Source organism: Crotalus tigris, unplaced genomic scaffold (assembly GCF_016545835.1).
Source record: "Crotalus tigris isolate CLP2741 ecotype Arizona unplaced genomic scaffold, ASM1654583v1 scf7180000023710.216627, whole genome shotgun sequence".
In the NCBI taxonomy this organism is placed as follows: domain Eukaryota; kingdom Metazoa; phylum Chordata; class Lepidosauria; order Squamata; family Viperidae; genus Crotalus; species Crotalus tigris.
In genome coordinates this window covers 393-144,571 of record NW_024100132.1, presented here as the reverse complement: position 1 = coordinate 144,571, position 144,179 = coordinate 393, and the positions used below count along the sequence as shown (strand labels likewise).

Here is a 144,179-nt window from a genome sequence, read left to right as displayed (position 1 = left end):
CAATTAGCAGTATTGAACACTGCAGCATTCTTGTATTACTGCATAATTTATCTGTTGTTACTGAAAGCTGACTGAAGCTTTTCACAGCTGTTTTATTCATGGAAAGACATGTGAGACAAGCTCTATAAATACTATCACACAGAACTCTTAACAACATGCATCCTTCTTACACAGGATGTCAAAACTGACACCTTACACTCTTGGCCAAAATCCATGGCAATTGCTATTTTGGGGGAAACATTAGTAACATTTTAGTCAACAGTTTGTCCCCACAGCATATCATTCTCTCTGAAAATCTTAAGTACCGTATTTTCCGGCGTATAAGACGACTTTCTAAGCCACAAAAACCTTCTTAAAAGTTGGGGGTCGTCTTATACGCCGAGTCGTCTTATACGCCGGAAAATACGGGTATTCTATTTTATTCCTTTACACATGTGGTTTGGTATATTACTCATCAAGTTTTCTCTCCCCCCCCCTCACTCAAAAAGAGTCCTTGATTGGTAGAGTGGCAGTGGGGAGAGCAATTAAACTCTAAGCTGTTTGTTTCAGCAATCCGTCCCCGCGGCTCACCTCTAGCAGGCGTGTGGTTTGCAGCTGCTTTTTGCTAACTTGAAGTCACAGGCTGGTAAATGCCTGTGGGTCTCAATCTGTCTCCTCGCTGCTTCGCACTTTCCAAGCTGGAGATCAGGGTGGGAGGGAAGGATTGGAGGGAGAGGGAGGAGGGAAAGGAGGCGTGTGTGTGTTGTGTGTGTGTGCGCACGCTTCTCCTCGCTGCTTTCTGAGCTGGGAAGGATTGGAGGGAGAGGGAAGAGGGAAAGGAGGCCACGCGCACGCACACACACGCTTTGCATTTTCCGAGCTGGAAATCGGGGTGGGAAGGAAGGATTGGAGGGAGAAAGGAGGCGTGCGTGCGTGCATGTGTGTGTGCGCGCGCACACACACACACACTTCTCCTCGCTGCTTTGCACTTTCTGAGCTGGAAATCAGGGTGGGGGGGAAGGATTGGAGGGAGAGGGAAGAGGGAAAGGAGGCGTGTGTGTGTTGTGTGTGTGTTCGCGCACGCTTCTCCTCGCTGCTTTCTGAGCTGGGAAGGATTGGAGGGAGAGGGAAGAGGGAAAGGAGGCCACGCGCTCCCATGGTTTTATTGTCTTATCCTTCCTTTCAGCTTTAGAGTGAATTAGGAAAAGTTTAATCCACTTGCACTGTTTTATGTTTATATGTTTGATGACAGCCTTATGTTTATAAATGACAGTTTTTCTGCTAAGTACCTGCATGTCATAAGCATTTGAATTAAAATTACCATATTGAAATCAAATCTGATGTTTTTTAATTTTTATTTGGTGTGCGTTGGAAGAGGGGTAGTCTTATACGGTGAGTATAGCCCAAACTCTATATTTTAACTGGAAAAGTTGGGGGTCGTCTTATACGCCCAGTCGTCTTATACGCCGGAAAATACGGTAGCTATACTAAATAACAATTGATTATTCCAGTAGATGATACTAGGAAGTGTATATACTTTGCTGAATTACCTCAGATAATTTCCCAGGAATATAGAATAGTTTAATGAAATCGATATTATACATACATAATTTTCTATGCGTTATTATAAATGAACTGCATAAATGGAAAATATATAATTGTTTACAGAATTATAAAACTAGTCTTTGACATATAACCATTTGTTTAGTGACCAAAGTTACAAAAGCACTAAAAATAGTGACTTATGAGACTTACAACCATTGTAGCATCCCATAGTCACACAACCAAAATTTAGACAATTGGCAACTGGCATATATTATGAAAAATGCAGTATCCCAGACCATGTGATCACCTTTTGCAAACTTCTAACAAGCAAAGTCAATAGGAAAGCCAAATTCACTTAATAACCATATTACTAACTGCAGTGATTCACTTAACAACTACAGCAAGAAAGGTCATAAAATGGGGCAAAACTCATTTAGCAATTATCTTGCTTAGCAACAAAATTTTAGGGTCAATTGTAGTTGTAAGTCAAATACGCCCTATAATCCATATTGTTATTAATTTAAGTGCAGGAAGTTGAAAAAATATAGAAGACAGCATTAGTCACCAACTTTATTTGGCTCTCAATGGATCTGACATGACGTCAGCATAAATCACACTGAGTGTGAAGATGATTTTATTCTTTTAAGTGTGTTAGGACCCATCCATTATTATTTGTAGAAAACCATCCATATGTGCCTTAGGAAATCTATGTTAATAGAAATATTCCATTTTTCTGTTAACATCTTACCTCATACTTCTAAATATTTCATCTGTATGCTATTCTTTCATATCCATTTTCAGAGGAGTTTCTTTTAGAAACTCAAGAGATATATCAATCACTCAGAACTATATAGTTAAAAAAGGAAGAGGTTGGTCACAGGGGCAATTCACATTAAATATAGTTTTAATCATCTTCAAAAGATAACCCTAAGCTAACAGTAACTGTAACCAAAAAAAAGGCACTGGGGCATTATTTTCTCTCTCTCTCTCTCTCTCTCTCTTAAACTTGAACATTTAACCATGTTTACTATATATTTTGAAAATTATTGAAACCAGAGCAAGCCTGTCCAAGTGAATGTTGATTCACTTTATGTCCAATCATATACAGGTAATCCCCAAGTTACAAGCATTCACTTAATGTTCATTTGAAGTTACATGATCAATGCCCCCTAGTGTTTACGAGCAAATCCCAAAATTACGAATATTGCAGCACCATGGCAGTCGTTCGTCCTTATGAATGAGGACTTGACGGCAGAGGCTCTGCAACATTCATGCTATTTCTCCCCCACCCCGTCCCCACAACTCCTTCCCTCTCTCTTCCTGCTGGACTCACTTAACTTGCAAAATCTATCTGCCATGGTTTCTTTCCCTTTGAGGGAGAGGAGAGTCAGCTTGGAAATGCTTTTTGCGCTGACAATGGAAGCTCCTGAGTGCCTTAATATCACACAAATTCAAACACAAATCCTCTGCAAAAGAGGTCATGGTCCCCAGAAGCTTCCATTCTGGGTGGGGGAGTTTTTGCTTCATTTGCATGCCTATGGGACGTGTGGAATTGGAGTTGGCCAGGCACAGGAATGGGGCGTTGACTTACCTGAACGCCTTTTCTCAGCACGGAGATGGATAATCCACTCAGTGGGTTGAGACTGTGTTCCTGCCCAATCAGATCAGTCAGCCAAAGTTGCCACGCCTGTCCTGGACCACGACTTCCCAGTCTTGACACGAGTGCAGCCATTGACTGACAGTAAGACGTTTTGGCTCAACTAAATATACCCTATTATCCTAGTCTATAAGGGTGGGTGTGGATTATCCATCTCCGTGCTGAGAAAAGGCGTTCAGGTAAGTCAACGCCCCTTCTCCAGCACTGGAGATGGATAATCCACGCAGTGGGACATACCAAAGCCTATTGTCCCTTGGGTTGGGGAATAGACTGGTCCCGTGTGTAACTTTGGTCTAGAACCTGCTGGAGAACCCTCCTCCCGAAGGAGGCCTCTGCAGAGAAGTACTTGTCGATTTTGTAATGGCGAATGAATGGAGAGGGCGAGGCCCAAGTGGCTGCCCTGCATACCTCTTCAATAGAAGCCTGCATGGCCCATGCTGCTGAGATGGCAGCGCTCCTTGTGGAGTGGGCCGTGATATGCTTGGGGACTTGCAAGGACTCTGCCTGGTATGCCCCAGTGATGCATGCCCTAATCCACCTACCGATGGTAGAGGACGAGACCTTCCGGCCCCTAGTGGCGGGGTGGAAGGATATGAAAAGCGCTTCCGAGCGTCGGAATTCCGCTGTGCATGAAATGTAATATCTTAGTGCCCTTCGTACGTCCAAGGTGTGCCATTGTTGCTCCAGGGGATGAGCTGCATTTGGACAGAAGTCTGGAAGGACTATTTCCTGTGTTCTGTGAAAAAGGGAGTTGACCTTTGGAATGAAGGAAGGGTCTATTCTTAAGACTACCTTGTCCCTGTGAAAGTGACACAGGTCCTTCCTCGTTGAGAGAGAAGCTAACTCGGATATCCATTGAGCTGACGTGATAGCTACTAAGAATGCTACCTTATGGGTCAGGTAGCGAATGTCACATGTTTTGAGTGGTTTGAAGGGCGCTCTGGTAAGAGCTTGTAGTACTCGTGGTAGTTCCCACTATGGATACCTGTGCACGGTTGGCGGTCTGATGTCCGCAGCCCCCTTGAGAAAGGATCGTATTAAGAGATGCTTGCCCAAGGTTTCACCGGGGCTGGCAGAAAGTATAGTTGAGAGGGCGGTGATCTGCCTGCGCAGCGTGTTTGGCGAGAGGTCCCTCTCTAGGCCATCTAGTAAAAATCCTAGGATCTTGGGGACTGTGATCCCTTCAAGTAATAATTCCTGTTTAGAGCACCATGATAGGAAGCTTCTCCACGTGGCCTCGTAGATACGGTTCGTGGAGGGGCGCCTTGATGCCTGTATGACCCTAATTACACCCTGTGAGCAAGCCTCCTTGGCTAAAATTGACCGTTCAAGAGCCAGATGGCTAGTTGTAGCCATTGTGGCTCTGGGTGGGAGATCTCCCCCTGTTTGAGGGAGATCCTCTCCGGAGGAATCTGCCATGGATTCGTGCAGGAGAGACTCCTCAGGTCTGCGAACCAAGGTCTCCTTGGCCAATATGGGGCCACAAAGATTACCTCGGGTCTTTCCCGCAGAATCTTGCGTACTACCGCCGGAAGGAGAGGTAAGGGTGGAAACGCGTACAGGAGTCCCCTTGGCCATGGGCTCCGTAACGCATCCGTCTGCTCTGCTCCCCTGGATGTGAATCGGGATAAGAAGCGAGTTAGGTGGGCATTGGAAGGAGAGGCAAATAGGTCCACCTGGGGAAGCCCGAAGCGGTGACAGATCTCCCTGAAGATCCTCGGGTGTAGTTGCCACTCCGAGTGATCTATTGTTGATCTGCTCAACAGATCTGCTTGGATGTTTGCCTCCCCCGATATGTGGTCGGCCTTTATGGAGGCCAGATGTTGTTCCGCCCAGCCCCCATAGGAGGGCCTCGGCCGAGAGCGAGCGAGAGTGTGTGCCCCCCTGACAGCTCTGGTGAAAAAGGACGCAAAGGTAGTCGCCCTGGTAGCCCAAGCTATTGCCTGGTGCGTTCTCCTGTAGTTGGACTCACTCTTTCGATCCTCGGTTTTAAGAGCCTCAGCAAAATCTCCTGATATGGCCGTGTCCAATATCAGGGGACCTATGGGTTCGTCCACCACCGGCACCTCCAATGTTCCCTCTAGCTCCCTTGCTACGTTAAATAGCTTCCTCTCCGCATTGCTAGGAAGCGGTAGGGAGGTTGGCGCTGCCCACTGTTTCCTTATTGTGTTTAGGAACATGTGTTTAGGAACATGGTCGGGCATGGTATGTGGTATTGAGTGGTTACCTTTTCGGCGAACGTTGGCTCAGCCTCCGTGTCAACTGTGACAGGCTCCGCTAGTGTCCCATGCCCCAGATGGGCTGTGGCCTCAGCCTTGCGCAGAATGGTAACAAAAAGAGAAGGGTTAAACAGGCCGCTGAAGGAGGGTCCTTGAGGTGAGGTGTCCTCCTCTTCCTCAGACATTTGAATCCCTTGTGACGTACCTGGCTGGTCCAGGTAAGCTTCCTCTGAGACCGACGAGTCTGAGAAGGAGGAGAGGTCCTGATGGTCCTCCGTTTCCTCCCGATGCCTCGTTCTAAGTCCTAGAGGCTTGGCTTTGGAAGTTTGAGCCCTGGCCTCAAATGCACGGTCCACTGCCTGTGCTATTAGGGTAGCTAGCAGATCCCCCGTCAATGCAGGAGGGGTAACCATTGCCTGCGACCCTGCAGGTGCTGTGGTTAGCGTGGTCCTCGGGGTTTCCTGTAACCTCCGTGGGGAGGGGGATTGGGAGAGCGATGAGAATTTGCCTATCCCGCCCTCTGTTTGGGACTGTGATGAGTTCCCTATTGACCAAATGCCCCATGAGTTCCCTATTGACCAAACGCCCCAGCGGTAGCTCGGAGCCTATCCCCCCATTCTGCCTATTTTCAATTCTGGCCCTTTTCTGGGCTCTGTTGAACTCTTTTTCTAGGGCTTGGTGTCTTCTGATTGCCTGCTTGTCAGCCTTCTTTGATGACTTCCTTGCAGCCTTTCTAGGGGCTGCAGAGGATTCCGAATCCTCTGAAGAGGGTGCTCCAGAGGATGAAGGCAGGGCTCCAGTGGAGGGAATGATTGCTTCCTCCATTCTCTACTAACGCCGGGCCGCGATAGGGGGGACCCAGGTAGTAGGAGAGCTCCAACTTTGAGTAAGGACAGGTGCACTACAGGGGGCGTCTGGAACTCAGGAGCAAACTCTGCAAAATTGTCAGAGTTAGTCACTGTGCACGGATAAGAACAGGCATGCTAATGGGAATGCCTGGAATCCGGCTGGATTATGGTGGGTAAGGACGTGACTGAGGATGCCTGGAACCCACCACTAAATCCAGAAGCGTACGGGCCACTAATGGGGGACCCAAAGTCCGGAAGGAGCCAAAGGCAACTGAATTCAGTTAGTTATGAAAGGTTCTTATTTACTTTGGATTGAAGGCACCAAGTCCTGGAACAAGCATCTGATTTGAATGTCTCTAAATGAATAATAGGTGCTCTAGTACCTCAGTACTGTTTGCCTGTTAATTTACTCCAGCGGCTGGACCTAGGCTTCTCAGGGAGCATTGGATCCCCTGTTTGCACAAAAATATGGCCGCCGCTGCCAGGAGACTACTGCGCATGTGTTAAAAAGGCCAGGAGGCTACTGCGCATGTGCTAAAGAGGCAGGAGACTACTGCGCCTGTGCTAAAAGGCTGCCGGGCATGCGCAGAAAGTCTCCCCTCTTGCCTGTGCCACGTGCGGTTGTAACAAAGAGTCGCGCGTGCTCCAAGCTGCCCAGGCAATGGCACCTCGTTTAAATGACCCTGAGCAGCCTAGTGAGTGAAAGAAGCTGCTCCTTCGCTCGCCAGCTGTTTCCCTTAATCAATCTCCCTCCCGGCATGCGTCCCCTTTGTCCTCCGCTCCCCTCGCTAATTGCTTGCCTTTCTGTCTTTCTTTTTTTTTTTATAACGCACGGGGTTGCACGAGCTTCCCCGTTTGTTTAAGGCGGCTGCCGGCTGCTCCGGCGGTGGGAGGGTGAGGGGGTGAGGGAGGGGAGTTAGGGAATTCCCCCTTTCAAGTGAGGGTGGTTTCCCCTCTAGGGAATCTGACTTCCTGAGTCTTACAATTTAGTAAGGGAATTTTAGAGTAATCAATTAAATTGAATTAAATTATCTCCAATTAATTTTTAAAACTAAGCAATTTCAGCTACTAGAAGATAATCCCCCACTGGAAAGGAACTATACTTGCCTAGGAGCCAAAGTTGTGCGTCTGTTCTCTGGGCCAGATCAGTCAAGACTGGGAAGTCGTGGTCCAGGACAGGCGTGGCAACTTTGGCTGACTGATCTGATTGGGCAGGAACACAGTCTCAACCCACTGAGTGGATTATCCATCTCCAGTGCTGGAGAACAATGCCTTCCGTGGCCCGGGTACTCTGCTCGCTCACATGCGCCGGCCTTGGTTTGAAGGCAGAAATGAAGCCTTCAACTGAATGGGAAAACATCACACGGTGGGTCCCCTTGCACCTGTGTCCAAGCTGCTGGCAGCGGCAACAGCTACCTAAGCGACCACGATCTTCCCTCTCCAGCCAGCCACCCACCCTGCCTGGCCTACTGCTTGCTTGACCGGCTGGTGGCACAAATCCTGACCACTCTTCTCCTTGTCCTCCTCCCCATTCAAGTGGCAGCAGCAGCTTCAGTTTCTCCACTCTATCCGAAAGGAAGAAAGTGGAGGCGCAGAGAAGGATTGCTCTCAAGAAGACGCAGGTGCGCTGCTCACTCGCGTGCATCGGCCTTATTGAGAGCAATCCGGCTCTGTGCTTCTGCTTCTTTCCTCTTGGATAGAGCAGAGAAACTCAAGCCGCTGCCGCTCAAACACTTTTTATCCAAACGCAGATCTGAGAGAGATTGGAAGGTCTGTGGCAGCTTGCTCTGGGGGCTCATTTTCACCAGAAAAAGACTTGAAAAAAGATATGCCTTCAGGGAGCCATGCTTTTGCAGGGGATTTGTGTTTGAACTCGCATGATATTATGGCATCCAGGAACTTCCATTGTCAGTGCGAAAAGCATTTCCAAGCCAACTCTCCTCTCCGTCAAAGGAAAAGAAACCATGGCAGACAGGAGACAGATTTTGCAAGGTAAGTCTGGCGCGGCAAGAAGGGAGGGAGAGGCATGAGGTATCTTAGTGCATCGGGGAGGCCTTGGGGGCCTTCCCCACTCTGAGATACCTCATGTGCATTTAACAGCCACCGGCATCTTAACGAGCAGGGAGTTTTCTCGTTCAAGGTACGATTCACTCCAAGTTTTCGAGTTACGAATGGAATGTACAGGCTCCATTACACTCATAACTCGAGGTCTACCTATAGAAGAATAGAAAAAATGCATGAACATAAACTTTTATATTGTTCCCTCCTGTTCAAATTCATATGCACAGTGTAAAACAATGGTGTTACTGTGCTGGCAAATCATTCCATTAAAATAAAGGATTATTCATCAAACACCTAGATGAGCTCTGAAAGGCTTTGATCACTCTCAGAGGCAAAACTGAAGATTGGACTGAAAAGAATGTTATTGAAATCTAGGTTTTACATAGAAGAGAGCTTCGTGGGTTAAAAGATGGTTAGCAAGAATTAAACTGGAATATTGAAAGTAAATTAAATTTCCTCTTACAAGTACCAACTAGTTGGTGAGGCATTAAGGAAGCCAGGTTAAGGGGGGAAAGATAAATAATTTGCCTGATATAATAAACTGTGTAATGCATAAAGCTTATAGGAGTTTGACTCAATAAAATTTTTATTCTATTTTTTAACTATTTTAAATTATTGTCATGTATGCTAAAATACTTTAGATTTCAGTGATAAAGTCTGTAATTTATTATCCAGATCTGAAAAAAAAGGTCAAAAAGATATTCAGAGATCACACAGGCAAAAACACCACTTCTGTTGGCGTCTCCTTAACTGCACTGTGTGATCTGCCAAGATGAGTTCTTTAAAAAAACTGCTAACAATTGGGTCAAACATATCCCTCTATGTTTTCCTTCCAAATTCAAATCACTGCACAGTAATAGAAGCCCTATTTGCATATATTTTAATACTGGCTATACACTTATATAGTTTTAGATCTACGTAAGAAAACACATCATTTAGCTATTATACACAGATAAGCTTTCACTCTATTTTCAATATTTGAAAAATAAGATTTACAGTGAGGGAAAAAATTATTTGATCCCCTGCTAAAGTTGTACGTTTGTCTACTGACAAAGGAACGATCAATCTATAATTGTAGTGGTAATTTTTTTTTAACAATGAGAGACAGAATAACAACAATGAAATCCAGAAAAACCCATTTCAAAAAAGTTATAAATTGATTAGTATTTTAATGAGTGAAATAAGTATTTGATCCCTTCGCAAAACATGACTTAGTACTTGGTTGCAAAACCCTAGTTAGCATTCAGAGGTCAGAAGTTTCTTGTAGTTGGCCACCAGGTTTGCACACATCTCAGGAGGGATTTTGTCCCACTTTTCTTTGCAGATCCTCTCCAAGTCATTAAGGTTTCGAGCTGACATTTGGTAGCTCAAGCCTTCAGCTCCCTCAACAGATTTTCTATGGGGTTAAGGTCTAGAGACTGGCTAGGCCACTCCAGAACCTGAATGGTTCTTTTTTTATATATACAAATTTTATTTATAATACAGTTAAAAACAAACAAACATTGGATTTAATGTGACATTCCAGTATATACATTCTTATTTATTTATTTATTTATTTATGAGACTTATTCTTATCAGATTATTCCACTTTTTACAATCAATTCTTCATCTCTACATATATCTAAGTTTTATATACAATACTTGTTCTAAAATAACATATATTTCTATCTTAATATTCATCTTTAATCCCAACCATCCTCTTCAAATTCCTCCAGCGGTAAAATTTATCCCACGTTTCATAATAAACTGATCCACATTTATCTTTTAATATCATTGTGAGCCTGTCCATTTCCGCACATGCTAATATTTTATGTATTAACTCTTCCTCTGTGGGAATTTCCTTGTTCTTCCATTTTTGCGCTAAAGCAAGCCTAGCTGCAGTCAGGATGTGTAGCAGCAGTTAGATTGTTCCCTTGTCGTATTTTTCTGTCGCTATTCCCAACAAGAAGAGTTCAGGTTTTAACTCTAAGTCCAGTGTTAATATATCCCTCAACCAGTTTCGTGTCCTGTTCCAATACTCACGAATCTTTGGGCATTCCCACACATATGGTAGTATGAACTTAATAGTTCTTCTTGACCCACTCCTTTGTTGCCTTGGCCATGTGTTTTGAGTCATTGTCATGCTGGAATACCCATCCATGACCCATTTGCAACGCCCTGGCTGAGGGACGGAGGTTCTCACCCAAGATTTGATGGTACATGGCCCTGTCTATCGTCCCTTTGATGCGGTGAAGTTGCCCTTTCCCCTTACTAGAAAAAAACCCCCAAAGCATAATGTTTCTACCTCCATGTTTGATGGTGGGGATGATGTTCTTGGGGTCATAGGCAGCAGTCCTCCTCCTCCAAACACGGCGAGTTCAACTGATGCTAAAGAGCTCGATTTTGGTCTCATCTGACCACAACATTTTCACCCAGTTCTCCTCTGAATCATTCAGATGTTCACTGGCAAACATCAGACGGGCCTGTACATGTGAGCAAGGGGACCTTGCAGGCGCTGCAGGGTTTCAGTCCTTCATGGCATAGTGAGTTACCAATTGTTTTTTTTGGGGGGTGACTATGGTCCCAGCTGCCTTGGGATCATTGACAAGATCCTCCTGTGTAGTTCTGGGTTGATTCCTCAACGTTCTCATGATCACTGAAATTCCATGAGGTGAGATCTTGCATGGAACCCCAGACCAAGGGAGATTGACAGTTATTTTGTGTTTCATCCATTTGCAAATAATCGCACCAACTTTTGTCACTTTCTCACCAAGCTATTTGTGTAGCCTTGTGTAGGTCTACAATCTTGTCCCTGACATCCTTGGACAGTTTTTTAGTCTTGGCCATGGTGGAGAGTTTGGAATCTGATTGATTGCTTCTGTGGACAGAGGTCTTTTATACAGGTGACAAGCTGAGATTAGGAGCACTCCCTTTAAGAGAGTGCTCCTATTCTTTGTCAATGAGCAAATGTACAAAATCAGCAGGGATCAAATAATTTTTTCCTTCACTGTAAATAATTTAACAGGATATAGTTATTACTGCTAAATTATATAAATACTTATTAAATTATATGACATTATTAAATTAAGTATTAGTAGACAAAATTATCATTAATAAGCTAGGCAATCATAAGGAGAAACAATATATGCTAAATCTGATAAACTATAATCACTCTCACTGTAAGCAACCAAGTGTACCAGATCCACATTTTTAAAATCACTACACTTGAACAGTTAAAACCAGCAGATCATAGAGCAATTTAACATCCCATAAAAATATGCTTTTTTCTTGTTACATAAGTAAGAGGGTAGGAAAATTTGATGATGATAATGACGGTGACCAAAGCTGGTGGAAAAGAGTTTTCTTTGACCAGTGGAATCTGAAACAGATTCTCTCTGCTGGCACTATGCTAGAAGGATAAGACAGTTCATCAAGTGGCCTAGACTTCTGCCATTAAGAGCTTTATAGGTCACAACCAACACCTTGAACTGCCCTCAGAAACAGATGGTAATCAGTGAAGTTCGCAAAACTGAAGTGTAATATGGGCTGTCCTAGGGCTCCTAAAGACTTATCTCACTGTACTTCGCACCAGTTGGAGGTTCCAAATGGACTTCAAATGTAGTCCCACTGCAGTAGCTCAGATGAGAAATGACCAGAGTGTGAATAACTGAGCACTGGGAGTCATGCTCCAGGAAAGATCATAACTGGTATACACACCGCAGCTGTGCAAATGCTCTCCTGGTCATGCCTGCAACTTGCTGTTCAAGCAGAGGACATGAGTCCAGGAGAACCCCTAAGTTATGAACTGGATCTGAAAAGGCTAGAACAATCCCATCGAGAACAGAGGATGACATACATTCAGATCCTGAGGCTCCATGCACCCAAAGCCATTGAGTCCAAGTTTTGCCAGGGTTTAGTCAAAGTCTGTTGTCTCTCATCTAGATCCCTAGAGCTTCCAGGCATCGCGAGAGGGCAGAGACAGCATTACAGAGACAGCATCACTCAGGTTGTCATGTGTGGAGATTTATTTTGCTCAAATAAAGTTTCTGGGGAAAAAGTATTATTTTTTTCAAATGCCACATTTTTATAACAGCTTTAACACTGTTAGAAAAGAGGGTACTTGAAAATTAGATACTGTTACCTTTATAGCAATAAATTCTATCTGCATATATAAACCTCATATGATGGAGAAAAAGAGGTATGCATTATGACTTCCAAAGAAATACAATATTGTTACCATAGGCTTTATTTTTAAACCTTTTCTCAAGCAGAATTCTTGATAAGAAATTAAAATAGAAAAAATTCTCAAGAATGGGGGTACAATATAAACAGCCTAATGCTTTGCAGATCCTTTGAACTAAAATTCCATAAAGCACTGCCAGCACACACAATAGTTCCAGCTTTAAGAAGGCTATAATTCAATATACACATAGAGTACCAGATTATGTATACTTACAATAGAAGGATTCTTCACATTTATGTACAGAGCAGTTGATTCTTTCAACACTGAAAATTTGCAGACACATACAGAAGCATGACTCAAGCAAAGATGGCAAAATACAGAGAGAAGTAACATCTGAATTCAGAACAATAAATCTTTTCAAAAATAAATTAAAATATAAGCTAAAATAGAAAACCAGAAAGATCAAAACTCTTCAAGATTCATAGAAGCTATTTAAAATTCTGAAGAACAAAAGCTCAGCAAAAGTGTGTACCACAGATTGGGAAGTCTCAAGAAATCTAAGAAGATGCCAGTTTTGTTAATAGATTAAGGAAGCCATAAAAGGCAAAAAAAAAAAGGTTCTCCCAAATAAAGGCACTATTGCTCATATAAGTCAAACAAGGAATACAAAGGGGAAAAACAAATTAAAATTGATAATAACACAAAAAAAATAATTGAGGAGTATATTGCTACGAAGATTAAAATAATTTTAAAGGTTTATTTAAGTCTAAGAAGTAGGAACTGGATGAGAGTTCCTACCATTACACAGCAAAGAGGAAAAATGAATAGATACATGCATGAACTGTTCCCCCCCTCCCCCGAAAACTGCACTGGAAAAACTAAGCCTAGTAAAAATAAGAAATACTGGTAGACCTGAGTTACGAATGTAATGTAGCCTGCCCATTCCATTCGTAACTCAAGGATTTCTAGGAGTGAATCTTGTAACTTGAATAGATCACTCCCTCCTTTCGCCCACACATTCTCTAATCGAATGAGCAGGTCGTTAAGTGCACATGAGGTATCTCTGGGTGGGGAAGGCCATGGGGGACCTAGCGATGGAACAGGCCACCTGCTTCAGACCATTCAAGACCTCCCCTGACCCACTGAAATACCTCATTCTCCCTTGTCTGGGATCCCCACAATTGCTCCCCCCCCCATCCTGCCATGCCAGGTCACTTACTTTGTGAAGATCTGTCTCCTCTCCAGCCTGTTCTTTTGCCTGTTCCTGGCAAGCGGTGAGCAGAGGGAAAAAGGATGAGCATGCCCTGCTCGGCTTCTCTGACACACCAAGGCTGCCTGCCACTTCTGGAATGACAGGCAGCCTCGATGAGTTTCCTCCAAAGGCTCAGCACAGAAAAGTGTTTGCACACCATTAGGGAGGTTGGGACAGCAAACTCATGTTGCTTCAAACCTCCCACTGTCATGCAAACTCTTTTCGTGTATAGACTGGAAGTTTTTGGGTGCCCTGATCTCGCGAGATTTCAAGCACCCATTCTCTGCAAAAGCGAATGGGTGCCTGAAGTTGTACAAAATCAGGACACCTAGCTTTACCAATAAGAATGGAGGCTCCACTCCAGGGCTCCATTTTTATCAGCAATTTGCTTGAGGCCTTTGCTGACAAGAACAGAGGCCCAGAGGGAGCATGCTCCCCTCTGGGGCTCCGTATTCTTTGGCAAAGTGCTTGAGAAGGCCTTTGTGACAACAATAAAGGTCCGGAGGGTCACACACACCTCTCTGGGGCTCTATTTTCACAGGTACAGTGCTTAAAGATCTTGCCAATGAAAATGGAGGCCTGGAGGGATGAGTGGGCCTGTCTGGGGCTCTATTTTCTTTGGTAAAGGCCTCCTCAAGCATTTTGCTGAAGAAAACAGAGTCCTGGTGGGAAGCATGTGTTCTTCCCAGCCTCTTTTCCCAGTGGCAAAGGCCTAGAAAAAAGGCTTTTGTGCTATAAATGGAGACCTACAGAGATGCACATGTCCCTCCTGGCCCCATTCTTGGCAGCAAAGGCTTTTTGCAAAGATGGCAAAAGACTTTAAAAATAGAGGGAAAGCTTCAATGTTTCAGGCCTTCCCTCCATTTGCAAAGCCTTTTGCAGCAGATCTCATCCAGGCCTCCGTTTGCAAAGAACAGAGGCCTAAAGTACAATGAGATCATGCGGTACTTTAGGCCTCCATTCTTTGTGAATGCACCAAAGGCCTGAAGCACTGAAACAGACCAAGAAACCAAAGGCTCTCTAGATCTTCGCAATGTGAGTATCCACAGGCCTAGTGCCTATGGAGACCCTGCATGGGGAGGGAGGGTAATAGGCAGGGTGAATGTTGCAGTGCCTCTGCAATCGTTCATAAGGGTGAACGCTCTCGTGATGCTGCAACATTCGTAATTTTGAGACTTATTCATAAACACTAGGTGGCGCTTATGGTGCAACTTCAAATGTTCGCTAAGTGAACATAATAATAATAATAATAATAACAACAACAACAACAACAACATTCAGTAAATAATGTTTTTTTATTGTAACAGGGATCACCACAAATATGTATAATACTAATAAATTAAATTAAAAAGCACCATGTAAAAATCAAACATATTTAATCCAGACATGTAAAATGTGCACAATTCCAATAAAGACACATTTACCTAGTATGCTGCCAAAAAGACATGGCCATTATAATAATTCCTTTTTTATTTATTTACATATTGCAGAAATGAATGAAAAATGCACTTTATTAATGAAAGGGTCCTAAAATACACAGCAGGTGCGGCAAGATTTTGAGATAACTACTCCTAGATGCGTAGATAGATTTACTGGGTTTTATGTATAGTTTTATTTACTTTTTAGTTCCAGATTGTTTTTTAGTTTTATTGCATTATATTTTACCATAATTTGTATTGTCCTTATATATTAAGGTAAAATATAGATGAAATAAAAGCTATGTCTTTAATTAATTACTCTAATTTTTAACAATTTTTTGTTTGCTCTCTGAACCTAATTACTATTTTTTCTATCTTTTTAAAGAAATTGGAATTATGAAACTGTCATAACTGGCATAACCTTGATCCCAAAAAGTTGTTCTTTGCAGGTTTTAGGTAATTATATAGCATTTGCTAACATTCAGATGTCATAAAATCTTTTTAACAGTGCAAAACAGCGTTCTAGGAAAATAATCACTCACATACTCTTTAAAAGAAATACAATTACAAAAACTGATTCAAAATTTTAAAAATTATTTTGCTTTGTCCACTAAAAATCTTATCCATCAAAAATGAAAATCATCTGAAGATTAGAAATTAATTTATTTTTCATTATTGCATACAAATAATGATATGCAAACAAAAATGAAAAGATGTAAAAAATATTTCCTTAAATACTAGCAGCTGCATCCAAGCAGGATGCATCTGGCTGCATCCAAGAAGAGAGTCTGTTCTGGGGCCCATTCTCTGGAACATCAGTCTTCCAGAGAACAGACTTGCCTTAACCCTACTAACTCTTGTAAGTCTTTGAATACCTAGTTTGGTTACCTTAGGATCTAGGTGTGTGGTTAAGTTTATATTATGCTTATGTTTATTGGGTTGTTTTATTTAAACTGCTGTATAGGTTACTTATTATTTAGTTTTGAAGATTTTATCTTGTTTTTCTTCATTGTTAGTAACCCAGAGTTATATTTGAGAGGGATGGCCATATGACTATGGACTTTTTCAACATAGATTAGTTGCATTAATACTAATGATCATTACATTAATAACTTCTATACTTCTATTCCCTTTTAAATAATCAAGAATAAATCCTTTTGCAAAATTAAAAATTCTAATATGTCTCTCTTGTCTTGATGTTTCCCCCATGTCTACTAAACTTGAAACTCCATCATCGATACCAACAGAAAACTGTAGAAAACTTATTTTAAACAAAGAAGAAATTTCCAAAACTGCAAGTTCTAAACTAGTAAGTCAAGCATAGATAAAGCCAGCATAGAGTAACAAGTTTCAGAAATATGCCAATAGAATGGAAATCCATTTCAGCATCAAGATTCTGGTTTCTATTAAATGAAGAACGCCTCAGAGTATACCTCCAAATAGACATAAATATATCCAGATACACTCTGAAATTTCCATTTAGTACTGCAGACAATTGATACAGAACAATTCATTCATCCACACATACATTCAAAGGAAAATCCATCTTTCTATACAATTGAATGAAAAGCAAATAGAATGACAAGAATTATTAGAAAGCAGAGAATATGATTAAATGGACAGTGTTCGCAATATAAAATAAGAATGATCCAAATTTCTGCTCAGATCAATAGATATCCTTTAGTTCATAGATCAGTGATGGCGAACCTTTTAGAGACCGAATGCCCAAACTGCAACCCAAAACCCACTTATGCATCGTCGAGTGCCGGGTGGGTGTGGCCCATTGGCTGGGCGTGGCCCATTGGCTGGGCGTGGCCCATTGGCTGGGCGTGGCCCATTGGCTGGGCGTGGCCCACTGGGTAGGCATGGCCGCAGTGATAACGGCAGACTGGGTGGGACTAAAACATTCAATCAATCATTTCCAACTTTACAAGACCTTTTCTTTTCCGGCAAGAAGTTGAAATTGACTGATTGAACCTTTTTTGTTTTTGTGCACACGGTGGCGGAGGCCTAAAGCAAAAAAGTTTTATAAAACCCAGCTGAAGGCCTAGGACTGGGGCGTTCGTCACCACTGTCATAGATAGTCTAAAATTAGAGGTAAGCGAGATGACAGACAAAAATCAAATTATTCCAGATGATTAAAGCTAGAGTATTGCAAGAGCTCCAAACAGCATTTCCAAACTATAAGGACAGACAGTAAAGTGGCAGATATTAATTTATTATTTGTGATCTATTTTTCCATGAGGCTATACTAGGCAGCCATACTGCAATAAAACAGAGAAATGAAAAGAAGTGTGAAATCGAATTTGGGTCGGTCACCGGGACCAGAGATTTACTCTTCCAAGCTTTTGGATTCATGCTGGAACCCACCTTCAGGGAATTTCCCAACAGACCCCTTGTCAGTTAGCAGGAGTGCTGAATTACCACCTGCCTATCAAATACAAAGAGCCGAAGTGGCGCAGCAGTTAGAGTGCAGTACTGCAGGCCACTTTAGCTGACTGTGTTCAGCAGGTCAGCGGTTCAAATCTCACCGGCTCAAGGTTGACTCAGCCTTCCATCCTTCTGGAGTAGGTAAAATGAGGACCCAGATTGTTGGGGGCAATGTAAATGTATATATATTGCTTACTGGTGTACACCGCTTAGAGAGTGCTTGCACTTAAAGCGGTATATAAGTCTCATAAATAAATAAATAAATACTTAGGAGCCGGGCACTTGGCAGCCCAAGGAAACAACAGCCAATCGCCACCAATCAACACACCAATCAACCAATAGGAAGGCAACACAAAGACACGACTCACAGAACAGCCCAAAGCACATATTCCAGTAGAGAAATTCCTCAAAGATGGGCTCCAGCATGGGTCCAAAAGGTCAGTAGAATAAATCTCTGATCCCGGTGACTGACCCAAATTCTATTTTGCATCATTATTCTAGGATACATATATTTGCCTTCATTCGTGAAGTGTAAACATAACAGTAGCAAACTAATGGAATAATAGAATAAACAATGAAAATGGAAACAATGAGAATATAGTGATATGAGAATAAAAGATGACCATGTAGAGAAGCAAGGAAGGAGGGAGGAGGTCGTGCCTGCTATCAAATTTAGTGTAGTATCCCCCACTGGGTCCCAGTCTAACCAGCAGAGCCAGATCTTGGGCTCTATATAGGAGGGTGGAGAAGATCTCACCTTGGAGAGAAAAATGTTCCATAGGGCAGGCACTCCAGCAGGGAAGGCTCTTCTGGATCCCGGTAGTCGAAGTTCTTTAACCAACAGGATCCAAAGTAGGTTGTCTCTGCTGGCACAAATGGGGCGGGCTTGTGCTAGTGAAGTGGTTCTCAACCTTTTTAATGCCGCGATTCCCAACCGATCGTAAGTCGAGGACTACTCAACCGGTCGTAAGTCGAGGACTACTCAACTGGTGCACCACCGTTTGCAGAATGGGAATTTTGGCGGGCTCAGCAGGGCAGAGACAGCCTGGACAATTCCTATTGGCTTTTGAAAGCCAATAGAATTAGACTCTATTCAAGAGAGTCCATTCTATAGGCTTTCAAAAGCCAATAGAATAAAAGGGAGTAGCACAGCTAAGGAAAAGGGGGGGGGAAATGGCGGACTGCGTTGTTTGGCGACCCCCATGAAATGGTCGTTCGACCCCAAATGGGGTCCCGACCCACAGCTTGAGAACCGCTGCTCTAGAGAATGGGGAATGTGCAATCTTGAGTCTTATTCTATTGCTCATATTTCATTGGCATGATTTTCAAAAACATCACACTAAGTGCTAGCATCATTCCTACCGAAGAGGCCCAAAATAGCTAAGAAATAAATAAGTTGTTCAAAACTGAATATAGGTAAAATATTGATAACAAAACTACCTTCAAAACTATCCCTAGTGAAATAAAGTTATTTCAGGAAAGACAATTCCTAAAATTCTGTAAAAGCTATGATTCTCTGTACAGTTACTTTCATGCTTCAGTTATGCATTCAGTTGTTATAATTTAGTCACTGAAAACAGATGTAGATGCCTCTGTTACTTGCATTAACATTGTGCAAAACATCTGAAAGAGATGCTGGGAAATGTTTAAATGTAAGAACAAAGCACTTCTTTTTGAAGTTACCACTAAAAGACCTGTTTCTTTTATAAGCCTCTTGTATCTGCTTTGAAACTTTGTTCCCAATTATCTCCTAATGCATGAAAAAACAAATCGTGGAAGAGGACATGGCCAGAAGAAATTTTGAAAAGGCCATCTTGAAAAAAATCTTGCAAAAGATGTATACGCTCTAACAATTTGAAGAGAAGTGATTTGTTCATGCTCCTGAATAGTGCATAGTCCTTTGGATGTTTTCAAGCCTATTTTTCTTATGTTATAAAATTTATGTTAAATACCTTTTTGGGTAATATATTTGCACAACTGTTAACCTCAACTATTTTACTTTAGATGAATTTAATTTTCCTTTACGTTTAATTTAAAATATCATCCCATTTCAAACAATTGGCATTAACATTTCTGAACAGATTGTAACAAAACAAAACCTACCTCACCTCATACAAAAGTCTCCATTTGATTGTCCCCAACTCTATTTTGCTTTGTTAAAGTCATGTGGTAAACCCTCGTGCATGAGATTAACATGCCCATGTCCAACCAACAGAAGTAGCCTTCTGTGACTAGGTCTGTAATACAAAATTTCTCCTTTGATAATAGTTGGTGTGTTTTTTCTCACTGTATAAAATTGAATGATTAGATGTCCATTTCTAACAGTCAAGCAGATCTGCTTTGTGGAGAAATGAAAAATAAACAGTTTTGCTCACAGTCAGAAATTTAAATCCGTGTAAAACCATTTAAAGTGTGCTTATTCCAAAGGAAGTCTAATTTAAAAATAAAAATGCCATTCTTGGAGAGGGAACGTCTTATTAGAAATGTCGGTTTGAAACGCCAATTTACATCCACCTTACAACAGTCATTTTAATTTTCGGCTGTAAGCATTCATCTCTTAACGAATGCTCTTTTTCTTCTTCTTTGCGATTCACTTAAAGCAGGAGTACAGTACAGGCTGATCACGTGATTCCTCAACAGCAGATCCTGCGGACTAATTGCTTAAGGCCCGGATTACACTAAAGCCATAAGATTGGGAGATCTATAAACTGTGCAGAAAGTGAACCAAGAAGATAACAAAAGCACTAGGTATGCATGTTTAATAGCAAGCCAAACAAAAGAGCACTTAATAGAAAGTTCCGATTCCCCCCCTCCCCCGGAAAGGACAAGAACTGCATGGAAAATGCATTTGCTTCAACACAAGAATGCTACTTCTCCATTTTTTATTTTTTTTGTCATCACCTGGGTGACAGAAGCCAAACGGCAACGTCGGTTCAGCACCCGCTTTTCATAGGACTTCTCTATTGGCACAATCCTCACTATACCCAACAATTATCCAGTAAAACTGGTTACTGTCTGACACTCTAAATACACTTCATGACTATCAAACGCTTGTCAGGGTTTGGAAATGCAACAAGCCCCTTTCCCTCTAAAGAAAGCTGGGCTTGTTTTCATCTTTCTACGCACAAGAAACCGCATCAGGCAGGCGGACAGAAGCGTGGCCTGTAAAGAAAAAGGAATGTGGGCAATGCCTGTAGACAACAGACCGGTCAATATCCGCGGGACTTCAGGTCATCGCAACTAGGACGGAGAGGAGCTGATTTCCAGCGCAAACCCTTCGCCACCTCATACGGACGGCTCGGAGAAGACGGAAATGCAAAAGCCGCTCGTTCGGGTGTGCGCGCGCCTGGCCGGCCAGTTCTATTTACTCACCCCCCAGCCACGCGCTCGCTGAACCCGGCGTCTCATCTACCCACTCTCCACAACAGCCGCTAAGCACGCCGGCAGGACCCGGATGCACATCAAACGAAGAAATAAATAAATAAATAAAATGCCCAACGGAAGTGAAGGAAGGAGGAGATCGAGAAGGTGCACAGTCCAGACTTCCGCTTTTGGCTTTTTCTACCGCAAAGCGGAAGAAAACCTGACCCCAGAGATTGGTTAAGAAATCGAGGATTTTATGTCCCCATCAGCACCTGGCCAGGAAACAGTCTTAGGATACTATTCTCAGACATCCTAGATTTTTTTTTCAGTCGTATAAAATGCGACTTCGATACCTGCAAGGCTGCAGTTGAATGACGGAATGAGTCAGAGTTAAAGGAGCCATCGGAGGGATTGAGACTTCCTATAACTTGAACTTGTTTTAAATAAGAGACTGGGGAAACGAAAGTGAGAGGGAGAGGAAAATCTAAATCCCCTTTAGCATAACCTTTTACTGACCATAATGCAGTATTGCAAGGACTTGCCATAAGCGCATTTCTCTACGTCCTGACAAGAGAAAGAGCGCCTAAGAAAGAGCCTGGACATCAGTGCCCTCTATCTTCTACCTGGAGAAGCGGGACTATCTCACGCTAGATGCTTGGTGCAGAGTCAGGAAATGCAACCGAGAAGTTGGAACTGAGTCGCCTTTTCAAAACGCTACGGATCTGAAGAAATAGCCGTTTGTTTTACACACACACACGCACACACACACACACACACCCCGGCCCCGGATCTGAAGAAATAGCCGTTTGTTTTACACACACACACACATACACACACACACACACCCCTGCCCCAGATCTGAAGAAATAGCCGTTTGTTTTACACACACACACACACACACACACACACACACACACCCCTGCCCCGGCTTAGAGAATCTGGGAGAATGACAACAGGTGTCTTCAATACATGAATGCACCGTCAGATTGTTCCAGAGGGAGCTATGTTTTCAGCACAGATAATACAGTTTTCTTTCCCATTTAGCAGATAGAGAATTTGTGAAAGAAAAACCCCAAAGTATTTTCAAGATTCCTACTTCTACCTGAAAAAAATTGTTATCTTTCTGGATTACTCCATTTTGCTCCCAAAGTAATCAGTCTAACCTACCCCAGCTTACTATGAGGGTGAATAACAAGGATCTGAAAAAAAGCTTACAGTTGATTCCCAAGTATGCCAATCTTCTCAGTTAATTACCATTTAATTAATCATGAATCTGCTGGCAAAGCCCCAAACTGCTAAGATTACACAACACTAAATAATAAACTTGAGCCTGTTAGGAATAAAATTTTAGAATAAAAAATAAAGTTAAGTGACACGTACTCTGTAAAATTTCTAAACGCAGACAGAAAGATTTCTACACAAAATTTCTACACGTACACTGCAAGATTTCCACACAATTTCTACATGTACACGTACCTTGGAAGAGTTCTGCACGTAGGCTATAGGATTTCCACATTGAACTATAGGATTTCATGATAAAGTACATATAAGGGAATAGGTGAAGCAAAATAGTAAGGGGCATGGATAATGTATTTTGTTTAGGCGATCCTGATAAGATTGTAACCTCAGAGGAGGGGCCAAGGCGTCGGGATAGAATGTATATAATGTGTGTTTTCGCTGTGACTAGGTGTGGCTCAAATATTTATTTGGAATCCACCACGCTTTGCAAACCGTTGTAGCCAATAAATCTCTGTCTAATTTCAACTTGCAGTTTGGTGTTATTCAGTGGGCTAGAATTTCTACCAACAGTTTTGGCGCCCAACATGGGGCTCGAGACCGGGATCGTTTGTCTGCACCAGATCCAGAAGGTGATGTGGAAGGCATGCCCTGTCGATTTCGACAGTCTATCTCATCTTGTTGGTAAAGGAGCAGCAACGCTTTCCTCGGCGAACCCATAGAGTTGATATTAGACAGAGATACGAATTGAACCGGTGTGTGTGTGTTGCTGGCTTCCGGGAACTGGGCAACTCCGTGCACGGACCTAGGTAAGTGTTCTGGAGTGGCCAGTATACACTGCCTAGGCAGTCGGTGGGAAGACTGGGTAGGCCTGTGTGAATTTGAGACAGTGTGTGTGTGACATCCCAAGTATCCACTTAGCGAAAGTGGACCTCTGATATGTGAGTGCATATCTAGGGGGATCAGGGGGGAGTGAATTAAGTAATTTATGTGAAGTCTCAATTAGAATACACAGGACGGTAAACCAGTATGGGCAACACAGAGAGTACTCCAGGAAAGAAGTGTTTGAAAAAAATAAGAAGGAACCCCAAATTGAATATAGATAAAGAAAGTCCATTAGGGATTTTGTTGAGTAATTGGGGAAAACCTCCATATAATGAAATAATTAGTAAATTAGACATAACCAAGGAAGATATGGTTAATTTGTGTTGTTTTCTCTAGTGGGAAGATGAAAAAGTAGAGTGGCCTAGATTAGGAACAAATGACTATTTTGCTTATCAGAATTTATATGAGTATGTGTCAAGGAAAACATGTAAATCATTAGTCAATGAGTTAGACTATGCTTTAATTTGGAACCCAGGTAAATGGGTCACCTTGACTATGAGTGGCCCTAGCCCTCATAAAGTAACCTCAATATATTTACAAGAAGAAGAGAAGAATGAAATAGAGGAAGAAGATGATGAAAAATCCATGAAATATTTACCCCCACTTTATAATCCTAATCTACCACAACCAACAAATGTACAAATACCTATTCCACCACCCCTACCAGCTCCTGTAACACAAGCCCAGGGAGCTGTGAGAGGTGGACCCTATAAGGTATTAGTAAAAGAATTGGAACAATTGAAGAAAGATATAAAGAATTTTCCCTTTAAGGATAAACCACTACAGGCTTTTCCTTTAAGAGAAGTACCCAATGGAGTAGATGGCCAAGGACAGGCCCGTATCAGTTTTGTACATGAGCCTTTAAAGGCATCTGAATTATGCGCCTTTAAGAAAGAAATGAAAAGCATGATAGAAGATCCAATAGGGGTAGCAGAGCAACTGGATCTGTTGTTAGGAGCAAACATATACACATGGGATGAATTAGGAGTGATACAGAACATGTTATTTACAGCAGAAGAAAGACAGTTAATTCAAAGAGCAGCTCATTTGGTCTGGACTAGGGAACATAATCCCCAAGCACAGGGGGCAATTTTGGCAGATGTAAAGTTTCCTGTAGTAAGACCAAATTGGGATAATAATAATGCTGCAGATAGACAAAACATGGAAGATATGAGAGTATTATTAATAAGAGGAATAAAAGAAGCTGTCCCAAAAGCACAGAACATGAGTAAAGCTTTAATGATAGAACAAGAAAAAGAAGAATCTCCAGCTACATTCCTCCAAAGACTGAAAGACGAAATGAGGAAGTATTCTGGAACTGATCCAGATGACCCAGCAAATACTCTTCTGGTAAAAATACAATTTGTGGTAAAATCCTGGCCAGATATAAGTAAGAAATTACAAAAATTGGAGGGATGGACAGGGAAAAGTATAGATGACTTGTTAAAGGCAGCACAAAAGGTATATGTGGAAAGGTATATGTAGAGAAATTTAGACAACAGATAAAATGATGGTTGCCACAATAAACCAAGTAATAAAACAAAAGGAAAAGAATACAGAAGGAAAATGGATATTACCTGATGGATAGCAGGTGTTGAATAAAGCCATAACACGTGAAGTAATCCAAACACTCCATGAGGGTTTTAGAAGACATGTTTCTGAAAGGTATGGCTACAGGAGAGTTTTCACTGTTGTGAAACAAATAACGGCCGGATGTCTCATTTTGCAAGAAAGTTAATAGGCAAGCTCTAAGAGCAAAGGAAATTGGGAAAGGAAAGGAGCTCATTGGCTTTTGAACAGTTCCTTAAAATTATAATAATAGTTATTTGTTTGCCAGGAGAAAGTATGAAATGAAATATCTGTATGTGAAAGTGTTTATACAAGCAGTTTGAATGGAAGTGAATGTGTGGCTATGCTGATCCTGTGTGTGTGTGTGTGTGTGTGTGTGTGTGTGTTTCTCCCCCATCCCAGACTGTGAAAGAAACAGTAAACTGAAGATTTTTTTTGCTGTTACTGTAAAAGTGAAATGGAAAATGCATGTGAAGAGAAAACTATTTTGTTAGTGGTGAAATTGTTGCATAATTTCTTCTTCTTTTCCTGTCTCTTTCCCCCCACCCCCAGCCAGCTGTGTTGCTTTAAGAGCAAGAAAGACAGAAAAGAAAAGGGGGGGGGTCTGATCTTTTTAACTTTTTTTTTCTGCTTAGAATTCTAGTTTGAGGAAGGTGAGCTGGATGTGAAATTTAATACCCATTCTTGCAGTAAGAAATAAGGTTATTTTTTTTAAATAAATGAAATATGAGAAGAACTGGAATACACCTATATAACCATTAACCAATAGAAATGACTTTGAATTGATTCGTTTAGATTTATAAATGATTTAACCTATTTAATGGAAATTTGTTTCCATCTGAATGGAATCTGATTAAATTGGAATTTGACAAAAATTATATTAAAACCAGAGAGTTGATACTAGAGTTTGATACAAAACTATTTCAGTAACTCAGAATATTTTATTAAGCTTGTATTTATTTATTTTGTGGAGTTGCTTTTTGTTGTTGTTTTATTTATTTATTTATGTTTTTATCTCTGTGCAGGACACACTGATAAAAATAAATAAATAATAATACCTAAGAGAATTGAAGGAATTATAATTCAACCCTTGTTTAAAATGAAGGAGTTGAGAAAAAAATTAGGATTATAAATGAGCTATGTTGTTTTGAATAAAGATTTGTATGCAAACGAACTCAAGCAGAGTTTGGTGAGCGCTCCTTTATTGGCTCTTTACTAAGTAATCTGTTTGTAAATACATACGGACAAAGGAATGGCTAGGGGAGGGATAATTGATACTTTTCTATGGTTAATATATGGTTGGTTATACAATAAGTATGATATGTAGACAAATACATATAATGTTCTATAACATCTAATGGTGAGGCTATTTCAATGTATTCAAGTTGATTTTAAATTACCTCAAGTGGGAAATTCCACAATATGAAACTCAAATGACTTGGATAAAATGTTTACCTTTAGTATTGTTGCGAATAAGAACACAACCACAGAAAGATTTAGGATTGTCTCCTTATGAGTTGTATGGTGTGTCATTTATGCCTGGAAACATCTCCATGGACTCTTTAGTAACAAGGGATAAAGTAATAAGACATTATGTGCATAAACTGTCGCAGTATCTTGATCATTGCAGGAAACAAGGCTTGCTGATCCAAACATCCCCTTTGGAATTTCCTGTCCACAAGTTTGAGGTGGGACAGTGGATCCTGATCCGAATGTGGAAGGAGGAGAAATTGCAACCTAAGTGGGAAGAACCATTCCATGTGTTGCTGACCTCTGAAACTGCAGTTCGGATGAAAGAAAAAGGATGGGCTCATTATACACGAGTGAAGGGACCAGTAGCTGAACCAAAAGGACAGTGGACCTGTGTTCCGGGTGACAACTCGTTTAAATTGATACTTTGAAAAATTCCTGTTTAAATATGTTGGTACTGTGCTGTAAATGCCATGTTGATTGTTGTTGTTTCCATTGTATTGACTGTGTAAGATGTACTGGATGTGAAGAATATTTTGGACCATACGATATAGTACTCATTGAAAAGAAATTGAAACCTTTTGAGGAATATACTGAGACATTGACTGGAGTGGTAAGATATACTCTAAAAGATACTCCTTCTATCCAATTAGTCCAGGAAGAACAACGAGAAGCCTTCATAAAATATCACAGTTTAGAAGAAGATTAATATAAAATATAATTAATATAAAATGCGAATATTTGTCCCTGGCTGTATATCTCTCCCTCTCTAGGGAGTGATATAGAAGAGCAACAGAAGCAGAAGGATGTGAGCCTGCATTACCAATGCCACCAAAGGGGTGTGCATTTCAATCTATATGTCAATTAAATAAAACACAATATTCAGTTTGTAAGGAAGAGACAAAAAGATACAATGCTATGATCCATCAATGCCAACATATTTGAATTTCAGTATATATGTGGGTTTAGCTAAAGTAGGAGTGAGACAGAGACCTGAAGGTGAAGAAAGATTAATATACATTAATTCTACTAAAATATTAGAAAAAGGGACAGAAAAGCTTTGATACAATTTGATGCATGCACAGTATTAAGTTTATCTTATCTCGCCACAAAGTGTGGAGACTCTAGTTGGATCTCAGCCTATAAACAAAATCATAAATATATATGTTCCACTATTTTGAACTTTGCACATAGAAACCCCAATCAATGGTTACTTTGTGGGGGATCTATTAAATGTTCAGGGTGGAGTTGTGTGTGTATTACACTGGAGGAGGTTATCCAGGATGTAATGGTATTACCAAATTTAAAAGAATATATGGAACTAATATGATGGAGTTGGAAATCACTAAGAACCATTCTGATATAGTAAGTTATGGATTTGGGATAGACGGAACAGGAACAGATCCATTAACTTATATCACTATAAAGAAAGAAAAGATATATTAGCTAAGGAAGGAGGGGTATGTGGGAAGTTTAATTTAACGAATTTTTGCTTACAAATAGATGAAACAGGTGCAGAAGTGAAGCAATTAACCACTGAAATGAGACAACTTGTACATGTTCCAGTCCAGACTTGGACTGGTCTTTTAGATGAAGGGGGATTTTTGGGAGGAATCTTTTGCAATTGGAAAGAAGCATTATTCATGGTGGGCATAATATTATTAGGACTAATGTGTTTGCCCTGCCTAATTCCTATGATTAAAAATTTAATCCATACAACTGTAACAAGTATAACGGATGGCATCAAACAGGAGGAAAAGATACAGGCACTGTTAGCCTTTAAGGAAATCAACGACAACGCAGACATAATAGAAAATAAACACAAAGAAGAAATTGAAATGAATTTAAAAAGATTCTAAAATTTTATTAAGTGTGAAAAGAAAAAGGGTGGATCTGTTAGGAATAAAATTTTAGAATAAAAAATAAAGTTAAGTGACACATACTCTGTAAAATTTCTAAACGCAGACAGAAAGATTTCTACACAAAATTTCTACACGTACACTGCAAGATTTCCACACAATTTCTACATGTACACGTACCTTGGAAGAGTTCTGCACGTAGGCTATAGGATTTCCACATTGAACTATAGGATTTCATGATAAAGTACATATAAGGGAATAGGTGAAGCAAAATAGTAAGGGGCATGGATAATGTATTTTGTTTAGGCGATCCTGATAAGATTGTAACCTCAGAGGAGGGGCCAAGGCGTCGGAATAGAATGTATATAATGTGTGTTTTCGCTGTGACTAGGTGTGGCTCAAATATTTATTTGGAGTCCACCACGCTTTGCAAACCGTTGTAGCCAATAAATCTCTGTCTAATTTCAACTTGCAGTTTGGTGTTATTCAGTGGGCTAGAATTTCTACCAACAAGCCTTACATGCTTCAGTGACTGGCTTCACACAACATGCTGCCAAAGCCAAATCAACCAAGAATTTAGCCATTACTCATTTCACCCCAATTCTAATGCTCCTATAGAAATACTTCAAAACTCTACTCGTTGAGGTCCTATGATATAAAAACTACATATGTGAAAATTAAAGAAGAAAATGCAACTCAGATTTTTTTTATGTTACCAGAATGCTTAAATCAAATCTGAAAATTAAATCCATTTGGAATATTTGATATCCATTATATTGTCAACATCTTATTTCTTGCCTATCTGTATCCAGTGAAATCTAAATAATTTAATTATGGTTTTGATCCACCATTTTTCCTATGTATCTTTAAGTAATTTCCATCGCATACACCTTTCAGTCAAAATTTTTCCCATATGTTATTACTCAATTTTAATTCACATTTTGAATACAATGTTTGATGACATCACCAAATACTATTCTTCTCTTGCTTTCTAATAAGAGCAAATATGCTTTAAAACAGACAGGTGGTGAAAGCAGGTACACTACCTTTTTTGTTTTAAGAACATGGGACAAAATGTTAAAGTAGACCCTACTTTTTTTTAATCTGCAACATAAAACCAGAAATTGCCAAAAGAAAACAGCAAAATCCAGAGCTCAAGAACATGTCTTCCTTCCATATTTCCATAAAGGAGATGAAATTTAGAAATATCCCAATTTAAGTATTGTTTTTAACATTTTAAATATTTCAGATAAAAATCAGTAGCTTTTATCCTAGTATAAAGTAATTAAAGAATTATTCTGGAATATGTTGAACTGCTATCTGGTACTTCCTCTTTTGTTTCTGATATATTGCTAACAGAAAAAACGGACAAGTACACATAATAAATCAACTGATATATAATTTGTAATTTAAAACAAAAGTAATATTGAGAAATAGATATGTAACAAAAGTTTGTACCTTAAGTTGCACTTATCAACAAGTGATTTGTGAGGCAACTACCGTAGTGACACAAAAGGTTCCTGTACTATTGCAAATAGACAACTTTTGGTCTGTTAGGAGATAAGAAAATCAGATCCCCTGCCTGGAAAATACATTTAAAAAGGTGTAATCAACATTTTTTATAAAATGAACCATATACATTCACCATCTTTACCAATCCCACAAATGGTTCATTCAAAAATTATCTTCTGATATTCTTTGTCCCTTCCATTTTTTTATTTTTATTTTTTTATTTACTTATATTTAATACATTTTACTGAATTATAAACTACAAAATACAATGTAAATAATAGGACACAATGGGGAGGAAAAAGGGAAAGGAAAATGAGGGAGGAAAAAAAAAGACACTGATTTCCGACTTTCTACGTTGCAGTAGATAGAATAAAACATTAACATCAAACCTCAACTTTTTACTTTTTCATAATAGTATAAACTAGCCATTTCTGTACTAACAAATCAATCTAATCAGTAAAAACCATCAAAGTTTCTTTTTTTTTCCACCTCAAGCACAAAGTCCAGAAGCGGTGTCCATATAGAAACAAAAGTAGTAATAATAATAATAATAATAATAACAACAACAACAACAACAATAACAACAACCACCAGTGAGGCACTACCTTGACGTGGTTGTGGGGCTTGTGTACTCTGAGGAAGATGAGAGCTATGCCAGAGGTTCAACCATACTGGACAGGTCTCATCAGAGGAGTCAGACAAAGAGTGTCTCTCCTATAAAAAATATGGTGAGACGTAAATTTCAGAATGCCATACCGGCTCGGACGTCGCCCGGGTTAACAAGGTCCGCACTAGATATTGGAGTTCCTGGATATCTGGTGAAAAATGGGTTACAGGACTCAGGACTGTTGGCTGAGCAACCAGGGCCAGCAGCTGCAGAACTACTGGAAGAAAAGGTGTTTACCCGTCGCAGATACACAGTGATGGAAAACAAAGAAATAATGATCTGTTACTACAGATCAAGTCCAACAAGACGAGGATATCTAAAACGAATGCACCAGTTCTGGAAAGAACAACATCCAGAATCAGAAATAACAGAACAGAGACTAGCAGATCAACGCCGATTTATAACACGAAATAAAGTATTTACAGAAACAGAATTGGACGAACTGCAAAGGTTTACCCAGGGCAAAGAAATCAAAGCCTTACAAGAAGTAATTCAGAATGTAGAGGCAAACCAGGGGGAATTGGCAGTGAAAGAATCCAGTAGAGATATACAACTGTTCTCATTTGGAAACCAGGCAACTCTTCCTCAGGAAGAACAAAACCCTCTAACTAAAGAAATAAAAGAATTGAAACAAAGAATAATTGAGCATCTAGAACAGCACAAAAACAACAGAATAAGGCTGCCTGCATTGAAGCTTGTTCAAAGAAACAGCTAGCACAAGCATTAAAAGATGCAAATACTGCAATAGCAAGTATAAGCACCAATTCACTGCAAGAAACAAACCAACTAATGTACAGCACAGCTGCAATTATAACAGAATACCTGGGATGTAAAATCAACAAAAAAGAAAAACAAACGAACAGTGCACCCAAAAATGGAAGGTTAGACTAGAAAATAAGATCAGCAAGTTAAGATCACATGCAAGCAAGCTAGAGCAGATGAAAGAAAAGAAGCTGAAGAACAAGAAGACCAAAGAATACCTAATCAAGAAATACCACTTAGAAACAAGGAAGATCAAGGAAGCACTGGAAATAATAAAGCAACAAATAACAGCTATAGCCAGGAAAATCAGTAGATATGAAGCTCGAATTGCAAACTATAGGCAGAACCTCCAATTTCAATCCAATCAGAAACGTTTCTACCAATCCATCAATGGAGAAACTGCAAGGAATCAGTCAGTACCTGACAAGGAAGAAACAGTGCAATTCTGGAAGCAGATATGGGATAACCCAAAGAAATACAACAAGGATGCGGCTTGGTTAAAAGAGGTGGATGCAAATAGAACAGAAGCTGAAATGAAAGAACTAGTAATAACAACAAAAATGGTAGAAAAAAGAGCAAAGAAAATCAAAAATTGGTCAGCACCAGGTGAAGATGAACTGCATGGGTTTTGGTTGAAACATCTAACTGTTATACACCCACTCATTGCCAAGCAGTTCAACAATATACTACAAGGAGGAGAAATTGAAAAGTGGCTAACAACTGGGAAAACCTACCTAATAATGAAAAATCCAGCAAAAGGGGCAACACCAGGTAACTACAGGCCAATTACCTGCTTACCAACAACTTTCAAATTACTAACTGGTGTGGTAGCTGATGCAGTACAACAGCATCTAGTTGAAAACAATCTCTTTCCACCTGAGCAGAAAGGAAACCGCCCCAATAGCAGAGGAACAAAAGATCAACTCCTAATAGACAAAATGATCTTGGAAAACTGCAAGAGAAGGAAGACCAACCTGAATGTGGCATGGATTGACTACAAAAAGGCATTTGACTCTCTGCCACATGATTGGATAATCAAGTGCCTAGAAATAACAGGAGTCAGTAGAAACATCAGAAAATTTGTGCAAAGATCGATGGCACAATGGAAGACACAGTTGCAGATCAATGGTGAGAAGCTGGGAGAGGTTAATATCAAGAGAGGAATATTTCAAGGAGATTCATTATCACCATTACTATTTGTTATTGCACTGTTTCCTCTGTCAACAATACTGAATAACTCAGGACATGGCTATCAAACATCAAAAACATCTGCAGACTATCCCACCTCCTTTACATGGATGATCTGAAGCTGTATGGAAAAACATCATCTGAAATAGAATCGCTGCTCAACACTGTCCGTATATATAGCCAAGATATTGTAATGGAGTTTGGCTTGGACAAATGTGCCACACTTACTATCAAACAAGGAAAAATAGTGAAAACTGAAGGAATCAAGATGCCCCACGAAAATAACATTAAGAGTCTGGATGAGGAAGAGTACTACAAATACTTGGGTATCCTTCAAGCTGACAACATCAAGCACACTGAAGTCAAGAAAAAGATTAGAGGTGAATACATCAAGAGAGTGAAGAAGATCTTAAAGTCCAAACTCAATGGAGGAAATACCATAAAGGCAATCAACACCTGGGCAATCCCAGTCATTAGGTACACAGCTGGAATAGTGGACTGGACTCAAGCAGAACTAAAAGCAATGGATAGGCAGACCAGAAAAATAATGACAATGAATCACACCCTTCATCCACGCAGTGACATTGATAGACTTTATCTACCAAGGCAAATAGGTGGGCGTGGAATGCTACAAGTACATCAGATGGTTGAAGAAGAAAAAATGGCTTTGGAAGAATATCTGAAGAACAATGATGAAGATGCACTGAAATTAGTATATCAGGAAGGCTTACTAACTACTGGAGAGACCAAACTGGCCTACAAGAAAGACCAAATGAAGAACAGAATAGAGGCATGGGAAGACAAAGCACTACATGGCCAATACATGAAAAAAATAGCTGGGAAAGCAGATAATAATAAAACCTGGCAATGGCTAAGAGCAGGAAAATTGAAGAAAGAGACCGAGGGACTAATTCTGGCTGCACAAGACCAAGCCTTAAGGACAAATGCATACAAAGTCAAAATTGAGAAGACAGCAACAGACAGTAAGTGCCGCCTATGCAAAGAAGCTGAAGAAACAGTGGACCACTTGGTAAGCTGTTGCAAGAAGATTGCACAGACTGATTACAAGCAGCGGCATGACAAAGTAGCAACAATGGTGCATTGGAAGATCTGCAAAAAATATCATTTGCCTGTAAGCAAAAACTGGTGGGATCATAAAATAGAGAAAGTCATAGAAAATGATAAAATTAAACTGCTCTGGGACTTCAGAATTCAAACAGACAAGCACCTGCAACATAACACCCCAGACTTAACAATTGTCGATAAGAAAGACAAAAAAGTCTGGATAGTGGACGTGGCAGTGCCTGGAGACAGCAGAATAGAAGAGAAAGAACTGGAGAAGATAACAAAATACAAAGACCTACAAATAGAAATAGAAAGACTGTGGCAAAAGCAAGCAAGGGTAGTACCAATAGTAATAGGCTCCTTGGGTGCAATCCCAAAACAACTGGAGCACCACTTGAACACCATTGGCATTGACAAATTCGCTATTAGTCAATTGCAAAAGGCGGCCTTATTAGGAACTGCTTCCATCCTGCGACGATACCTGTAATACCATCAAACATCCACATCTGCCTATCCCAGGTCCTGGGTAAGTACTCGATAGGTAGACAAAATGCCAAATCCAGTCTGAACATCTGGCTGACTGTGCGATGATTGATAATGATAATAATAATAATCCCCCAGTGAGGCACTACCTTGACGTGGTTGTGGGGCTTGTGTACTCTGAGGAAGATGAGAGTTATGCCAAAGATTCAACCATACTGGACAGGCTAGATCAGGGGTAGGCAACCCAAAACACACAAAGAGCCACTTGGACCCATTTCCCACCAAAAACAAAACACTGGGAGCCGCAAAACCCTTTTGATATCTAAAATGAAGATAACACTGCATATATCCTTTTTTACCTTTATTATAGGTGTGTGTATGTGTATGTGTGTGTGTGTGTGTGTGTGTATGTGTATTTGTATATGTGTGTGTGTGTATACACACACACACACACACACACACACATACACATTAAAAATAAAAATAAAAATATGACTCTTGGGAATATCCATACTATTAAAACAATGATCACCAAGAGAATGCTTTAAGAGAATAAAATTACATACACACAAAGGTAAAAAAAGGATATATGCAGTGTTATCTTCATTTTAGATGTCAAAAGGGTCTCTCTCTCCCTCCCTCTCTATCTGCCCTTGGTCTGCCACTCCTCTTCCCCCACTCTCTCTCTCCCTCTCTCTCTCTCTCTCTCTCTCTCTTTCTCCCCCCTCCTATCTGCTGCTCACCTGGCAAGCTTCAAGCTGTTGTCCAACAACCTCCGGGGTAGGCAACCTCATCTCTTTTATGACTCATGGACTTCAACTCCCAGAATTCCTGAGTCAGCCTAGCTGGGCTAGCTAGCTCTCTCCTGCCCTTCCTGCTTCCTGCTTCCTTCAGAGACGCAGCAAAGGGAGGAGCTCCGCCCAGAAAGCTTTTCAGCTCCTCGGAGAACACTGTGAGTGCACTCTCTTTTACACACACACACACACACACACACAAAAACACACACACACACACACACAGAGAGAGAGAGAGAGAGAGAGAGAGAAGCAGGGAAGCGCAATTGCCTCTCTCTGTCTCTGTCTCTCTCTGCAAAGGCAGAGGAGGCTGGGAGCCACAGGGGAAGGCTCAAAGAGCCGCATGCGGCTCCGGAGCCGCAGGTTGCCGACCTGTGGGCTAGATATTGGAGTTCCTGGATATCTGATGAAAAATGGGTTACAGGACTCAGGATTGTTGGCTGAGCAACCAGGGCCCGCAGCTGCAGAACTACTGGAAGAAAAGGTGTCTACCCGTCACAGTTACACAGTGATTGAAAACAAAGAAATAATGATCTGTTACTACAGATCAAGTCCAACAAGAAGAGGATATCTAAAATGAATGCACCAGTTCTGGAAAGAACAACATCCAGAATCAGAAATAACAGAACAGAGACTAGCAGATCAACGCAGATTTATAATACGAAATAAAGTATTCACAGAAACAGAATTGGATAAACTGCAAAGGTTTACCCAGGGCAAAGAAATCAAAGCCTTACCAGAAGTAATTCAGAATGTAGAGGCAAACCAGGAGGAGTTGGCAGTGAAGGAATCCAGCAGAGATATACAACTGCTCTCATTTGGAAACCAGGCACTTCTTTCTCAGGAAGAACAAAACCCTCTAACTAAAGAAATAAAAGAATTGAAACAAACAATAACTGAGCATCTAGAACAGCACAAAAACAACAGAATAAGGCTGCCTGCATTGGAGCTTGTTCAAAAGAAACAGCTAGCACAAGCATTAAAATATGTAAATACTGCAATATCAAGTATAAGCACCAATTCACTGCTAGACTGTGGCAAAAGCAAGCAAGGTAGTACCAATAGTCATAGGCTCCTTGGGTGCAATCCCAAAACAACTGGAGCACCACTTGAACACAATTGGCATTGACAAATTCGCTATTAGTCAATTGCAAAAGGCGGCCTTATTAGGAACTGCTTCCATCCAGCGACAATATCTGTAATACCATCAAACATCCACATCTGCCTATCCCAGGCCCTGGGATGCCAAATCCAGTCTGAACATCTGGCTGACTGTGCGATGATCGATAATAATAATAATAATAATAAATAATAATAATAATAATCAAACATCCACATCTGCCTATCCCAGGTCCTGGGTAAGGACTCGATAGGTAGAAAAAATGCCAAATCCAGTCTGAACATCTGGCTGACTGTGCGATGATCGATAATAATAATAATAATAAAGTTGGAAGGGACCTTGGAGGTCATCAAGTCCAACCCCCTGCTCAGGCAGATAACCCTATACCAGGGGTAGGCAACCCAAAACACTTAAAGAGCCACTTGGACCCGTTTCCCACCAAAAACAAAACACTGGGAGCCGCAAAACCCTTTTGATATCTAAAATGAAGATAACACTGCATATATCCTTTTTTACCTTTATTATAGGTGTGTATGTGTTTGTGTGTGTGTTTGTGTGTGTATGTATGTGTGTGTATATATGTATATGTATATGTATATATGTATGTGTGTGTGTATATATATATATATATATATATATATATATATATACACACACACACACACACACACACACACACACATACACACACAGGTAAAAAAGGATATATGCAGTGTTATCTTCATTTTAGATGTCAAAAGGGTCTCTCTCTCTCTCTCTGTCTCTCTCTCCCTCCCTCTCTATCTGCCTTTGGTCTGCCACTCCTCTTCCCCTGCTCTCTTTCTTCTCTCTCTCTCTCTCTCTTTCCTCTCTCCCTCCCTCTCTCTCTCTTTCTCCCCCCCCTCCTATCTGCTGCTCACCTGGCAAGCTTCAAGCTGTTGTCCAACAAGCAACCTCGTCTCTTTTATGACTCATGGACTTCAACTCCCAGAATTCCTGAGTCAGCCTAGCTGGGCTAGCTAGCTCTCTCCTGCCCTTCCTGCTTCCTGCTTCCTGCAGAGATGCAGCAAAGGGAGGAGCTCCGCCCAGTAAGCTTTTCAGCTCCTCGGAGAATACTGTGAGTGCACTCTCTTTTACACATACAGACACACACACACACACACACACAAACACACACACACACACACAGAGAGAGAGAGAGAGAGAGAGAGAGAGAGAGAGAAGCAGGGAAGCGCAATTGCCTCTCTCTGTCTCTGTCTCTCTCTGCAAAGGCAGAGGAGGCTGGGAGCCACAGCGGAAGGCTGAAAGAGCCGCATGCGGCTCCGGAGCCGCAGGTTGCCGACCTGTGCCCTATACCATTTCGGCCAAATGGCTATCCAGTTTCTTCTTAAAAACTTCCAGTGTTGGAGCATTCACCGCTTCTGGAGGCAGGTTGTTCTACTGGTTAATTGTTCTAACTGTTAGGAAGTTTCTCCTTAGTTCTAGGTTGCTTCTTTCCTTAATTAGTTTCCATCTGTTGCTTCTTGTCCTGCCTTCAGGTGCTTTGGAAAATAGCTTGACTCCCTTTTCTCTGTGGCAGCCCCTGAGATATTAGAACACTGCTATCATGTCCCCCCTCGTCCTTCTCTTCGTTAAACTAGACATACCCAATTCCATCAACCGTTCCTTGTATGTTTTAGCCTCCAGTCCCCTAATCATCTTTGTTGCTCTTCTCTGTACTCTTTCTAGAGTCTCAACATCTTTTTTACATCGTGGTGACCGAAACTGGATGCAGTATTTCAAGTGTGGCCTTACCAAGGCATTGTAAAGTGGTATTAATATTTCATGTGATCTTGATTCTATCCCACTGTTAATGCAGCCTAGCACTAAGTTGGCTTTTCTGGCAGCTGCAGCACACTGCTGGCTCATATTTAAATGATTGTCCACTAGGACTCCGAGACCCCTCTCACAGTTACTACTATTAAGCAAGGTACCCCCTATACTATACCTATACATTTGTTTTTTCTTGCCTAAATGTAGAACCTTACCTTTTTTACCACTTAATTTCATTTTGTCAGATAGTGCCCAGTGTTCAAGTCTGTCCAGATCCTCCTGTATCCTAAGCCTGTCTTCTGGAGTGTTGGCTATTCCTGCCAGCTTGGTGTCGTCTGCAAATATGATGAGTTCCCCATCTATCCCCTCGTCCAAGTCATTGATGAAGATGTTGAAGAGCACTGGCCCCAGAACAGAGCCCTGGGGCACCCCACTACACACTTCCCTCCATGTAGATACGGTTCCATTGAGGACCACACGCTGAGTACGGCCAGTCAGCCAGCTATGGATCCATTTGGTGGTGATGCTGTCTAATCCGCATTTTTCTATCTTATCAAGTAGTAGGTTGTGATCTACTTTGTCAAATGCCTTACTGAAGTCCAAGTAAATTATATCCACAGCATTCCTCTGGTCCATTTTGCCACTTGGTCAAAAAATGCAATAAGATTTGTCTGGCATGATCTGTTTTTGACAAACCTGTGTTGGCTTTTAGTAATGACTTGGTTTACCTGTAGGTATTCGCTGATTCATTGTTTGATTATCTTTTCCAGAATCTTCCCAGATATTGAGGTCAGGCTGATAGGTCTGTAATTTCCTGGATCCATTTTTTCCCCTTTTTTGAAGATGGGAACTACATCAGCTCTTTCCCAGTCCTCCAGTAGTTCCCCAGTGCTCCAGGATCTTTGAAAAATATAGTTCAGTGGTTCTGAGATCACATCTACCAGTTCCTTGAGAACCTTGGGATGTAATCCATCTGCTCCTGTGATTTGAACTCGTCTAGGCTGGACAGGTGCTCACTTACCATTTTCTTGCCTATCTTAACTTGTGTTTCTATTCTGTTTTTTATGGCACTATTTTTGATAGGTGGGTCTCCTTTTTCCCTTTGTGTAAAGACAGATGCGAAAAACGAGTTAAATAGTTCTGCTTTCTCCCTGTTGCTTGTCACCTTCTTGCCACTTTCACCCACTAATGGACCAATTGTTTCCTTCACTTTTTTCTTGTTTTTTACATGTTGAAAGAAGCTTTTTTTGTTATTTTCTGACTTTGGTCACAAGCCTTAGTTCATTTAGAGCCTTAGCTTTCCTCACTTCATCTTTGCAGGCTCGGGCTATTTGCTGATTTTCTGACTTAGTTATGTGACCCTCTTTCCACTTTCTATACTTGTCCTTTATATCTTTCAATTTATCAGAGAGTTCTTTGTGCAGTCATGCTGGTTTCTTTTGAGAGCTGTTATTTTTCCTCTTTGTTGGTATTGTACTAGACTGGACTTTTATTATCTCACTTTTCAAAATTTCCAAGCATCTTGAGTTGTTTTCCCCTGGAGGATTCTCATCCATGGAATCCTTCCCAAACCCTAAGTTTATTGAAATTAGCTCTCTTGAAGTCCAAGACTCTAGTTTGACTGTGTTCTAGTGCTTGTGCTTCCATAACGTTGAATTCCAATATTGCATGATCACTTCCTCCCAAGGTTCCTATGGCTTCAACACCTTCTATCATTTCATCTCTGTTAGTGAGAATTAGATCCAAAATGGCTAATCCCCTAGTTCCCTTCTCAACTTTTTGGGAGACAAAGTTGTCTGCTAGGTTTGTCAGGAATCTGTTTGATCTTCCACTTGGTGCAGAGTTTGTCTCCCAGTTGCTGTCAGGGTAGTTAAAGTCCCTCATTACTATTGTGATGTGCTTCCTACATACCTTAGTTAGCTGACTAGCAAAAAGTTCATCTATTTCCTCTGTTTGGTTGGGTGGCCTATAGTATACACCTATGGCAATGTCATTTTTTCCCCTTTTATATTGACCCAAATGCATTCAAGATAGTTTTCATCATTGTTGTGCTCTATTTCTGTAGAGATATCGTTATTTCTTATATAGAGAGCAACTCCACCTCCTCTTTCATTTGGCCTGTTTCTTTTAAATAATTGAAATCCCTCTAGGTATGTGTTCCATTTGCGGGTTTCATCCCACCATGTTTCCGTAATGGCAACAATATCATATCTTCCCTCATTAATGTGAATTTTTAGTTCACCCTGTTTGCTGTTCATACTCTGTGCATTGGTGTATAGACATTTGAGTCCTTTATGACCGGCCCTGTGTTTACTTTCTATATAACCTGTATGGTGCTTGAGTTCCTCCATTGTCTTACCACCTGTTTCGTTAGTGCACTTTGTGTGGCACTCGCTATTAGAAGCAAGGTTGATGTTCTTGTCCACACACACATCTGTTAGAAAATTTTAATTTCTCTATTGGTGAAAAAATAAATCAGAAGCTCTCACAGTTGACTGCATTTAGCTGATTCAAAATAACTTCTTTATATTCATATAAAAATATTTACAATACCATACATTCTTCTTTACAGCAACATAGCTCAATTGAAGACTTCTTACAGAGAGATACAGAGACAAACCTGAGACTGAAAATTCAGCTTCTAACTCAATACCTTTTTTGCACAGACTCAGTAGCATTTTCTTCACATTGGCTGACTGAGTTACCACATGACTCTTCCTGCTCATGAATATTCCAACACTCCTCCCTTCATGACAGGAAGAGACATCAGGCCTATTGACTTAATACATTCTCCATAGTGAATACCACCCAATGGTTTAGTCATCATGTCTGCCAAATTATCCTCATAAGAACAATGATGTAAACTAATCAATTTTCCTTTTACAGCTTCTTTGACATTACAATACTTAATGTCTACATGTTTACTTCTGTTCTTCACCCTGTCACCAGTTGCCATTTTTATACAGGCAGCATTATCTTCAAATATCTTTACAGAATCTTTTACATTAATATTTAAATCATGCAACAACTGTACATACTTATTTGGCAATACCTTTTTCTTATATACCCACTTACAACCCACAGCTTTGGTTCCCTGTGGCAAAGTCACTGATTTAAATACTTCATGGTCTCCCATGGATTTCATCTCTTTATCCATAGCCTCCTTCCATCTTTCTTGTTCACCTTTTGGTAATGCCAACACCTCTTTATAACTTCTTGGCTCATACTACACATTGCAAACCTTTACCTTGCTGGCAGAATACCTGTCAGGCGGAATTCCTTTGTTACATCACTCTGACCTACGTGGTATTAACTGCTCCTGTGTCTCAAGTCTATCTGGCTTCATGTCTTGTTCAGCCTCTCTTCCCTGAACATTGACATCTTCAATAATAATTTTTTATCATTAGATGAGTTATTGTCATTAAATAGATCACCGTCATTAAGTGAGACATACCCAGAATTTGCATTAATTCTGTCCCAATTTTGTTCTGCAAAATTAGCAGACCTTGAAATTACAATTCTTTTACTTCCATCGCTAAAGCGATATCCTTTTGACCCTGGCTCATAGCCCACAAACCTGAGCTTTCTTGCCTTTTGCTGTCCCTTACTTCTGATTGCTTTTGGAATATGTACTCATGCAGTACTTCCAAAAATTCTCAAATGTGCCAGTGATGGCTTTCTCCCATATAGAATGGCATATGGAGTATTATTAATGAAGGAACTCCACAGCCTGTTAACTATATAATTGGCAGTCAATATGACTTCTCCCCAATATGACCTGCTCATACCAGAATCTTCTAATAATGAATCTTTCATTGTTTGCAACACACCATTCCTTCTTTCAGCTATACCGTTCTCTGCTGCTGTGTAAGGATTTGTACGTCTGTGACTTATCCCCAACTGCCCCAACTATTGTTGGAATTTAGTTGACATAAATTCAGTACCTGTGTCAGTTTGCAATGGACACACTTGTTGTCTGTGCCTTCTCTCTACAAAACTTACCCACTGTTTGAATTGTTGTAGCACCTCTGTCTTTCCTCTAAGCAAGTAGCAAAAACTATACCTACTATAATCATCAACAATTACCAGTGCATATTTTGCTCCTCCCAAACTGGCTTGCATAGGTCCCACCAGATCTGCATGGACCAGCTCTAGAACTCTTTTTGTTTGTCTTGTGCTACATTTACTAACTGGGAATACCTTTGACTTCGATGCTTTGCATACTGCACAGTCCAAATATGTTTGGCATCCCTTCAAATTTAGCCCTTCTGCAAAATCTTGCATTTGCTGCAAAACTTTAAAGCTTGCATGGCCAAGTCTTCTATGTAGAAGATGAACACACGAATCATGCTCTGCAACATTCTTAAATATATGGGAACATTGAAACTTTTGTCCCTGCAATACATATAGATTATCTTCCTTTATGCCATCTGCACAAATATTCCCATTCCTTTTGATGAGACACTTCCCATTTACAAAAATGATCTCAAAACCTTGTTTGTCTAAATTAGACACAGTTAACAAATTATGTTCCATTTCAGGTACACAAAGCACATTGGTAAACTTTGATTCCAAATATGGAATTTTTACATCGCCTCTTCCAATGACTTGTGCTTTCTGGCCATTTGCCAAAGCCACAGTTTCTTGTGCTAGTGGAACAAACCTGCAAAATAATTCAGAGTCATTAACAATTGTTTGACTTGCCCCACTATCTATTAGCCACTTGTCTCTGTTGTTGCTATAGCAAACTTTTGTAACACCAAAATGTTCCTTTTGCAAATCAGTCCTTTTTGGTTGCACAAATGTCCTTTGCTGCAAATTGTTCCTTTGCAAACAGTTCCTTTTCAGATGTGTCTTTGCTCCACAAATGTAGCAATTATTTTCTCGCTTAGCTCTCTGCTTGCAAAATGTTTCTTCTTCGGAGACTTGCAGTCTGGACCCCCTCCTCAGGAATTTCACCTTCTTGTGGCTGCTTCTAAAATGGCGCTTTTCTTGTTCATTAAGCAAACATGCTTTTAAAGCCTCAAAATTTAAGTCTTGCTCTTCTTTACACTCAAATATAGTAGAAACTGTGCCCCAGGTTTTATCTAAACTGTTCAACACCAATAAAACCTTCCGGGACTCAGGGAATTTAATCCCACATTGTTCTAAGTCCAAAAATAAACTTTGCATTTTATTTAAATGCTGTTCCACAGATTCAACTGGTTGCAAACAGGCCCTGTAAAGTTTTCTTGACAATTGCACTATATTGCATGCAGAAACATTCACGTGCACAGCTCTCAACTTCAACCAAATCTCCTTTGCAGTCTTTAAATTTGCAACATTTAGAAATTGTTCATCATCTAAATTCAAGATGAGATAAGCCATTGCTTGATTATGACTCTTCTGATCAGCAGCTGCAAACACTTGTGGTGGATTTTCTACAATATGCCACAGCTCTTTAGCCTTGAGCAAGCATTCCATTTTAGCAGCCCACACAATGTAATTCTTCTGGCCCAAAGAAGGCACAGAATTTTCCTCAAATTCCATTGCAGCCTTTCTGCTAATTCTGCCTTGTTCTTATACTTTCTAAACACAGGCAATTTCTTCCAGCTTTAAATTACAATGCAGTCCTTAGTAAGCTCTGGGCCCATAGCCTGTTAGAGAATTTTAATTTCTCTATTGGTGAAAAAATAAATCAGAAGCTCTCACAGTTGACTGCATTTAGCTGATTCAAAATAACTTCTTTATATTCATATAAAAATATTTACAATACCATACATTCTTCTTTACAGCAACATAGCTCAATTGAAGACTTCTTATAGAGAGATACAGAGACAAACTTGAGACTGAAAATTCAGCTTCTAACTCAATACCTTTTTTGCACAGACTCAGTAGCACTTTCTTCACATTGGCTGACTGAGTTACCACGACTCTTCCTGCTCATGAATATTCCAACAACATCTATGTTACATGCACTGATAACCCTATAATTTTTAGATTTCTGGGGACAGGGATGTTCTGTATCAATTAGCTCACTGTCCCCGCTGTTTAGTTTAAATATTCCTCCAGAAAATCTGTGAATTTATAGCCGAGTAACTCAGTCCCTTTCTTTGATGGATGCAAACCATCTCTTTTGTACATTTTTTCATTGGACCAGCTGCTGACATGTGACTAATATATCCAAAGCCTTCCCCTTTACTCCACTCCTTTAGCTACATATTGAATTGTGCTATATGCTGGCCTTTTCCATTTTGCTCCTTATGTACTGGTAGAACCTCTGAAAAAATAAGCCTACAGCCCATTCTGCTAAGTTCCTGCCCCAGACTCTGGAAATCATTCTGCACAGAGAGTACATGTTTTTGAGACAGACCGTTAGTGCCAAGATGCACAATAGCCTCCATATCACAGTCCTTGCTGGTATTCTTGATTATTTTACAAATACAGTTCTTGTCCCTACTGGCAGTAGCACCTGGAAGACACCTGACCTCTTTCGAAATCTGTGTCCTTTCCTAAATTTACATCCCTTATAATTGAATCACCAACCAGAAGGTGGCTTCTCTTTTTGGATGCCTTTCTGTTCTTGCATGTGTAATACCTGATTTGCACTTCTCCCTGTCGAAAACAAGTTCTTCATCTTGGACCAAGATCCCCTGCTTATTTGAGTTATCATCACAAATACTTTTACCTGTCTCCTTAATGTCCCTATTAAGGTCAGCAAGGGCACTGTATCTGTTGTGCAGGGACACACTGAAAGCTTTGTGTTTGTGGTTCACAGCTCTCACCCTGCCAGATCCCACGGTTGTCCACACTGCCCTTCTCCTGCAGGATCTTTGTGGTAGAGGGGGCTGATAGCGCGGAGGCTCAATGGAGTAGAAGGGCTGAACCGGACACCTAGTTTCTGCCTGAAGAGCAGAGATTACAGACCCTAGATAAATAATCTGTCCTTGTAGACTAGTGATTTGTTTACAGATAGGATAGTTTCCAAGATTGAAAAGGGTACTGCGAAAAACAGCTGCAAAACAAGTGTTGCACTGAACCATGCCAGACATTCTTAGATATAAGGAATCTCAGATGCACTTGCCCTAACTGTACCGCTGCTGTTTTGATTTTTAGTTATATAATTTGCACGCAATTAGGCAAGGAGGCTGCTACGTTTTGAGCAAATCCCGGCAAGCACTGGGTAGTTTGAACGCAATAGATCCAATCAGCAAGGCCTCCGCTATGTTTTGAGCTGCACCCCTGATAAAACTTACAGTTATAGCAAATCCCAGCAAGCCCTGGGTAGTTTGAATGCAAGTGTTTATATTCTTTTCTTTAATCAAAACAGACAACTTAGCCATCTCCGCCAACTCCATCAACTTCTGTAGCCATTCAATCCATAATGGGAATTGAAATGTCCTTCTATTTTTGTGCATACAGTAGTCTTACTGCCATCAACCTATACAAGATCAAAGTTCCCAAAAAAATTTCCAAGTCTTTTTCTATTAAACCCAAAAGAAAAATTTCTGATTTCATCTTTATCTTTACTTTAAGGATTTTTTGTATTAAAATATGAATCCTTCTTTCTTTGCTTTATAACATGTCCACCATAAGTGATAAAAGGTCCCTTCTTTACATTTACATCTCCAGCATTCATTTGAAATATCTTTGTACATTCTAGATAGCTTATTAGGTGTTAAATATCAATGATACATCATTTTATAAAAGTTTTCTTTTAAATTGTAATTCAATGTAAATTTTAAGCTTTACATCCATATATTCTCCGATTGTTCCAGCATCACATTATATCCAAATTTCCTTGCCCACTGTACATACAATGTTTTTATGTTCATTTTCCAAATTCAATTTCAATAGCATTTTATAAACTTCAGCAATAAGTTCATCACTACCTCACAATTATGTTTCAAATTCATTTTTAACGAAGTCAAGCCCATAACTTTTTATCTAGTTTAAATCTCTCTTTCAGTTGTTGATATGTAAACCAACAACAGGCATAACCTTTTGATTCTAACTCTTCTCTCGATTTAAGAGCAGGGTCATCCGAGTTGAAGAGTATTATTTTACCATAAGCCCACCAGTCCAGTTTTGCAACCATTTCTTTTCTAAAAAAAAAAAAAAGATATCCTTTGTCATCAGCATTGAGGAAATGGGCACTGAGTTGAATAAACAAAAGCTATATAATAATTCAGCAAGGTGATTGGGAAAGATAAAGCTATTGCTGTAATGGCGAAACCTGCATGCAAATTGTTGGAAATTTGTATGTTAATTCGTTACTAACCCCAGCTGTATTGTTGGATTTTTCTTTTGATATTTTTAAACCCTAACATTGTAACAAATCCTAGAGAAAAATATTGGATTTAAGTTTCTACTCCCCAGTTCTGTTTCATTAAGTTTAACAATGTTTTCTGGAAATGGTAAAAATAGTTTTTAGCTAAAGACTAAAAACAAAAAATGTTTTTGCTATTTGGCATATCAAAAACTATTGTCATTCATTTCATAGGAATGCAGCCTGCCTTAACTTTAAAAAGACAGTACTCTTTTTATTGAGGTGTCAGCATCAATTCCTTCAATAGTTCAGATGTTTCTCCTCTTACTCTTCATATAAATTTATTTCCTGAAAGAATAGTGCAACTGTTCCTGCTGGAAGAAATGAACAATTGTCTCCTGATGCTTTTCCAATTTGTTATATGAGAAGGCATATAATACAATTGTTATGTAAGTCTTGAATTTTTCAAATGTACAGTGTATATACTAACTAAAAACTTGTGAAAGTCCAGTAAAGGAAAAACTTGTCTATTTAACACTTGCAAAGATTTCACCAAATGAGGTGTCTGGCTAATAATTATTAATATATCAACAGAAAAATGTAATGAAATAAAATTATGCATAGCAATTCCCATAATATTATCTGTACTGAGAAATACATTTCACACGTATCACATTTTAAATATTTTTATTTTTGTAAAAAAAATTTTATACACAAGGGTCATGAAGTCTTTCACAAAAACACACAGCTAACATTGTGGTATTTAACAGATTTAATGGTACAAGGAAAGTGCTGTTATTTTCAAATATATCACATACAGAACATAAAAGGATGTACTTTAATAAAATACAGGATGTATTTTGACATAACTCAAAGACAACTAGAAAAACAAACACCATAACTTAGCAAGGTGTACAGATCAGGTCAACCATGAGAAATGTATTTATTTTACTTGTCTTCTATTTCTACCACATTGTTCAGATGGCTCATAAAATTAATACCTTACAGTAATCAATGCAAATGAGAGACAATTCTTGCAACTTCAAATGTGAGCATCATTTCTTAATAGTATGACAGGCATCTTTTATGATTACACTAGTAAAGCTATTGTTGTTGTTGTTGTTAATTGCAAAGTCGTGTCCGACCCATCGCGACCCCATGGACAACGTTCCTCCAGGTCTTCCTGTCCTCTGCCATCTTCTGGAGTCCATTTAAATTCATGCCTACTGCTTCAGTGACTCCATCCAGCCATCTCATTCTCTGTCGTCCCCTTCTTCTATTGCCCTCAATCTTTCCCAGCATTAGGCTCTTCTCCAGTGAATCCTTCCTTCTCATTAGGTGGCCAAAGTACTTGAGTTTCAAAGTAAAGCTTATATTCAGATTTAAATCATCTGGACTGTACTACAAAAGAATACAGAAAGAAATCCTCATAAGAATAATTACATGGTACTAATCAAAACAGTATGAAAAAATATATTACTCTAACCTTTCTGCAATCTAATTGGTCAATCGCCTTTTGGTGTAACAATTATTTTAGTGCTGTACCCAAAGAATCTCAGAATTGGAATTAGTGGTTGCAAAATTTAGCAACTGTTGCTATATTCAGAAGTTAAACTTACAAAGACATTAGGAGAGAGAGAACTGGCCATTTAATAACCAAAATTATTGTCTATTATTGAAAAAAATATTGTCCATGTTTAAGATGTAAATTAAAATACAATCAATTAAAACCTTTCAGACATGCCCAAATAAAATATACTGCAAATATTTAAGCATTTAATGATTTTCTATTTCCACTGTTAATTTTGCTTGATGTGTTTGATAAACCAACAAATAATTAATATTTATCCATTATAAGTCTAGTCTTCACTGACAAAAATAGTGCTGTTATCTGAATTCCAACTTATATAATCCTCTTTTAGCATTCCAGCTGTAGGTCTAAAATAGTAAGTTGCACCCCACTCATAAAATACTACAACTACTACTACAGTGTATAGTCATTTATCAGATGAAGATTTCTTAAATTATAATTTCAGAATTCAATAGAGAGAATAAAAGGGAAACAATTAAAAGGATAAGTGCAAAAATATTCTTTTTCATCATACTGATAGAATTCCTTACTCTAATTTCTGTTCTAATTGCTGTATACAGAAATACTTTTCCTAAACTATTCATCTTTTTATGCATATTCAGTTGCACATTACAATTCAATATATCTGCCTCACTGAGTGCAGTGTTTATTAAAAGTCCCACTACATGAAACTGTTCATTTATAGAAGTAGTTGAATTACTTGCAGCATTATGCCACATCAAATAGTATGTGCCTCTATCCCTCTTTAAATGAAGACTTGAAACAACTGCAGGAACTGCAGTGATCATCTCCATGCTCATATTTTTATTGGGAATGAATACAAATTAAGAAATAAGACTGGAATAGATTACTATATTTTTCAGATGTTAGAGAACTATTATTAGAGTAACACACAAATTCATAGTCAAAACATAGTTTATGCAATTAGTGCACATTTTAAAAAATATTATATACCATTAAAGTTGCACTGCAAATGATTATCATCAATGCTCTGGCATCCTCAGCAAATATTCAAAACTTCATTCCACCAAAAGCTGTACACTATCAGTCTGTTTCTGTGGTTGCTGCTGGTGGTCATATTTCCTTGCTAGAAAATAAATACATTTAGATATTAGGCTGCAATCCGAATGTATTTACTAGAAAGTGATCCACACAGCATCAATAAGGCTTACACCAAATAAACATACATGGTATTGCTTTCTAAATCTTTATTGAGAGATAATTGGTTGAAATAACAAACTGCAGTGTAAGTTTATTAATTTCCAATATAACATTTTGAGCCAAAATTAATCATTTCTCACAACTACCAAATGTACATTTTTAATTACAAAGAGAATTCTGTTGTTCAATACTGAATTATAGTAAATCATAGCCTAAGATCTTCAGCAGTCAGGGGTGTCAAACTCAATTTCATTGAGGGCCGCATCAGCACTGCGGTTGTCCTCGGGGAGCCAGGTAGGTATGGTCAGGGAGGGTGTGGCCTACTGGGTGGGCATGGCTGGAGTGGGTGTGGCCTACTGGGTGGGCATGGCCAGCTCTTTATCATTCGCATCAAGGTTGTCTGTGGGGGCCTGGACAGGAGTGGGACAGATCTGAAGGTCTCTGGCAGAAGGGGGTGGGCCTGGGGCAAATGCCAAGGCATGGTCCACTGGAAGAGCCTCACTGTTCCTCTCAGGCCATGCAAGGGGGGGCTGGATGGTGCTGCGGGCTTCCCGGAGCCCTGGGCAGCAGAGATCAAACACACAGCCTGGCCCTCAAGCACCCACGGCACCAAGCCCAGCCCCACTTCCCCAAGGGGGCACCCAGCTGCACTTACCTCCTCCTCAAGGCTGCTGCTGCTGTGCTTGCTCTCCTTAGTCAGGTTGCTCATGATGGGTATGAGGGCAAAGTCAGAGGGAGGCCCACTCCCTCTCCATGGGAGGAGATCCGGCTTTGTATCCAAAGCTTCCTTAGCAATAGGATGGAGATCCCCAGGATAGGCCAGGAGAAGGGGGCAAGGGGATGGTGAAAGGGCAGCAGGACAGGACTAAGGCAGGATTTCCCTCAGACCCACCCTCCCTCCCTCCCTCCCTCCCTTCCTTCCTAAGAACAGACTGGTGGAAAAATATGAGGGAGAAAAACAGGCAAGAAACGCAGCTGGGGAGGTATCACCCTTCATGGGGAATGAAGAAATGCACCATCGCCTGGAAGTGGCCAGCACATAGCCCTCGCCTACTTCACATATCTGGCTTGGTGGGCTTTGGGGGAGGGGACACCTTGAGCAACGTGAGAGTCGACACTACCTGCACAATGCCATCCAGCCCCCAGCCTGCCCGGTTTTGGCAGGCAGCGGGACACTCTCCTCACAACGCTGAGAGGCTGAGCCAGGCAGTGCGAAGCTCGCTAGCTTTGCATCTTGCTGCCTGCTGAAATCGGATAGCGGTGAGCTTCTTTTTGGATTCACGCCGCCTGCATCAGCCTCGCGGCGCTGTGAGGACAGCGCCCCACTGCCTGCTGAAACCCCTCCCCCAGAGCCCATCAAGCCGGATATGTGAAGTAGGCGAGGGCCATTTGCGGGCCATTTCCAGGCGATGGTGCATTTATTCATTCCTCACAAAGGGTGACACCTCCCCAGCGCGCACCCAGGGAACAGGGCCAATGCAGCAGGGACCGGTCCCTTGCTGTTTCCAGACAGCCTCGTGGAACTAAGACTGAACACTTTTCAGCATAGATGGCCACCAAAAAATTGTACATTGACTCCTGGGCGGCCTGGGCCAGGGCCAAGGCAGCAGGGGCCATTCCCTCACTGTTTCCAGGATGTGGGCCACATGAAACCACGTCGCCGGCTGCATCCGGCCCCCAGGCCTTGTGTTTGAGATGTCTGGATTAAGTGAACTGGTCATATCCTTTAATTGCCCTGTTTAAATCAGAAAAAAATATTTCTAGACCTTAGTTATATGGAGGCACAGTTAAACTTCCAATTAGCTGTTTAGGACTTGGCTTTATATAAATCTCACTTAACAGAATTACAGGACTGGAAAGACCTTTCAGGTCTTTTAGTCCAACCCCGTTCAAGCAGGAGACCCTGTACCATTTCAGATAAATGGTTGTCCAATCTCTTATTTAAAAATCTCCAGTGATGGAACACCTATATTTCCTGAAAGCTAACAGTTTTACTGATTCATTATTTTCACTGTTAGGAAATTTCTCCTTATTTCTAAGTTGGATCTCTCCCTGATTAGTTTCCATCCATTGCTTCTTATCCTGCCTTAAGGTACTTTTGAGAATAGTTGACCCTGTCTTCTTTGTGGCAGCCTTTAGATATTGGAACACTAGTATCATGTTACCCTTAGTCCTTCTTTTCATTAGACTAGACATATCCAATTTCTGCAACTGTTCTTCATATGTTTTACCTTGCAGTCCCTTAAGAGCAGTCTTTGCTGCTCTTCCTTGCACCCTGAAAAAAAAAATAGAAATAAACATCTTTTTTATATTTTGATGACCAAAACTGGATGTAGTATTCCATGTGTGATCTTACTAAGGCTTTATAAAATGATATTAACACTTCACATGATCTTGATTCTATCTTTTTGTTAATGCAGCATAGAACTGTTTTGGCTTTTTTGGCAGCTGCAGCACACTACTGGCTCATATTTAATAATTGTCCACTACAACTCCAAGATCCCTTTCACAGTTACTACTGTTGAGCTAAGTACCACCTATTTTACACTCGTACGTTTGGGTTTTTTTTGTCTAAGTGTAAAACCTTACTTTTCTCACCAATGGATTTCATTTTGCTGGATAAAGCTCAGTGTTCAAGTTTGTTAAGTTCCTTCTAGAACTTGAGCCTATCTTTTGAAGTATTGGCTATTCCTGCCAGCTTAGTGTTGTCTGCAAATTTGATGAGTTCCCCTTCTATTCCCTCATTTAGATCATTTATGAAGACATTGAAGAGTACTGGGTACTGTAGGTACTCTCCTACATACTTTCCTCTATGTAGATATGGGTTCCATTAACAACTACATATTGAGTGTGGTTAGTCAGCCACTTATGAATTCATCTGATGATGTTGTCTAGCTCAATTTTTTCTATATTACAAAAGAGAAGATTGTGGTCTACTTTATCAAATGCCTTACTAAAATCTAAGTAAATGATGTCTACAGCATTGTCAAAAAGTGTAGTAAGTTTTGTCTGATCTATTTTTGACAAAATATAGACTTTTGGTTATAACTTTGTTTGTCTCTAGGTGTTTGCAGATTCATTGCTTATCTTTTTCCAAGATCCTCCCAGCCTTCATTCTAAGCTTTAGTTTTCATCTTTGCAGTTTTGGGTTATCTGTTGATATTCTACCTTAGTTATATGCCCCTCTTTCTACTTTTTATATTTGTCCTTTTATCAGAAAGTTTTTTGTGCAACCAGTAGTATTGTGCTAGATTAAGTTTTTATAATTTCACTTTTTAAAGTTTCCCAAATTTCTTGAATTGTTTTTCCGTAGGGATTTCCATCCCTGGAATCCTTCCCAAGCACTCTTTGTTGAAATCAGCTTTCTTAACGTTCAAGACTCTTTGATTTTGCTCCATTGCCTGAGCTTGCAATAAATTCCAATATTGCATGGCTGCTCGCCCACCCCCAAGTTCCTGTAACTTCAATCCCTTCTATCATTTCATCTCTGTTAATGAGAATTAAGTGCAGTATGGTTGACTCTCTAGTCCCCTTCTCTATCTTTTGGAAGACAAAATTGTGTGCTAGGTTCATCAGGAATACGTTTGGTTTTCCAGTAGGTACAGAGTTTGTCTCCCAGCTGATGTCAGGGTAGTCAAAGTCCCCCATTAATATTGTGGTGTGCAATATTAAGTAGTGGCTAACTACAGGTTAGAAACCAAAAACCAGAGCAAGTTCAAAACACTGAAGGAATATCCAGTTAAACATTCTAGAATAAAATAATAAATATCAGATAAAATCAATATTAAAATCACAGTTTGGTATCCAATCTGTCACACATGAGCAAAACACAACATGGCCTAATTATACCATAATAGCAATCCTTAAACTGTGAGGCTTGCAGTCATTATATACTAAAATGCAAAAGAGTAGTAATGCAAAAGGGTTCGCTGCATTGTATAAAATAGCTCTGATGAATTAATTATGTGTTTCCGACAAATTCCCAGTGCTGCTGCACAGAATCTAACCACCTGCACATAATCACAGTCTGTTCATTCTTAAGCAGCCACTGGAGATAAGTAGTGCTGGAATAGCCAGGATATCTATTGATTATTGGGAGAACATGTTTTTTAATATCTCTATAAAATGAACTTCAAAGGAATGTATGTCCAACTGTTCTCATCTCTCCTGACCCACTTTTTCTGAGCCACAGAATCTTTCAATCAATGGTATCTTTTTATATTTGCCATGCAGGATAGCCAATGGAAGTGCATGGCACCTTGCAAGCAAAAATGCTTTCCAGTGGTAAGTGTGAGATCTTTAAGAATTGTTTTACTGCCATTTCTAGCCTCAGTTTTGTGCATTTTATATGCTAAGGTCTTTCTTGGCTTCTACACAGTCTTTGTCAAACCATGCTTTGGAAGCAATTGCATGGCCTCTTAACTGAGAAACAAGGTCACGTGCTAGTAGTGGTTGTAGCTTATGAATTAGGTCTTTATATAGTTCCAGTAGCTAACTGATTAGCAAACAGTTCTTCTATTTCCTCTCTTTGATTAGTATTCACTAGTAATAGTGTATTACTATATACACTTATGGCAATGTCATTCCTTTTATATTAATCCAAATGGTTTCAAGAAGTTTTTCATCACTGTTGTGTTGCATTTCTATAGAAGTGTAGTTATTTCTTATATATAGTGCAACTCCACCTCCTCTTTTATTAGGTCTGTTTCTTTTGAACAGTTTAAATCCTTCTAGCTATACATTCCAGTCATGAATTTCACCCCACCAAGTTTTGTAATGGTAGTGATGTCACGTCTGCCTTCTATACTAGAATTTCAAATTCATTCTGTTTGTTCCTCATATTTTGAGTATTAGTGTACAGGCATCAGAGTCCTTTATAACTAACGCTGTGTTTATTTTCTACTTCTCCTGTTTTGTGTCTGAGTTCCCCTTTTTAAAAAACATTTGGTTGATTTGAGCTTTGTGCTTGGAATTAGCTTCTAAAAATTTGTCTCCCTCTGCTTCCAGTTTTAGTTTAAAGCCCTATGGATAAGGAAAGGCAATTGGTTTCTAAGCTATTCTTCCCAGTTCTTGTGAGGTGTAACTCATTCCCTGCCAGAAATGAGGTATTGTAGTCCATGGGTGTAAGAATCCAAAGTTCTCTTGATAGCACCATCCCAAATAGTTTGTTTCAAAAGTCCTGCACATCTTCACTAGGTGTGAGAACACCACCTAGGCACTCATTTCTTTGACTTTCATGCCTAGTTGTTCATAGTCTCTTGATATTGTTTTCAAGGTCTTTGTGGTGTCATGGATGGGGAATAGAAAAGGAATAATAATCTGTGGATTTAATTATTTTAATAAGCCCCTCAGTAACATCTTTGATAATTGCTCCTGGGAGACTAACCTCACTAGATCGATTGTTCTTTGTTCTTTCTTTGTTTCCATCATGGGGATCAAAATACCTTGGAAAACAGAACATTTTACTCCATACTGTAATAGGAATAACTAATAGCAATCTCATTCCCTAAGTCTTATTCCTTTTGCAGCCCAAATGGCACAACTGTTACAAAGATAAACAGTTTTGCACATACTTTATCACCATCACTCACAAGTCTCAGAGAGTAATCATTTCCAAAGAGTCCAATGAGTAAGCATACACAAAATGCTAAATACTGGGGGTAGAGATACAGGAGAAATTGAGAATTCTAGAAAAGAACATGGGTAGAACCCTAATTGGGAGGACTAGATATGTCAACGTTTTATGAATATCCAATTCAGGTATTTTCTAGAGATCGTTAGATCTTCTAGAGATCTTTCTGTCTGATGACATTTTAACATCCATTTCTCAGAACCATGTTATAAGGAAGAATACTATCCCAATTCTGCAAATAAACAGAATAGGAAGAAAAGCATGAGAAACACATGAAGATTCAACTGTGCTACTGTGCATTTCTGATCAGTGTAAAATGTAGAGTATGGATCAAGGATCATTAGCAAGCCTGCAATCTAATAGATTTCATTACCTCCATGAGCCATACACATTATAGTTCCATGAGTAGAGGAGCAGAACAATCACAACCCTGGAGCATTAAATATTTTTACATTGAGAATAATAGTAACTTCAAGCTGTGCAAATGTTAGGAGTCAGATTTATGTTTCATTGTATATATTTAGTATCAAATTCCATTTTTTTTTAAAAAATAGGATCTATAGGTTACCCAAACTTTAATAGTCTCAAAGTAAATATATTTTACTTACCAATAGAATACATCTCTAATTGCTGCCGAAAACGGACTTTTTTCATGCTGTCATAAAAATTTGGTTCAGATATTTCTACAGTTGGAGGTAATGTAAAAATCCTCATAATCTTCCTCTTATTTCTGAAACCCAAAAGGAATAAAAAAACATAAGTAATACAAAAGCAGATGTTTCCCTTAATGGTAAATGAAATTAGCAACCTGTCTTAATTTCTACAGCAAAGGAATAGAAATACAATTGGAATTTCAATTAGAAGTGGCAATGATTATCTCCAATTTCCTGAAAAAACAAATGTTACCATCACTGAAAGAAATTAGGCTATGAATGTTTAAATGTCACATAATAGAAAGGCTTCCTGTTCACTGCATTCTAATATCATATTTCATGCAAAGGCCTCTAACAGACATTTATGTCCTGTGAAGAGCCTGTGTGTTCACCTAAATGTAAAATGCATAGGTTCAGTATTTAGATGTTATACTTAGCATGGACATGAAAGCCAGTGTAAATTAGCTGTATCAGCTTGTACAGATCAGTCAGTGTACAGATCAGTCCTGCAAAGTTTTTCAATTACAGCAAGGAAATGTCTGCTTCTTTAACTGATATTCAAATAGCTAGTACCTGAGACTTTTCAAAAGAGTTAATATACAGTAAGTGTTTCAGAAACAGAGTTTGTAAATTAAGAACTATCCAATGCAAATTTCACATGTCCCTAATTGTCCTAAGTCTTTCATGCACACAATTTATTCTTTATTCTAATACTCAGTGAGGGATCAATATTAATTAGATTTTATCAGATTGCAGCTAGATAAGATGAAGTATTTTAAAAATCTGGCTGAAATAGATATTTAACAGCTTATTATTTCATCTTCTTGCCGTTCTGCTTGCAGATGTTTCTGTTATTGATAAAGGTATAGTTTCTTTCAAAGTGATTTTTAACACAATAGCAATAATGATGAGTTTTTATTTTTATGAAGTTTGTTTTTTTTCATATTAGCTAAACCACACTTATCCTAACTTATTGAAAAGGCAATTATTAGCTACTGAAAAAAATAAGGAAAGTTGCAAAACTCTGAACTCTTAGGCAGCAACTAATTCAACAATTGAAAACAGTCATACAATACTCATAATAAACACTTATTGAACATATCTATGAAGATTCTCAATCATCCAGGTCGTGATTGTCCCAATGATGCTTCAGCAGAACTGAAGAAGCTTCTTGGATGAGAAGCAAAATGTCTTCAAGCAAAAACAAAGAAAGTCCTTTTGTGAAAAAGCAACTTTGGGACACTTATTTGAATAAAAACTAGTCATCATCCTCATAAAAATGCACCGATAGAAAGGGGTTGCTTAATACTACATGGTGAGATGTGAAGTGCTGAGACAGAACCAAAATAGGTAGGCATATTCTATGAACAGAACATATTTCTCTCTGACATCCTTTCTTCAAATCCCTAAATAAATAAATACAACTTATTTTATTCACAGAAATTCCTGTTTTGTTGCCACTTCCAGAGCTGTTAAAGTTTGTAACTATTAGCCTAGAAGCTTGGACCTAAATCTCGAGATAACCAATTGCTGATGCAACAGCCAGCATTTGCAAGCCTAGCCATATGACCTGAAAGTTTGTAACGTTATTGCCAGAAACTTTGGCAATATCACAAATTTCCACTAAGATCTATTATCTAGGAATTATCTAGGAAAAGCAGCCCAATACTCGATAAACCGTGAATTAGAAAGCCTAATTTGCCAATCAGAATTCAGCAAAAAGTGGTTTCTCTTGGCCTTCGCATCTACATTGGGCAGAAAAGTGTAATGATCTACCGGGTTAAGACGCTTACGTATTCTTAAACAATCTACAAATAGCAGTTGTAGGAGTCACTTCCTTCCCTATTGAGATTCCCACCTGCGGGCGTACACCAACAGGGCCAAGCTGGCCAGCACCGCCAGTAAGTAAATGTTGGTGGCTTCGTTCCAAGCCTCGTGTACTGAATAGTCCATGGCGGCTACACCACCCCTGCCACTTTCACCCAGCGCCCGGGCACCGGCCATAGAGAATAGAAGAAATCGCCGACCTCCGACCCCAAACAGGAAACGAGACGTGACCTCAGATCCTTCAGACGCTTCCAGATCGAAAACAAAGGCTTAGCTTCCGGGTTGAGTTAACGCCGCTCATTGTGATGAAAACGAAAGCCGAGCGTTCTGGTGGTGTTACTGTGGGCTTTGCGCAATTGCGACCTGGTATTATCATTTTTTTTCTTATCCACCCGGATTGCCTCCCCTGGCATCCCACAGAAGTCTTTTTTAAAAAACAGGCATTGATTTTTCTCGTATCAACTGTTTCCTGCGGGAAAATGGGAGGCTTTGAGTGTTCCAAATGGCAAAATGTCTGAATGGAATGCATAATTTCTGCACACGGAAGCCAGATTTGGACTGGAAAAGGAAACCAATAGCAAATTTGGAGATAAAATTTAAACTTCCCTTTTATCAAGAAGAATGGCCTATATCGGAGAACTTTTATCACGTGTATAGAAACTATTCGTCAGATTTATATACATTTTGTTATTAAAAAGCTATATATATTGTTATTGGGAGGGAACATGGATTGTAGAGGAGATAGTATAACTGCAGGCTAGGGAATTCTTGGAGTGGATCAGTAGTGGGATTCTGCCAGCTCGTACCAGTTTGGCAGAACTAATAGCTAATTTTTTTTGTTGCCCAGGCCCAGAATGGACTTCTGAAAGTGGCATCCACACAGAGAACCGGTTGTTCACACATTTGAATCCCACAACTGGAGTCAAAGACTACACATCTTAAAATTGGGGGCCTAGACAGATAAAACTTTATTGAAGCCTTAGACCAGCAGCTTAAAATAACATTTATTGGTCACATATCATAGTAATGTAGTGCAAAATAAAAACATCCATTAAAGAAAAAGAAAATGGAGAAACAGGATGTGAATACACTAATTGAAGAAAAGGATGTTACAAATTTTACAATAAGTCAATTCCAATTAAGTCCAGTAGCTTCTGACAGCAATTCAAATTGTATTGTTGTCAGACTCACTCAAAGATCCAAACAGGAACCAGAATTTCTCTCACCAAGGAGATTGGTTATGGTCATTAGGCAAAGACTGCATCTTTGTTAAGTGATGTCCTCACACTTTTCCTCTGCCTCAGTCAACTCTGCTTCAACTCTCCCCACTTGCCTGTCCCCCTCCCCCATCACTGCCTTTTTTAATTGTCCTTCACCACCACCTAACCCTGTAAATCTTTCCAAATCCCTTCCTAGCCTAGAATTCTAAATATGTATTTGAGAGTAATGAAAGGTGGATACATGAAATGTGAAATGGTAGGTCTGTTGCAACCCTGAATTTTTTGTTTAACATCAGGCTTTTTTTCAGGCCATCATAAACAGAACTGGGCAAGCAATAAACTAGGATAAAATTTGATTTTAACTCTTGTTTCTTTTTATGGTATCAAAATGTCATGTCCCAAAGGATTTTGCCCACAGTGGACATAATTGATGCGATATGACATTGTGATTACAGCAATAACTTAAATTTGTAGAATGAACTGTCAACCATTGGTTAATAATCCTAATCTAATTTATCTAGTAGAAGAAAAACAAATAGTTGAAAGAAGTAGATGTAATCAATTGGTACATGAAATTCAATGGTGAGCAAAACAATTTGGAGGACAAAAAAGGAACAAAAACCTTTATTTTTGCGTGAAAAAGTGAATCTCATCCAAAAATGCGCTTGAGCCAGTATTTTAGCTAATATAATATTAATATTTGTATGTCACCTCAGAATCAGAATCACAGTCTCTTAGGTGGCCATATAAATTATTTTTTAAAACAAATCCATTTACAACATAAATCAAAATTCTTTCATGGTTGCCATAAATCTCTAGATTTGCCAAACCTACAGCTGTGTATGTAACCATTCAGACTTGATAAAAGTAGAAAGTCCTGTGAACTTAGTATTTGAATTTTATCAATAGCTTTTGGAAGGAAGGCATTTGTTTCTCAGTTGCTAAATTGTCTACCGACATCCACTGTTAACTAATTATTTTAGTTACTAAATAAGTCCTTATTATGTAATTTAATATTTTCTCCTTTGAAAGTATGTAATAATAGTATTCTGAGACATATTCTACTCTTTGTTTAGTTATAATATTTCTTTGGATAGTTCCTTCCAGAAAGGTGTATCTTTTCTCACATATTCAACTTTTGTTTAGAAACTGATAAAAACACATCTGATTTTCAAAGTGTTTGCCAATTCATAAATCCTCTGGATCTGTGGATTTTTCCATTTTATATCCTTTTGCAAATTTCAAGAACTACTGAACAAGAAATCTAAACATTGGGCATCTATTACAGATAGTTCTGGAAGAGTTAATCATACAAAATGTATGTTACCTTTTTAATCATACAAAATGTATGTTACCTTTATCCTATTGAATATGTAGAAATGTATAATCCTTTTGAAAAATTCAAGCTGTTTATTGTTGATAACTATATGACTATTAATATTAATTTTACAAATAATATTTTAAATGTATTTACCTTGAATTATCAAATTGATAATACTTATGCTTTAATAATAAAAATTAGGTTGAACTTTTGCTAGTTTTTAAATGTCCAGCTCTCCCCTTTTCCTTTCTAATAGCTGATATATATTGCTGATCCTATTCTATTTTATTTAACCCATAAATTGTTAACTTCTGAAGGCAATGCATTCATCGTCTACAGTATATACGTTCCTTTTTAATCTGTTCATTTGGCTTATACATCTACTTTTTATCATCTCCTTCCTGGCATTCCTTTCTGTTGTGAACCATGTACATCATTTTTATTAGTTATTCTTTCACTTGTTGAAAACAATTAAAATTTCAAAAATGAGTAAATGTGATATTTGTATCTAATTTCATAGAAACTCTTGTATGTATTTTTGTTCATTTCTTATTTATGGTTTGGCATTCTTTTGCTTACTGGGTGCAGAATCTAACTTTTGTCAGCAATTCCTCTCAACTTAGTGTCATCTGCAAATTTGACAAGATTTTTTTCTGTCTCCTCATCTAGTTTGTTTATGAAGATACTGAAGAGCAATGGGCCCAAACCAGAATATTAAAATACCGCACTGCATGCTTCCCTCTACATAGATGTAGTTCCATTGAGGACTATGTGCTGAGTGCAGTTGGTTAGCCAACTGCAAATCCATCTAGTGCTGTACTGTCTATCCTACATTGTTCTACCTTATCAAGAAGTAGGCTGTTGTTTACTTTATCAAATGCTTTATGGAAGTCTAAGTATGCTATATAGTATGCAGTATAAATATATACTATATGTCAGAATCCAATTATATTTCATCTTTAATTATCAAACATAGAAAACCCCAATTCTGCCTTCTCTGGATTCTGCCATAAGAGGGAGAGAAGGGGGAGAACAAAGGGGCTTTATGGCCCTCACTTCCTTCAGTACACTTCTAAGAAACTGAATGTGTTTATTGCACATCAAAGGAAGACTTTGAATGTAACTAGCATCAAAGAACCTTACCCTGACAAAGGGAGCTAATTACCTTTCATGTAGTTTATCTGAAATCTCTATACAGACGGAAGAAAGAAGCAAAGGGGTGGAATTGTGATGCCTGAAACTATCACTGGAAGGGGGGGTGATTGGGTGGGACTGCTGGGGAACCCCTTAAAACCTTGAATGGGAGAGCTTGGACCCCAAGTCCTGTCTAGCACGCCTGCAACCACTTCTTCTTAATAAAGGATTCCTGTTGGAAGAATTATTCCAAGAGTTCTGTCTTCTTAAGATGCAAAGTGGGGTGGGTCCTTACATTAGACAGGACTTGCAAAATTAATCCACCTGGAAGGGAGACCCTTGCCGGGGGATTTTGCAAAAATTTACCATGTCAGACAATGGAGCAAGAGAGGGGGAAAACTCCCTGGAAAGAGAGCCGCTGACCCAGTTGGAACCTTGCCAGATGTTGGGATCCGAGAGGTCAGATTCCTCGGGAGAAGAAGTGGTGGAGACACGGGACCACAAACCTCGCTGGTCAATGGGCGTTGGAAAGAAAAGTGAGTGGGGAAAGGAATCAAGAAAGGTGACCCTGAGACGGGGGACCAAGCAACCAGAATGGAAGCAGGAGATGGAGAAATCCCTGCACGCAAGTAAAGAGGGAGGAAGCTGGGCACCGTACTCAGACTGGATCCTAGAGAAAGCTATTGACCTGATGAAGAGAACTCTCAGCTTCCTAGGAGAGGAGAATCCTGAGCCCTACGGCCGCCCCAGCTCCTGGAGCCGCAAAGGGAGAGACACCGAGGGGGACGTGGAACCTGCAACCCCGGGGACATCTACTGATCCAGTAGCCCCCACCCCCTACCGGACCACAGATGGCAATCTGGACGGAAGACACTACCACCAACAACGGAGGCACCGATCCATTCCAAGACGTCCACCGTTGGAGGTGAAATTCAAAGGGGAGCCAACACGCTTGGGGTTTTTCCTAACCCAAGTCCTCAGCTACATGGAGGAATATGGGCAGGACATTCCCAGCGACAAAGCCCGCATCCGGATCGTGCAATCTGCCCTGGATGGACCAGCTGCAGATTGGGTAGTGAACTTGCATGACTCCAATGCCCCAGAACTCAGTAACTTCAACCGTTTCATGTCCTCTTTGAGAAGACGATTTGAAGACCCCCTGGCTGATCGCAAAGCCCGTGAAAGGATAAAAACGATGAGGCAAGGCAAACGCCCAGTGGCTGAATATACACAAGAATTCCGGGCCATTGCCAGCAAACTGAATTGGCCAGAAGACATCCTCCTCAGCCATTTCAAAGACGGACTAAACTATGATCTATATGACGCTTGCCTGCCCCGAGGGGACCCACACCAACTTGAGGAATGGTACGTCTTGGCAGAGGAAGCAGAGATCGACATATTGAAGAGGCACCGCCGAGGAAAACAATGGAGCCGCTCCCCGCCTGAGCTGACACACCAACCGGTGAAATCATCGGATACAACCAAGAGGCAAATGGGATGTTTCAAGTGCGGAAGAGAAGGGCATCGAGCTGTAGAATGCCGCTCAAAGGCCCCCCAGCACAACCCAGACAGATCCCCAATCAACAAATCCGGAAAGTCTTCAGCTAAGCCAAAAGAAACGGCCATGAGAATGATGGAAATTGCAGAACCCCCCACTTCTGCTCACCAAGGAGAAAGAACTCCAGCCTACACCACAGGGCCGGTGGATGCCTCAGATGACAGCTCGGAGGGCGAACCCTTGGTAAGTGGATGCATCACACCCATCTTCAAAACAGTGACTATATTAATCCCCCCCATGCCCGAAGCTGTGAAGGTGAAAGCCTTAATAGACTCTGGCTGCACCCGCTGCCTCATTAGCCCAACACTAGTGGGGAATCTGGGCATCCCATCCAGGAGACTGGAACAACCAATCTCATTTGGCCAGTTAGATGGATCCATAGCAGGGGGGGTGCCAGCTACCCTAGCCACTCTACCAATACACCTCTCCCTGGGCAAACATGAAGAGGACATAACGTTTGTGGTGACCCCAGGTATGGAATGCCCAATGATTCTAGGGATGGAATGGTTGAAAAAATGGAACCCCTGGGTAAATTGGAGGATGACAGAAATCAAATTCCCGAAGGGGGACCCTATGGACTTAAAACCCCAAGGGAGGCTACCAGAATCAAGAATAGAAAAAGCATCCATAGGAGAGGAAAAAAGATTAACAGAAATACCAGAGGAATATAGGGACCTTGCTGAAGTCTTCAGTGAGGAGAGGGCGAATGAGCTTCCCCCCCACCGACCCACAGACTGTACCATTGAATTCAAGCCTGGGGCAAAACTCCCGAAGCCCAGATTATACTCCATGAGCCCAAAGGAGAAGGAGGAAATGGAAAGATTTATAAAAAAAAACCTAGAGAGAGGTTTCATTGAGCCAGCCAAGCCTAAAGTGGCTGCCCCGGTCCTTTTTAGAGAGAAGAAGGATGGCTCTTTACGTTTATGCGTGGATTATAGGGCCCTGAATACAATCAGTGAAAGCAACCTATACCCGCTGCCCCTCATGAAAGACATGCTGTCACACCTATCGAAAGGGAAATTTTTTTCTAAACTAGACCTAAGGGAAGCTTACTATCGCGTAAGAATTAAGGAAGGGGACGAATGGAAGACTGCATTTAACTGCCCCATGGGGTGCTATCAATTCAAAGTCTTGCCATTTGGATTACAAGGGGGCCCTGCAGTCTTTATGCAATTAATCAATGACGTTCTAAGGGAGCACCTGTTTAAGGGGGTCCTTGTTTACTTGGACGACATTCTTATCTTTACTGAAACAAAAGAGGAACACGTCAACCTTGTCAGAGCGGTTTTAAAGAAGCTGCGAGCCGCCCACCTATATGCCAAACTCTCAAAATGCGAATTCCACCAGGAAAGGATAGACTACCTAGGCTATCGCATATCCCCACAGGGCATTGAAATGGACCCAGAGAAGGTCAAAGCAGTATTAGATTGGGCGCCACCCCGCACAAGAAAGCAACTACAAAGTTTCCTGGGCTTTGCAAACTTTTACCGCCAATTCATCCCCTCATTTGCCCAGATAGCCTTGCCCCTCACTAACTTACTAAAAACGAAGGGAGCATCCTCAGTAAAACCTAGCCAGCCACTAACATGGACAATGGAGTGCCAAGCAGCGTTTGAGAGACTAAAGAGACTTTTTTCTGCCGAACCAGTACTAAGGCACCCAGACATGGACAAGCCCTTCGTAATACAGGCAGATGCAAGTGATGTGGCAGTGGGGGCTGTGCTATTACAAGAAAATGATGATGCAGTATTGCAACCCTGTGCATATACATCCAAGAAACTCACGGAAACAGAACAGCGCTGGCCCGTATGGGAGAAGGAGGCTTATGGGATACGTTGGGCATTACTCACATGGCGACAGTTCCTGGAAGGCAACAAAATCCCCTTCCAGGTGTGGACTGATCACAAAAATTTAGAAGCCCTGAAAACTTCCAGGAAACTCAATCCCAAACAAGACCGCTGGTCCCAGCATTTTCACCAGTTCCAATTTAAGCTCAAACATTTACCAGGAAGAAAGAACTTCCTGGCAGATGCACTATCTCGCATGCCTCAATATAACAGCGCACGAACCACAGACTCTAGACCAATAATGGCAGAGTCACAACTGGCAGCACCAGTAACCACAAGAACCCAAGCCAAATTAAAACCACAACTGGACAGCCAAACTGGAATTGAATTCAGAAAAAGTTTGGAAACAGATGAATGGTTCCAGAAAAACAAAAATGTGTGCACAATGAGAGACGGGTTGCCTTGGGTAGGGGAAAAGTTATATATACCAAAAACCCAAAGAATCACGTTCATGCAGCTTTGCCATGACACAAAATCAGCAGGACATTTTGGATTTGTAAAAACTTTACACTTAATTAAACGGCAATTTTGGTGGCCATCAATAAAAAAGGACATAGAAAGTTATGTTGCCAGCTGCCCAACCTGTGCATCAGCAAAGAGGTTGCAAGGGAAATCGCCAGGGCTATTACAACCAGTGGCAAGTCCCTCAGCCCCCTGGAGGGAAATAGCCATGGATTTTATAGTGGAATTGCCAGAAAGCAATGGGAATACTGTTATCTGGACAGTCACGGACTTGTTTTCCAAACAGGTGCACTTTATCCCTTGCCAAAAGATTCCCACTGCAAAGGCCTTAGCAAGACTTTTCATCCAGCACATTTACAGATTGCACGGGGCACCCCAACGCATCATCTCTGATAGGGGAGTGCAATTTACGTCTGCATTTTGGAAGGAATTTTTATCCCTCTTAGGGACCACTCAGGGACTGACATCTAGCCATCACCCTCAGACAGATGGACAAACGGAACGGTGCCATTCAGTACTTGAGCAATATTTGAGATGTTTTTTAAATTTCCAACAGAGTGATTGGACGGACTTACTTCCTTTTGCAGAAGTTGCCTACAATAATGCAGTCCACTCCAGCACAGGCTACACTCCTTTTCAAATAGCCAACGGTCAAAGTTTCTACCCCATGCCAGAATTAACCCCAAACGAACCAACGATCCCTTCGCTGAAAGAATGGATGGAAAAACTACAAAACACCTGGCCAATAGTTAGAAAAGCACTAGATGAAGCTAGGCAGGCATACAAAGCACAAGCCGATAAAAAAAGGGTTGAGCCTACACCATTCATTATAGGAGAAATGGTGTACTTATCTACAAAATACCTAAAGTCCCTACAGCCCTGTAAAAAACTTGGACCAAAATACATAGGACCTTTTCCAATTAAAAGAATCATAAATCCAGTAACAGTAGAATTAGAATTACCCAAAAATCTCAGGCAAATACACCCAATTTTTCATTGCAGCTTGCTGAAAAGAGAGCATCAATCACCTCTACGGCCAAAAATCCCCCCCCACCACCTCCAATCATGGTGGAGGGCGAACAACACTTCGAAATAAAAGAGATCCTTGACTCTAGGAGATATCATGGAGCAACTCAGTACCTAGTTGCCTGGAAACACCTCCCTCCCTCACAAAACGAGTGGGTCCATAAACGTCATGTCAGAGCCCCGAAGCTATTGAAGAAGTTTCACACAGAGTATCCTAACAAGCCTGACTAAGTCTTATACCTGTTTTGTTTTCTTTCAGGTGAATCTCTCTTATTTTTAAGAGGGGCCGGATGTCAGAATCCAATTATATTTCATCTTTAATTATCAAACATAGAAAACCCCAATTCTGCCTTCTCTGGATTCTGCCATAAGAGGGAGAGAAGGGGGAGAACAAAGGGGCTTTATGGCCCTCACTTCCTTCAGTACACTTCTAAGAAACTGAATGTGTTTATTGCACATCAAAGGAAGACTTTGAATGTAACTAGCATCAAAGAACCTTACCCTGACAAAGGGAGCTAATTACCTTTCATGTAGTTTATCTGAAATCTCTATACAGACGGAAGAAAGAAGCAAAGGGGTGGAATTGTGATGCCTGAAACTATCACTGGAAGGGGGGGTGATTGGGTGGGACTGCTGGGGAACCCCTTAAAACCTTGAATGGGAGAGCTTGGACCCCAAGTCCTGTCTAGCACGCCTGCAACCACTTCTTCTTAATAAAGGATTCCTGTTGGAAGAATTATTCCAAGAGTTCTGTCTTCTTAAGATGCAAAGTGGGGTGGGTCCTTACACTATATTTCCTTGATCCACTAATTTACTGCTCTTCAGTATCTTCATAAACTAGATGAGATAGAAAAAGACGTTGTCAAATTTACAGATGACACCAAGTTGAGGGGAATTGCTGACAAAAGTTAGATTCTGCTCTTAGACAGGAAAAATAAAATGCACAGCTACTGAATAGGTGGTACCTGGCTCAACAGTATTAACTATGAGATGGATCTAGGTGTCCTAGTCAGATCACCACTTAAATATAAGCCACCAGTATGCTGTAGCTGTCAAAAAAGCCAATGCAGTCCTAAATTGCATCAATGGAGGGATAATATCAGTATTGTGAGAATTATAATACTACTTTATATTGCACAAGTGAGTAGAAGATGATACAAAAAGATGCTGAGGTCCTAAAATGAGTGAAGAGAAGATCAATAAAGATGATAAGGGGTCTGGAAGCTAAATTGTATAATGAACAGTTAAGAAAAATAGATATATTTAGTTAACGAGGAGAAGAATTAGAGGTGACATGATAGCTGGGGTCGGCCTATTCTCCAAAGAATAGAGATGGGGTCGGCCTATTCTCCAAATTTTCTGAGGGTAGGACAAGAAGCAATTTATGGAAGCTTGTTAAAGTAAGATCCAATCTGGAACTAAGGAGAAACTTTCTGCCAGTGAGAACAATTAACCAATGGAACAACTTTCTCTCAGAGTTATAGGTGTACCATTGCTGGAGATTTTCAAGAAAATATTGGACAACCATTTGTCTGAAATAATATGTCACCTGTCATGAGCAAGGGATTGAAGTAGAACAGGGATCCCCAACCTGTAGCCCACTACTGGGACACTGCCTATTAGCCACCAGGCCACATGGGTGGCTGCTGGTGTGCGCATGTCTGCACAGCCCACTTGTGCAAGTGTCGCCATTCTCAGCTTCTTCCATAAGCTGTACTTTTGTTTAGGAACTTCATTTTTAAGTCTTGAATCTTTGGTTATTTTTTAACCCCAGCTATTGAAATATTTGTAACATTTATACAGCTGCCCATCTCACCCAGTATTCAGACTCTGAATATTGATTAAGCTAGATTTCTATCAGTATTTAGGGACTATGCTGTATTCTAATCAATGCATGTTATGGCTAAAATGAGTTAAGAGCTTATTCCAGGACATTTCCCCCTGATCTTGCAAAAGTGACAGTGACCAGGTTCAGTTCCCACTTTACATAATTCTGTTAGACCCGGAGGAACTATTCCTACCCCTAAACAAAACCCCTCTTTTCCAATCCTTTCATTGTTGATAAGAAAGCGTGTTACTCAGGATTAACAAAGGCAGAAGGAAATTAAATAAAGGCCACAAAGATGCAGTCTGATCTGATTGATTAAAGAAAATTTAATAATGAAATTGCAATAAAATATGTCCCTTCCATTACTGTTTCTCTGCTGCTAACTTTCAGCCCTGCTGCTGCCTATAACAAGTGTAGGTTTTGTAAAGAAAGCTCTCCTCCCACAATCAAACCTATCCAGTTTTCTTTTTATGGTTATGATCCTGTCAATAAATTTCCTGGTCTACAATTCAAAATTCTTATGAAAGGTCTTACTTTTCTATTGTTCTCTGTTCCTCTTTCTTATAAAGCTGAAATCTAACCATAATTGAAAAAATGGTTGCATCTCCTTAATGTTGTTCTCTATTCTGCTGAATTTTCTATTATAATGTAGACTTCTGAAAGTTATATATTTTCTCAAGTAAACTTGTCATTTTAGGCTCCAAATTATGCAAATCCCAGTAGTCAAGAAAGATATGTGTCTTAGAATCCCACAAAGCATTGAAAGCCCATTGTTTCTGATAAAAAAAGTTTTAATGTATTCTAAGACCTTTCTTATTTAACTTATGTAAAAAAATATGGAAGTGGTTTGCCACTGCTTTTTCCCAGGACTAGTTTGGAGGGTTTGGGGGGGGGGGTTATAATGGTTTAATGGTTTGCTTGTTTTAGATTTTTAAAGTTCCCAGTCTAATCTGTAGCTCTCAGATTTCCTGTATCCCTCATCCTAGTCCTAGCTAAACCCAAACTTGTTCAGCTTTGTGAAATCAAGCTGGCTAGGTGCTGCCAAAGCATCAATCACAATGCCCAGACCAGGTGACAGGTTAGTAACTGTCCATATACATATACTCCTTCACAGCAGAGGAATCTCTCCAGTGGTGGGATTCAAATAGTGAACAACCGGTTTTCTGTGTGGATGCCGCTTCTGGACGTCCATTCTGGGCCCAGGCAACAAAAAAATTAGCTACCAGTTCTGCCAAAGTGGTGCAAACTGATTGAATCCCACCACTGACTCTCTCCCCAGCAAGCCTGCTGATCTCACTCTTGACTGAGAACTACAGATATTAGATTTTCCAAGCCAGAGAAAACAGATGAAGTAAGGTGGTGGGATTTAAGATACTTTCGATAGTATTACATTATGTCCCACTTTCATGCCCTCCAGGATATGTGGAGGGCTAAATCTGCCCTCAGACCAGTTGCATTTCCCACTCCACCCTTCATTTAATCAATATTAGTTGTGGATAAATAGGCATTGTTATTGTAGATATTTGAGGAGAGAAAATTGTTAGCAAGAATGTGGGAGGGAGGTTGATTTTTTTGGAAAAATATGTATATGATCTGAAGATAAATTACAGTACAAAAATCAAATAAATTTAAATATTAGAAATACTGGTCACATTTTCAGAAGTCATATCAAATATGAGGGAATATCAAATAAAGGGAAGAGCAAAGGCCTTTCATTTTCTTTCAATGGAGAAAAGATTAAATAACATTGAGAAATGATAAATAGCAGTTAGACATAATAATTAAAGAACACAAAGAAACCCAAACTGTTATGGGAATCACTGAATACAAAGTTTTCTTTATACACATTATTTGAAACAGTGAATTGAAACTTTCAAGTTTAATTTGAAACTTCAAATTCAAGAAAATTACAGTACAATGGGCCTTCATATTCTATGAATAATTTTGCAAAGAGAAAATGAATCTTCTCATGGGAAACTCTGGCATGAGTTAAACAGTTTGTGGTATACTATCTTACACATCTTGTCATGCTTGAAACTTCTTTAGTCTAACAGGCATAATTGAACAGTATAACTTAAAAGACTCTAAAAAGATATTAATTGATTTAATATTTTCTTCTTCTTGTGCCATATTTGTTATCGGATGTTGGCGATCCTGTTTTTATCAGCAGCCACACGAAAAAGTGCTACTAAGTTTTGTCCAAACCAGTCCCCTAAATTTTGAAGCCATGATGTTCTTCTTCTGCCTGGATCTCATTTGCCTTCAATCTTTCCCTGGTGGATTAAATGGAGTATGCTGTATTTTTCTGGGTGTCACATCACATGTCCAAAATATTCTAATTTTCGGTTTTTAATTGTTTTGATGATTTCCCTTGGCTTCCTAGGCGGCTGATCACCTCATTTCTGATCTAATCAACCCAGCTTATATGTAACAGCCTGTAAGTCCACATTTCAAATGCTTCTAGTCTCTTCAGGTGGCCTTTAATATTTAGGGCTTAGATTTATAAGGGAAATGAAAATTAAGTTATATATGTATAACTTAAAATATATTGATAAGTGTTTTAATTGATTGAGCTATACTTAGAAATGTATTAATTTGAATGCGATGTAATAATCAAGGGAAAGAGAGAAGGGAATCTTTGATGATGTAGCCTGAGACATGTACGAAAGAGCCTGTTATTGGACTATTAATTGCCCAATCACCACGCTGCTTCCTAAACACTTGGATGTAAAACTGAAAATTAATAAAACTTGTTTATAAAAAAGTACTGAAATTCTTACTCTTCTCAGAAAAAAACCCCGGCAACTCAGTATATGGATATTACTTTAGAAGCAGCTGAGATTAAGGATACTGGATCTATTATAATAATAATAGCTTGACAAAGGTCGAACAGCCTGATTAGAAGACTGTGTAGTTTTAAAAGCACATTGTAACATCATCTTTTATTCTGTTTGTATCTACAGATGTTCAGAAGAGGGAGCGGAAGATGAAGAAGACTAATCCTACATATCTAGAGCACTGTTTATTATTAAATATTATATTATTAAATACATTATTTGTTATGCACTTTTTAATTGTTATCCTTATCTTGAGGTTTAAAAACATTTCAGAATAACCACTCTCCCATTTCTAAAATGTTGGTCATAGATGTTGAGCCAATGTGGCAGAAGTGGAAGGTTACAGATCCTAGGAACCTGATTTGCTGGCAATGTTGGGGAAGTTTGGCAAGTCCTCGTCTGAGTACCTAGGGTTATTTCTTTTGTTAGGAAAAGCAACCCTTTCACAGGGGCAGCAGAGCGGTCAAAGTCCATTGTTAAAACATGGAACCTCAAGACAATAAGTCTGACTGAAGATGGAGGGATGAAGTTTGGTCAGAGCTGATCCCCAGAGACTGCCTAGAGAAGTCTAGAACTCCAAAGACAGGCTTAAGATACAGAAGGATCTTGACAGACTTGAACATTGGGCGCTATCTAACAAAATGAAATTAAATGGTGAAAAAAGTAAGATTCTACACACTAAGGTAAGAAAAAACAAATGCACAGGTATTGTACAGGTGGTATCTTGCTCAATAGTAGCAATTGCGAGAGCGATCTTGGAGTCCTAGTGGACAATCACTTAAATATGAGCCAGCAGTGTGCTGCAGCTGCCAAAAAAGCCAACACAATGCTAGGCTGCATTAACAGAGGGATAGAATCAACTTCCAGTTGGGATCTTGCAGTAATGCAGATGCAGGAAGACGGGACTCCATCTTTTACGTCTGGGTTCATCCTGCTGGGGGACCCAGGAAAGAGTTGAAAGTTGCCCCATAAGTAAGAAGGGTATTCTCGTTGATCGTGAGGGAGTGGCAGCCCCCCCCCGTTTGATCCAAGGAAGCCCTCCAAACAGGCAAAGGAAAGACTGGCTGCATTCGTGTAGCCAGTCCTAAGCTGCGGACAATGGAAGTCAACAAGCACTACCAAGCAACTTTACAGCAACGTGGATGAAACTGGTGAGACCTGATCCTTTCTTCATGATTTTAAGACCTCTTCCTAAAAATCTGCCCAAAATTCCTTCCCCCAGATGAAAGAGGGAATTTCTGCCCCATTCCCTCAGAAAAGAAAAGCAGCAAATTAATACTTGGGGACACTGGCGAAAGCTATAAGACTTATTTGGAATTAAAATATACTTACAGTTTGAAAATTTGGGGACCAAAAGTGTTTTTAAGATCTTTTTATTTTTTTTCTAAAGAAAAAGTTTAATAATATAAGTTTTGGATTTAAAAACCGGAGTGTGGTGTTGATATCTAGTGGTGAATTACGGCAGTACAACTTATTTATGCCTAAAAGACATCTGGCTTGAAGCCCAGAACTAGATAAGATTTTGGCTGGCCTTTGAACTATTTTATTATTGAGAATTACATTTGAAAAAAAAGGAACAAGCTTGGGGGCTGCTTATCTATGTGGCAGAGATGATAAACATTTTAAATTTGGTCTGTATGAATTTTGAACATAAATACTGACTTTCAGAATTGTATGGTGGATTTTTTTGGAGGGAACACTTTGAATTAGAAATCTTGATTGTTAAACAATCCTCAAAGATTCTCCTCAATCCCTGGACAGAAAGGATTTTTTTTTTATTGGACAGAAAAATTTGAATTTTACTTATATATGCTTAGGGAAAATTCAGGAGTGGACAGTCGGTTGGATAAATCTATAAAGCAGTGGTGGCGAACCTATGACATGGGTACCAGAGGTAGCACTCAGAGCCCTCTCTGTGGGCACGTGTGCCGTTGCCCCAGTCCTAGGCCTTCAGCTGGGTTTTATAAAACCTTTTCACTTTAGGCCTCCGCCGCCATGTAAAAAAAAAAAAGGTTCAATCAGTCAATTTCAACTTCTTGCAGGAAAAAAAAGATCTTGCATAGTTGGAATTGATTGATTGAACTTTTTAGTCCCACCCAGTCTGCTGTTACCACTGCAGCCACACCCACCCAATAGGCCACACCCACCCAATGGGCCACACCCACCCGGCACCCGACGATGCATAAGTGGGTTTTGGGTTGCAGTTAGGACACTCGGTCTCTAAAAGGTTCGCCATCACTGCTATAAAGGCTACTTATAAAAATAAAATAAAATAAAATAAAATGGATGTTTCATACTCAGTGTTAAACAGTAAAACATCATCTTTAACATTTGTTCCTAGCAGCCTTAACTTGCCATATCATCAAGAAATACTGATAAAATACAGAAAGAAATTCTTTCCATGCTGAAATTAACACAAAAAACAATTATTCTAGCTTGTGAGCAGGTTACTAATAACATAACATAACATTAGAACAATTTTCTAATTCAAATCTACAAACTCAGAAGACAACTACAGAGAAGGAACCAGCAACCCATAAAATAGAAGGAAAACTAGAGAATGCTGACATAAACATTGATGATCCAAAGAAAGAAAGAAATGACAATACCCAGATAAATGAAAATTCAGAAGATATAACGATAATATTACAACAGAAAAGACATTTTATAAACTAAGGTTTCAGAACATACTGGATGACAAGGAAGGAGAGCTGATGGAATGGAAGATAAAGTCGTTATTAGAACTGTGGGGTACTGGAGACAGAGGGAGGCAGTTTAATGAATATCAACAGGCTAGCTAGCTCTTCCAAAAACATTTTAACCAAATTGTTTTTCTTGTTCCAAATAATATATACAAAAATAGAGGAAGAATTATTTGATGATCCAAATGCACTGATTTGGAAAGTTAGTTGGCAAAGAAAGCTAGAATAAGATTGAAAGAAATAGAAGCTTTGACCTAACATAGGGGATTGATTGATTAGAGCAGTGTTTCCCAAACTTGACAATTTTAAGGCATGAGGACTTCAACTCCCAACGCTGGCTGTGGAATTCTGGGAGTTGAAGTCCTCATGCCTTAAAATTGTCAAGTTTGGGAAACACTGGATTAGAGGTTTGAATATGATTAAGAATAGATTGTTAGAAATAGAAGCATTTTTATAACTAGATACCTAGGATTTGTAATCAGAATATTATATCTTGGTATGAAAAGGGAAATAAGAATATGTTAATAACTTTGAATAAGGGATTATTGATTAGAGGTTTGAATATAGTTAAGAATAGATTGTTACAAATAGAAGCATTTTTATAACTAGATACCTAGGATTTGTAATCAGAATATTATATTTTGGTAGGAAAAGGGAAATAAGACTATGTTAAGAACTTTGAATAAGGGATTCCTTTGGTTGCCCAAATATAACTTGTTTTGAAATTATAAATGATTGGGACACTTTGAACATGGATGGGAAATTGAAATTGAAAATAAAGCAAAAATAGGATATGGATTAAATAAGTGGAAATTGAATGCAAATGCAGTTAAGGTATGTTTTAGTTAGGAAACATATTCTAAATTGATATTATTGATATTATTAGAAAAATGTAACAACTGTTGATATGTAATTGTATGTTTACTAGCAATAATAAGAATTGTATTTGCTTAATGCGAAAAAATTGTTACTACCAGAAGAAGAAAGATATACTGGCAGGTATAATATTGGACCGACTTGGAAAAACTTATATGTATTACCGAATTTTTAATGGACTCAATCATTATGTTGTCTGTTGAGCGCTTGTTTGTGAAAATAGAAAATTAATAAAACATTAAAAAAAACCAGAGGGATAGAATCAAGATCATGTGAAGTGTTAATACCACTCTACAATGCTTTCGTAAGGCCACACTTGGAATACTGCATCTAGTTTTGGTCACCATGCTGTAAAAAAGATGTTGAGACTCTAGAACAGTGGTTCTCAACGTTTGTGTGACGGCGACCCCGTCACACAAACGTGCCGTGCATGCGCGGCGTGGTGCGCATGCGCGGCGCCGCCCCATGTGCGGTGCGCATGCGCGGCACTGCCCCCTGAGGGGGGAAAATGGCGGATCGCCTTCTTTGGCGACCCCCGAAAAATGGTCGATCGTGGTGCGCGGCGTCCGCCCACCCGGTGCGAGCGGGCCCCCTGAGGGGGGAAAATGGCGGATCGGAGGCTAGATAACCCTTGGAATGAGTATGATTAGGGGACTGGAGGCTAAAACATATAAGGAACAGTTGCGGGAATTGGATGTCAAGTTTAATGAAGAGAAGGACGAGGGGTGACATGATAGCAGTGTTCCCATATATCAGGGGCTGCCACATAGAAGAGGGAGTCAAACTATTCTCCAAAGCACCTGAAGGAAGGACAAGAAGCAATGGATGGAAACTAACCAAAGAGAGAAGCAACTGAGAAGTAAGGAGAAATTTCCTGACAGTTAGAACAATTAATCAGTGGAACTATCTGCCTCCAAAAGTTGTGAATGCTTCAACACTGGAAGTTTTTAAGAAGAGACTGGACAGCCATTTGTCTGAAATGGTATAGGGTTTCCTGCCTGAGCAGAGGGTTGGACTAGATGATCTCCAAGGTCCCTTTTTATTTTTAGTTGTTGTTGTTGTTGTTATTGGCACTTCACTGCATTGGGTCTCTTTCCATGTGCCATGTGTAATTCCCTTATTATGGCAATCCTTGAACTGTCCTGTGATTCAGTGAGGACGCTTCCATTCTTTGCTTTAAATGGAATTGTAGGGGATTCGGGAGGGGGATAGGCAGAGTCAGCAAAAAGAAAATCCGTGATAAATTTGTCTCAGACCTCAATAGGATCATTTTCCATTTTTTTTCTCATTCATGGTAATCCAACCACATAATTTCTGTTTTGAAGCTACACCTGAATCCAAATTTGATTTTGAAAAGCCAGTTCACTAAAAGGTGACCAGAGTTGGAAGTGAGCTTAATTTTCTCATATTTTCAATCATCTAGCCTAGTAGAAGTTGGCAGTCCTCAGTATTGTCCGTCTGATGAGCAAAATTTCAGCACTTGACCCCCCAACAATGAAAAGAAGAATGTGGCACAGATCATAGTTTATTCTCACCACCGATGGATAAATCTTTTTTCATCAGATGATACTGTGTTGTTTTTTGCTTTATAAATCAAGTCCGGCTTTCTTTCACTGCTCATACTGTATTTTTGTCTGACAGGTATCTTCTAAATGTATCTGGATTTCTCCGAAAGAATAATTGTTAAAGCTTAGTGTAGAAAGCAAGAATGTCCTCCTAATTATTTTTTGATCTGGAAGTCTGTAACAGTGAGGACAGGAAGATATTGCATTTTGGTTAAGTAGAGAGTTAACATGTAGAGCGACACTCTCCTACTTAGAATGGAATGCTAATTCCTTTTGATTTGCGCATTTAGTCCATCAGAAATCATTTTTAAGTGTCCCACGAAAAACTAGCCTTTTCTTTGTAAAATATGATAGAAAAATCCATGTCAGAATCATAACTTTTAAGGGGAGTCTAGTATAATCGCGGCGCCCGAATACTATCAAGCAGAGATAATCTAAATCAGACATGCCAAACACAAGGCCCGGGAACGGATGCGGCCCACAAAATGGTTTCAGGTGGCCCGCAAAGCCATCCTGGAAACAGTGAGGGAACGCCCCCCCCCCGCTGCCTTGGCCCTAACCCAGGCCAGCCAGAAGCCAATGTACAATTTTGTGGGGGCCATCTATGCTGAAATGCATTCAGTCTTAGCTCCACAAGGCCGTCTAGAAACAGCAAGGAACCAGCCCCTGCTGCATCTGCTCTGCTTCCTAGATGCACGCTGGGAAGTGTCAACCGTTGTGAGGAATGAAGAAATGCACCATCACCTGGAAGTGGCCAGCAAATGACCCTCACCTACTTCACCTATCCGGCTTGATGGGCTCCGGGGAAGGGATTTCGGCAGGCAATTAGGCTCCTCCAGTAGACCATGCCTTGGCACTTGCCCCGGTCCCACCCCCTTCTACCAAACACTCTCAGATCTGTCCCACTCCTGCTCAGGCCCCCACAGGCACTCTTGATGTGAACGATCTAGAGCTGGCCATGCCCATCCAATAGGCCACCCCCACTCCATCCACACCCAAGCAGTAGGCCACCCCCACCCTCCTCCGGACAACCATAATGCTGATGCGGCCCTCAATAAAATTGAGTTTGACACCCCTAATCTAAATGGTAGCAACGAATAGACTAATTTCCTGCTATAATTTGCCTTTTTAAAAAAAGATAGGCTGGTCAATGCAAGCCTCACCTTAGTATAAGCGTACGTCTGGGAAAAGCGGCGACACGGCGGGATCACAATGGCATTTCCCCTCTCCCTCGCCTTAGCAATAGATACTGGAAGGCAAATACGCTGCTTCGGTACTGAAGATAATAGGCGCAATTGATAACTGATCATGAATGTGCCTAATCGCTACCTATTGTCATCGCTATTTTGTGGTATTTGTTGTGCAGATTTCAGAGTACTTCGGGATACTTTGGAATTCGTACTGTAGCTGTACGAAACAGTAGTCTCTTTTTGCGTCCAACGGATCTAGAAAAGGAGGAAGCAAAAGCGTGTTATTGCCCAATCTCATTAGTTCAATTTCTCCACTTGAAGCTGCCGTTCTCAATCTCAGAGTGGGAGAAAAACGGCTATTGAAACTTAGTTCACTCTAGTCTAAACTTTTTCCATTTTCGAAGCTCTAGCGGCACAATGACGTATGAGGTGCGCTTGCGCTGAATGCGGCCGCTGTTTCAGCTCACTTCCGGGTTTCCCTGTGGAGTTTCGTTGGGGTCGCGCCGCGGAGCTGGTGAGATTCGTTCCCCCCAAGCCCCGCCTCCTGGTGGGGGAAACGAGTCGGTAGTGAGCTTCTTGGGGAAAGAAGGCGAAATGGAGTTGGAGGAACGCAGGCGGGGAAAGATTTGGTGAGGAAAACTGCAGGAAGGTGCGGGAAAGAAGGCTAAAAGGTAGGTTATAGGAGAGAAACGTTGCTAGGGAGAAGATTGTTTTTCCCTCTGTCCCGAAATACAGCAGTTACGCTTTAAAGGGGAAAACAGATCAAAGTCGGGATAGCGCTCTATTAGTTCATTAGCGCGGTGCCATTTACATTGCTGAGAGCATTGCTGAAAGAGATCCCTCAGAAAAGCGTCAAGTTTATGTATACAGGTTGTCCTCTGCTTACAACCGTTCGTTTAGTGTCTTTTTTTCTTCTCAAAATTACAGTGGCACTGAAAAAAGCAACATATGACCCGTTTTTCATACTATCACAGCATCCCCGTCACATGATCAAAATTCAGATGTTTGGTAACTGGCATGTCTTTATGACGATTGCAGTGTCCTGGAATCATGCAAACACATTTTATCACCTTCTGACAAGCAAAGTCAAATGGAGAAGCCAAATTAACTCAACAACCAGATTATTAACTTAACAACTGTGGCAAGAAATTATGTAAAATGGGGCAAAACTCACCTAACAACTGCCTTGCTTCGCAACAGAAATTGTCATAAGTCGAGGACTACCTGAATCATGCCTATTGCAATTATGCTTACAAAAATGATTACCTTCAAGAACACCTCTTACCATTTAACAGTTTCAACAGAAATAGTTCTGTTAATTCACTCTTCTACCAGAGCAACTCCCAGATGCGTAGACATACTAATTCCACATTTCAGTGTACCCCACTATAGTTGTGCTGCAGGAAAGCTTTAATAATATGCCTTTTAATAAGCATTTGTGTGGTTTTAGGAGTCACTTTTACATTTTTTATTGGCAGTTTAGCAGGATATGCAACCAAAATTATTACAATTCTCCTTGTAAGTAGACCCAAAGTATCAAATTTCTCTTTTTTGACTCTGATATAAGCATTACTTAACCAGATCAGTGGATTCACTGTAAGATTATATATTAAAAGAAATATAGGAACAATATCATATTTAATTGATAAGTAAATTGTTTTTCCTATCCTGTTATGAATTTTGGTTGATTGTACATGTGAAGCTCTTACTTATTCAGCATTTGTTTGTAAGTTTGTATGTCTTTTATTCCTTTCGCAATTATGTATGTATATATATGTATGTATGTGTGTGTGTATGTTTGTGTGTGTATATATGTCTTTAATAACATTAAAAATGCGAATCCTGAATATGAGCATGTTAGCAAAATTAAAAGAAAAATGAACACCAGGATAGAAATATAAACAAGACTGTTTAATATAAACAAGTCTTGGTAAAAATCACTTAACTTTCGTCGGCCAAACTGCCAATGTCGTCAGAGTAGGGATAAAAGGAGATCTGGGAGTTCACCTGGGGGGTGGCTGTCTGATCGCTTCTGCCCCTCCCCTCCCTCCCCTCCCACTTTGAACCGTTTTACATTGAGGGGGGAGGGAGACAAGGAGCGGAAGCGATCAGACAACTCCTTGCAGAACCGTGGCAATGGGGTTGTAGATGAAGCAGTGGTGACTCCCATGAGAGGAAATGGGAGATCAGCGGTGCGCCATAATTGTAAGTTAGGAACTGACACGGAAGTACAGCCCAGAACGACAGGGGAGGGAGGTAAAGAGCAAAAACGTTTGGACAGCCATCCCTTGCAGGATTGGGGCGATGAAACCATAGGTGAGACAGCGGCTAACTCCAGGAAGATGGTGACTTGACAGAGCGCCCGAGCCGCAATCTGGGGACTAATGCCCAAGATCAATCCAAAGTGGGGGAGGAGAGAGGTGAGGGGCAGAAGCGATCGGACAGCCACCCCCCGGAAGCGATTGAAAGCAAGAGAACAACTTCCAAATCCACAGATCGGTTGACAGGCGCGGAACGACTCAATGCGTTATAGCCGATTGAGATGAGTGGACCAATGATGCGCTCAAGAAGCAGAGTGCAGAAGCAAGCAGCTATATAGGCGAACTCCTAGATCTCCTTTTATCTGTACTCTGACGATGTTGGCAGTTTGGCCAACAAAAGCTAAGTGATTTTTACCAACAGACTTGTTTATATTAAACAGTTTTGTTTATATTTCTATTGTGGTGTTCATTTTTCTTTTAATGTTGCTAACATACATATATATACACATGTGTACGTACATATATCCATACATACATACATACATATATGTATGTACGTACGTATGTATATATTTGAAGATACGAGTCTCAGGTATATTCATATTCAAAAACTAAAACACAGATTACCGAAACTGAAATATTTAATTAAAAACTTAGCTTTCGTCAGCGTCTGCTGACATCGTCAGAGTTCTAGCCAGGATTGAGAATCATGTTCTTATAATATCTGTAATGCCAGGGTTTGGCTAACGAGCATGTTACCAGTCTATTCAGCTCCTGCCCCCCTGTAGTTAATTGCTGTGTTGTTTCTGTCACACTTGTTGCTGGCTGTTTAAATTTAGGCACCCTGCTCCTCTCCTCACACCCCACCTGTGTGAAGTGTGTATTCTGCCGTGCGCAGTCATCTCGCTGCTTTTCTGGCGTTTGCATATGTGATGCTGCCGTTTCAGTGGGCTGTTCCTTCTTGCTGTCATCGTCACTGTCCATGTTGGCTCCAAGTCCCCTGCTGTCACTCATCGGCACTGTCTGCCTCCCCTCAATCATCTGCTGTGATCCTAAGTCCATTGAGGAAGGGATATGATCCTTGTTGACCTGTTTGTATCAGTGAGGATCTGTGGCTGTTTCATCTTTGCTGTTTTCTTACTTAAGATATCTGGTGGCGTAATGTCTGATAAGCTGATAACAGTTCAATATGCCGCTTGATGGAATGCTTTTTGGATAGCCATGCCTCTTTTAGCAGACGGCTGTCCTTCATTGCATCATGAGCAATGACCCTTGCCTCAGTAGAGTTAAATATGTGGTTGTGTTCTACAGTGTGAGCTCACACTTGGGATTGCTGCTCATGGTGTTTGATGGCCAATTGATGTTCATGCAGTCTTGTCTGAAGACACTTCATGGTCTCACCTACATAATTGCATATGCAATTATTATAGTTAATTTGATATACCACTGATGACATCTCACTCATGGGAAGGGTTCTTTGGGACGCATTACATGTGTTTGAAGAGTCTGATTGGGTCTATGTGCCATTCTAATGTTATGCTCAGATAATATTCTTGCAGCTGTCTCTGACACTCCATGGATATAGGGGTGTATGGTCTAAGTAGTAATGATTGGAAGCCTGTCATCTGCAGCAAATGGTGCCTGTTGCTGGTGATGACGTTGGATGAAGTCGGCGGAATAGACATTCTGTATGCACACCTGAAAAAGGTGTACATATTCCTTGGCTTTTTCACTTGCCGTGCTGCAGTGTGTGTTTACTCTATTAAACAGGGTGCGAATGCAGCCAATTTTGTGGGCTGTAGGATGATTGCTGTCACTATGGAGTATTCTGTCAGCGTGGGTGGCTTTGTGGCACACGCTGGTAACCAGTGTGCCATTATGCTCATGGCTATTAGTATGTCCAGGAAGGGTAAGATGTTATTCGCCTCTTTTTCAGCCGTGAATTGGATGTCAGAGTAGATGGCATTCAGCTTTTCCATGAAGGAAGCTTTGTCATGGCGCTTGATGACCACAAAGGTGTCATCCACATACCTGGCCCAAAATCTGGGCTTGTAACCCTTCATCGCTATGAGTTCTAGCTTTTGCAACACCGCCTCAGCAATTAAATCATGATTCAATTAACAATGAATATGCTCATTGTGCAGTATTTCTTTCATGCTAGTTAATCATTACAATAAATAGCAATAGCACATAGACTTATATACCACTTCACAGTGCTTTACAGCCCTCTCTAAGCGGTTTACAGAGACAGTATATTGCTCCCAACAAGTTGGGTCCTCATTTTACCTACCTCAGAAGGATGGAATCCTGAGTCAATCTTGAGCGGGTGAGAATTGAACTGCCGAACTGCTGGCAGCCTGCAGTAAGCAGAAGTAGCCTGCAGTACTGCATTCTAACCACTGGGCCACCACGGCTCTTAAATATTCTTTAAGATAAGTATTCTTTAGTTTTTTTGCTTTTTTAAAAAAAGGTCTTTCCATTGGAAGGAAAATTTTGATCCACTCAAGAACTAACAAAAATATCCTTCCCTATTTCATTCATGGCATTTCTCATTTCTAAGATGATCAGATCTGGGCAACAAACAGACATGGAAAACTCTTTTGTTGTCCTGTCATTGTTGTCTCATTTCTGGTCTGATAGCTCCCCATTCTCTTTCTGAGTTGGAAACAGTAGGGATTATGACATTTGTACTGAGGTTAGGAAGGGAGAATACATGTCCAATTTCCATCTCCTGATCCATGGATCCTAAGGCGTATTTAGAGGCAATAAGATTATAGACATAATCAACATTGTATGAATTGAATGAATAGTTGATTGGTTGCTGTGAAATTTTTAACAGGAAATAAAAGAAAAAAAGCATAGCTGAAGTACTCTTGTATCCTAGCAAGCTTAATCTTTCTTAGGAGGAAAAAGATTCTTTGAAAATAATGCTTACAATTGCAGTTACAGAAAGCAAAAGAAAAATATCATTTCTGTCAGGCTTAGCTGTTGAGCCAGTTTAGTGTAGTGGTAAGGTGACTGTCTAGCCTCTTTTTAAAAATCTCCAGTGATGGAGTGACCACGATTTCTGGGGACAATCTATTCCACTGGTTAATTGTCCTCACTGTCAGGAAGTTTCTCCTTAATTCCAGGTTGCTTCTCTCTTTGATCACTTTCCATTGGCAGCCCTTCAAATATTGGAATACTGCTATCATGTCTCCCCTATTTCTTCTTTTCTTTAGACTAGCCAAACCCAAATCCTGCAGCCGTTCTTCATATGTTTTAGTCTCCAGGCCTTCAATCATCTTAGTTGCTCTTCTCTGAATTTTTTTCAAACTCTCAACATCTTTTTTGGGAGTTGAAATTCACACATCTTAAAGCTATTCCAATTAGCGAAGCATATTTTGCAAATCCTCCCCCATTTTTTAAAAAATATATTTTATTGATTTTTTTAAACATAAATCACAATAGTTAGTGAACAGTGCGTTGTCTTGGTTTACATTTGTAAAACAATCACTAACAATTGATTTCTGTAATCTATAATCCACATAATAGTTTTAGTTGATTTCCTCTTTTCCCAAAATATTCTCTTTTGCAAACATTGAGTTAATACAGTTCTTATTGTTTTGATAGATAACAATTAAATATATAATTTTTCCCAATATTCCTAAAAATAATAATCACACCAATATAATATTTCTTTTCTATCCAATCATTCTGGTTGCCTTATCATAGATCCTGTTACAGTCGTTATTTTAATTTGTTTCTCCCACCAAATTCTAGATATTCTTACTGGTTAAGATTTTCTCAAAAATTAATTACATTTAAAATTTTAACTCTATTTTTTCATATGAACCATTTCACATATTTACATTTCTTAAGAAATAGATAAAACAGTGAAAAAGAAAGAAAGAAGAGCAAGAGTAAAGAAACATAAAAAATAACATACTACTTAAAATATATATCCCTCCTAAGCTAATATATTTTTGTTTCCAAAATTTCTTATTCTTTTTAACCATAATTAAAATATGTTTAATCTTTAAATATTCCATTTAATACATCTAGTCCAGGGCTTTTCAACCTTTTCACCCATTGTACCACTTTTAGGATATGGCAATATCCGAGGACCACCAGTCGCCTAGTAAGGCGTCAAAAACTTGATGACCCCCCCAAAAAAGGAAAAAAGTGATAAAGTACAGGTAGTCCTCGACTTACAACAGTTCGCTTAGTGACTGTTTGAAGTTACAATGGCACTGTATAAGTGCCCCCGAAGCCAAAGCCGAGCAAGACATCTGCCTGCCCACGCGGCGGCGCTCTTCCTCCCGTCCGAGGTTTTCATTGTTGTGAGCATTTCTGTTGAGGATTGGCAGTCGGGGTGGGGTGGGGTGGTGTTTGGTTTTTATTCCCCCCGTCTGCTGGGTGGTTGCAGCAGGTTTTGGTCACTTCACATGACCCTGGGACATTGTGACCGTCATAAATATGAATCAGTTGCCAAGCATCTGAATGTAAATCACAAGACCCTGAAGATGCTGCAACATTCCAGCTGATCGGCGCTTCTTCTGGGCTCAGCAGAAGCACCAGGATCAGTGCTGAGCTCCAGCTGCAGCCTGGCGCTGATCCTGGCACTTCCACTGAGCCCTGACAGCCCTGAAGAAGCACCGATCAGCTGGAAAGCAGCACTGATCCTGGTGCTTCCGCTGAGCTCTGACAGCTCCAGCCATCTCTTGCTCAGGCCTGTGCAGTGCCACCGGTTCAACTCATTCCCCTCCTCTGCTACCACTTTTCTAGGATGGTCGCGTACCACCTGCCAGGTGCCAATGTACCATAGGTGGTACCTGTACCACTGGTTGAAAAGCCCTTCCCCAAAGATTCCCTAACTTTAAAACAGCTCTTGGCTGACAACAGTTACCCAGTATGAGGGGCTCAGAAGAAAGAGATGCCGGCAATACTAACTTCCAAAAATGAGGGGCTCAGAGGCAGCTACAAGCAGGGGAGGGAGGGGGAGGCAAAGAAACAAAATCATACCTGATTGACAGGGAGCATAGTAACCCTGCCCCTACTCTGCAGAGGGCAGATCCCCATCATCCCTGGCCTGACGGGTCTTTCTGCCCCACCGTTGCAGACAAAGGGAGGCTCCAATGAGAAGGAGAAGGAAGAGGATTTAAGAAAGCTTAGCAACCAGAGTGGGGATCCCCCCCCAAAAAAAACGTGCTTCGTGGGTAACCACCCAGCATGACAGAAGTGACCAAAACCTGCTGCAACCACTCAGCAGACGGGGGAATAAAAACCAAACAGCCCCCCCTGCCAATTCTCAACAGAAATGCTCACGACAATGAAAACCTTGGGTGGGAAAGAGCACAGGCAGGTGGGCGTATTGCTCGGCTGGTGGCTTGGAAGGGGAAAGAGGGCAGCTTCACCACCCGCAAACACTGCCCTCTCATGAAAGCAGGATGAAAACTCTGAAAAACCAGGAAAAAAGGTTAAAACAGAAGAGTGTCTCTTCTCAACAAGAAAAAAAAAAGATCACATCTGGATCCAGCTCTTGGGGGTGGAGTGGGGGATTTTTATTTTTTGCCTCATTTTACTAATTTAAAAAGACCTCCTCCCCAACACCAGAAGTCACGCACCATCACCGTTCATCTGCTGCGCCCCGCACAGACCCAAATCCCTTCTTTCCCTTCCTTTGAAACAACCAACCTCCCCACCAAATCCTCCATTCCTCGCTTCTGAATTACAATGAAAGAAAGCCAATTTTTTTCTTTTGTGGTCTTTACATATTTAAATTGCTAGAAGGAAGTGGAGAAGTAAGCCATCACAAGACACTCTTCTGTTTTAACATTTTTCCCTTGTCATTTTTTTTGAGTTTTCATCCTGCTTTCGTGAAAGGGCAGCATTTGGGGGGAGTGAAGCTGCCCCCTCCCCCCAAGCCACAGCCGAGCAAGACACCTCCCTGCCCTCCCGACCGCGCTTTTCCTTCTGTCCAAGGTTTTTGTTGTTGTTAGCATTTCTGTTGAGGATTGGCAGTGGTGTGTGTGTGTGTGTGTGTGTGTGTGTGTGTTTGGTTTTTATTCCCCCTCCCCGTCTGCTGGGTGGATGCAGCAGGTTTTGGTCACTTCTTTTTTTCTTTTCTTTCTTTTTTTTAATGAAGAAATTTTATTGGTTTTTTCATTTTTACATAAAAATGCTTGAGAAACAATGTGGTGGTTGGGCTATCAATTATCCTAAAACAAAATCATACATATATCACACAAATTATTTTTTTAGAAATTCCCTCTCTATTTCCCACATAATATTTTACCAATGGAAATTATTACATTTGTAAAAATAAGCTCAATCGATTCAATCGATCATCAATCACATTTCAATTATAAGAATCCAAATCGTGTTTTTAAGCTTTACTATTTTAAAAATTATCATATTCCAATTAAGCTTATATAGACATATTAGCACTTCGGGCATCCCTCATTTCTCTTTTCCCTATCATGATGATTCTATCTAAGGTAAATATATTATCCCAAAAAACAACATCCTTACATTTTTTTAGATATAGCCTATTGCTTAAACTAATACATCATTTATTAATGCTATTACTTCTCTTATCACAAATACCTCCTCTTCTCCCTCTATTACAAAATAGTTATCTTGGTTAAAATTAAGTTATCAGTCCAAAAGACTACATTTCTGTCTATTTTAAATATATATTCTATCAATCAATTAAATAACATTTACCCCTCCAACTATTTATCATTTCTAATACTCAATATTGTTACAAAAATATCCTTTTATAAAATCACCTATTTCATTTGTTATTAAAACAATCCAAGCGTCAACAATCTTTTTAACCCATTCAGTGGAATTTTAAGCCACATTTTTAAACCTAACTCTAGCTTTCTTTCTATACCAAGCTGGTTTCCATAATAAAGCCTCTGCATCATCAAACCTCAACATTTGAGTAAAGCTATTTCTCAATACATCAAAATAATCAAAGTTCTCTTCTTTCTTCCAATATCATCTGAATAGTATAGTCAATTTTATTCCTTATTGTAGTTGCTAGTTGATTGTCCACATTATCACAATTTTCAATGACTTGTAGCTGAATGTCAAGCTCTGTTATTTTGGGGAGCTCAAATAGCTCAGTTAATGTTATTCTTTGATCATCATTGTTCTCCATAGGTCGTAAGTAGGATTGTGTAGAATTAATTTGCTCAGTAGTTTCTACTGTAAGTTCATAATTAAATTGTAAGTGCAGTTCCTCTGTCTCATTCAGTTGTATATCTTGTAGAGTAAGAACCTCTCTAGGGTTACTCTGTTCTTCCTCCGTTATTCTTTGGTCTATATTTTGAACCGATGGTTGAAAGTCAATTTGTGGTTCTCTAGTATCATCTTTGATTTTTCTCCAAGATTTGATATAAGCTTTTATATAGTTTGTAGTTTCCAAAATCTTTTCCAATATAAGTTCATAGTCGAGCTGTGGATAAGGTTCCTCCATTTCAATGGTGAAGTAATTTTTGATCAAGAATAGTCTTTAATCTTTTGACTTCCAGTTCCGGATCGTGGCACCTCTAGTCGTACGAAGAGATCCCTCTCTTCGTCGGCTAGCTTCCCTCTGCCAGTAGACCCTTATATGGGTCAAAAGTTGCCTTGGAGGGTGTGACTACCGTCGAGGAGGCTTAGCTCGGTTGCGGAGGAACAGCGGCTCCTCCAGCTCTCTGAGCTAACTCTGAGGGCCAACGGAGAAGAAGATCGGCCAGTAAAATGACTGATCACCTAGCCGCACCAATTGCAAGTCAAAAGACCATCCAAGCATGAAGAACCACCTTGGTGAATCCGGGTGAGACCTTTCCCTTCTCTCACTGTCCTGACTACTTTCCTGTAAAGAGTTGTTGACTATTTCCCTTTTTAAAGAAAGTGGCGGCTGCCTATATGGGAAAAAGAGCTAAAAAGAAAGAAATTAAGAATTTTTTGTTTTTCTGCTTGTTTTTTTTACTATTGGATTCCTTTTTTGGGGGGATATTTAGGGGAAAAGAAGAAAAAGTGGACACTGTTACCTTCAATTTTTATAATGCTGGAGATATCTCTCTTGTTAACTTTTTAAAGAAAGAAAAAAAATTTCTTTAACTTCATTAACTTGGAAAAAAGACTTTACAGTCCACTGAGGACATCTGGTGGCGAAAAGTGACATTACAAATGTACTTCTTGTTATTTGAAGAGGGATTGGACTTTCATATGATAATAGAAGAGAAAAGTTAACTTGACAGCTGGGTGATGAAGCTGGCTATTAGACTTTTGGAGGCGGACATTTGTGGATTTTTTTCAAATACAGTCTCTAATAAAGGAATAGGCTAGTCTACCACCAAAATGGAAGAAAGTTACCCACACCTTGTCTATGATTTAATACTGGAAAAATTTTTAGAATTCACAGAAGACTTCAAAACCTATTTGAAACCTTGGAGAAAACTTAAAGATGCTACTTTGGAACTTCAAATTGACTCTCCAATAATGAATCAAGTTATAGAACAAGGATTAATAGAGGAAGAGCAGAGTAATCCTGAACAGGCCTCTATACATCAAAATATACAATTTAAGAGACAGAGGAACTATGATTACAATCCAATTGTGAACTTACACTGGGAGAAAATGAGGAAACCACTGAGCCAACTAATTTTACCAATGATTTCTTGGTCATCAAAGTTTTCCGTCAGTTGTAAATAACTGACGGAAAACTTCGATGACCAAGAAATCACAGTAATTGATTCAGTTCAACCTCCAAAAACAACAGAGATTGACATCCAGATACAATTCTTCGAAAATTACAACAAAGCGGATAACTTACTTTTAACTGTAACATGGAATAAAAGTGAATATAATGTTCAGATGATATTGGCAGAAAGGGAAGAAAACTTTTCAGTTTGAATTGGTCAGAAATTTTTGTAACCAAATTTTGAGGCTCGATAACCGAAAAGCTTTAATATGGGAACCGGCATAGAAAGAAAGCTAGAGTTAGGTTTAAACGTGATATAAAATGTTACTTGATGGATTAAAAAGGCTTTAGAGATTTTGTCTGATTTAATAACGTATGAAGGATGTGAATTTACTGTTATAGCTAAAGGAGTAAACTTTATTAGGAGTAAACTTTATTAGGGGTTAAAAGATTTGATAGATGTAGATAGATGAAATGATAGAACATATTTTTAAAAATAGAAATGTATTTGTTGGACTTACATTATTATTTTAAACATGATAATTATGCTGTAATAGAGAGAGAGATTTTGTCTGATTTAATAATGAATGAAGAATGGGAATTTTCTGATATTATAGTTGATAAGTATTTGAAGGTCTAAACTTTATTAAAGGGGTTAAAAAGATTTTTTTATTGACGTAGATTGATGAAATGACAGAATATATTCTTAAAAATAGAATTATATTTGTTGGAGTTATATTATTATTTTAAATATGATAATCATGTTGTAATAGAGAGAGAGGAAGAGCTATTTGTGATAGAAAAAAATAGTTTCAATGAATGATCTATCATTAAGGATACCTGAAATCCCAACTATATATTCATTAAAACATAATTGGAGTATGAGAACTGTAATTAGTAAAGCTTAAAAACAGGATATAGATTATTATAATCGCAATGTGGATTGATGACTTTTGCTTGATTGAACTTTACCTAAAACTCTATTAATTTTAATAAGCAATATTATATCTAGGAAATAGAGAGGAAATTTTTGATAATTAATCTGAGCTATACTTATCTGATTTTGTCTTCAATTGATTTGTCGCCCTGACCACCACGTTGTGTCCTAAGCTTTTATAAAAATGGAAAAAAACCAATAAAACTTTTTTTCCAAAAGAATAGTCTTTAATCTTTTAATGAAAGCTATATTTCAAAACAATCAACAAATATCCACCTCCAAAATTCTAATAAACCAATTCACCACAGTTGTTACAAATCTTTTATCTTTTCTCTTTATTTGAAAGTCAAATTCATCAAGTAGCAAAAGAAAATAGAGTTGTAATGGGATTTTTTGCCACAAGATGTCCTCAGTGGACTGTAAACTCTTTCTTCCAAATAGGTAAAAATTTATCTCTTTCAGAAGCAGAAAAAACAAAAGCCAATATCTCCAATATAATAGATAGAGTAAAAAATATAGTGTTTCTTTTTTATTTTATTTTTTTCAAGGCCCCTAGGTATCCAGAAAGAAAAATCAAGTAGTCAATAAAGCTTTAATTATTTTAGTTCTTTTAAAACTTTCTTTCCCAAGTAGATAGAAGCTCTCTTAAGACAGGGAAGTGATCAAAAACTTTTTACAGGCAAATAGTCAGGACAGAGAGAGGGAAGAAAGGTCTCACCCGGATTCACCATGGTGGTTCTTTATGCTTAGATGATTTTCTGACTTCGACTGGCGCAGCTAAGTGATCGGCCATTTTATTGGCCGATCTTCTTCTCCGTCGGCCCTACGGAGTTAGTTCGGACTGCAGGGGGAGCCGCCGTTCCACTGCAGCCAAGCAAAGCCTCCTCAATGGTAGTCGCCCTTCCAGGGCGATTTAAGACCCACATAAGGGTCTACCGGCAGAGGGAAAACAGCCGACAGAGAGAGGTCTCTTTGTACGACTGAGGTGCCACAATCCGGAAGTGGAAGTCAGGTTTTGGTCACTTCTGTCATACTGGGAAGTTACCCACGAAGCACGTTTGTTTTTTGGGGGGGGGATCCCCACTCCGGTTGCTAAACTCTGCCTCCACTTCCTCCTCACCAGAGCTCCCCTTTGTTTGCAATGGTGCATCAGGAAGACCCCTGCTGGGCTGGGGATGATGAGGATCTACCTTCTGCGGAGTAGTGGCAGGGTTCCAGCTGATCAGCGCTTCTTTTGGGCTCCGCAGAAGCACCAGGATCAATGCGCTGAAGAAGCGCTGATCAGTTGGAAAGTGGTGCTGATCTTGGTGCTTCCATTGAGTCCTGACAGCCCGGAAGAAGCACTGATCAGCTGGAAAGCTGTGTTGATCCTGGCGCTTCCGCCGAGCCCTTTCAGTCCCAAAGAAGCACTGATCAGCTGGAAAGCGGCGCTGATCCTGGCGCTTCTGCTGAGCTTGGCAGCCCAGCAGCTCAAGCCGTCTCTCTCAGGCTTGTGCGATGCTGCCACCAGTTCAGCTCATTCCCTTCCCCTGCTACCACTTCTCTATGATGGTCGTGTACCTGCCAGGTGCCAATGTACCATTGGTGGTACGTGTACTACCAGTTGAAAAGCCCTGTTGTAGATGACCCCTGTTTTTCTTCTGGGGTTGTTGGTTTCAAGCTACAAGCCCTACTGTCTTTAGGACTGCCATTGTGTTTCTAGGCTTGTTTACAGTTACTGGGGGGAGGGAGAGTTTGGGATCCATAGGTGCTCCTTATCGATGTGAGAACCAAAACTGCTGAGGAGATGTTTTAGCAGATTGAAATTTCTTCTCATAAAAATTGCTAAAAGATTAATTGGACAATGTGACCTGAACTGTCAGAGAGGGGAGGGAAAGTTTTACTCTTTCAATTATCTGTTTCCTGCCATATTCTCAGAGCTAGCTTCCTTTCTATCTTATTGGTTTGTTAATGCCTAATACATTAGAGAATGCGGTGTCTGTGGGGTTTTGCGTTATTGGGCTTCTCAGCTGGACTTTGACACTGAGCTAGCTCTCTAAACATTTCCAATTTCATTAAGGGGTCCTGAGCCCCTATGCCCTTCTGGTAGCCTTCAAAGGGGTAGTGAAGACTCAGGAGAAGATGCCTGAAATGGAGCAGCCGGCTACAGCCAGGTTGGGCTCAACCAGCGGGACTCTGGCTGGGGCCGAAAGCAGTTCGTAACCTGATTGGCCTCGACATGCCCCAAGGAGCAAATTGAACAAAAGGAGCCAACCCAGGCCCCAGAATGGATGGGTGGAGCAGTAGTGTTCAACCAACTCAAGTTGGAGGAGTGGCGAAAGGGGCTGTGGAAAGCTGCTGAAGCTGAATTCTTGTTGTACTACCATTGGCCTGAATGGAGCAGAAAGCTGAAGTGGTGGGAGCGAGAAGCTTCAGAGTGGACAGCACCTAAGGACCGCTACTTGCCAAGGTGTGGCAGCCAATCAGTGGAGCAACTGAGGTAGAAGTTTAGCAGCCTAGAGGTCCAAGAAGGAGAGCTGGTCCCATGGCTGGATCCTAGACCCCCGAGGGGGCTCAGCTCTTCTCCCAGCACCGATTCTGGCCCTTTCACCCCAGCACTCAACAGGAGTAGGAGCTGCTGTGGCTGGAGGAGCATTGTCAGTCTTTTTTGTGTAAAAGGGAGAGGAACATTTTAACATCACTAATTATGTGAATTGAAAACATTTTTTAAATTCTTTTTGGGGTTGCTCGTTGCTTGGGATGGAGGAGGATCTGTTCTGTTGATGGAAGGGGGGAGGCTCTGTGTTTCCTCTGCTTTATTCTTTATTCTTTTGATGCATTAGGGTGTGAATGGAGGAAGGAATGTGCCATGGGTCATCTGCCTTATCTCCACTCTGCTCTGGTAGGAGCAGGATGTCATGAAATGAAACCTAGAGGATTACGCCTGGGAACTCTGCTTATCACCTTGGTTCCCATAACAACCTCACACCTGGGGATTGGATGAAATTAAACTGGACATTTGGCCGTTGGGGTGGGGTTTGAATGGGATGCTTTAGTATAATGTTTTGTGTGGGAAAATATCAGATCTTGCTTTATTTTCTTGCTATCATTGCCTCTCAATAAAAGTTCCTTTTGAAACAATGCCTGTTTCAAGAATTCTGCTTTCTTGGGAGGATTAGTTGAAGTAGGACCTTACAACTTCCTCTCAAGATGGCTGCTGCACAGTAAGAGTTTCTTCTTCCATTTACCAATGATATCTTGATTTCACTTCCAAAGATTCTAATTCTCTCTGGAAGCAATTGAAGTCACTTGGCATATACATCTTCCAGTGAAGCAGTTTCATTTTCTAAGCATGCCTGAGTATTAACTTTCACTTTTTGGATTTATTTTATTTTGCTTTAAAAGTTGATTAGTGGTTGAATGCTGATTTATCTCAACCCCTTGTTGGATTCTAATTGCTTTTTTCTTTTTACTTTTTGATATATTATTCTAGATAACCTCTGTCCCTTCCATATGGAAGCAAGGCAGCATTTGCGTGGGTGAAGAGCTCTCAGACTCTCACCACTAGATTCTGTATTTTTTGAATTTGCAAAATATCTGGAATTTATTTTTATTGATTTTTTCTTATAACCTTCTTATAACTGAAATATAGAGGAAAACATATCTTGACTGTTCTTGTTCCCTGGTCAAGTTTCACAGATTAAAATAGCTGAAGAGTGGCTGAAATCTAAGAAAGGAGAGTGAGGAAATACTCAGCCTTTAGCTGAATTTCTCTTTAAAAAACTGGACGAGACTATAATCTTTTTGCAAGAAATGTTAGGGCATGGAACTTTGGATGAAGACACACAGAAGGACTTTGATCCAGTTTGAGATCAAAGAGATTTTTGCAGCTGGAGAACTAACAAAATGGATTTCATCTGTTGTCCCAAAGCTCAAGCCTATATGTTTCTACTACAATATCCAGCCTCTGACTGAAAAGGGAAGTGACAAATTCTTTTCTTCTATGAAGATTGAGAGAGACTGGATGGATTTATTACAGGGTGGGAGCTAATGTAGTAATGTAGATCAGTATTCAACTAGAGGGGATAATCTGTCTATATGTATTGTTTTGATGCACCTTTTTAAAATGTTTTGATTGTTTTTGTTTTTTGTCTTGTTTTTTTCTTTTTCTTTTTTTGTTTTCTGTGGGATTTTTTCTTTGGGGTTTTCTATTTTGTATTTTAACCTTGTCTTGAATAAAATAAAAATATAGATTAAAAAGAAAAAGAAAAGATTTCTTAAACTCTTCCCCATCATCATAAAGGTCAAGCTCTCGACATCTGATAAACTTCACCTTTCAGCATATTAAATTACAACTTAAAATGCAAGACGGCAGCTTCAGTCAGATGATGGGAAAAAGCTTTGTCATCATGTTATGTGGAACAATACAATCATGCCTGGGAGATCACGCTTAACCATTTCCAGGATCTGAGTTAGTCACTGAGTGATTTGGCTTTATTGTTTAAAAGTTTTCTGCCCCGAAATGCTGATTTGGTATCTATCATCTACTCCCATTTAAAGAGAGCTGATCCACAAGAGGAGGAACTGGACCATCTTTGTTGTTTCAAAGTATTAATTTTGAGACATGACTAGTAGGTACAGCTAATACTGTTTTATAGTCTGTGAAATTAAGGTAAGTGGAATGGTGTCACTACGATTAGTGGTCATGCCAGAATCTATACTTGCAGTACAAGATCTACAGGACTGATTGTATTCACTTTGTACATTTGGATGCAGTTTTGCCTCTCATGATTTGGACTATTTTATTTTTAAAGATAAACATGATACCAGTTGGAAAATTTCTGCTTTTAAATCAGAGGGTTATATCAGATAAGCGTAAGCATCTTTAAACTCTCATGCACTGGTTTTAATGTAACTGTTTAGATAGACAGATGTTGAGCCAGATGGCATTGTGTCTCCCATCCAGTCCCATCAAGCATTATTATTAGTGTCCATTGAGATAGAGTATATATTTGCTATTGTGTTGGTTCCAGAGAGCTGGGGCTCCATTATAGTGAGAGCTTGCACTGCTTTGTGCTTTAATATTGATGTGCTACATAGCTCTTCAGCAAGATTCTTTCTGCTCCCCCTCCCCATTCCCCAATACTTTTTCTTTCAATGTCTGCTTATATTTCCAACAGTGCCTTGGAGTTGCTCATGCTGGCACTTTGCCTGGTGTTTTTCAGAATTCTGTTATGAGAAGCACAAGACAACAGTAAGCAGTTTCAGATTTGTCAATACATTCAGCAATTCACAGACTCCAAGTGTTTGTGTCAAACAGCATATGCTTTCATCCCTTTGATGTGTAAACTTTTAAGAAGGCCTCCACATGTTTCTGGAGTGTGTAGATAGGACCGAAGTGCATCCTGAAAACAAGCTTTTTATGTGTGATAATATCTGTGAAATAATGGAGGAAAGGTACTGGTTTGCTTATTGCTTATGTATTCCAGGACAGAGGTTTTTTGTGTTTGTGTGTTTTGTACCTCAATCTTAAAACATAGTCTCTCTCAAATTGAAGTCTCAGGCTTCACAGTGTTGGCAACAGTTTGGAGATGGCTAGCTCAGAGCTTTATTCTGGGATGTTGCTTCAGTTTTCATAACCTGTCTTAGTCTGTCATCTCGGTGTTAAACATGTCTGATTCTGCTTAGTTTTTGTGAGTTTGCAACTTATCTGAGTAACTGAATGCCATTTCTTCCAAGTAACATATGCACATACCTAGATCTATGGGCATTCAGTGTCCTTTCTTCCAAATGGATTTCCCTACATTTCCCTAGATGTTGGCCACTTTATAATAACATAATACTAATTATAAGTATCCAGACTCAGTTCTTGAGAATAATAAAGAAAAAATTGTGTTGCTTTTTGCCTATAGCCTATAGATTAATACTGGCCAGGCATGGCTGGGTGGTTCCTGCTATTTAGTATGAATGATTCCCAGATTCCTTTGCCATTGACTGGGCTGAGCAGTTTGATAGGAGTTGAAGTTTAAAATATCTGGCAATTGCCAAGGTGCCTATCTGTGCAGAAAATCACTAGTTCTCCAGTACAGGAGATGGATAATCCACTGATGGGTTTTCTTTGTCTGCCTGCTCTTGAGACCAAGTACCAAAACTTGACATGCCCCCACTTCCTGTGGAGTCCATTCTTAACTTGGTCTCTGCTCGAGAAGACTCGTTTTGGCGTGGCTCTCAGCTTATCAGGTTAGACCAGTGGTTCTCAACCTTTCTAATGCCATGACCCCATAATACAGTTCCCCATGTTGTGATGACCCCCAAGTGGGTGTGGCCACCAATAAGAGGGAGTAGGACAGCTAGGGAAAAGGGAAAAAAATGGCGGACAGTGTGGTTTGGCGACCCCCGTGAAATGGTCGTTTGACCCCAAATGGGGTCCCGACCCACAGGTTGAGAACCACTGAGTTAGACAAAGAAATCCATTGATTGATTATCCCTTAATAATTGGCTTCCCCTTCCAAAAAATTGCCACCTATAGGAGTTTAACCAAAAAATTTTCTGGAGATCAGTTCTGATCTCAAACCTAAAACTTAAAAGGGGATTGGTGGGGGGGGGTAACTTCCCCACAGATATCAGCCAGCCCCAGGGCTCTGGGGGTGGAAAGGGGGGGGAAGAAGGTATCAGCAGAGACCACTTGCTGAACCTTTTCCCCAACCACTAATTTTTCCTTGGGATCATCCCTGATCTCATATCTAAAATTAAAAAGGGGTGTGTGGTGGGGAAAAACTCCCGATGGATCCCAGCCAGCCCCAGGGCTCTGGGGGTGGAAAAGGGGGGAAGAAGGCATCAGCAGAGACCACTTGCTGAGCTTTTCTCCCCAACCTTCCACGGGATTTTGTTTTTTTCCTCAATTTGGGGAAAAAATAACAATCTCCAGGTCCGGATTCAAACTTGAATTCGGATCGTCGAAGATTACCTAGCAGCCCAGGGCAACCGCGGGCGCCATTTTAGTTGCCGCTTTCAGGCAACAAAGGCAATCCCCGGCTGGGATCCCCCTAAAACGTCACCAGCGCGCTAAATTTAAATCCCCGGGCACAAGCAGCTTCTGGGAGGCCGCGGAGCTCATTTTCAGAGGGAAACGAGCTGCGGCCACCCTCCTTTTTTAAAAAAAAGCCGAAGGGAAGGGAGTAAGCCCCAACTAAGAACTGGGGGCTAGAGAACCTTCCTGGGAACCGCGGAGCTCGTTTTCAGAGAGAAACGAGCAGCGGCCGCCATTTCCTACCAGAGGAAGACAAACGGAGATTAAGGAAGCTCCACAACATACCTGGAAGCCCTGATAGCGATGGAATAGGAGTGCACAGTCAGCGCTCCACCCCCGATATATTTATATAATAATAGAATAAAATATAATAATAATAAAAATAAATAAATAATTAAAAAAAAGATTAACGCTAAAAATTAAGCTACTGCAAGGCCAACAGGCCTAAAGGCAGAACACACATCATCATCATCATCGTTGTTGTTGTTGTTATTATTATTATTATTTTATTATTATTATTATTATTATTATTATTATTATTATTTATTGAAAATTTTTTAAATTTTACAAGACAAATCCCCTCCCCAAACCCACCCTCCCATACCCTCCCCCAGCTCCCCAAACCTCCCTAACCCTCCCCTAGCCCTCCCAGAGTTGATTACAGGCTTGTCCTAAATGTTTCAAAAAAAAAAGAAAAGAAAAACTTAAAACGCATATAAATCCTAAACAAATCTAAATACCTTAAATTAAATAGATTATCTTCTCTAAAAAAAATAATATACTCTAAACATCTTCTAATCATACTTATAATATTATCCATCATTCTATATAAACTCTTACCAAAACACAATTTTAAACACTACTTTCTTTGAACATCTATACCTACAATATAAAATCTAATATGAATAAACAAATCTAAATACATTTAGTTAAACAAGTTATACTCCCTCCAAAACACAAATTTAAACATTACTTAAAACTTAAAACATTAGAATAAACAAGTTATACTCCCTCCAAAACACAAATTTAAACATTACTTAAAACTTAAAACATTAGAATCCCCTTATACGCATTTAATCAAATTCCATCTTAAAAATAGTAATAATAATAATTACTGATATTATTATCATTCTTTAAAAACTCCCTCCAAAGCACAAATTTAAACATTACTTAAAACTTAAAACATTAAAATTCCCTTATACACATTTAACTCTTTATCAATAACAAATTCCATCCACAATAAACACATTAAACATTTAAATCTTCACCAATAACAAATTCCATCCACAAGAAACACAGTCCTTATCAGTCTCAATTGTCCATTTTCATTCTCCATCCTTATCATACTGATATTATTATTATCAGTCTCAATTGTCCATTTTCATTCTCGATCCTTATCAATCTCTAATTTTCATTCTCCGTCCTTATCCTTATCAAACTCGAGAGAAATGCTTTGAGATCTGCCTTTAAAGATTGCTCCAAAATTCCTGAATCTCCCAACGACTCCGAAGCCAATACATGTAAGGATTCCTTAAACTCCTTATTCTGTTGGTCTTTACAATTATATGTTACACAAGTTGTCCTCTGCCCCTTCCTCTCAGCTTGTTGAAACCCCTCAACCTGAGATTTCCCATTTTCCATTTCTTCAGACGACAATTCCACCCTTGAAGATTGCTCCAAAGGCTTTATAAGTCTTGCTTCTCCCGCAGATTCAGAAACCACTAGATGTGAGGCTTCCTTAACCTTCTTCTGTTGCTGCTTTTCTTTACAGTTATGTGCTACACAAGTTATCTTCTGCTCCTCAACCTGAACTTGTTGAGGCCTCTCAAACAAAGGTTCCCCAATTTTCATTAATATAGGCTCTTCAAACTGTAATTATTTTATTATTATTATTGTTGTTCCTATTACTATTATAATAGTAATAATATTAATAAGAATAAATTCCGCTCTTGGTGACCGCCATTTGATAACTTGTTGTGGATTAGGTCAGGCCTACAGACCCTTTTGAGGTCGCCACTGATATTTTTTGCCTCCCCTCTCTTTTGCCTACTGGTGCACGTTGCCTGGTCACCTAAGGCCTCCGGGCGGAACCCAAAGAGTGGTTCCAAACGTGCCTTCGGTACCTCCCTCAGCTACCGTGACCTTAGCCCAGAGAGAATATTTTTGTTGTGGTCGGGTGATCAGGGGAACAGTCCTGGTACTAGTTCCAATTTCGCTCCCGCCAATACTTGCCTGCCTGAGCGTCTTCTCAGTTTTTCTGGGACGGCTCAAGCGGAATGGAGGGATCCTCGTTGCCTCAATCCATGAGCACAACCCCTCCATCTCCCAATTTCGGCTGCAACACACCTTCTGACCAGAAGGCGGCAGGCAAGTGCAAAGCGAAGACAAAACACTCGCTCAAGAGGCCCTCCAAGTTGGCGGAAAAGCAAGCCAGCCATAGGTACCAGGCCCTGGAGAAGGAGTTCTCCAGAGTGCAGAGGCAGGCCCAATTGGAATTGGTTCAAATGGCGGCCACCGAGGTGGAATTACCATTGGGTCCATCCACATCAACCCAGAGCGTGTGGTCCATTCCAGGAACACCGCAACCACTGGATTCGCCATCCACATCGGCCCAACAAACACCACGGCGGCAGGCACAACCACTGAGTCCACCTCTCCACCTGCAGTCACCACACCCAAAGGTAATGACATAGGGGACATCTGGGCAGATGGACGGCTAGAGGCCCTATTAACCAAAGTGGTGGACCGAGCCCTAGCACAGCGCTCCGCCCACCACGACCAGGGGCCCTCCACCTCAGCCATGCCACACTCGGAACTCCCCTCAGAGTCCTCAGGCATTCAGGAACCCACCTCCCCGGCCCAGTCCTCCATGAGTGGTTATTCTTCACCACAAGAGGAGGATCAACCTGAGATCTCTATGTCAGAGGATGAGGAACTTCCCCCTGAGCCCCCCTCAGGGGGATTATTTAATCACAACCGCTTCCTCACGATACTACGCAAGGCCACAGCCATTGCGGACATGGGGATGGATCAGTTTTCTCAGCCGCAAGCGACACAGGCCACCACATCCAGACCCGTATTCGTAGAAAAGGTGACAACGCAGCACCATGTACCTTGCCCCGCCATTTTCCTGAAAGGGATCAAGAAGCCATGGGACTCTCCCGCTTCCTTCCCATCAGTGAGTGGTACGGACAAAAAATTATACAGCACTGCCACAGACCTCAATGAGGCCTTAGAAATACCTAAAGTAGATGAAGCCTGGACCCCCTTGGTCTCCCAGACAGCCATGGCTGGGGACCTAGTGGAGGCCCTTAAGGCAGATGACAAAAAGTGGGAACAAGCCTTTCGCAAAACCCACCAGACAGCGGCATGGGCCATCAAAGCAGTCACCTCGGCCTCCTTTTTTGTCCGGGCCACCCTCATCTGGTTGCAACAACTACAAGCCATAGTTCCTATGGATGACATACAAACACACCAGGACCTGGCTACGATGGTAGCAGCCACGGAATACGCTGCAGACGCAACGCTCCAATCGGCCATTTTTTCATCCAGATCCATAGCATCCAACATAATTGCCAGGAGAATGCTATGGCTAAAACACTGGCAAGCTGACACCAAGGCTAAGTGGCGGCTAGCGACCGCCCCTTACTCAAGCAACGGTCTGTTTGGGGAGGCCTTGGGCCCCTATCTTGTAGAGAGCAAAGACAAGCGGAAGGTCATGGCACACTTGAACAAAAGGTCAGACAAACGTACCACACATTACTTTCGTAGGCAGTCCTTTCGCCAACCGACAACCACGCCTATCAGTCAGGCACCCAAGCCATTCACTCCCAGGCAGAACAAACCGTACGGCCGCCCCTACGACAGACCGGGGTTCCAGCCCAGACAACAAAACCAGTCGAGACGACCCTTTCGTGGAACGGGTCGTCCGTACCGGAAGACAAAATGACTCCTACATAGACCTACCCATTGGAGGAAGACTAGCTCACTTCTTCCACCAGTGGGAGCAGACCTCCACGGACAACTGGGTACTACAAACCATCCAGTCCGGGCTGTCCCTGGAGTTCCTGGTCACACCCCCAGACCGACTCATCAACTGCTCGGTCTCCAGGAACCCCACCAAACGCAAACTCATGCAGGAGGCCATCCAACACCTGTTGGACATTCAAGGCATAGAACCGGTCCCAGCGGAATACAGAGGCAGAGGATTTTACTCCATCCTCTTCGTGGTTCCAAAGACTTCAGGAGGATGGAGGGCAATCCTGGACCTCAAAAACCTCAACCGCTACATAACATACAAAAAATTCAAGATGCAATCCCTTCAGTCCATCCTGGGAAGCATCAGAGAAGGAGACTTCCTGGCGTCAATAGACCTCACGGAAGCCTACCTTCACATCCCCATCCACCCAAACCACCGTCGGTTCCTACGTTTCTGTTACGGGGGGAAACACTTCCAATACAGAGCTCTCCCTTTCGGTCTATCTTCGGCACCCAGGGTATTTACCAAGATACCATTTGTGGTAGCCGCCAAACTGAGAAAAATCCCAATATGCGTCCAATGTTACCTAGACGACATACTAATCCAAGCAACATCTCTACAGACAGCTCAGGCGGACGTAAGGACCGTCATTCGCGTCCTCCAATTACACGGATTCTCAGTAAACTTTCAGAAGAGCCAGACAGTTCCCTCGTCCAGGCTGCTGCATCTGGGGGCCACGATAGACACAACCAACTGTATGGTCTATCTCTCCCAGGGGCGGGTGGCCGGAATCAGGGAACTGGCTCGCTGGGTTCACAGGCAGCGTTCAGTTCTGATACTAACACTTTCCCAATTATTGGGCAAGATGGTATCGGCCATAGCCATTGTACCCTGGGCCAGGCTCCACCTACGGGAAGTACAGTGGTTTCTGCTCCCTTACCAACGGCAGAACACCAGCGCATCCAACCACCTAGGCAGGGTCACGCCACAAATCTGCAGGGCGCTACGCTGGTGGTGCTCTCGGGCTGTGACCAAGGGCTCACCCTTCAAGGAACCAGTCAGAGTTACCATCACTACAGACGCCAGTCTGTACGGTTGGGGAGCCCATCTGGACCCTCAGTTTATACAGGGACGTTGGTCCGCCGCGGATCTGAGAAACAACATCAACTGGCTAGAACTCAGGGCTATCCACCTAGCCTTGCAACAATTCAAAGACAGAATCAGAGGCCGCCACGTTCTAGTCCTAACAGACAACGTAGCAGCCAAGGCGCACATCAATCGGCAGGGGGGGACCAGATCAAAAACCCTGATGACAGAGGCACGACTCCTATTCAGCTGGGTAGAGCCCAATCTGAAGTCACTAAAAGCGGAACACATATCGGGGGTCAACAACCAGCAAGCGGACTTCCTAAGTCGCACCACAGTAGACCCTTCGGAGTGGGGGCTACACCCGAACTTGTTCCTAGACATCTCCCGCAGGTTCGGGTATCCGATCCTCGATCTGTTCGCATCGTCAGACAATGCCCAGCTCCCCAGATTTTACTCTCGTTACTTCAACCCGCGAGCAGAGGGGACGGACGCCCTGAGAACTCAGTGGCCTCAGGGTCTGCTTTATGCCTTTCCCCCACTCCCACTCATACCGGCGGTCATCCGCAAGCTGATTCACGAGTGGGCAGAAGTGATCCTAGTAGCACCATATTGGCCACGGAGATTGTGGTTCGCCGACCTGATGAACCTGTCTCAGTCGCCCCCATGGAACATTCCCCCTCATCAAGTGTCCCTACACCAGGGAACCATCAGTCACCCGGAACCCCAATGGTTACAACTGACCGCCTGGCACTTGAGCGCCAGATAATGGCACAGGAACTATTCTCTCCCGGGGCCATTACCATAATTCAAGCTTCACGCCGTCCGGCAACAAACCGCATTTACGATTCCACTTGGAAAAATTTTTGCCTTTGGTGCAGGGAACGGCAGTTTGACTTACACAAACTCTACATTCCTCAGATAGTAGATTACCTCTTGGAGGGACTAGACAGAGGCCTCGCCCCGGTGACCATCCGCAGGCAAGTGGCGGCCTTGTCCACCCTCCTCACCTGCATGGATTCGGTTCCCTTAGCTCACCACCCCAGGATCCGTGCCTTTATCAAGGGCGCTTATAACACCAGACCTCCAGTAGTTCACAGGTACCCGTCCTGGGAACTACCGCGAGTCCTTCACGCGCTCATTCGGTCACCATTTGAACCATTGGCGACCGTTTCCTTGCGACACCTGTTGCTAAAGGTGGCGTTCCTGATTGCCATCACATCGGCCAGACGAATTTCGGAACTGGCCGCACTGTCAGTCAGAAACGACCTATGCATTTTCCACAAGGACAGGGTGGTCCTTAGGTTAGATCCTTCCTTCATACCGAAGGTGAATTCACTCTTTCACAGGACACAGGAAGTAATTCTCCCAAACTTCTGCCCAAATCCAACACATGACCGGGAACGGCAGTGGCATACATTGGACGTCCGCAGAGCCTTGCGGCGTTATATAAAGCGTACAGAACCCTTCCGCAAGTCGGAGGCCCTATTTGTGTCCTTCCAAGCGGGCACCTTGGGGCGGAAAGTTTCCGCAGGCACCATTGGAAGGTGGATCCGAAGTTGTATTGCAGAAGCTTACAATGTATCATCCCTGCCGCCCCCAAGTCATCTCACGGCCCATTCCACCCGAAGCGCTGCAACTTCGGCGGCATGGGCTACCCAGGCGTCAATCGAGGAAGTTTGCAGGGCCGCGACATGGTCCTCGCCTTCCCCGTTTATACGACACTACAAGATAGACCGCTTTGCATCGGCGGACGCCTCCTTTGTTAGGAGGGTCCTCCAGCAAGTTGTCTCAGAGATCAATCTACCGGCCTTATCTGTTTCCCACCCCTTGGGACAGTGAGGCTTTGGTACGTCCCATCGGTGGATTATCCATCTCCTGTACTGGAGAAGGGGCGTTGGTCTTACCTGAATGCCTTTTCTCAGTACGGAGATGGATAATCCACACCCACCCCAAGGCCAGCAGGCCGCTAGTAGGGAGCTGAGAGCCAATACCTCATCAATCATCAGCCAATTCGCCCTCGTTAAGAATGGACTCCACAGGAAGTGGGGGCGTGTCAAGTTTTGGCTACTTGGTCTCAAGAGCAGGCAGACAGAGAAAACCCATCGGTGGATTATCCATCTCCGTACTGAGAAAAGGCGTTCAGGTAAGACCAACGCCCCATTTCATTCAGAGATTTTCATAGCATTATGACTGGGGATGCTAAGTATTGAACTCAGCTTTCTGTTTGCAAAGTAGCATTCTGCCACTGGACTATGGCCCTAATTTTTCCCATAATGCTGGCAAATCAACCTATCACCAGTTAATTCTACTGTGAATATATTTTAGGAAAAGGGAGGGGGAATACTCCTAAAAGCCCATCCAGTGACTCAACTAGGATAGGATTTTAATTTGGATTTGTGAGGTTCCAAAGATGTGACCACTATGCTACATTATAATTTTGTTGTCCATGGAAGGAAATCTAGTCTGTACACATATGAAGAGGTGAAGGTTCTCTCCATCAATAGGAGGTCAGAGTTTAAAAGAAATTCACCCTGTGGTTGCTGTGTTCTGCTTTTAAAACTGTAGTGTTCAGAGTTCAGGAAGTCTTGTGACAAGATCAGCCTCAAAACCAGGGGCTTATTTTCTCCATTCTACCCCTACTTCAGAGGAGCAATGCAGCTTTTGCCCTTGGTCTCCTGAGCTTCCATGACCCTATTCAGACACCTACCCACCTCAATGGAGTACATGGTGTTTAAGCATTAATTGTATCAGTTTGTTTGCTTTATGGTGGAAAGGAGTTGCTAATGTCCTGGGGTGAACCTGTGGTTACTGGTAAGTGGACTTCAGAGGAAATGAAATAAAGGGAGGAAAAGAAGGATGGGAATTGCAATATAATAAGAAATGTAACACTTTGCTAAGTGTTGTGGGGAATCAAGTTCCCAGGAACTTTGGGGAAGTCTTTGGAAGTATATTTACACATATCCAAATCTAGGCAAGTGATGAAATTTGGGGTGGTGAAACAATTTTATTACTGGTTGGATTTTGGGATAAGCTATATAGGGCATTTGCGTGAGTCACCTTCATAAATTATTGCTTCATAAATGTGTTTCCGTGGCTAACTTGTGTTCTGCTTATAATGTTGTGGCACCTGCATGTTTTTAGGCCAGTTTCTTTTGTTCTTCTTAAGGGAGAGGGGAATTATTATTGACCATTAAAGGCTTTATTAAGAGGACCCAAAAGGTTGTCTAATGAAGTGGTCAGTAATAAGCCAGGTTTTTTTTAGTCACTACCATCATGGAAAATATTTCTTTTTATATTCCTCACAAATAGAGATGCCTCTTGTCACTGCTCAGCAAACCTAACTCGTAGGGTTCTTGAGGAAGAAAAATTGCTGGAAGGACAGTTGGAAAGATCTTGCAAACTGTTCACTCCCCATCCATACTCAAATGTATATTCACCCACCAATATCTACTTTTGAGTAAATAAGTAGGAAAGTGACAGATAGCCTAGACTACTTATCAGCAATTCTGATTTGCTTATGTGGGGCTATGGTAAAAATTCTACTTTATGTTTATTTTTCCTCAGGTTATCATGTGATGTAAGTGTGAGACGGAAGCAAAGATAAACATGCATTCCAACCACACAACTAGGAATGGCTGCCGAGTACAGGAAGTTATGCAGGTGAATACAGATTCCTGAACTGATATCTGGAAATAAGGCTGCTTTGGGTGTAGGAACTCATATCCAGTAGGTGGAAGAAAGTTGTCCGGTTAAAGAGCTGAGTTTAACATGGAAATGGTATAATTTCTATGGATAGTTAGTTCTCAACTTACAACCATTTGTTAAGTAAACATTCAAAGTTACAATAGTACTGAAAATGTGACCAATGAATGGTTTTCACATTTAAATTGCAGCATTGCAGCATCCCCATGGTCACATGATCAAGATTTGGGCACTTGGTGACTGGCATGTCCTTATGACAGTTGTGTTGTCCTGAGTTCATATGATCACTGCTTGTAACCTTCCCAGCTGGCTTCTGACAAGCAAAATCTGTGGGGAAAGTCAGATTTGCTTTAAAAAACCACACTGAGTCACTTAACAACTATGGCAAAAAAAATTGTAGAAGGATGTGCAACTCACTTAACTAATATATTGCTTAGCAACAGAAACTATGGGCTCAAATGTGGTCATAAGTCAAGCACTATCTATTATACTATAGTATAATTCCTTTCTGCCCTATCAAAACAGCATACTATTTCTATACTTAATTCAATTTTGGAGTTCTGCTCTGGGATTTATTCTGACACGGCACATGGGGTCACCTTCGATTTTTCAGAGCAAAGCTTAACATTATTGGTACTTATTAATACGATTGGTGCAAATTGGTATCGATAATTGGTAACTATTCTTTAATTTTTTTATGTTCCAATTAGTATCTTCATTTATTTTCCTCTAAAACCCATCCTCATTATCTAAACCACCTTTTTACAACGCTATTATTAGGGGTTCTTGGTGCTTTCTGAGCTTGGTTGTTTTCTTGCGGACGTTTCATCTAGATAACATCTGTGCTAATAAGGAGTGGGGCTTGCTCTCATTCTAGTGGCTTATCCTGTCAGTGTTGCTGGGGGATGGTCTTGGAGGTTCTTTTGTTGAGCTGTTTACTGTTCGCTTGTTTGCAGTTCCTTGATTGAGGTATCGTTTACTTGATTGTTAGTCTGATGTTAATCTTGGAGTTAACCTATGCTCATTTGGGTGCTGATTGCTGGTGGGGAGATGTTTCGGTCTTTTTGTTCCTTTTTTGGCTTGTTGATTGTCTCTTTTGAATAGTACAGGTAGTCCTCAAGTTATAAATGTAACGGAGCCTATCCATTCTATTTGTAACTCGAGGATTTGTAGTAATAAATCTCGTACCGTGAATGCGATTCACTCCCAGCTTCCGCCCACAAATTCGCTAATTTAATGCATGGGCAAATGCATGGCTTGTTAAGTGAATATGAGGTATTTCAGGGTGGGGAAGGCCATGGCGGGGACCTAGTGCTTCTGATTACCCAAGGTCTCACCGGACCCACTGAAATATCTCATGCTCCCTTCCCTGGGAGCCCACAATTGCTCCCCCCATCTTGCTGCACCGGGTTACTTACCTTGTGAAGATATGACTCCTCTCCAGCCTCTCTATTTCTTTCTCTGCTCCCGGCAAGAACAGAGGGAGGCCTCTGAGGCCCAGAATGGACCTCCGGAAACACGTGGCCGCCTCCTGGCCTCTGTACTGGGCCTTGGAGGCTCGGAGGAGGCTTCTGAGGCCCAGAACAGGCCTTCAGAGCCCCGCTGAAGCATCCCCCAGTGTCATTTCCAGGCAGCAGCAGCTTGGGAAAAGCTTCCGACGCCCAGATCAGACCTTTGGAGCCATGCTGAAGTGTCTCCCGACATCCTTTCTGGGTGATAGCGGCCTGGAAAAGTCCTCTAAGGCCTGGATCAGGCCTCCGAAGCCCTGCTGAAGGATCCCTCGGCCTCCCTTCTGGGTGACAGTGGCCCAGAAAAGGCCTCCGAGGCCCAGATCAGGTCTTCGAAGCCCTGCTGAAGCATCCCTTGGCCTCCTTTCTGGGTGACAGTGCCCAGAAAAGGCCTCCAAGGCCCAGATTGGGCCCTCTGAAATGTTCCCTGGTGTCCTTTCTGGGTGGCAGCAGTCCAGAAAAGGCCTCCGACACCTGGAAATGAAACCAGGGGACGCTTCAGCGGGGTTCCGAAGGCCCGATCCGGACGTCGGAGGCCTTTTCCGGGCCACTGTCACCCAGAAAGGCCAGGGGATGCTTCAGCGGGGCTGCTATAAATTGAGCGAAAGCCTTACTAGCATTGATAATGTTAGCTAGTTTGGGTAATGAAACGAAACGAAAGAAAACAACCAAATTCAGAGAGCACCAAGGCCCCTTACTCCAACCCTGAGCTACAAATATTCTCCTTTATTGGTGCAACACTATTATGTTCCTGGACTTCAAGATTATGACAGAAGAAAACTTCAATATGAGGTTACAGTGTGAACAGGGAAAATTAGGTACAATTACAAAATTTATCTTCCCTCTCCTGCCACTTTTTTTTTTCATTTATTGCCTGTCAATAACTGGTAACTGGTTTTCCAATAGCAGAAAATTTATGGATTGTACTGAAACTTAGGAAAGAAGCAGAAGCTCCTTAAAACATGTTGCGCAATGGGGTATTTTAAAAGTCAAATCAAGTAAAGCATTTTGCATAACTTGAAAGTATAAATATTGGAAATAGTGCTTTTAGGCTACATCAACCTTAAGATAATAAGAGCCAGGGATTCTGGCTCTTATTGAAATGTCTTTAATCAGCCTCCTGTCTTTTGCTTCAAGGGATAATTCATAATATAATATTTTTTAAAAGTATTTTTATTATCTGAGACCAAAATTTTGAATGTTTCCAAGCCTATGCTGCATCAATGTTAAAACAAATGATCTGTTTCAAACAAGACTTAGTTTATTTGCTGCATTATTATTTTTCATATATTTTCTATTTTTTTTAGCATCTTTCTTGAACTGCATTGCCCAGACGTTACTAATATATTCGCCCATTGAGATCTGCCAGTGTTTGCATAGTATTAATAGTAATTTGGAAGTAGGGTGCTTTATTTAATGTTGGTGCAACCTAAGACAACCTATATTTATGTTACTTTAGTTGATCAAGAAGCAGCTGGTGAACTCCATCAAGGCCCTGCAGAAACATTACGTGACCTCTGATGCTCTTGTAACAAGTGATGATCAAGATGCTAATACTCTTTGTTGTGTATTGGAGGCTGTATTTGTACATGGTTTGAAAACTAAGCACATCAAAGCAGAAATTGGAGCAAAAGGGAAAAAACATGGAGGGCGCCTTCCTCAGCCAGTGTTTTGGACTCTGCTAAAATCTGTCACACACAGGTGAGACTAAGAAATGCTACAATTTTGATTTGGGAAGTTACAATAGTGTCCAATGTTTATTTACATGGTGAGTATACAGTATGATGCAAGAGTGAGATTTTTGGCTGCAGAAAATCATATGATGTGTGGAATGCTAGAGAACTTGTCTCTTCTTGTCTAGATTTAGTAGATAAAAAAGCCCCATGTTGTAATTGTATGTGTCTCAGTTACCTCTTGATGTGGCAGCAAAATGGTTCATAGGTTAAGATGTTAACAATGGTATTTCAGCCATAGTTCAGTAAAGACAGGTTTGAGACATGAGCGTTGTGTGATAGAATGAGCTCCCATCCTCACCTAGCCATTCGAAAGCATGCAGATGTGCTTAGATAAATAGGTACTACTTCAGTGGGAAGGTAACAGCACTCCATGACATCATGCTGGCCACAAGACCACAGAAACGTTTTTTTGACAGGACTAGCTCAATAGCCCTTGAAATGGAGATAAGGATGCCCGCTATTGTTGGCAATGATTAGCGGAGTAAAATCCACAGGGTCTCCTTTATCTTTTTACCTCCTGATGTTTTCATCAGACAAGAATGCATCAAACCCAACTTTTACCACCAGTCATAACCTTGCTTTCCCTTGCCTTTGTGAGCTGTCCTTTTAATGGATGTTGTGTTTTCCCCTTCCTGGTTATTTCTCCTTTTTCAGAAACATAATTTCTGAACTGGAAAACTTGATCTTCATCAATACAGATGTGGGGCGTTGTCGTGCATGGTTGAGGCTGGCTTTGAATGATGGCCTGATGGAGTGTTATCTAAAACTCTTGCTTCATGAAAAGTCTCAACTCTTTGAATATTATCATTCATCTGCTCTGCTTCTGGATACTGAGGAGGTTGAATTTCTCCTCAGCTATTTGCAGGGCTTGTCTTCTTTGGCCTTTGACCTCTCGTATAAGTCAGCAGTATTGAACGAGTGGACCATCACACCTTTATCCTTGTCAGGCCTTTGCCCTGCCTGGGAACTGTTGGACCCTCTTGTGGGACTGGAACCTCAAAGAAAGGAGTCACTTAGTTCTCTCTCACAATCTTCTGGCTCTGATGAAGTTGAAGCTCACCCAGCCATCCTGCCTGCCCCTAAAAGTGAACAGGCAGATAAACTCACAGCTTCCAACTTGAGCATCAGCACAACTGGTTCCTCACAGCTCTCTTCCAGCCTGGATTCTGACATTCTTCTCCCAGCCAATTCTACCAGCACTCACAGCCCTGCTCAGGAGAAAGAGCCCATCTCCAATGACTCTGAAGTGGATATGACAACAGCAACAGCAGACTTGGACCAGGACCTCCAAGAGTGAGTATGATAGTGAAAGTGATATACCACACAATATTTTAACTCTGCAAGTATTAAAGCAGAATTTTAGTGAAATTCAGCATAACACTAAAATAATAATTCCTGGATTCTTAATAATGTGGTTGGCATGTCAATAAGGGAAATCAACCTGCATATCTTTTCTGCCTTTTTTCCAAGCCTAAAATAGAATGTTGCTTCTCCTATCATTAGTCCTGTTTCTGCGATTTTTCTTTGACCATATGTGAGATGCTGTCTTGATCAAACAATCTTTCCATTTCATTCATGCAAGTGTTCTGATTTTCTTTTCAGCATTTGTGTTACATCACAGAAGTATAATCAGTAGTTTGTGGGTTTTTCACCGCATGTTACGTTATCTACAAACTTAAACATTGAAAGTGTTTAATGTTTATATATGACAATAAGAGTTTATCAGTTATAGGTTTGACAGTGGCACCCTTTTCAGAGCTTGAGAAAGCTGTAGTCTTGTCTGGATGATTCACTCAGTAAATCCACAACTAAGGAGCAATTTGAATTCGTGGCCAGTTTCCTATATATTTTATCTGCAATTAGAAACTTCACTCTCAAAATACTGTGTATAATGGATATTTACCTTGTCAGTTCTAATCCTTTAGACCAACTTAACACATAGTATAAAATGTATCAATTCTATTCATGTATTAAAACAGTTTATTTTTATGCTTGAAAGAGCAAGTTAACAGTTATTGAATGTGCTGAATAATATGTGACTAACCTCAGTCATCTTTGATACCTTATCTTTGGACTCCATGTGGTACATTAAGAGATAGAATTACTGGAGATGATCTCTCTCTTGCAAATGTTTTAAATTTTTCTATTTCTTTCTAGGGTGTTAGCAGAATTTACCAGGACACAGAGAAAGTTGGAAACTGTAGGAGTTCATGAAGCACACATCATCTCTCAGTCTTCCCCACCAGAGTGCCCCTGCCCTGCTACCAGTTTCTGCACTGTGCACCTTCCTCATACTGTACTGGAAAAAGGCCCTGTTGACATCATGCTACCTGCAATAATGATAAATTCACAGCTTCCCAATTTACCTAAGACTGGAGAATCTGTTAGTAGTACCAGTGTCCAACAGACCTCTATGCTAACCACAATAATTGTGACCAAAAAACCTGTGGATGTGTCCCAAATTCATTGCAACAAGAGAGGAGCTGAAAGTCGGACTGATGAAGTCAGTGGTTATGAAGGAAGCCTCCCAGGAACAGACCAGCTTCTTTCACCAATCTCACCAGTGGTCTGCCCTGTAAGAATTACTTGTTTCGTTCTGTTGTGTTTTTGCAGCTTCTGGAGCTCTTTCTGGCCACATTGCCAAAAATTGGCAATAAAACTGCCAAAAGAGTCAGTCTAGTTCTCTATTGTTTTGAAGTGGGGAACCTGAATTAGTGTAATTCTAGAACAAGCTTAGGATGGTTTTTAAAAAATAAGCTTAATATAGCAAAGAGAAATCTTGGCTTGTCTGGCTTGCTTTGTCTAATGAGGCTTTTGGCTCTCCTCAAATAATAAAGTGGTCCTTGGCCATCCTTTGTATTTCTGCCATAGTTTAGTAAGTTCTGGAAGGCTATTTATGTTGCCAAAATTTGTACACGAGGCATGCCAAATAGACCTTAATTTTCAGTACTCTCCCAAAAGCATTAATTTTTTTTTTATTTTTGGGGGAATCTCCCTGAAGCAGCCCTTTGGAAGTTGTTTATCATGGGATACTAACTCAATGTTTGGGGATCTGAGAACTCCTACATATTTTTTTTTAATTTGTATTTATTGAGCTATGATTAACAAACACTATCAGGTAATTAAATTAACATAAATCCAAGATAAAAAAGAAAACTACAAACAAATCTACTAAAATGCAAATAGACACTTGCTATACCTGTACAGATTTATCATACATGTAAAGTATTATCATACTGTTATTATCACTTTTTTATAAAGATGAGAAATAGCAAATCCTGTCACATTCACAGCTATGGGCCTCACAACGAATGTATGATGTTGATCAAGAAGTTCCTTTACAGCTCCAGAAATGCTTTTCCTGCAACTTCACTGAAACTTCCTGTCCTTGACTTCATTTCCTCTAGCTACAGTGCCTTATTCCTGGCTTTGAGCTAATCTGTATGTCATATTTAATAAGTGATGTCACCTTTCCCAGATCACTTTTCCCAAATATCACCTATCTAGTCCATTCACATCCAGAAGAAAGACTATGGAATACCTTTGTAAAACAGTGTCTAATATTTTCCCAGCCATTTCCAAATTTCTCTAAAAATGACTCCTGATAATATGAAAATTTAAGGGGAAAAAAAAACCAAAATTCCAGGTTTGCTTATATTTCTGTGTATATATGTGTGTGTTTAAATTGTTCAAAATTAATAGAATTTTAAAAATTAAATGCTGATGTCATGGTTCCGATAGATGAAACCAATTAAAAGAACTTCAAGGCAAGGATTTCTTCCTTAAAGATCATTTTATTCAGGAAACAAAGTATTGGCACTTACATAGTTGAACCCAAGACTAAAGTTCCCTCCCTCTGTTACAAAGTAACAAGCTGCAATTCCCACCCCAGAAAGGCCGTCATAAATCACATTCACCAATTAATCTAAAATCCTCCCCACTTTACAGCCCTCCAAAACTTTATCTAGAATTGACCTTAAAGCTCACCTAACTGCAATTGTTTAGGCCAGGGGTAGGCAACCTTGGCTCTTTTATGCTGGCTCAGGAATTCTGGGAGTTGAAGTCCACAAGTCATAAAAGAGCCAAGGTTGCCTACCCCTGGTTTAGGCTAATTTAAAAAGCTCAAGCATTCCTCCCACCCACCCCTTCTACATCTGAGAATCCCAAGCAACAGAAAAAGCACAAATAAAGTAAAAGGTAAAATGGCTGCAATTTCTTAATTGTCACAGTGTTGACATCTGATTTGTCACAGGCTGAATTTTTTAAATCAGATTGTTTAAATTAGTTGACCATTTTTCTTGGTGCTTTAAATTGTATGATTGGATCTTTTTTTTTTAACCTGATCAGTTCAACCAAAGACAGTAATGATAATGATCTGTAGTTAGAGTGCAAGGTCTCAGATCAAGTCATTCAATATAATACTCAATTAGAAGATGGCTGCTTTGCTGGTCACTTGCAAGAAAAAGCTCTCAAAAGAATATTGCTATTATCGAATTTGAATTTTATTTCTATTTAAATCTAGTAAAGCTCAGAATCATCCCGCCACGCTTTCCACATTTCTTAATCACCGCCCTTCTTTTCATTTATTCTTGCTTCCCATCTTGGCCTGGGCTCCATTAGATCTGAGCTATGTCAAAAGTAAATGCATGACAGCCATAAGAGAAGGCTGTCCTGCTAAGGACAATTTATTATTTTCTCGCATCAGCCCAGCTGCTTGAATTCAGTAAACTCAGAGCCAGAAGAATAGCTTGTTTGGGTAATAGCACAAATGTTATCTTTTGTTATTTCCCAACAGAAAAGAAGCTGGATCACTGAGGATGATTTTTACCTTCCTTCCCCTCCCGAGGAAACAGAAAAAAGCTTCTCCAGTTCTCCCAGTACCTCACTAGAGAGGCTTACCAGTACCCAACCTGCTATGCCATTGAGAGCCCCAGATCGAGGCAAGCTTTCTGTATCCTCAGCAGAGCTCAGCAAACTCAAACTGTCTCCTAGGAGGGAGCTGAAGGGCTTTAGTGTTGTTCATCGGAGAGAAATAGGTAACTTGTGTTTTGACTAAGGGAGGAAAGAGGAAGTGGAATGGGAGGAGAGATTTCTATGGCGGTTTGAAGAATTTATAGTAATGGAAGCGTCATCCATTTTGCTGCTTTACAGAAATGTCACTTGTGCTAGAGAGTGCATAAAGCTATTCCTCTCTTGTCCCACTTGTAGGTCTTTCCAATCCATTTCGGGGTCTGCTGAAATTGGGGACTCTGGAACGTCGAGGAGCTCTGGGCATTTGGAAGGAATTTTTCTGTGAGCTCTCACCTCTAGAATTGCGGCTCTTTGTAGACTGTGAGGAGCGAGTATGTGTAGAAAACTATTCTCTGCTGAGATGTGAGTCCTTGGGACGGGCTCACAGTGATGGGCGCTTTGAGCTGGTCTTTTCCAACAAATGATTGTGTCTTCGGGCTTCCTCCCGGGATGAAGCAGAGGACTGGTTGGACCGGCTGCATGAAGCCCTAAAAAAGTTTAGATTACAGAAGGATGAAGGGTGGAAAACTCTAGAGTGCCCTGAGGCTGCAGAGGATTCTGAGGATTTCTTCGGAGGTGGACCACCTGGTGACTTGCCTTCCTTCTCGGTGTACAGTAGAACTGGCCCAACTGAGTTGGACTGGTCATGTGCCTTGAAACCCGAGCTAGATGCAGTCAAGGAATCTGTCCTGTACTTGGAGGTTGAGAAAGCATGGGTCCCTTTGGTGTTCTCCCTGTCCTTAGAAGCCTTGAAATGCTTCAAAGCCAGAAATGATAAAAAGATACTGAGCAACAGCTTTGGAATTGAGACCATCCAAGATATCCTGCCAGATGTGAACTTGGGTGGACCTTCATTCTTCAAGACCATCACTTCAAAAGCAGTGCTGAAGTTGAGAGCTGAGAACACAGAGGAGGCAACTGATTGGAGCGACCTGGTCCGCCGGATGCTCATGTCCTACCTGGAAGTGGCTGAGGAGGCCCTCACACTTGGAGGCCATCTGGATGGCAGTTCACAGGCAATCCTGAAGAATACTGTTAAGGAAAATGGATATTTGCTGCAGTATCTGGTTGCCATCCCCATGGAGAAAGGCCTGGACTGCCAAAGTTTCATATGTGCAGGTAGGCACGTATGGGATGCTTGCAAAAAGATAACTTATGTCAAGCCTTTTTTAAATAATGTATTTTCCCTTCCAGTTAAACAACTAAGATTGAGGATTTTACTTCTCCATGTGTTCATTTGTAGTTTAATGTGATTTTAGAACACAAGATGTTGGTGGTCATTGTTATTACAGTGTTAACATAAGTTCTCCAGCACTGGAGATGGATAATCCACGCAGTGGGTTGAGATTGTATTCCTGGCCAATCAGATCAGTCAGCCAAAGTTGCCACGCCCTGTCCTGGACCATGATTCTCCAGTCTTGACTGATCTGGCCACACAGAAAGACCTACAACTTTGGCTCCTGGGCAGGTATAGTTCCTTTCCATTGGGGGGGATTTCTTCTAGTAGCTGAAATTGCTTAGTTTAAAAGTTAATTAGAGATAATTTAATTCAATTTAATTGATTACTCAAAAATTTCCTGGCTAAATTGTAAGACTCAGGAAGTCAGATTCCCTACAGGGGAAACCACCCCCACTTAAAAGGGGGAAATCCCTAACTCCCCTCCCTAACCCAAACCCCAACCACCTTCCAGCAGCCGGCAGCTGCCTCAAACAAACGGGGAGGCTCGTGCAACCCCTCGCGTTAAAAAGAAAGAAAGAAAGACAGAAAGGCAGGCAATTAGCGAGGGGAGCGGAGGACAAAGGGGACGCATGCTGGGAGGGAGATTGATTAAGGGAAACAGCTGGCGTGCGAAGGAGCAGTCTCTTTCACTCACCAGGCTGCTCAGGATTTTTAAACGAGGCGCCATTGTCTGCACAGCTGGGAGCACGCGCGGCTCTTTGTTACAACCGCACGTGGCACAGGCAGCCTTTTTAGCACAGGCGCAATAATCTCCTGCTCCTTTTAACACATGCACAGTAGTCTCCTGGCAGCGGCGGCCATATTTTTGTCCAAACAGGGGATCTAAGGCTCCATGTGAAGCATAGGTTCAGCCGCTGGAGTGAATTAATAGGCAAGCAGTACTGGGGTACTAAAGCATCTATTATTCATTCAGAGACATTCAAATCAGACACATAGCTGCAGGTTCCAGGACTTGGTGTCTTCAATCTAAAGTAAATAAGAACCTTTCATAGCTAACTGTGTTTAGTTGCCTTTGGCTCCTTCCGGACTTCGGGTCCCCCATTAGTGGCCCGTACGCTTCTGGATTTAGTGGTGGGTTCCAGGCATCCCCAGTCGCGTGCCTGTCCTTACCCACCATAGTCAAGCCGGGTTCCAGGCATTCCCATTAGCGTGCCTGTTCTTATCCGTGCACAGTGACTAACTCTGACAATTTTGCAGAGTCTGCTCCTGAGTTCCAGACGCCCCCAGTAGTGCGCCTGTCCTTACTCAAAGTTGGAGCTCTCCTACTACCTGGGTCCCCCCTATCGCGGCCCGGCGTTAGTGGAGAATGGAGGAAGCAATCATTCCCTCCACTGGAGCCCCGCCTTCATCCTCTGGAGCACCTGCTTCAGAGGATTCGGAATCCTCTGCAGCCCCTAGAAAGGCTGCAAGGAAGTCATCAAAGAAGGCTGACAAACAGGCAATCAGAAGACACCAAGCCCTAGAAAAAGAGTTCGACAGAGCCCAGAAAAGGGCCAGAATTAAAAATAGGCAGAATGGGGGGATAGGTCCTGATCTACCGCTGGGTCTCCCTTCATCCCCACGGGCCATTTGGTCATTAGGGAACTCATCACAGTCCCAAACAGAGGGCGGGATAGGCGAATTCTCATCGCTCTCCCGATCCCCCTCCCCACGGAGGTTACAGGAAACCCCGAGGACCATGCTAACCACAGCACCTGCAGGGTCGCAGGCAATGGTTACTCCTCCTGCATTGACGGGGGATCTGCTAGCTACCCTAATAGCGCAGGCAGTGGACCGTGCATTTGAGGCCAGGGCTCAAACTTCCAAAGCCAAGCCTCTAGGACTTAGAACGAGGCATCGGGAGGAAACGGAGGACCATCAGGACCTCTCCTCCTTCTCAGACTTGTCGGTCTCCGAGAAAGATTACCTGGACCAGCCAGGTACGTCACAAGGGATTCAAATGTCTGAGGAAGAGGAGGACACCTCACCTCAAGGGCCGTCCTTCAGCGGCCTGTTTAACCCTTCTCTTTTTGTTACCATTCTGCGCAAGGCTGAGGCCACAGCCCATCTGGGGCATGGGACACCAGCGGAGCCTGTCACAGTTGACACGGAGGCTGAGCCGACGTTCGCCGAAAAGGTAACCACTCAACACCGCATACCATGCCCGACCATGTTCCTAAACACAATAAGGAAACAGTGGGCAGCGCCAACCTCCCTACCGCTTCCTAGCAATGCGGAGAGGAAGCTATTTAACGTAGCAAGGGAGCTAGAGGGAACATTGGAGGTGCCGGTGGTGGACGAACCCATAGGTCCCCTGATATCGGACACGGCCATATCAGGAGATTTTGCTGAAGCTCTTAAAGCCGAGGACCGAAAGAGTGAGTCCAACTACAGGAGAACGCACCAGGCAATAGCTTGGGCTACCAGGGTGACTACCTCCGCGTCCTTTTTCACCAGAGCCACACTTTGTTGGCTCCGTGAGTTACAGGGCCGGGTTCCCATGGAGGATATACGCACTCACCAGGAACTCAGCAAAATGGTAGCGGCCACGGAATATGCGTCGGACGCGACACTTTTAGCGACCAGGTTTTCAGCCAAGGCAATGGCGGCAAACAACACGAGCAGGCGCATCCTCTGGCTAAAGAACTGGCAGGCGGATACCAAATCCAAGTGGAAATTGGCTTCGGCTCCGTACCAAGGGGCAAAGCTGTTTGGTGAGGCACTAACGCCATACCTGACAGAGAACAAGGACAAGCGCAAGGTCCTTAAACACATGCTTAAAAGGCAGGACAAGAGACCCGGCTCCTGGGGAAGGAAACAATCCTTTCGTACGGAAGCCAGGGTCAACTACTTTCAAAATTCCCAACCCGTCCAAGCTAGACAGGATAGGGAAAGACAGGGGGACAGACAGAACACAAGACATAGGCAAACGCAGGGAAGACGGCCCTTTCGGGGGAGCAACCGCCCCTTCCGCCGTACCAGATGACTCCCACCCAGACCTTCCCATAGGGGGCAGACTAGCAGGGTTTGCTCCCCAGTGGGAAGAGACCACCACGGACGTATGGGTCAGGAACACCATACGTCATGGTCTATCTCTAGAATTTCTCTCAAAGCCCCCGAACCGCTTCCGCCCGTGCCCCTGTCCCACAAACCCAACAAAGAGAAGGCTCATGAACGAGGCCGTTCAGCACCTTCTAAACATACGGGCCGTAGAGCCGGTGCCTATGAACCAGAGAGACCAGGGGTTTTATTCTATCCTCTTCGTGGTCCCAAAACCCTCGGGGGGTTGGAGAGCCGTTCTGGATTTAAAAAGGCTAAATTTCTACATAAAATACCGCAAATTCAAAATGCAGACACTACGCTCCATCCTTGGAAGCGTAAGGAAAGGGGATTTTCTGGCATCGATCGACCTCACGGAGGCATACTTGCACATCCCTATCTCTCTGGCTCACCGCCGCTTTCTACGGTTTGCCTACAGGGGGCACCATTTTCAATACAGGGCACTTCCATTCGGCCTGTCATCAGCGCCCAGGGTGTTCACCAAGATTCTGGCGGTTCTGGCAGCACACCTAAGAAACGTACCAGTCAGAGTCCAGTGCTACCTGGACGATATTCTAATCCAGTCATCGTCCGCCCAGCAGTCTCGGGCGGACCTAAAGTTAGTGATAAAACTGCTGCAGGACCACGGCTTCTCGGTGAACTTTCCAAAGAGCCATCTAACCCCAACTACGAGAATACTCCATCTGGGAGCGGCCTTAGACACAAAGGAGTGCAAGGTGTACCTATCACGGGAACGCCTCAGCAGCATAAAGAAAGCCGTAAAACAGGTAAGCCGCGGTCAGTCAGTGACGCTGGTCTGCCTCTCCCAGCTGCTAGGGAAGATGATATCGACCATAGCAATAGTTCCTTGGGCAAGGCTGCACTCAAGAGAACTGCAGTGGTTCATGCTCCCGTTTCAGAGACAGCAAATCAGTGCATCCCAGAAGAGGGTAGGCATACCTCTGAGAGTACGACACTCCCTCAGGTGGTGGCTATCTCCAGCTCTCCTCAGGGGGTCCCCCTTCAGGGAACCAGACAGAGTAGTAGTCACAACAGATGCGAGCTTATTCGGCTGGGGAGGCCACTTGGGGACCAAGTGGACACAGGGCCGCTGGTCAGCGGTGGATCTCCGACACAACATAAACTGGCTCGAGCTGCGGGCTATTCACCTAGCGTTAAGGCATTTTCACAGCAGCATAAAAGGCAGGCACGTACTGGTCCTGACGGACAACGTGACAGCCAAGGCCCACATAAACCGTCAGGGGGGCACACACTCTCGCTCGCTCTCGGCCGAGGCCCTCCTACTGGGGGCCTGGGCGGAACAAAATCTGGCCTCCATAAAGGCCGACCACATATCGGGGGAGGCAAACATCCAAGCAGATCTGTTGAGCAGATCAACAATAGATCACTCGGAGTGGCAACTACACCCGAGGATCTTCAGGGAGATCTGTCACCGCTTCGGGCTTCCCCAGGTGGACCTTTTCGCCTCTCCTTCCAATGCCCACCTAACTCGCTTCTCCCGATTCCCATCCAGGGGAGCAGACCAGACGGACGCGTTACGGAGCCCATGGCCAAGGGGACTCCTGTACGCGTTTCCACCCTTACCTCTCCTTCCGGCGGTAGTACGCAAGATTCTGCGGGAAAGGGCCGAGGTAATCCTGGTGGCCCCTTATTGGCCAAGGAGACCTTGGTTCGCAGACTTGAGGAGTCTCTCCCGCACGAATCCATGGCGGATTCCTCCGGAGAGGATCTCCCTCAAGCAGGGGGAGATCTTCCACCCAGAGCCACAATGGCTACAACTAGCCGTCTGGCTCTTGAACGGTCAATTTTAGCCAAGGGGGCTTGCTCACAGGGTGTAATTAGGGTCATACAGGCATCAAGGCGCCCCTCCACGAACCGTATCTACGAGGCCACGTGGAGAAGCTTCCAATCATGGTGCTCTAAACAGGAATTGTTACTCAAAGGGATCACAGTTCCCAAGATCCTAGAATTTTTACTAGATGGCCTAGAGAGGGACCTCTCGCCAAACACGCTGCGCAGGCAAATCGCCGCCCTCTCAACTATACTTTCTGCCAGCCCCGGTGAATCCTTGGGCAGGCATCCCTTAATACGATCCTTCCTCAAGGGGGCTGCGAACATCAGACCGCCAACCGTGCACAGGTATCCATCATGGGAACTACCACGAGTACTACAAGCTCTTACCAGAGCGCCCTTCGAACCACTCAAAACATGTGACATTCGCTACCTGACCCATAAGGTAGCATTCTTAGTAGCTATCACGTCAGCTCGACAGATATCCGAGTTAGCTTCTCTCTCAACGAGGAAGGACCTGTGTCATTTTCACAGGGACAAGGTAGTCCTAAGAATAGACCCTTCATTCATTCCAAAGATCAACTCCTTTTTTCACAGATCACAGGAAATAGTCCTACCAGACTTCTGTCCAAACCCAGCTCATCCCCTGGAGCAACAATGGCACACCTTGGACGTACGAAGGGCACTAAGACATTACATTTCGCGCACAGCGGAATTCCGACGCTCGGAAGCGCTTTTCATATCCTTCCACCCCGTTAATAGGGGCCGGAAGATCTCGTCCTCTACCATCGGTAGGTGGATTAGGGCATGCATCACTGGGGCATACCAGGCGGAGTCCTTGCAAGTCCCCAAGCATATCATGGCCCACTCCACAAGGAGTGCTGCCACCTCAGCAGCATGGGCCATGCAGGCTTCTATTGAAGAGGTATGCAGGGCAGCCACTTGGGCCTCGCCCTCTCCATTCATTCGCCATTACAAAATCGACAAGTACTCCTCTGCAGAGGCCTCCTTCGGTAGGAGGGTTCTCCAGCAGGTTCTAGACCAAAGTTACACACGGGACCAGTCTATTCCCCAACCCAAGGGACAATAGGCTTTGGTATGTCCCACTGCGTGGATTATCCATCTCCAGTGCTGGAGAAGGGGCGTTGACTTACCTGAACGCCTTTTCTCAGCACGGAGATGGATAATCCACACCCACCCTTATAGACTAGGATAATAGGGTATATTTAGTGGAGCCAAAACGTCTTACTGTCAGTCAATGGCTGCGCTCGAGTCAAGACTGGAGAATCATGGTCCAGGACAGGGCGTGGCAACTTTGGCTGACTGATCTGATTGGCCAGGAATACAGTCTCAACCCACTGCGTGGATTATCCATCTCCGTGCTGAGAAAAGGCGTTCAGGTAAGTCAACGCCCCTTCAGATTAATTGTGCAGTGGTAAGTCATTGAAAAACGTAAGTCTTAAACAAGTCATTATTACCATAAGCCTTTGTTTCACTAGATCTCTTCAGTCTTCTAATGACTAAATATTAATTTAACTAATAGAAATAACAAGAAATTCTTAAGCTGGAATAACTGAAGGGGAGGGGGGCAATCCTTAAATGTCTGATTGTTCTGTTTTTTTTGTAATTGATTCATTTTGAATGCCAAAACCACACTTTATTTTCAGGGCTATTTGCCCAAGAAGATGGTAAAGTAAAGCTTGAAAAATTTTAGAGGCGCATGCATAGATTATTGGAAGTGATTTTGTTTGTGAATCTCTAATTAGCATAAATTCATCTCTGGCTCAGTGAAAAGCTGGTCTATTAAATGTTCAGAGGTTGCAAGTAGACAGGAAGAAAGATGTAGGAAGGTCAGACAATGTGTGACAGGCAGGTCTTATGAGCAAATGCAGTTTGTGAAGCCAGCTGCTGATATCGTTCTCTAATTCATAATCTTCATTGTCATCTCTAAATAGACCATAGACTAATCTACTTGTTGACTTGACTGCACTTTTCTCTGTTTGTTTGAATGAATGAATAATGAATTTCCTTGCTTACATTGGGCTATTCCTGTATCTGTAATTATTCAAAAATATCCAATTTTTGCAATTTGAATAACTGGGAAATGTCCAAGAATCCTTCAGTATAGAGTTCAGTCTAGAAACAAGATAGTGCCTGTGAGCTTCTCACAATGAAATGCAGGAATTTTTATTGGCCAGAAAATACGGGAATCCATTTTACTCCTAAGATAGTTTTGTGAACCAAAGGAAAGCTAAAGATTATACCTTTCGTAGTAAATCTGATAATAAAGCCAAAGATCAGGCCACATTTCCTGATTTCTGAAGAGATCTATCTTTCCTTCCAGCCACAGAGTAGAACAGTTATTATATTTCTATCCACTAAAATCAGAATAACAAATAGTTCTGTTCTAAAACAGTTTTGGTCTTGACCTTTCTTTCTGCTAAAAATAAAGAGCAATAGATAAAAATATATTGATGTGTAATAAAGGCAGGAGGCGTGCGTGTGTATGTGTGTGTGTGTGTGTGTACACATATTACACACACAGGCACATCCATACTTGAGAAACACAGATCTAGAGACTAAGGCTGAGCAATAGCTGATTTGACAACTTTGGTTCAACTCTAATAGCTTCCTGTTATTATAGGCAGTGGCCTAATCAGCAAATGGATTGTGGAAACGGAAAACTGACTTCTTTGGAGACAGCAATTGGGGAATAGGCTGTTTAAATGCAAAAGCTTCTCCAATAACCAGGAGTCAGATTCTGGCATTTTAAGATATCCCTAACATTTTGTCTTTCCTTTCCAGGCTGCTCCAGGCAGATTGGCTTCTACTTTGTGAAACCTAAGCTGTGTTCATTCACTGGCCTCTATTTTTGTGACAATTGCCACCAAGATGAAGAGTCTGTGATACCTTCATGTCTAATTCATAACTGGGATCTTTCCAGATATCCGGTACGCCCAGTTATGGTGGGGGGGGACATAGAGTATATAAGCTCTGTTTGTGAAATTGTCTCTTTTAAATCCCAGCTGCATAACTATAGTCACAAAATGACTGTTGTTTTCATTATGAAAGAGAGAAGCTTGAGAGTATCTGTAAGGATCTCCTTCCTTTGTGTCCTACCTGCATTGCAAGTTAGCTCAGATAGGTGCAGGTTTTAAAAAGCAGATTAGCAAAATTTGACCTCCCTCCCTCCCTCTGAGTGTTTCTCCTCCTTAACAAGTGGATTCCCCAGTGCTGGCTGGGGAATTTGGGAAATCAGAATATACACATTTTAAATTTGTTGAGGTTGAGAAACACTGATTTAGCTTAAGATGTCAAGGACCATAAAGTATGAAGTCTATGAGCAAGGTAGTATTCTGATTAGGATTTTTCAATTTGTGAGCTGCAACTGTTTTTTTTAATATACATTCTGTTGTATACTGGGATTGGTGAAGCATTGAGTAGTCGGAAGGTTAACAACTCTTTATTTGAATCAACACAGAAGCGATTCTAACAACCGCTTGGCTTCTATTTATATTGGACTGCTGCTAGGTGGCAGCCAATGAATTTAAAGCACTATTTGCCACCTCAAGTGCTGGCTTGTAACAATACACAAACGGTTAGAGACTTGTTTAAACATAATCATTTAACTGCTTTATAACTGCCATTGTAAAATGGTTCAATACACAACACCCCTTCCCCCTAGGTAATCACATATCACAATAATGTATATAGTCTTGTAAGTAGGCAGGCGGATTTCGCGCTTGCCCCAATCGTTGTAGTGCCGTTGGAGGCTCCTGGTCTACCAGTCCCTTTGATAAGCCGGGTATATCAGGGTTCCTAGAGCTGCTCGCCTCGGGTAGACTGGTGCCTTCCTGGACGTTCTGGCTGGGTAGACCGGTGCCTCTCGGGATGTCCTGGCTGGATAGACTGGTGCTTGCATCACCCATTGACAGTCTGGGAAACAAGTCTGTCAACAAATCCCTTTCTGTTGACATAGTCTCTGAAGTTTGTGGTGACTTGGACATGCGTAAGTCACCTTGCCTCTCCCTGCGAGTCTCACAAGAATCGGGACTCAGGTATGTTGCAGTCACCTGGCACTCGCCGGTTCTCCTCACTGTCAGCGGTCAGGGTTTGATTAGCCTGCTGCTGTTGCAATTGGTTGATGTGGCACCGAACCACACGACCATCTTCCAGGGCCACCTCATACAACTGTGGCCCTGATACCTTACAAACCACAGCTACCACCCATGGTGCCCCTTGACCATAGTTCCTCGCCCAAACTTTGTCACCGATTGCTGATTGTGTGGGGGGCTTGGGTTGTGCTATTTCTGCAGCTGCCCGGTCTGGATGGAGGCGGTCCAGCTTCATGGTTAGCCAGCGTTCCCATCTCAGGCCCATTGAAGTGCATGGAGTTGTGTGTTGGCAGAGCAAAAAGTCTCCCTGCCGATGATGCCAATCACCAGTCGTTGTTCTTTTTAGCGCTTCCTTGGCATCCTTCCCTAGCATTGAGGGGAGATTCGGGCAAGTCCTGAATGGACAGGATGCGGTTGGCAGGTGCTGGATCTGCCTCTACCTGCTGTAATGGCAACCTGCTGAGGCCATCTGGATGGCCCATGTCTTTGCCTGACTTTTGAACCAGTGTATGGTCATATGCACAGGAAGATGGACCACCTCAGATTTCGTGGGGATATTATGTGTGGGGTTTGTGAACAACCCCAGCAGTAGCTTATGGTCTGTAAAGACTGTGAAATGGCGGCTGTATACGAAGTCATGGAATTTCTTTATGCCAGCCACTATGGCTAAGGCTTCACTATCTATCTGTGCATAATTGCGTTCAGCTGATGATAGGGTTCTAGAGTAGTATGCTATTGGGACTTGTGTCCCATCAGCCTTCAAGTGGCTTAACAAAGCCCCAATCCCATAAGGGGCTGCATCACAGGCAATGCACACCGGCTATTTCTCATTAAAATGCGCTAGGACTGCATTTGAAGAGAGCAAGGCCTTGACCTCTTTGAAACTTTTTTCATGTACTTGTGTCCACTGCCAAGGGGCCTGTTTGTCCAAGAGCCAGTGTAATGCTCAGCCACTGCAGCCTTGTGGGGAAGGAATGCATGGTAGAAGTTTAACAGTCCCAGAAAGGCCTGAAGTTCACCCTTGGATTTGGGACTTGGGGCCTGCTGAGTTGCTTGCAGCTTGGATTCAGCAGGGTGGATGCCCTGAGCATCAATGCAGAATCCTAGAAACTCAGTGGAGCTAACCCCAATCTTAAGCGTCTTGCTTAAGCTTCAGCCCCGCTTGGCGGAAACGTAGCAAAATGGCTCTCAGCCTTTCGGCTAAATTATCAGCTGAGTCCCCAGCGATGAGGATATCATCAAAGTATGGGCAAACGCCAGGGATATTCCAGAGCATTCGCTCCATTAAACTCTGGAAAATGCCAAGGGTCACGTTTACTCCAAATTGCAATCTTTTTACCTTGAATGCCCCCTGTGAGTCACTATAGTTTGGGCCTCAGCTGTTGCCTCATCAACTGGCAATTGTTGATAGGCCCGAGCCAGGTCAAGCTTAGCAAAGATCTGCCCCCCCCCTTGAGGGAGGCTAGAATGTGGCTGACCACAGGTATCGGGTATGAATGCTGCTGCAGCGCTTTGTTAAGTGTGCACTTGTAGTCCGCACACATTCGGACTTCACCATTGGCCTTCAGTGGGGTAACTATGGGGGTTTCCCATGGACTGCTGTCCACAGGCTCTAAGATACCCTACTGAATCAGTTTATCCAGCTCTGCATCTATTTTACCCCTTAGGGCAAAGGGCACCCTGCGTGCCTTGATTCTAATGGGGGCTATAGCTGGGTCTAGCCTCAGAGAAATAGGAGGGCCTTTGTAGGAGCCAAGTTCTGGACTAAACACATCTGCAAACTCCTTGCAGACCCCTGCCAGGCCTGTTGTTTGCACTGTTTATTCCAGTCACCTGAATCCCAAGGGCTTCAAACCAATCGAGTCCAATCAGACTCGTGCAGTCTCCCCCAACCACAACTACATCTAGCAGCCCCTCAAAATTCCTCCACTGCACCATGAGCGTGGCATCTCCCCTCACGTTGACTCTGGAATTTTGGAAATCTGTGAGGATGAGGTTTGACCCGTAGGCCGCTTCTGCTGCAGACCTTGTTAAAGGTGTCTAGGGAGATGATCGATAGAGCGGACCCTGTGTCCAGCTCCATCAACAAGGGGACCCCTTGCAACTTCACGTTGATGTGAAACTTCTTCCTAAGTGGCCTGTGGACCTCCGTTCTAAAAATGCTCCTACGTGATGCACAGAAGCCCACCTGGCTGTGGACTCTGGTTCCTTTCTAAGGCAATTCTTCTGGGTAACGTTACTTCTGGCGACCCAAACAGACTGAGCAATGTTGCTTTGCCTACCATAGACCCTGCAGATGGCGGAGTGGAAATGGCAGTCTGCGTGGCGATGTCGGCCTCCATACCCGACACACCTAGAGGATGATGCTGGCTGGGCCTTCCCTCTGTGAGGCCTTCTCTCCGGAGCCTGATGCAGCTGGTCCACTTCCGATTCTGGATCCTGTTTGGATTCTTCGTGAGCGACCTCTTGATGGATGGTGGCTGGAACTTGAGGGGGCTTGGCAAGCCGCAAGGCCTTCACAGCTCTGCCTGCTGCTTCTTCAGCTGAAACTTCCCTCAGGGCATCTTGGAACGTGAGGCCTTCCTTCGCGAAGAGCTTCTGCTGCAACTTCCGGCTTCCGAGGCCACAGACCAGCCGATCTCTTCCAAGTCTTTGAATTCGCAGGGCCTAGCTGCTTGTTGCAAGGCCGCAACAAATTCTGCAGCACAGTCACCAGGCCTCTGGTCCCTCTGCTCAAACGCGTGTCACCAGGCAATCACTGAGAGCTTGGGTTCGAAATGCTCTTAAAGCATCCTCTTCAAGTCAGTGTAGGTGATTGATTCCAGTGGTGCTGGGGCGACCAGATTCTCCTCAATATCGAAGGTCTCTTGTCCCCCCCCCCCCCACAGCAACGTGGCAACTTTGAGGCCGTCTTCGCGCATTTGATTCACCCGGAGGTAGTTGTCCACCCGGGTCACGTACGAGCTCCATCGTTCTGGATGAACTGTGTCAAACTTCGACAGCCGGCCTATCTTCGCCATCGTTGCAGCCCAGGAACTTCGTCCACACCTCTTGCTGCAGGGTTTGAGAAGGGCCCCCCTTCACTAAGCTCACCTCCAGCATTTCTGTGCTGACAGGCCGAGTCGCAATCGCCAGACACCCCTCCTCCAAGCTGCAAGCCTCCCGTGGTGAGTCAGCCTAGCTTCTTACTTCATTTCCCCTGCAGGCATCCCACCTTCATCGCCAATGTTCTTGCTGGAATATTCATGAACAGGAAAAGTCATGTGGTAACTCAGTCAGCCAATGGGAAGAAAATGTTTTGTCTCTGGTCTGTCTCTGTAAGAAGTCTTCATTAAGCTATGTTGCTGTAAAGAAGAATGGTATTGTAAATATTTTTATATAAATATAAAGTTATTTGAATCAGCTAAATGCAGTCAACTGTGAAAGCTTCTGATTTATTTTTCACCAATAGAGAAATTAAAATTCTCTAACAGGTTATGGGCCCAGAGCTTACTAAGGACTGCATTGTAATTTAAAGCTGGAAGAAATTGCCTGTGTTTAGAAAGTATAAGAACAAGGCAGAATTAACAGAATGGCTGCAATGGAATTTAAGGAAAGCTCTGTGCTCGTTTAGGCCAGAAGAATTACATTGTGTGGGCTGCAAAAATGGAATGTTTGCTGAAAGCTAAAGAGCTGTGGTATATTGTAGAAAATCGACCACAAGTGTTTGCAGCAGTTGATCAGAAAAGTCATGATAGAGCAATGGCTTATCTCATCTTGAATTTAGATGATGAACAGTTTCTAAATGTTGCAAATTTAAAGACATGAACAAGACATGAATCCAGATAGACTTGAGACACAGGAGCAGTTAATACCACGTAGGTCAGAGCGATGTAACAAAGGAATTCCGCCTGACAGGTATTCTGCCAGCAAGGTAAAGGTTTGCAATGTGTGGTATGAGCCAAGAAGTTATAAAGAGGTGTTGGCATTAGCAAAAGCTGAACAAGAAAGATGGAAGGAGGCCATGGATAAAGAGATGAAATCCATGGGAGACCATGAAGTATTTAAATCAGTGACTTTGCCACAGGGAATCAAAGCTGTGGGTTGTAAGTGGGTATATAAGAAAAAGGTATTGCCAAATAATGATGTACAGTATAAGGCCAGGTTAGTGGCACAAGGTTTTTCACGATTAAAGAAGTATATTAAGGTCTGATGTCTCTTCCTGTCATGAAGGGAGGAGTGTTGGAATATTCATGAACAGGAAGAGTCATGTGGTAACTCAGTCAGCCAAAGGGAAGAAAGTGCTACTGAGTCTGTGCAAAATAGTATTGAGTTAGGAGCTGGATTTTCCAGTCTCAAGGTTTTGTCTCTGGTCTGTCTCTGTAAGAAGTCTTCATTAAGCTATGTTGCTGTAAAGAAGAATGGTATTGTAAATATTTTTATATAAATATAAAGTTATTTGAATCAGCTAAATGCAGACAACTGTGAGAGCTTCTGATTTATTTTTCACTAATAGAGAAATTAAAATTCTCTAACAGTTCTGTTCTTGAAGAAGAGGCATTGAGACAAAGCACGGTCACACAGTCCTTCTTTATTGCAAACACCAACAGAACAGATTGCAAAATGGTGCAGCCCCCTTTTATAGCCCCCCTGCACAGTACCCTGCTGGCCAATCATTGCAAGGGATCTTTTCCTGCCCGGCCAATCGCTGCAGCCTGTGCCTGTCGGCCCAGGATATAACATTCACCATATATAAAATCAGAGTTCCAAATTTTTTTCCCAGTTCTCTTTCCATTAGGCCAGAAGGAAAGTTTCTGGTTTAATGTTTATGTTCACTTTAAGAATTTTCTTCATTAATATATGAATCCTACTCCCAATATTCTTTGCCTTATCACATGTCCAACATTCATTTTAAATACTTCTATACCAGTGGTTCTCAACCTTTCTAATGCCGCGACCCCATAATACAGTTCCCCATGTTGTGGTGACCCCCAACCACTTTGGCCAGGGGCGTGGCCAAAGAAAAGGGGGGAAAATGGCGGACAGCCTTGTTTGGCGACCCCCGTGAAATGGTCGTTCGACCCCAAATGGGGTCCCGACCCACAGATTGAGAACCACTGTCCTATACATTCTAGATAACTTAACTGGTGTTAAATACCAATGATACATCATGTTGTAGAAATTTTCTTTTAGGCTATAATTTAATGTCAATTTAAAACTTTTTATCCACATATTCTCCCATGGTTCAAACATCACATTGTACCCAAAATTCCTTGCCCACTGGATCATATGGTGTTTTACATGTTCATTTTCCAAATTCAATTTTAATAACATTTTATAGACCTTGGCAATTATATGATCATCACTACCACATAGTAGGATTTCCAATTCATTTTTTTTATTAAAAGTTTTACAATTTTACAATAAAATCCCTCTCTCACTACCTCCCTACCCTCCCAAAAACCCTCCCCCCCTCTTCCCAGAGCTGAATACAGGGTTAACTAGAACTAAGAATACAAAACATTTAAACTTAAGTAAACCTCAAACAAAAGTTACATTTAAAAAAAAATCCTATATATATATATATAATAAAAAAGTCCAATATATATATATAATAAAAAATACTTATTATCTTAAACTTTAAACTTTAAACATAAATTATTCAAAAGCTAAATAATATCTTTTAATATCATACTTATACTGTATAAAGTTTATCCATCTTTTCCACACCAAGAGATATTTCTCTTGCGATTGATCTTTCAAATAAGCCGAATTTTTTGCCATTTCAGATAAATAAGAAACTTCAAAAAACCATTCCTCCAAGGTAGGCAAAAATTCCTTCTTCCAATATTGTCCTATCAACAACCTTGCCATTGTAATTAAATTTAACATTAAAATAATTTCTTTATCATTACAATCAACAATAATATCTAACAATAACAATTGTGGAGTGAATTTTATCCTTCTCTTAAAAAATTTTTGAATATTCCACCATATCTTTGTCCAAAAAGCTTTTATACTTTTACATGACCACCAAATATGATAATACATTGCATCCAAACAACCACATCTCCAACATTTAGGTTGCAAATTTGAATACATATGAGACATCTTTTGTGGATCAAGGTGCCATCTATAAAACACTTTATAAAAATTTTCCCGTAAATTTTGAGCTTGCATGAATTTAACATTCCTCACCCAAATTATCTCCCATGTTTCTAATAAAACCGGCTCATCAAAATTTTGAGCCCATTTAACCATGCGATTTTTAACTAATTCTGTTTCTGAATCCAACTCCACTAATACATCATAAATTCTTTTTATATGAGATGGACTTTGATCTTTAATTTGTTTCAACAAATTTTCATCCTCTCTAATCAAACCCACTTTATAATCTATCTTCCACCTTTCCAATAATTGTCTATACTGAAACCACGAATAAATAATATTTTCTTGTGCTAATTCATCTATATATTTTAATTGCCAATTCTTCCCATCCCAATTAAGTAATTGTTTATAAGAAATACTATCCATCTTCACTCCTTTCCTTATTCCTTCTATTTCATGCCCCAGGAGAGCCCATAATGGAATTCTTGAGTCTATTCTATAATATTTCTTCCAAACTCGAAGTAGAGAAATTCTTAAAATATGAGGCTTAAAAGCCCTATCCACCTTCTTATTATAAATTAAATAAGCATGCCATCCATATAATAAATCCCACCCCTCCAAAAGGAGTATATCTACATTTGTTAAATTAATCCAATCACTAATCAGTGTTAAAACCACAGAATCATAATACAATTTGAAATTTGGTACCTTGAATCCACCTCTCTCTCGTACATGTTGTATAATTTTAAATTTAACTCTTGGTTTTTTCCCTGCCCAAATAAATTTATTAATACCTTTCTGCCATTCATCTAAACTTGCCTCGTTCTTCAAAATAGGTATCATTTGAAATAAAAAAAGAAACTTTGGCAAAACATTCATTTTAACCGCTGCTATTCTCCAGGATCGGAATCTAGTAAAGAAGCTGATAAATTTTGCTTAACATAAATAACTACACCCCCTTTTTTCCCAGAAGCAAAGGATACAAAATGAGATCCCAATCGGGCATTAACTAAATATTTTTGGTCTTTAGAAATAATATGGGTTTCCTGCAAACAAATAATATCATTATTATGTTGCTTCAAATAATGAAATATTTTCTTCCTTTTCTGTGGAGAATTAAGGCCGTTAACATTCCAGGTCAGGAGCTTTGCCATCTCCTCCATCCATTAGCCTAGAGAAGACTACTTGGAGATCTGCCATCGAGGATTGCACCGATGATCTCTTAGGTCTTGCTCCTCCCACAGGCTCAGAAACAAATTCTTGTAAAACTTGTTTAACCTCCTTCTTCTGTTGTTCCTTTTCCTTACGCTTATGTGCTGCTCGAGTCATTCTCTGCTCCTTCATCTCAGCTTGTTGGTACCACTCAGTCTGTATTTTCCCAGCTTTCATCAATACAGCTTCTTCAGACTGCTGTTCTACCTCCTTTTCTTCCAAAACTTTCAACATTATAGGTGGTGATGAGCGCGCTCCCAGGACCGAAGTATAAAACTCTCTTGCTTTAAGAACAGTATTAAGTCTATAACGTGTCCCTGCGTGACTCACCACAATTCCAGTCGGAATATCCCATCTGAATGGCATCTGCCTCTTTTTAAGTTCATCTGCTAAAAAAGCAAACTCTTTTCTTCTTCTTAGAATTTTAGATGGGATCTCCTTTAAAATTATTACATCTTGTGCAGCAATCTGAAATCTCTTATTGTAAAAAGCTTGTATAATTTCATTGCGTAAAGATCTTTTCCCAAAATAAATTACCACATCTCTTGGCAAATTTCTCTGTTTTGCCACCCAAGAATTAACTATAAATATTTTTTCAATTTCTCCGAGTATTTCATCCTTTTCTCTGTCCAAAATCACAGCAAAGTCATTTGCCACCATCTCTCTCACGTTTTCTTGCGTATTTTCCCTCAAGCCTCTGATTCTTAAAGCATACTCCATCTCTCTGTATTGAGACATAACAATTTCATCTTGTGAAATTTCCATCTTTTTTTCCATTCCTTCAAACTTTTCCTCCAATATATCCACTTTATCTACTACTTCTTCAACACAAGAATCCAACTTTTCAACAACAGAAGCAAGTCCTTTTAGGGCCAAAACTATATCTTGCCTCAAAATATTGTTATTCTCCACTAAAATCTCCTTCACTTCTCCTCTAATTTGAGATATAACATTTCCCATGACATCTTGCAAGTCTTTTACCGTGAGTGGTTGTATAGGAGGAGAAGATGGTTGTTGGGCTGGTAATATCGCCGGAGAAGAAGCCATCTTAGGTACTGTGGAAACTTGATGTTTTGAAGCCATTTTAAACAAAAGAATTTTTTTTTCTTTCCTCCTTCTTAAAAAAAAAAAGTACAAAGAGATCCCTAGCAAAAATAAAAAGATAAACAAAAGAGAGGGAAAATAACTAAACCCAAGTCTCTTTCAAAAAACCATAATAATAAAAAGCAAAAAAAAGAAAAAAAGAAAAAGTAACAAAGTAACAAAATCCGTTCCGTTTCCTTTCAAGCATTCAAAAAAAAGCCTCACATCGCCATTTTACTTTCCCTCTCAACCAAAAAAAAGAGAAAGTGAAAATAATTCTTTAAAATTAAAGTCCAAATAAATCTAAAAAGTAAAGATTCCCCGATCAGCTTTGTCCGCTTTTTTTTAAAATAACTCACCAGTTCTCTTTAATCGTGGAGGTGGGAGCGGTGTCTTGCTTTGTCCCAAACGACAAGGAACAAAGACAGCTGAGAAGCGGAGATTCCCTGAACTCCATGGGAGCACTCTTTTCGCCCCCCAAAAAACTTTTTGGGGGGTTTCAGAGGCTCTACCACTATTCAGGGTAAAACTCCCCTCCTTCCTTTAGCCCAGGAAGGAGGTTTTAAACCGTGGACAGCTGATATCTGCTGCTGTTTTAACGCTATCTCAGAAGGACGGCTAAAAAATAGCCGCCATTCACATCGCGACACCACCGGAAGTCGGATTTCATTATTAACAAACTAAAAACCATGGCCTTTTTTTGTCTAGCTTAAATCTTTTCTTCATTTGTTAATATGTAAACCATTCTTCATTTGTTAATATGTAAATTCTTCCCTAGACTTGAGGATGGGGTCTCCAGAATTGAAAGATACCATTTTACCATACATCCACTAGTCCGGCTTCACCACCATTTTTTTTCTAAAAAAAAGTTTCTTGGGGGACACCCATAGGGGCAATTTTGTAAAAAAACTTGTTTTATATTTATTCCAAACTCTTAATATGGCGCGTCTAATAAAATGATTATTAAAATCAACATTAAGGTTTGAATGACATGAGTATTAATGGTATGATAAAGTCAAATATAAAGGATTTCTATTGCAGTTCCTTTAGGACTGATGCTGAACCTGAAAGCTTCTACTCGTTAAAGGCACATCTGTTCACACATCATATTGATGTTCACTCCTGGAACTGGTTGGACTTGTCCCTGCAGTTTTCTTGGAAAGATTTCAGAAGTGGTTTGCCATTCCCTCCTTCCCAGAAAGTGACTGATCCAAGGTCACCCAATTGGCATAAGGTGAGACTAGAACTCACCATCTCCTGGTTTCTCTCCTGGTGCCTAAAACACGGCATCAAACTGGATCTCTATCAATTGTAGCTGTTTCTAAAATGTTAATTTAATTTTATCCTCACTTTTGGATTGCTAAAATATGAGGAAAATATAGTTACATTTGAAAAATAAAGCACTGTATTGCAGGTCATAAGCCCCTATATACATAGTATAAAATACCTAATATATTCAAAATTTAAAACATTCAATGAAGTACCATAACTGTTCTTACAATACCTTTAACTCTGCTCAGTTAATTCAATTATGTTGGAAACAACTCTTCTAATAATTTTATTTCAACAAAAATGCAGAAGAATTGCTGTGGTGCTTGAAATTTTAAACAGGTAAACAATATTAGTAAAGTAATCTCCCTTTAATTCTTTGTCAGTAAATATAAATTTAACACACAAATATTAGTAACTGTTTTGTAGCACATGTAGTTACTTACAGTTTTTCCACAGGAATAAGCTCAGGGATTTCTGGAGGTCTGATAAGTAAAGAAGAGCAGAAATTACAGAGTTTGTTGTAGAACAATAAGGTGTAATTTTTTTTTTTGCAACTTGTATGGTTAGTTTTAATGTACAGTTTTTGTATAAGAAGGTTGTAAACAAACTTATTTTCAAAACAATATTACATACATTTCCTCTGCCTATGTTCAGAGAAAACAGCCACAGCCAGAAAAGCAAATTAGTATCCCCAGCAAACTATAGAAACAGTGTATGAATAGAACAACCAAAGTTTGCAGTCTGCAAAGGCAACATCTACAGTTTCACACATTATTAATTCTTGCAGTATTGTTGTGGTTTTTTTCGATGGAAGAAAAAGTTCTATAGAATGCCACACTTTTACCTCTATTCAGTTTATTTGCAAAGAAAAGCAACTAAGATGATTAAAGGCCTGGAGAGTAAAACATATGAAGAACTATTGCAGAATTTGAGAATGGAAGAAGAGAAAAGAAGGACTAGGGGGGACATGATAGCAGTATTCCAGTATTTGAGAGGCTGCCATAAGAGGAGGAGGTCAATTTATTTTCCAAAGCACCAGAAGGCAAGACAAAGAAATAATGGATGGAAACTAATCAAGGAGAGAAGTAACCTGGAATTAAGGAGAAACTTCCTAACAGTAAGGACAATTAACCAGTGGAACAGCTTGCCTTCAGACGTTGTGGGTTTTTAAGAAGAGACTGGTCAGCCACTTGTCTGAAATGATATAGGGTCTCCTGCTTGAGCAGGGGACTGGACTAGAAGATTTCCAATATCCCTTCCAGCTCTATTCTGTTCTGTTCCACTCCGCTCCGTTCCGCTCTGCTCCATTCCACTCCACTCCACTCCACTCTACTACCCTGCCCTACCCTGCCCTGCCCTACCCTGCCCTGCCCTGCCCTGCCCTACCCTACCCTACCCTACCCTACCTACCATATTATATTATATTATATTCTTCTCAACATTTGCCTGGCTGCCCATAATTCTGGGTGGCTCATAACAATGAAACCAATAACTATAAGACCCTAAAATGAGAACAAAAATCCGTCTTCTCAGTCATCCCATTGGGATGTACCACCATCAGCTTCAAACATTCTTTCTTCCATCCCTGCACCCAGGTAAAAACTCAGGTATTGACAGCCTTCCAAAAGGCTAAAAGACTGAGGGCTTGCTGAATCATTTGGGGAAGAGTATTCCATAAGGTAGGCACAGCCACAGGAAACGGCACACTTCCAAGCTCCCACTAGAGGGCAGGACTTCAGGGAAGGGACCTGGAACATACCTACCCCATCTGATCTGGTAGGATGGGCAGATACTGTCAGGGAGAAGTGATCCCACAAATATCCTGGTCCCTGCCATGTAGGGATTTAAAAGTGACAACCAGCACCTTGAATTACACCCAGAAGGAAACGGGGACAGCACACCTCCTACCACAGAAGTGTAACACGGGCAAACACAGGAACACCCAATACTGCACGTGCCACTGTTTTTGGACCAGTGCCTTCAAGGGCACTTGAAATGATCTTCAAGGACAGCCCCATGTAAAGTGCATTGCAGTAATATAAATTTGAACAAATCCAAATTTGTCCCAAGAATTTTGTAATGAAAAAAATAAAGATGTCCTCTAACTTACAAAATGGGACTATTCCCTCTATAATTTTACTTTGGCCATGTCATGCAGGGGAATTCACTGGAGAAAGCAAAGGTATTTGGAAGAGTTAGTGGTAAAAGGAAGTCAGGTCATCAAAGAACATGTGGCTGGACACCATCAAATCTGACATTAGCCAGAGCAGACAAAAACTCAAAGAAGTTATTGCAAGATCAGAAGATATGGAGAGGATTGGCCCATAGAATCACCAAGAGTTGGACATGACTGAATGCATCATCATCATCATCATCATATTTTTTTTCAGTTTCTTTCTTGAAATATGCGCCAAAGGGAAAAAGAAAAGGAAAGGGAAAGGAGAGGGGAGGGGAGGGGAGGGGAAGGGAAGGGAAGAGACAATACCTTGCACTAGCCCAATTGTATATGTTTTCCTTTTCTGAGGACTCTTCATCATGTAATTTATCAATCATGTCTTTTTTCCTTATTTCCTCCAGAGGTTGATACATATCTTTAAACCAAAGAGGCTTTTCAAATGACGATACTGACGTCTGAGCATGAGGAAAGGATGTTTAAAATGATCATAAAGCTTCAAAGATTTTAATTTACATGTTGCATTATCATTTTATTTGTATCTCAAATTCCAATTCGTGGAATGAAGGTTCTTCCTGAAGGAATATGTGACTAGCAAATTAGAGCAAACTTAATTGTGAACTCCTAATTAGGTCACCAGTTTTAGCTCCCTCTCTATCTATGATAGGGAATCCTGGAACATATTTTGTACTTCTGCCAATTAGTGTTAGTAGCCATTAACCTTAGTAGTTAGTAGCTATAATTAAAAAAAGTTCTCCAGTCCTAGTATTCCTAAATTTTGCAAGTGGTGTTGGGCTTAATATATGACATTTAATTTGGGTTTAGTTATGATCTATGAGCTGAATGCATGCTTTAATGTTGTTTGGGAATGAGGCTTTTATCAATTCATCTGGTTGATACAAATATACTTGCAGTATACAAAACCTCTACAAGCCATGTTTGTTAATATTGGTATATTTAATAAGTCACAACTGGTTGTAGCAAAACTTTTCTTCTGAAAAGATCCCATAGGAATAATAGACAAAATACATAAAACTGTACAACATGGTTTGTGTACTTGACTCAATACACTTCACACATTAAGTTATAAACAAGCCATATTTTCCCTTCAATTTTTTGTGAATCCAGCCATTGTGATTTATTCCAGAAATAATTTTCTGGTCATTCACAGTTTGGCACAATGTGGGAACTACAGTATGTCATAAAAATGTCTACCAAAAAGGTTCAAAATACTGCTTTTTTCTAAATACTGTAGCATATATTTGGACATTTCAAGTTGTCAGTCATCTAGAAATCACAGGTATAGGACAGGCTGGGATCAAGACCATTGATTATTACAACTGTCTTTTTCTCCCTCTACACAGAGAAGCCAGAGTGGTTCTGAATTACTTCTATGTGGGCAGAAAACCAGGGTGCCTCCTGTTCCTGAAGACAACAGATTGGCTTACAGGATCCAGAAGAAATGGAGACAAGTGAGGGAAAGTGGCAAATCCAGGAGGAATGACTGGGAAACTGCCATCTTTATCCACACTAGTGTCAACATGGAGTGATGGCTTAGATGACTTTAAAATTCAATGGGTGAACAGTTACATTTAGAGAGTACAACAGATGGCTCTAGACATCAATTGCCAAGTAAAAGCCAACCTATGTTAAACACTGCAACCCAATCCTAAAGTATACGTACTCAGAACTAAGCCTCATTGAGTTTAATACACACCCAAAATGACAGGATTATTTATTTATTTATTTATTTAAACAAATTTATGTAACTGTCTGATTCACACATAAGTATTCCAGGCAGCTTGCAAAATCTGCAAAAAATCCACCATCCAGTCACACTATTATTATTTTATTATTATTATGGATCATCGCACAGTCGGCCAGATTTTGTCTACCTATCGAGTCCTTACCCAGGACCTGGGATAGGCAGATGTGAATGTTTGATGGTATTACAGGTATCGTCGCAGGATGGAAGCAGTTCCTAGTAAGGCTGCCTTTTGCAATTGACTAATAGCGAATTTGCCAATGCCAATGGTGTTCAAGTGGTGCTCCAGTTGTTTTGGGATTGCACCCAAGGAGTCTATTACTATTGGTACTACCCTTGCTAGCTTTTGCCACAGTCTTTCTATTTCTATTTGTAGGTCTTTGTATTTTTTTATCTTCTCCAGTTATTATTATTATTATTGTTGTTGTTGTTGTTGTTGTTGTTAATTGCGAAGTCGTGTCCAACCCATCGCGACCCCATGGACAACGTTCCTCCAGGTCTTCCTGTCCTCTACCATCTTCATTCTTATTATTATTATTATTAAATTATTATTAAATTCAGGCTTGCCTAAGCCACATCTATAATACTTGTGGGGCCATGTTGTTCAGATCCAATAACTAAGTAGCAGATCACCAATGGTCACTTATGCATTTACACACCTGTTTTTCAAGTGTACCCCTCTCCATTCTATCCAGAAGTGTCCTTAAACAAACAATTAAAAAGAAAAATGGTGAGATCCTAGCCTGAATAAAACCCTTTTGACAATATTCAAACAAAACGTGGCATATATTTCTGTATTGGAAGATTACACAAACTCTTATCATTTATATGAAAGATGTATACCCTGTTTCCCTAAAATAAGCCTCAGTTAAGATCATCAGCCAGACGGACGCATTTAGTACCATATTTTCTCCAAAATAAGATCTAAGTGGAAAATGAGCCCTAATGCTTCTTTTGGAGCAAAAATTAATATAGGACCCGATCTTATTTTTGGGGAAACATGGTATATATTTCTGTTTCTCAAAATGGACTCAAAAGGCCTTTTCAGTCACAAGACACTTCTGTGCACGTAGAAGCAGTGTGCAGGTAATAGAAAGCTTAATTGCCTCTTATGCTGAAACACACACTGGCAATTGTCTCCCAAGTTTTAAGAGTGCATGTTGCAGGTAACCATGTATTTCTTTGGGGATTTTTGGCTTTGTTAGCATGCACGCTTACCTTGGCAATCTCAAGTTTAGCATTAGTTCAGCACTAAAAATAGTTTAAAGTTGCCAAGAGGAGAGGGGGACATATGGGACCAGTTGGGGAATGTAGCAGGAAGCCAATGCTATACATACAAATTCAACCAGCAAAAACACAGATTATTCAGCCATATTCTCAGTGTTTTCATAAAGAGGATTTTTCAGAGTAGAGAGTTGCAAATAACTAAGTATCTCCAGGCAAAAGTTACCGTTTTTCCAGAGGAGTTCCTTCCATTCCTTTGGCAGTTTGATGGGAATGGCTCTGTTTAATCCAAAAAGAGAGATGTGGTTATGAGGGATAAATGTAAAAAATTTTCGCAGTGAGGAAAAAGAATCAATGACTGGCACAGAGAGCAATGTTTTTTCCTTTGTTTCTTAATGAGAAACTCTTCCTTTTCTCCATCTTCTGGAGATGGTTTTGATAAAGCTTATAAAAAGGTCTTATGGACCAAATCAAGCCTACCAGCCAGATGTTCCCTATCAGAACTGGAGGTGGAAAGAATCCCACTCAATACACCCATTTGGTTATCTCTATTTGACCCCCCTCACCAATAATTTTTCAAAAATCAATGCCACCCTTTTTTGTGATGTTGCTATATCACTGCCACATCTGCTGTGGCTCTTTGAGGCTGAATATATAATATTAAATCCTGGCTGCAGTAATGTGGTTTCCCTGAGTCAGTGTTTAAGGAAATGTTAGCTCTGGGGGACGTCCAGTTAGGCATCGCGATGTGACTGGCACAGGAAGATGGGGTTCCATCTTCCACATTCAATTTCACCCTGCTGGGGACCCTAAAAGGGTCAAAAGTCACCCTGGAGAGGCGATGAAGAAGAAGAGGACCTTCGTCAATTGTGGAGGGACAGCCCTTCTGCTGGATCTGAGGAAGTCCTCCAAACCGGTAGGGGAAAGATTGGCTATATTTTTATGGCCAGTCAGAAGCTCCTGACAACCGAAGATAAGCACTAACTAGCAATTTTTGAGCAATGTGGATGGAACTGGGTGAGATTTTATCCTCTTTTTATGACCTTAATACTACTTTCCTGGAAAAAAGAATGCCCAAAGCAAGAATCCTCTCTGATGAGAGAGGGAAGAGAAGTTTTTGCCCCGCTCCATCAGGAAAAGAAAAGTGGCAAATTAATTGCTTTGGAGAAAAAATAGAGAAAACTACAATTTCAGTTTGGAATTAATACAGATATAAAGCTTTGAAATTTGGGGACTAAATACCTTTGAGACTTTTTTTTAGAAAAGATATTTAAAAGTCTGCAAAATAGGCTTGGATTTGGAAACCTGGAAAGTGGTGTCAATGACATCTAGTGCCAAATCATGGCATTACAATTTATTATGCTTAAAGGAAACTTGGCTTGAAGACCAGACTTAGATAAGACTCTGTTGTTCCTGAAAACTTTCACTTTTGCAGACTGCAGCTGGAAAAAGGAAAAAAAAAAAACCTCTTGGGCTGCTTATCTGTGTTGGACTATAAAGACTACATACAAAAATAAAATGGGTGTTTCATACTTAGCCTCAAATGATAAAAAAAACAACTTTAACGCTTGTCTCCGAAGCCCCCAGCTTGATATACCAACAAGAAAATGTTAATGAATCTCAGAAAGAAATTCTTTCTATTTGAAATCAATCCAACAGACAATTGTTTCATTTCATGATGAGACTAAAAATAATGAAAATGAGATAAAAGAACAATTTTCTAAACTAAACTTACAAATCCAACAATGACTATAAAGAAGGAACTAGTAACTCAGAAAACAGAAGGAAAATTAGAAGAAACAAGATCTAAAGATGGAGGACCTGAAGGAAGGAATTAATAGACAGATACAGACAAATGAAAAATTAGAAGATGCGATGATAAAACCGGTAATGGAAAAGATATCTTACTTGTCAAGATCTCAACACACATTTGAGGATAAGGAAGAAGAGCTGATCGAATAGATGATAAAGCTGTTAGGAGAAATGCTGAATACTGACAAACAAGAAAGGAAAAGAAAAACTGAAGGAAAAGGATGGAGGCTGTTTAATGAATATAAATGGGTTGAGCATTCTTCCAAAAATATTTCAATCAAATTTTCTTCCTCGTTCCAAACAATATATACAATATATATATAATTAGAAGGATAGAATTTGTAACTAGGATATTATATTTTGTTATGAGATGGGAAATATGAAAATTCTAAAAGGGTTGAATAAGGGAAGATTTTGGTTACCCAAATATAATTTATTATGAGAAAATTATAAGCAATATATTTTGAACGTAGATGGGAACTTTTTTTTAAAAAAAGTGGGGAAAAACAGGATATTGATTGACCAAATGGATTTTAAGTGCAAATGCAATTGAGATATGTTCTGGCTAGAAAAGATATTATAAACTGACACTATGTATAATACCAGAAAAATGTGATGAAGATGTCTATACTTAATTGTATATGTATTAACAGTAACAAGAATTGTACTTACCCAATGTGGAAAAATGCATATCACCAGAAGAAGAGAGGATCAAGGAAGCACTGGATGGTGTAGTATTAGAACTAGACTGAGAAAGTTAGTATGTACCACTGAATTACCAGTGGACCCAGGCAACACATTGTTTATTAAGTAGTCATGATTGTAAAATTAGAAAATTAATAAAATATGTATATAAAAAGGAAATGTTAACTCTTCACTAAATCAATATATTGAGAGTTGTAGAAGTTTATTTTTTCATTATTCGTCTTTGAGAGATAATGGATTAATAAATTAATATAAGGATCTCTAGTAAAATACTTTAGCTTACCTTAATTAAAAGAATTATTAGAATAATAATAATCATTATAAATGTTGTCACCGAAAAAGCCAACAGCAAGTAAATAATGTAGACCTTGCCATATTGTGGAATTCCCTGCTTTGCTGTCTGTAAGGTTAAACAAAGAGAAGCAAAAGCCTTTATGTACTGCAACTTTTTCTTCATCCTGACTAATGATATAGTACTATAATGATATAGTACTCATCAGTATATATCAGACTGTTCTGTAACAGCTTAGTTCTCAGATAATGCTAAGCTAGAATTTGCTTAATTTGAATGTTTTAGCCCATATCATCACACCTATAAAAATTTAGCAACAACCAATCTGTAAACCCATATCTTGAAGTTAGTTTATTAATCCATAATGTTTTTATCAGGTTTTAAAATCTTGAACTTAGAGCCCTGGCTTATTACTGGTTTGTACTTTGCTATACCAGAGACCCAATTCATGGTAAACTCAAGGCAAGACAAAAGCAAGTTTCAGAATTTTTGTTCCCCTCCACACAGTTTTGTAACTTTCCCTAGCAACTTTTTCCCATCAGTTTTGTCTGCTGAATACCAGACAGATAGAAGAGTCTGAAGTCTGTCTGCCAAATCATCTATTATCCCCACACAACCTGACAAAATACCCATTGGATTATATCAGGAAAAAACCCTATAGGCATGTCTTATAAATGCAAGTTTATAATAAACCCACTTTGGAATTATTAAAGTACAGTGAATACGCAAGTCATATATTTTATATAAAAAAGTTTATAAAACATTAAAAAAAGTCTTCATAAATCACTGACCAAATGTAGTCCTATAAATATAGATGGGAAAAGTATTATTGCTGGTAGGACATGGCAGAAACCATACATGTCAGGGTAAAAAATATTTTTAAAAAGTACTCAACAATTAGGTTAAATAAGCAGTGATTATTTCTTTATGTGCAACACTGTGTATGCATATTACAAAAAATTCAATTAAACTAAATCTTATTTGGTATTTTTTAAATATAGATATCTACTTTTACGTATTGGGGTTCGTGGCATTGAAGCGACACACAAGTTGTTAACCAAGTTCTTTCTTTATTCGTTCGCAAAGTCAGGGAGAGTGCCTTGTCTGCCAGCTCACTTGCCAGGCTAGGCAGACCAGGACTTCTACTTAATGGTGCCTGGCCTGCCGGCCTGTCTGGTGGGCTCGATAGACCAGGACTTTGATTCCTTTGGATTCCAGGTGACCCACTCCGCAGCTGACTGGCTGGATCCTCTGAATCCCAGCCAGGTTTCCTCGGAGGGGTGGAAATCCCCAAGCCCAATGGTGGAGTGGAATTCTCCCAGTCCCCAATGGACTGCTCTTGGGAACATTGTCCCTCGAGCCCACGACCAGCATCGGAAGTGGCCTGCATTGCAGCAGTGCCCCAGTAGTTCCAGTCCCCCGTGTATGCAGCTGAGGTGCCAGAGTCAGGAGCCGCCTCTATGGCAAACCCCCTCTCAGGAGAATTCCTGTTTGGAGCACTTGCAGAACCCTGGGATGGCCCCCAATCTGTAGAGTTCTTGTTCGGAGCAATAGCTGAACCTTGAGGATGCCCTTGCTCATCCACTGGGACAGGAACAGCAACCTGCGAAAATCCACTGGCACTGTAAGTCTGTTTCCCAGGATTTTGACCTGAAGTGTGAGTTTGTTCATGGTCCCCCTCCCCCCCAAGAGCAGAACCAGGAGCAGAGATGTGGTTGGACAGCCGCCAATGCCATTGGTCAATGTGGTGCCGAAGGACGCGGCCATCTCCCAAAGTCACTTTGTATGATAGCGACCCCGAGACCTTGCAGACAACAGCAGTGACCCAAAGATGACCCGGGCTATAGTTTCTTGCCCAGATCAGATCGTCCACCTGAAGTCTCCTAGGTGCCCGTGGCTATGACACCTGTGAAGCCATCCGATCTGGGTGCAGTCTGTCCAACTTTGTGATGAGGCAGCAACCCCAGCGAAGTTCCGCTGGGTTCTTCCCTGTGGCAGTGCATGGTGTGGTGCAGTGTGCAAGAAGGAAATCAGCTAACCTGTGATGCCAGCTACCATACGTGAGTCTTTTGAGTGCATCCTTCATTGTGCATACCATCCTTTCTGCTTGCCCAGTGGTGGAAGGGTGGAAAGGTGCTGACATTGCATGCCTGATCAAGTTGGCCTGTAAGAAAGCCTGGAACTCAAGAGACATGAATTGAGGCCCATTGCCAGATAGGAGGACATCAGGAAGTCCATGAGTAGCGAAAATTCCTCTCAACACCTGGATGGTCCTAGCAGTATTAAGGACTGGAGACAGGGACAACCTCTAGCCACTTAGAGAGGCTATCAGTCAGGATAAGGAAGAATTACCCCTGAAAGGGCCCAGCATAATCTAAATGTACCCGTGACCAAGAGGTTTGTGTCTCCTCCCACCTGTGTACCGGGGCCTAAGGCATTTCAGGCCATGACTGTTGGCACACCTGACACCCGTGCACCCAGGCCACCAAACATGGTTGCGTGCAAGTGCTTTCATGCGCAAAATGCCCGGATGTCCCTCATGCAGAGAGGACAAGACTCTAGACCTCAGTGAGGCTGGGATAACTACTACCCCACAACAGGCACCCCTTAAATGTAGACAGTTCGTGTCTTCTTTGCCAGAAGCTTTGAAACGCAGCATCAGGACATGTGTCAGGCCATCCTGACAACACCCATGTCAGCATGCGTGTAAGCATGTGATCAGTGGCAGTTTCTGCAGCCACGTCCCTAGCATTGAAGGGAGATTCAGGCAGCTCCTGAATGGAGAGAATATTAACAGCAGGGGCAGGATCTGCATTGATTTGTGTGAGAGGTAGCCTATTGAGGCCATCTGCATGGCCCATTTCTTTCCCAGGTTTGTGAATAAGCATGTAATCATATGCTGACAGGAAAATGGACCACCTCAGCATAAGTGGGGAAATGATGTGTGGGGTTTGTTTGTTAGTAGTAAACAAACCCAGCAGTGGCTTATGGTCTATATAGACTGTGAAATGGTGGCCATATAAGAAATCATGAAATTTCTTTATACCAGCCACTATGGCCAAGCAGATGACAAAGTCCATCAGCCTTCAGGAGACTAAGTACTGCTCCTACTCCATAAGGGGATGCATCATATGCATTTGATGAGAGCAAGGCCTTGACCTCATTAAAGCTCTTGTCATGGACTTTAGTCCACTGCATGGAGCTTGCTTATCTAAGAGCCAGTGTAATGGCTCAGCCACTGCAGCCTTATGGGGAAGAACTGCGTGATAGAAATTGAGGAGTCCCAAGAAAGCCTGAAGCTCACTTTTAGACTTGGGACTTGGAGCCTCCTGAATGGCCTTTAGTTTGGATTCTGCAGGGTGGATGCCTTGGGCATCTATTCTAAATCCTAAAAATTCTGTGGAAGTGACTACAAACTTGCATTTGTCTTTTTTCAATTTGAGGCCCGCTTGGCGGAACCTCAATAATACAGCCCTTAACCTCTCTGCCAAATTCTGTGATGACTCCCCTGCAATGAGGACATCATCAAAGTAGGGGCAAACCCCAGGCATTCCTCTGAGCGTGTGTTCCACGACGCTCTGAAATCTACCAGGAGCAACATTCACCCCAAATTGTAACCTCTTTACCTTGAAAGCGCCTCTATAGGTCACTCTTGTTTGGGCCTCCACAGTTGCTTCGTCAACAGGTAACTGTTGATAGGCCTGTGCTAAATCAAGCTTTGCAAACAGCTTTCCCCCTTTGACTCACTACCGGTACAGGATATGCGTGTTGTTGCACAGCTGTATTCAGGGTGCATTTGTAGTTTGCGCAAATTCGGACTTCCCCGTTAGCCTTTAAAGGCATCACAAAGGGGGTTTCCCATGGACGTGAGTCCACCAGTGCCGAGATGCCTGCTGGAGCAGCTTGTCCAGCTCTGCATCAATTTTTCCCTTTAAGGAGAATGGCACCCTCCTGGGCTTGATTCTAATGGGTGTGATGGCTGGGTTTAATCGCAAGGAAATAGGAGGCCCCTTGTAGAACCCAAGCTCTGAGTTAAACACATCTGCAAACTCATTGCAGACTTCTGCAAGGCCTGTAGTTTGCAGACTATTTATGCCATTTACTTGGATTCCTAAGGCCTCAAATCACTCAAGTCCAATTAGACTTGTACACTCACTCCCAACAACCCCCACATCTAATAGACCCTGGAAAGTCTTATGCTGCACTTTGAGTGTAGCTTCTCCAAGTACTTTGACCCTTGAATTTTGAAAATCCATGAGGATTAAGTTAGATGGCCTGAGTTTGACTCTAAGACCACTACTGCTGCAAATCCTTTTAAAGTTATTGTGTGAAATGATCGATGGAGCGGACTCAGTGTCCAGCTCCATCGACAAGGGAACCCCTTGTAGCTTCACATCAACGCGAAGCTTCTTCTTAAAGGATTGTGTGTCCCTGTCCGCAAAATG

The 144,179-nt window shown here is 41.2% G+C and overlaps 2 protein-coding genes and 1 pseudogene across 17 annotated transcripts in view; 1 reads left to right on the top strand and 2 right to left on the bottom strand.

Annotated features, from left to right (window-relative positions):
- The window catches only part of LOC120297793 (sodium-dependent phosphate transporter 2-like), a 92,896-nt gene extending 67,982 nt beyond the window's left edge, over positions 1 to 24,914 (bottom strand). Inside the window, exon 1 of one of the 2 annotated variants that reach the window (XM_039320822.1) lies at positions 24,633 to 24,914. The gene's annotated coding sequence lies outside the window, so the exon portion shown is untranslated. Of the gene's footprint in view, positions 1 to 20,777; positions 21,220 to 24,632 lie in introns of those variants that run through there. The other variant, XM_039320817.1, reaches the window with a different exon arrangement.
- A 21,905-nt stretch (positions 24,915 to 46,819) lies between these two features.
- Positions 46,820 to 140,337, bottom strand: LOC120297795 (leucine-rich repeat-containing protein 37A2-like). Of its 15 annotated transcripts, none has more exons than XR_005553887.1 (10): positions 139,726 to 140,337; positions 137,152 to 137,204; positions 136,361 to 136,403; positions 134,249 to 134,394; positions 132,207 to 132,245; positions 54,576 to 54,697; positions 53,722 to 53,779; positions 50,567 to 50,610; positions 48,129 to 48,261; positions 46,820 to 46,984 (listed from the first exon to the last, which is right to left on the bottom strand). XR_005553887.1 is itself a non-coding variant. In XM_039320829.1 (9 exons), the coding sequence occupies exons 1-9, from the start codon at positions 139,897 to 139,899 to the stop codon at positions 48,194 to 48,196; spliced, it is 747 nt and encodes a 248-aa protein (XP_039176763.1). In that variant the 5' UTR covers positions 139,900 to 140,337; the 3' UTR covers positions 46,820 to 48,193. The 15 variants fall into 15 exon arrangements, 11 of the variants coding, with proteins under 11 accessions (XP_039176763.1, XP_039176765.1, XP_039176764.1 ...); XR_005553888.1 differs by having other exon boundaries at positions 46,820 to 46,979; XM_039320829.1 differs by having other exon boundaries at positions 46,820 to 48,261.
- Positions 76,339 to 135,868, top strand: LOC120297792 (annotated as a pseudogene).
- Positions 140,338 to 144,179: the final 3,842 nt, after the last annotated feature.

What these genes read in the sequence shown, in the direction of transcription:
- LOC120297795 (XM_039320824.1), bottom strand. Translation starts at nt 139,899, where the DNA reads ATGAAGAAAAAGTTGCAGTACATAAAGGCTTTTGCTTCTCTTTGTTTA. An exon ending in GGAACTCCTCTGGAAAAACG is followed by an intron (nt 136,404 to 137,151) that starts GTAACTTTTGCC and finishes TGTTTGTTTAAG; the next exon opens with GACACTTCTGGATAGAATGG. An exon ending in AGAACAATCGATCTAGTGAG is followed by an intron (nt 50,611 to 53,721) that starts GTTAGTCTCCCA and finishes TTTTTTTTTCAG; the next exon opens with GGTGCAAGGAAGAGCAGCAA.